Source organism: Pieris napi, chromosome 23 (genome assembly GCF_905475465.1).
Source record: "Pieris napi chromosome 23, ilPieNapi1.2, whole genome shotgun sequence".
Taxonomy (NCBI): domain Eukaryota; kingdom Metazoa; phylum Arthropoda; class Insecta; order Lepidoptera; family Pieridae; genus Pieris; species Pieris napi.
The window spans coordinates 8,522,626-8,648,736 of NC_062256.1; the positions used below are offsets into that span (position 1 = coordinate 8,522,626).

The 126,111-nt window shown below is 34.1% G+C and overlaps 2 protein-coding genes across 4 annotated transcripts; one reads left to right on the forward strand and one right to left on the reverse strand.

The window, feature by feature from the left end:
- The first annotated feature begins 33,440 nt into the window (after positions 1-33,440).
- On the forward strand, positions 33,441-35,436 carry LOC125061145 (cilia- and flagella-associated protein 99-like). The gene has a single exon (XM_047666369.1). The coding sequence runs from the start codon at positions 33,548-33,550 to the stop codon at positions 35,339-35,341; it is 1,794 nt and encodes a 597-aa protein (XP_047522325.1). The 5' UTR covers positions 33,441-33,547; the 3' UTR covers positions 35,342-35,436.
- A 15,575-nt stretch (positions 35,437-51,011) lies between these two features.
- LOC125061489 (paired box protein Pax-6-like) lies at positions 51,012-121,170 on the reverse strand. 3 transcript variants are annotated; one of them, XM_047666961.1, is made up of 6 exons: positions 120,890-121,170; positions 102,052-102,213; positions 84,836-84,976; positions 54,605-54,886; positions 52,910-53,094; positions 51,012-52,349 (listed from the first exon to the last, which is right to left on the reverse strand). In XM_047666961.1, the coding sequence occupies exons 1-6, from the start codon at positions 121,011-121,013 to the stop codon at positions 51,825-51,827; spliced, it is 1,419 nt and encodes a 472-aa protein (XP_047522917.1). In that variant the 5' UTR covers positions 121,014-121,170; the 3' UTR covers positions 51,012-51,824. The 3 variants fall into 3 exon arrangements, with proteins under 3 accessions (XP_047522917.1, XP_047522916.1, XP_047522918.1); XM_047666960.1 differs by having other exon boundaries at positions 102,031-102,213; XM_047666962.1 differs by having other exon boundaries at positions 52,040-52,332; positions 102,031-102,213.
- Positions 121,171-126,111: the final 4,941 nt, after the last annotated feature.

Below are 126,111 nucleotides of genomic sequence, written 5' to 3' on the forward strand. Positions count from 1 at the left end.
GATATTTCAATAAATTATTTTGCATAAAATATAAAATTCTCTTTACGAATTTTAATTTTAAAAATAAAATTTCTATAAGGCAATTCGCCCTTCTCACTCTCTCAATCGCTCTCTCCCCTTTCTTCAACAAAAACGCTGCTCATCTTCGTGACGCTAATATTATTATTGTGTTTTATCCGTAAAAAAAATACCCTAATGCGCCTAACGAAGTTTCACTTCAAAAATATCACGAAACAGATAAAGAAATCTTACGTTGAAAGTGCTACAAGTTTTTTTTCTTAAAGAAATTTATTGCCACAATCTAAATATAAACATTGTTCCAAACACAGCTGATCGCACAAAAAGCCGTATATAACGAAAAGAAAGATCAGAAAAAGAAACACAACAAAGAAAGATTTATACGTTCACACCCGAGCGTTTACAGTAATAAGAACTCCTTAAAGCTGTGGACCACGTAATACAACCTTAGAAAGTTTGTCGGGACAAAGAGCGGGTCAGTCAAAGTAATTTATACGTGACCGCGGAGCCAACTCCTGAGGGACTTGCGTGTCGGACTGCCGTGACAGCGAATTTACACAGCGCTTTTTAACAGCGCAGCAAATAGCAATTGACATTTATGTCTATGAGTTTAGAGGGTAGGTACAGGTGGATTTTTTTGAAGTACCCGCAGTGCATAGCAAATTAGACAAACAATTTATCGGCCTCAAATTCCTGTCCACAAAGGATTTTTTTGACTTGGTACAATATATGCTTTCGGAAATGCGTGTATCTAAACAACCTGACAGGGTTTTAATGAAACTTGGATGTTTTCATATGTTGCAATATGCATGTTTTTAATTAATAAAATATTAAGTACTTTAAATATCGTTAAAGGTGGAATATTACAAAATTCTATGAATATATTTAAATATGGAATATTACAAAATACTATGAATATATTTAAATATGGAATATTACAAAATACTTTAAATATAGTGAAAAATTGAATATTTTAAAATACTTTGAATTAATTTAAAAATGTAATATTCTAAAATACTTGAAATGTAGAAAAAAATGGAATATTTTAAAATACTTTGAATTTATTTAAAAATGGAATATTCTAAAATACTTGAAATGTAGTCAAAAATGGAATATTTTAAAATACTTGACATTTCAAGTAGACTACATTTAGTCAAAAAAGGAATATTTTAAAATACTTTGAATTTATTTAAAAATGGAATATTCCGAAATGCTCAATAACTGAGTTGAAATATCGTTATTCCATAACGAGTATCGTATTGTACGGGCGTTTCAATCAGGCTCATATCGTGTTAACCGATCTTGAATCAAATGGGAGCTATTTGCCTCCTGTCTCGCCGCACTACAGCCTCTAACAGATTCTTAATTTCATGCCCGAGTTGCTCCAACTACACGTACGTTATTACGAAACTAAATGGAAAAACCTGTAGCCAATTACCTTGTCCCATTACACCTTCTAATTAGCCTCACGTCTGATTAAATTTATAACGGAATTTGAAATTTTTGAATTAATTTGTTTAGAAATTTAATATAAAAAGGGTGTATGTACGCGCGTAAGAAGTTATACTTCTTTGGCATTATTAAAAATAGTTTTTGATTGCATGCAAATAATTAATTACAATTAAATAATCAAAGACTAGAAAAGGAGTCATTATAGTCAATAAAGTTCAGTTTACATTTGAAAAATTAAATAAATAAATATTTATTATTATTCTCTTACATTAAGTGTAACATAAATTCTATTATTATTCGAATGTTGTTTTTAATTTATGTCCAGTGCCGTAGCATCTTCCGTGGGCAACTTTCATTCTGTTAATTTTGTGTCACGGTGCGCGCGCATCGTAATATTTCACTCTCATCAATTTTTCATTAAGGCCGATTTACATTATCTTAGTGTTTAGGAGAGTGCTTTAGTACAACTTGAAAGGCAAGTTCTTTAGCGTAGCGTTTACTAAAGCAAGTAGCGTTTACATGTTTCAACTAAAGTACTATTCTAAAGCACTCTCCTAAACACTAAGATAATGTAAATCGGCCTTAACGCTCCTAAAGAAGTATAACTTCAAAAATTATTTTAAAATAGTTTTGACAATAATTATAAACAAGTTAATTGTTCTTATTACATAATGATAATTAACATGACATTTACATGCCTATTTTTATACCTTGATGGCTGGAAGTCTTCTAATCCGCTTCACAAGACACTCTTTTGCGAACTAGCGAACTGACGATTCGACTCCATCGACTCCGCGAGCTGGGGTAGTGTCTGATTGTGCTGCACCTTGTATGGTAATAAATATAAATGTTTGAAGGAAGGTCATCCAACCTAAAGAGTTCCTTACAGCCTGACAACTGACTGGCCTGATGGTCCCAGTGGGTAAGGTCGAGAAGCGGTCGGAAGAACTGTTACCGCCTTTCTGGTATGACGTCATTGTACTAACTGTAGGTATGGCTACTAAAGTGTACCCTGTGTGTATGTATATTTGTGTGTAGTCTATATTTTGTAACAATTTATTTTTTATTTAATAAAAGAGAACACCATTTAATGGGCGAGATGCCAGCCTATGAGTAAGGAGTAATGTTTTGTTTTTGAATACTTGTTGTTCTGTACCGATTTTACGTGCAAATTAAAATGCAAGTGAAGTATTAAAAATTATTTCATGCGGTGATAAAACGAGGCACCATATTTCGAAACAGTTCTTTAGATCACTCTTCACTTGGTAAAATAGGAATAAAAACGCAATGTCATTGCAAGATTCAAGACAATTTGACAAAAGGAAGAAGCCTCCATGGCGATATTTAATATAATTTAAACAATTTCATAATAAAACAATTTTTTACCGGATCGAATTTATGTATTTACAAATATTTTACAAAAGGTGTTGAATGTCAAAAAGTACCACAGCTGTAGAAAAAGTTGTATTATCTGTTTTTGTTTCCCCGGAGTTGGTATCGACTAAAAGATGGAGGGTTTTGGCAGAAATTGCTCACGGTGTCCTCTATTAGATTAAACAATTTCATTAAAAAGTTATAATGCTCAAGTCCTTTAAAATTCGTTACAACATAACTGAACAAATTATTTACCTTCAATCTCGTAGCAAATAAAAAGTTAGATCTAAAAGCAATTCTACGTGGTTTTCCACTGACGAGTATCATGGCTTTGATACGGTGGCTTGTTTAATATCCAGTCGAATCCGCAAATCCGTATGTTAAAGCTGACAGATTCTGTCTGTCTACGGGGAAAGCTTGTGGGATTTCCCGACTGTTTAATCTGTGTTAACGCTTTTATGGCATTGTTTTATTAAGTTATGAATTATTTAAACGTTGAAACGTTGAAACTTAGAGACAAAGTTTAACAAAATTTAAAGTTCGTGTACAGCCCTGCGATTCTGTAACTCACTTCACGAACTCACACAGCGGTTTTCGCATCGGCGGTCTCTCTCAAATCAGTCGTGAAGCAGTCATTTTATGATTTGGCATTCTGATAAACAATAAAGTACAAGCTCCCACCTTTTCCGAATGCCAAATCATAAAATGACTGCTTCACGACTGATCTGAGAGAGACCGCCGATGCGAAAACCGCTGTGTGAGTTCGTGAAGTGAGTTACAGAATCGCAGGGCGGGCATCCCTTCATTCCATTTGTCCCGCCATTCCGATGAACGCGTTTTGGCCAAAACTCATCGATGTCCTGGGATATGGAGAGGGATATGGGATATGGGGCAGAGGGCGTCTTCAGTGAGCGGACTATCGCGTTCGATCAACGGATTATATTTTCAGATGATTTATTAGTGATTATACAACCCATACAATTATCATTTTGGAACGAAGTTCCTTATCGCGCATTGTGAAAGGGGGCTAGACGGAAAAAATTCTTACGAAAAGTTGTCACGACACTTTTTTGCTATTTGCTATTGTAATACACCGGTTCTCGTCCGATCACCGAAGTTAAGCAACGTCGGGCGAGGTCAGTACTTGGATGGGTGACCGCCTGGGAACACCTCGTGATGTTGGCTTTTTTTTTTCATCGTAAGATTGGTGTCGAGAAAATCTATCATACTGTTATGATACCAATTAACATATAAATTAATCTAAAGGAATTTCGTTCCATCCGGGTGTCCCTTGACACCTCTAAAGTTTTTTAATTCTATTAAGGTGGGAACTGACCAACGTTACGAGGTGTAATGTAACACGTTACACGGCGAGCATTCGTGCAGTCAGTACGTCGTGTTACGGGGAAACCAGCGAGCAACGAACCGCTCGTAGAGTGCTCCACCAGGCGGTCGGTTTTTCAGCGAATCCTGTGACTGTTACGCGGTTCAGTCAGTACGCGTCGCACGTTGCGAGTGATCATGATTATGATTTTCTATAAATTGTGTCTTTTTTAAGTACTTTTGGTCCAATTAAATTCACGTGTTGTTCAAAATCGATCGGAGACATGCGTACAAAGTTTTTATACACTTTACACTATTATACGATAATATATATCTTAAGTATAATGAATTTTTGTTATATAACATTTATGTTAGCTGTAGGATTATGAAATAAACAAATTAATTAATGATTATTTAACGCCATATTTTATACAAATTACTCTTAATATCACTGTATTTCTAACTGTCAAAAAGCCTAATCAATAAATGCCATAAGTCGACCAGTATAATAAATGTTTCAGCGGAAACGTAAGATTCTCATTTCTATTGACGCACATCAACTTGATTTTACCTCTCCCGGATACGGCAAGTTTCCCCGAAGGCCTCATACAAACAAATTGTAGCCAGTCTTTATAGCCTGTTCGCGCCCTCGCACTTTTCATACAAAATCCGCATTACACGAGACAGCCTATTTATTTATCTTAATATATATAAATCTCGTGTCACAATGTTTGTCCTCAATGGACTCCTAAACTACCGAACCGAAATCAATCAAATTTGCTCACCATGTGCAGTTCGATCCAACTTGAGAGATAGGATAGTTTAAATCTCAAATTATAGTCGCAATTTTAATTTATTGCTAATTATTTGTCTGTTATTATTTGACAGTCACAAATCACAATTCTAACAGATGGCGCCGCGCTGTGTTGAAAGTACCAACGTTTCACATACGATACTATTTAACATCTGTAACAAAAACCTTAGCCACAGCAACGCTTGGCCGAGTCTACTAGTAAATTAATATATATTTTTCATATCATTCAGACAGGAGGCTCATGCATACTCACATTGTCAGAAGGGTCGCAAGTGCGTCATTGGCCTTTTAAGAATTAGTACGCTCTTTGGAAGGTCCCTTAGTCGAATTGGTTCACTACTAGTGCCTAGTGGGTAGCTGGTTCCACATGGTTGTGCGCGGCAAAACTGCCTTAAAAACGCTCAGTTGTGGAACGATAAACGTCGAGGTGATACGGGTGGAATTTCGTATTCTGCCTTGACGTCCGATGATGAAACTCAGCTGCAGGTAACCCGAACAACTCCTCTGAACACTGTCCATGGTAAGCATAAATACAATTTGACAGAAAGAGATGTACTAGTTATAGCAATTAAACAATTTTTTTTAATTTTCAATATATTACACGTCAAAAGGTGCAGGTTTGTTAATAAGTTTATTTTTAATGTTAAAATGTTTTGAATATTTGCCTAAGATAAATTACCTTCTTGAAATAATTTCAGCTATTCCGCTCAGGTATTTCGTAAATTTCAAGAATTCTGCTGAGCGGATTAAATGTGATAGAATTTCGATTTACCTACAATTTACTATAATATACACAATACACATATATACATACACTAATCTACCATTCAGCTAATAGCTAAAATGGACAATTAAGTAATTAAGCAAAAAAAAAATAGGTAACTGTTTATAGTAAGGATAGTATCTTATTTTGGACATATAATGCGCAGAGGCGATAAGAACTTCGAAAACTTCGAACAAAAGGCAAAGACTACAGAACCAATTTTGATAAAACTTAAACAGTTCCCTAAGTTAGTTCGATCCGATTCCGAGAAATAAGAGGACATACATACGAAGTTAAGCACGTCATACTCAAATACCGAATTTCATATCGCAGAAAAATCCCTTTTCTAAAGTCGGTAGAAAAATGACCCAAGCTATAAATTCGTTACCTCAAGAAAGTTTAGATTATAATAAGTGGCACTACTAACTGTCAGAAACAGACCTGCCCACCACGGCTTAATCGCCAAAGTTAACCAACGATTGGAGTTTTTGCGGCCGTGCGGAAAACTAATTTATGGGGAAAGAGCACTTATATATTCAGGGCATCGTTCAAATGGATTATGGGAGTTTCCATTTTTTTTAATTTTATTGTCTTTGAATTTGTGAAAATAGGACACCGGAGTGTCAAAAACACTCACGAAACGAAACGAAACTATCTATTTATTTATAAGTAATCTTACAGCTCCACATATCCATAATATTATAAAGTAACCACAGCCCAAACAGTTTACATTGATAAACAAAATGTATGAAGCAGAAAACATAAGTACATTAATAGTTAAAAAAACATAAAAAAAATGAAATTAAACATTAACAAAAGACAAATTAATATTTTAAATCTTTGTAATAATGTCTAAATGTATGAATAAATTCGCGTTTTATTCATTAAAGATGTTTTTGTTGTTCGGAAACGAAGGAATTGTGGAGGAAAAAAGGTGGTCTTGCTTAAAAATAAAGGAGGGATCCTGTATCTGTCTAACCACTAGCCGGCCCATAACATGTCCATATAAATATTATCATAAAAGGGACATCTGCTGCTAAAGATATAAACTACGACACAGCCCATTATCGAATCAGACCACACACGCTTAGATCGTAGTGTGAATGCTTTTCGGTAGATGGCGCGAAACTCATTAATAGGCAATACCAGTGATGATATATTTTAGAGCCATTCTGATTCAGCACCATCTATCGTTAAAGTAGCCAACTAGAATAAATTAACGTTCAACCGCTACAACGTTACAAGTGATTTCTAACAGATGGCGCTATTTGTCAAATAATTATTGAAATAAATTTTGCTATTTAACTTTTTCATTAGAAAACAGATGTCGCTACAAATACATTACAGTTTTATAAGGTTTTACGATACTAAGTATAGACGTTACTGAACAAATATTAACTTTTAAAAGTATTTTCGTGAGAGTATTGAATTTTATATTTTTAGCAAACATGCTTCAACATTCACAAAATCTTATTTTATATTGTTCTAATAAATATATAAATACAATTCATTCCAGAGGTTCAAAATCAGCAATTTTCCAAATTGCGTCTGCAAAAACTAAGCTAGGAGTTCATAGACATAGACATAGACATAACATTTATTACAAACGAAAACACACACACATAAACACACAAAATAACAATACTTAAAGAAAACATAAAATAAAATAAGACAAGATCACAAACAATAAAAATTAAAAATTAAAATTAAGAAATTTTCTTTTGCCATTCGAAAAATTCATTCAGGCACCTCTTCTTCGAATTCTTCGAGAATATAACAGAATAAACACTACTTATCCAGAGCCTGATATTATATTCGGTAGTTGGCTGATCAAATAAAAAAGCAATGCCTGTATATACCTAATCGGCTATTCTACAAGATTGTTTTTGCTTTTGATAAGCAAAAAATTTAAAGTGTTATATTTTACTTGTATTTCAAAATTATAATTATATTTTAACATTTTATTTTTTAACAGATGCTTGCCAGTATCATCGGAACCTTGCCCAAAGGGACTCCTTTTAATTATATATTTTAGTTATTATATTTTAAGGTTAGTTATTGTTTTTATTGGTCTTCTTTATTATACATAAATTTGATTTTAATTACATTTAAAATTATTTAATGTATCTTCTGTCCTTACCACAATTGTCATTTTATTTATTATATAAACACTTCCTAGCAGAAATATAATACAATAATTTACATAGGTAATTAAATAAAAAGGGCAACTGGCACTTTTAGATAAAATAGCTTGTAACGTATACAGTATATATAGATAACATTATAATATGTGTTGTGAACTTTAATTAATAAATAAATTATTGTTTAAAAGTTACTAATTAACAAATTTCTATTCCATTTGGGTTAATTTCAAACATATTAATATGACGGTACATTTAAATAATATTTTATAAATAATAACAAACTTCAAATTAATATATATCTATTTATATTAACTTCGATAACTCTATATTTTACAGTTTTTATTATGCAATTTTACATTCTTGACAAAAATCTTAAAATTCGTGCTGTGATCCCAACATCAAATAGATCACCCTAAACAAATGTTGCATATAAGTCATCAATACGTGGACTACATATGCAAAATCTGACAAATTATGCCCATTACTACAAGATTTGAGTAATAGGCTGGGGTTAAACTTATCACCGCTTTGGGATTTATCTTATCGTTTTATGAATGAACATGCATGTCGTTGCAAATATGTGTATTATGACTATTATCAGTCAATCTTTTTAGATAAAGGTACCCTCCCGCGGCTGCCTTGTAGTGGGATATGTGTGACTCTCTACAATACATACCCACTAAAACCCTACCAGCAATCGCCCGATGCAAGACACGGTAACAGAATCACAAACATTGTCTATTAAACCAATGAATAAAATATGAATCTTATAGTGTATTACTAAACCGTCGACTTCCAAAAATAAACCTAGTATCTTCATAAACACTTTTCAAGCACTTGCCGCGCACTGAAGTTATACTTTTTTATAGAACCAGCTACCATACCAGGTATTTTCGAACCGTTACGACTTAGGGATCTTCAGGACAGGAGCGTAGCTATATAGGCGGGTAACGTACTTGCAAAGCTCCTGCTGTCGCGTCCATGGGTGTGCTCGTTTTCCCCATGAAAAAATATAGCACTTAATTACGATGAATTCTCTTAAGAACACTACTACTGAACTAACAGGTAATATCAATCTTTTAATAACCATTTATATAAACGTATGCAATTTTGAACAGTATTCAAAATTAAACTAAATTTAAACCTAAACTTTATAGAAATAGGTATACAGATACCAAGACTGAAAATTTCTGTACCTCCTTTATTCATAGTACATTCGACTGAGGGTCCTTCAAGAAAAGAGCGTACGATGCCTTAATAGGCCGGAAACGCACTTGCGAGCCTCCTGGCAATGAGTGTCCATGGCGGTATAACTTAACATCAGGTGAGCTTCCTGCCACATAAAAAAAATATGCATTCTTAAGTCAATATAGCACCACTCCATTATATTATGATAATAATCTTCTCAGGGTCTTAGTCATACCATTCTAAACAATATACCAAGTGCTAGAACTGGGTCAGAATTGTGAGTGGCTTGTCTGACCGCCCCTATGGAACATGGTGTAATGGTAGCAGATTCTTACAAACATTGTGTAAAACAAAAAACTTGGTGTGGCGGAGAGTTTATTGCCAGTTCTTCTCTTCCGTTCTACGCCCTTGATATGAGAACTGGCAGTAAATGTAAAATAATAATATGCACTTCTTTTTGACGTTCATAACGGTACATAATGTTACCTAAAAAATAATTTTAATTTGATTTGATATGAAAGAATAAGCAATTACAAACAAAAATCCATTTCTATTATCAAGCGTTGATTTCACCTAATTATGAGTGAGGTAATGTTTTGATACGGTCAAATTATAAGCCGCGCATCTGCCCCAAAAAAAGGCTTCATCTAGTATCAGGCCGTAACATCTACCTAGCATGACGATCAACCCTCTCTCGGGTGCCGCTTAGCCGTTAAAATGAATAATGACCAGCTAATAACAGGGGTGGCAAACTATTTTTGTATATATTTATTGTTGCTTTATATTAGTTGTGGAAGCGAATGGAGAATGGTCATGGACAGAGTTGGTAAAAGCTTGAGGAGCTTATCCATGAAGGGTTTCCGATCGACGGTACAGAAGGTAATAATTAAATAAAAAGGAGGGCAACTGGCGGCCTTATTGCTTTCGAGCGATCTCTTCCAGGCAACCCCTTTTAGGAAAAACTATTAAATTAGATGAGGTAAGCGCAAGAAGTGCAAAAATGCATTAGGCATATAGTTATTTAGATGAATTAAATGTATCAACACAAAGCAATTAAAATATATGTAAACAGTGATCGGGAAAGAAAAAGTACTATTGCATTAAGCTAAATTCACTTCTTGAAAACAGTGTTACGACATTTGTTCGTAGTAATCTTTTTTTTGTGAATAAATGAAATAGAATATTTTTTAATATATAAAACTCTTGTGTCACAATGTTCGTTCCCATACTCCTCCGAGACGACTCGACCGATTCTTTTGAAATTTTTAATGCATATTCAGTAAGTCTGAGAATCGGGTACTATCTATCTTTCAAACCCCTAAGTGGTGTCTACCCCAAATTTTAATTTAATTTTTTTATATTTGTTTTGTTTTTGTTTTTTTTATACAGCATACAAAAATACATACAACCCCTATTTTTTTAAATTGAAGATAGTTATTTATATTGAACCAAAAAAATTTTTCCTAGAAAAATATACATGGCAAAACAAACGTTTGCCGGGTCATCTAATAATAACATTAATTCGCAAAAAAAGTCACGCTACTCTGTCACATATAGTATTATTTTCAAACTCCAACGATTGACTACCCCTGCTTCCTTGATTCCCAAATGCACTTATTAACTCTTTACACAAATATGAAAAAGAAATGGTGATTATCATTTAATTTTCTGTCTAGGAAACGCTCATTGAAAGACGCGTGCGCATACCACCTGCTTCCGTTGATGGGGTTAAATCAATATTTGGATTAATGTATTCAACTTTTTACTTGGAGACATTTCATTTACATACGAAATTATACATTGAAGCAATCTAAAGGCCGATTTACATCTTAGTGTTTAGGAGAGTATTTTAGTACAACTTGAAAGGCAAGTTCTTTAGTGCTTTAGTGCGTTGCGAGTGAACGTTTACATTTCTTCCAGTAGAGTATCATTACAGCGCCACTATGAACGCGCAACGACGTCGGCAAATACGCTCTATTCTACGCAAAATACTAACTGTAGTTATGGAACAAATAGAAGACGAGATTTTATTCAAAATAAATAAACTAAATATAAATAATAAATGAAATAGCTTCTTTTAAGGCAGTGTAAGCCGAATGCCTAGCCGGTTTGTTTTTGTATAAATTGTTTTTAACGTTCCACAAACATTCGTGAACAACATATTCACACACAAATTTGATAGTTGTATCTTCCGACCATTTAGCCATCTTTATAAATCAAAAAACACGCACGCGTTTCACGGCACTTATGCACTCTCCTAAAGATTTTACTAAGTTACGTGTTTACACACAACGAGGGAAGATCTCGGGGGTTTCGCGGGCGCGGGAGGGGTATCACTTGAAACAAAAATAAAAAGCGATTCTATTTTGATTCAATTTGAAAGTCAAGTAGAACCGTACTAAAGCAAGTAGCGTTTACATGTTTCAACTAAAGTACTATCCTAAAGCACTCTCCTAAACACTAAGATAATGTAAATCGGCCTTAAGTCCGCTAAGACTTAATGTATGAACATCTAATTAGTCTGGGATATGAAAAAAAAACTCGTTATTAAAATTAGTATTTCATCTGCAAGAGAACATATGCTGCAGATTTCTCTAACAGCAGCGTTGGCCTAGGATTCAGCGTGCGACTCTCATCTAGTCGTAGGTTCGATCTCCGGCTGTGCACCAATGGACTTTCTTTCTATGTGCGCATTTAACAAGTGAGGTGAAGTAAACATCGTGAGGCAACCTTGCCTTAGACCCAAAAAGTCGACAGTTTTAATCACAGGAGGCCCTACCTACTTGCCTATTAGATTGCCAAATTATGAAAAAGATATACAAATCTGAGTTCCAGACCTGAAAAAGGCCATATGGTTGAGTTGGTGTAAATTAATTACCTAAATAAAAACCCTAAATTATGACCAGTTTTATAAATATTCGTCAATGTATTCTAGTAATATTAATAGGTCTTGATGACGACTTCTAAAGGATTCTTTTCCACAGAGAGAAAAGAGAAAACGTTCTAGAAAATATTCATAAGGTTTCATAGGTTTTCCAATTAATGAAAAAAGTATTACTTTAAAGATAACATTTCTGTTTTGATTTTGAAATCAACTAAATTGTAAAATCACACGATTTTGTTAATTAGTTAAACCCATTGTTTTTGCTAAAAATGTAATCTAATTCGAAATCTTTGCCATCAAACATCTCGACATAACCTTTCGATTAAAATTCTCACGGTTAACAAGGTTCATAGCTTCATTCAAATAGCAAAAAAATTCAATAAAAGAAATTTTTATCTTAGATTGATTGGCTCGGTCTGACCCTTTAGCGATGCGCCCGTTTTTATGACACAAAAAACAGAATGTATCTCTGTTTATTTGTGACAATTTGCTTTGTCGGTTTGCGTCAATTTACATTTGAAAGGGGTTTTTTCGGAACGGACCTGTAACAACAGAATGACACAGGTACAATTTGAGATTAGATCGTCTTAATCTTTTAAAACTTTAGATTTATTTCTTTGATATACACGAGTATATTATTTTTAATTTACGAAAGTACTAAATGAAATTTTCTCAAAACGCGAATATATTTCTATATAATATTCAATGGGTCTATGACCGGAGGACAACCTATTTGTGTAGCGTATGGTAGTTGACTTTTAAAAACTTATTTAGAAAAGATAAATGCAAAAGATTTTCTGTAAAAGATTATATTTTGTATTAAATAAATTATTTAAATCAAGTAGCAATGCCCTTGACGCGTTCGTAACAATTGATTTTTACATTGATAACCAAAATCCCCCAAAATCTCCTCTAAAGTCGAAGCTTGTTTCCTCACTGCTCCATCCTCTGCTTATCTCAGGCTTTAGGTATGTAGATCCATAATTATCTTGATTACGTCAGATCAACACTCCTTGTTACCACCACCATTTTTTATAGGATAGGGGGGAAGCCTACTCCCAAAAAGGCCAGTCATCGCAGTCTATGGACGCCAATTTAAGTAGGTGTTTGAGGGAGGGGTATACTCTTTAAACCTGTTTTTGTTGAGACTATCTGGTTCTCTCCTGGGAATATACCCTTAGTAGCTAAGCAGTTGTTGATAGGTGATACTGTCAAAGAACTATATAAAATACGATCTCCAAGGTATTGTTTTTTTTTAATATATGGAATAATTGGATTAATGTTTCTTAAAAAAAACTGACACCCATATTTTTTTGAACAAGTATCAAGACTTATGAAACGCACAACACAAGATTCGTCGCGCCGTCGACCTGCTTTGGAATAGAGCTGTAGCCATCAATCTGATGTTGCGAAATGCTGCGACCGCACACCGCACACTTCAGAAAAAAATACGGCTCATTTGATAAAGTAAATCAATTAGCTTATCAACTAGCAGTGCCCCGCGAATTCGTCTGTATTCATTAATACATTCAAAGCAAGACGGGACTTAGTTGGCCTACTATCTACTTGAAGTCTTTCGGAGGTGATGAGCAACCCAAGTGTTCTCTAAGAAATCGGTTTCTTTGTACCAAGGGGATATAAACGACGACCTGGTTGTTTGCAATACCAGGGGCCAGAACCAGTCTGTTGCACAGATCACCGTTAACAAAGACGTTTCGCTTACTAAATGTTGTCTCCGACACTATCGACATCTTTATATGTTGGCGGAGAGATTATTATGTATGTTAATATATTTAATTTTTCGAACCGTATATATTTTTGTGAATAAATAAATATAAATCCATTTAATGTAGCAACAACAGATATCAATTTGAAACCGCATTTGTAACTTCCAATAACGATCCAGATTTTTTTTGATGTTATACTTATTTTGGTGCGTTAGGTAAAAATGATGAGAGTAAATTTTTACGCTGCGCGCATACAGCGTCACACAAAACCGACACCCTGAAGTTAGCTGTAGTCAATATTTTAGTTTTGAGTTTTACATTAGACATCAAAATTTACTTAATACTCCAAAAATGTGCACTAATTATCGTGAACACGTTAGTGATAAAAAAAATTAACGATATTAGGCTAAGGATATAGAAAAAACACGCTCATCAGCTAATACATCTTTAATGACGCCCTTTATTTAATTAATAGGAGAATAAAAAGAGTGGCGGAGAGTTTCTTGCCAGTTCTTCTCCGTCAGTCCGTTCTACGCCCTTGATTTGAGAACTGGTAGTAAATGTAAAATTCGAAGCATTTAATTTATATTTCTTTTTTGACGTTCATAACTGTACATTGTGTTACCTATATGAATAAATGATTTTGAATTTGATTAAACCGATGAACACTTTATATAAGTATTAGAAATTAAATTAAAATCATGATTATTCTATTTATAATTTAAGCTATAAACTGAATATCCTAAAGGCATGCGTGACGAATGTAAAAATACGATAATTCCTCATATAAAGCGAGAAATAAACTCGCTCGGAGCAGGCACAAATATTGTAATTGCTGGTAGCAATAAATTAAGCTTTTCACACATAAAACTTGTTGAAATTATTCCTACTTGCTACCGCTTTACGCGACCGCACAATGCCGGGCAATCAACAAGCGGGGCCCATATTTTATGATGACATAGAAGATTATTATTCCGTACCAACGATTTCATTCTGAATATTGCATTTCTATCTTGTGCTTACATAAGCCTATTTTATGTTAAAATCAAAAAGTAAGTGGCGCTAGAACATTTTTAGGTCTGCGACTCAAATTGCTGTATTATTTTCATGATCAGTTGTTAATGTAATAGGCAAGTAGGTGATCAGCCACCTGTGATTTCCTGTCGACTTTGACTAAGGCAATCCTATCTCAAGATGTTTTCTTTTACCGTTTGAGCGAATATTAATTGCGTACATTGTAAGAAAGAGCACAGCCGGGGATCGAACCTACGAGCTCAGGGATGAGAGTCGCAAGCTAAAGCCACTGGCCTACTCATTGTTGTTTTGCTAAAATACCAATTGAAAAAACATTACAACCTTTTCTTGGCCTCAGATTTCTGTATGTGTTTCTCTCTGTAATTTTTTTGTACGCAGTATCTGTTTCGAAATAATTTTCAAGCCTCAAAATTTCAGGTTAAGAACCAAAAGACATGTTCTTGTCATTTTTAGCTAGTATATAATTTGTTGTATACACTGATATCGTGTAGAAACAAATAATTTTATGATAATTCGTGATTCATTTAATAAAATAATAATACATGAAATATCCTTACAAGAGTATTTAAACTGGACGAATAACAATCACCAGTGACAAATAAATTAAAAGACTCAGGATTTGAACCCGGGGTTCCATAATCAGCAGACAATGAGGAAGCCGATAGAACAAATTACAAATCTGGATAAGGTAGTTAGTAATTTAAACAAATTCGATTTGCGCCCACACGTTTCTGATTACGTTAATATCAATGTAATAAGCACTAGAGGAATAATAAAGATAATAAAAATGTAATAAGATATAAATTCCTGGCACATAGTGGTGGGTTAAGTCGTAAATCTAAGGCACCCACGCTGCGCACTTCAGAAGCCAGATAAACAGTGAAGATATTTCATTACTGGAACTACTTTATACTGCAGCTCAGCAAAATTTTTGATAGTTTTGCCAATAATATTGTTCCTGGAGTTGCCGGAAATACTGCCTTAAATACTTCTTCCTGCCATCCACCTACCATGAACTTTTTTTATGAAACAGGAGGACAACGAGCAAGCGGGTCTGAGCCAATGGACACCTGCAATGCCTGGGGCTAGCGGTTGTATTGCCGACCTTTGAGGGAATGGCACGCTCTTTTCTGGATTTCCTAAGTCGTATCAGTTTGGAAATACCTCTACTGGCAGCTGGCCAGTGGCGTAACTATACCATCTGGGGCCCTTGGAAAATTCTTTTGATGGGGCCCTATCAGTAAAAATCGTTACGTTGTACTCAGTTTAATTTTAATAAACTTCGAGATTTTCAGCGTACTCAATTACACATTGTATATGTCCCACTAATGGCCATAGGCCTCCTTTCTTAGGCGAGAAGGAATGGTCTATAGTTCCCACGTTAGCCCAATACGTATTGGAGACTTAACATTCATCCATAGAACATAATATCTCTTGGGCAGGGGCCCTCATGGGTCGGGGGCCCGTGGCATTTTGCCACCCTATTATTACACCACTGCAGCTGGTTCCACAAGGAGGTGGTGCACGGCAGAAAGTGCCTTTAGAAGTGCTGTGTTGTGGAACCAGGCGTCAAGATGGAGATGATGGAATTTTGCATTCTGCCTCGACGTCCGATAATGGAATTCAGCCGCAGGTATTGGTCTGAAAAATTCTTCAGAGCACTCCCAATAATAAATGCGGTAGGAGATTCTGGGTTAACCAACATCTCTTATTGCGAGCCTAATCTCAACAGAACTCCATTGCTAATTCTACTATGATATCCAGATGCGTTGCAGAACTTAAGAGACTACAAATAAAACTTTATTTTAGACTAACAATACCCAACACGTTTAGATTTTTACTTATTTTTATGTAACAGGAGCCAAAGGGGCGGGAGGCTCACCTGATGTTAAGTAAAACCGCCGCCCATGGACACTTACATTGCCAGGAGGCTTGCCAGTGCGTTGCCGGCCTATAATGAATTTGTATGCTCTTTTCTTAAAAGACCCTAAGTCGAATTGGTTCGGAAATACTTCAGTGGGCAGCCGGTTCCACATATTGATGGTCCGCGGGAAGAATTGCCTTAAGAAACGCTCAGTTGTGGAACGACGTACTTACTTTACTTGGTCGTATTACAAAAAATGCGATTCAATTTAGGAACCTAAACTGATCAGCATTTCAACTGAATGGTTTTAATAACTTCTTTGACTTTTCTGCCTATGTGGTATTCGCTAGTAGGGTGAAAGAAAACATCGTAAGGATGTTAGATCCAAAAAGTCGACGATATTTCCCTCATATTCCCCCCTTAGAGATAATTCCCTATTAGAAAAGGAATTCACAGAACAGATAAAGAAATGAGAAGCCCAGATCAAGGGTTGTTTTTTTGCATGTCTAATAAAAACCACAAGCAAACGAAATGCGTGTATGATTTTTCACTCTCACCACCAGGTGACTCTTTGTCCTTTAAATCAATAAAAATGAAAGTTAATAATTACATTACCATTGTTAGAACAGAACACCTGTTGTATGAGCCTTGATTTTTTGTATTCACGAATTTACATACACTCTTTGTGAACCATAACGAGGGTTATTATTTAAACCACAAAATGTAGACCCGTATGGGCTTGACAATAGCATAATAAGGTATTATTAAACTGAAAAAACTTTACAATATTTTCACCTAGTTAACGATTTTTGCTTTGCTTTTCAAAATATACAATGTATATATGAACAATAAAAATGTTTTAAAATTGTTCAAGAAACTGAAGCAAGATACGTTGGCATATAATTCAAAATCATTTATTCATATAGGTAACACAATGTCAAAAAAAAAAAATACATTAAATGCTTGTTTTTTTACATTAACTGCCAGTTCTCAAATCGTAGAACTGAAGAGGAGAACTGGCAATAAGCTGTCCGCCATTTTTATTCGTTTGTCCAATTTCGTGTGTCCAAGCAAAGCCTTCTAAACTGGATCCAGCTGCTCACTGAAGTATTTCCCAACCAAATCGAAGGGTCCTTCAAGAAAAGAGCGTACCAATTCTTTTAGGCCGGCAAAGTGTGTGTGGCAACGTGAGTGTAGCAATGTGAGTGTCTAGGACGGCGGTATCTCTTATCATCAGGTAAGCCTCCTGCCCCCTGTTCTATAAAAAGAAAACTAATGCAGTCAAACCTGGATAAGCGAGAGTTCAAGGGAGCACAATCTCATTCTCGCTAATGCCGTTACATGGGTAGCGTTTCTCTCTTATAAGGGGTACGCAGCAATAACAAGTCACAGCAAGTACCAAGTAAATATGTAATATGATAAAATTATGTGCACAATGCGCACAACATTATTATGTACATATATATTTTATTTTATGTAGAACTTATTTACACTTTAAAAAATCCTGAATGAATGAAAATGTCAATTTTGTAATTTGTTACTGTGTGTGTGTATGTTTATTGTAGCTATAGTTCCTCCTAAATAATATAAATAAATTAAAGCTCGACTGTCACTTATAGAGGTATAGATAAGTAGCAGTCTCACTTACGAAGGTCCATGTGGGAAAAAGGACTCTCTCTTAAAGAGGTTTCTGTTTCTCGCTAACAGAGGTTTTGGGAGCTTAAAATGACGGGTCCCAGCTATTACTCTCACTTATCCAGTTCTCACTTACCCAGGTTTGACTGTATATTAATTCGCGTCTGTTGTCGTTGAAGATAATTGGACCCCTTATTCTTATAAATTAAATTACTTTACTTGTATTCTTTTAATGTACACTTTCTTCTCTTTCTGTCAATTTGTGTTAAAGATGTGATGAAGAGAGACGAAAGAGTTACAGTTAAAATTGTGTAATCAGATTGATTTTTTGTGAATGAGTAGGATTTTATTTTTACATTTAAAGACTAGCTGACCCGGCAAACGTTTTTCTATGTATATTATTTCTAGGAAAGATTTTTTTTTAGTTCAATAAAAATAACTATCTATATTAAAAATATCGGGTTGATCGTAGAGGGGTGAAAAGTAAAGGGTTGTATGTATTTTTGTATCCTGTATCATAAAAAGATAAAACCAAAAAATGTTGTCTAAAAAATAGTCCGATTCGTAGACCTAACCGCACACAAAATTTCACGAAAATCGGTCGAGCCATTTCATAGGAGTTTAAACACAAACAAACACGAGAATTTTATATATTAGATACCATTAGTTCTTAGGCTCATTAAAATTATTAGGCTCTTGTATGATGCTGTTTAATGTTTTCTCGCTAAACATAAAGACGTTAACGACTCAAACTAAGAATACTGATGGCTCCTATCAAATTCCTCAATCGCGCTTTATTGAGGCAATGAAATGGATTTATAACGTCCAAGCAATTTTATGTCAAAGAGCAGTTCATCGCCACCTGACAATGTAGGGAAGACAATGTAATTTTATGCTTAAATGAATCTGAGGTGAGGTGGAACTAGAAATTGTGTAACGCTTTTGTTTCATTGAATCGCAGTTATGCTATACGCTGATTATAACTAATACACACTAAACCGTTGTGGTTCGCTCCTCTTAGATAACAATCTTAATATATATAAATTACGTGTCACGTTGTTTGTCCGCTATGGACTCCTAAACTACTGAACTGATATCAATCAAATTTGCACACCGTGTGCAGCTTGATCTAAATTAAAAGATAGGATAGCTTACATCTCCTTTTATACCTGCAATATTATTTTATTGCAAATATTTGTTTATTATTTAATACAATTCTAACAGATGGCGCTGTGTTAACAATAATAAAAATACCAACGTTTCACATAGCTATCTACCTTTCACATAAGTTCTCCTACCGTTTCCCTTTAATAGTTTACTACTATGTAATATAAAAAAAAAACCTTAGCCACAGCAACGCTTGGCCGGTCTGCTAGTAAAATATTTAAAATTCTCGTGTCACATTCGTTCCTATACTCCTCCGAAACGGCTCGACCGATTCTTATGAAATGTTTTATGTAGATTAAATAAGTCTGAGAATCGGCTATTATCTATCATTCAATACATTTTGATACAGCATACATACAACCCTTAATTGGGTTTGATCGTAGAGAGTAGTTCAACTACTCTCTACGATCTACTATTTTTACAATAGTAGCTAAATGTTTTTTATTGAAAAAATGTTTCCTAGCAATAATAAATATGGCAAAGTTCAGTAGGTATGTCTGAGAATCGAATCTATCTTTCAAATAAGGGTTGTCCCACCCAAAAAGATATATTTTTATGATACAGCATACAAAAATACATACAACCCCTAATTTTCACCCCTCTACGATTAACTCCTATTTTTATTATAGTAGATAGTTATTTTTATTGAACTATTTTTTTTTAAATAATCTACCATTACAGGCGATGCGGTAGCTATTTACATAACACACAAAACAACACATATACATTTTTCATTAGAGAGCACTGATTGTTTTTCAACAACTTTATCAGATACATTTTTAATAGTAACATACTTTCTCAAGAACCATGTGCCCATCCAATTTTTATTATAATTAATAACGGTCTTTTATCGAATGTATGAAGCATTTATATGCATTAATCGGATTAAAAGCTTATTAATATAACTACATGATATAGAAATCTTTTTTTGCACTACAAAAAGATTAAAGGCCGGCAACACACTCGCGAGTCTGGCATTGGGAGTCCATGGTCCATGTATTAGTTAACATCTGGTGAGCTTTCTGCCCATTTGCCCCCAGTTCTATAAAAAAAAGGTTTTCTTACGACTCAAAATTTTTTTTTTTTTCTTCTTTTTTCGGTTTTCTTTTTTTCTTGGTTTTTTTTTAATAAAATCTCTCATTAATTAATATATGAGAACGAAAATACGAGTATATCTCATATAAGAGAGTTTTTTTTATATAAAACCTTCTTATAGGCACTCTCTTAAAGATTTTAAAAATCGAACTCGAACAAAAAAACAAAGTATTTACGATATATAAATTCTAAAGCCATGAACTCATATTTTATGTGAACGGAGCCCAATTACACATGAATGGTTCGTCATGATCAGAGATTTTTGGGGCCCAATAAAAACGTATGAAGATTTATGCCTCCGCTAGCCAGGCCATATTCTAATTAATCTTATTAGCGTTGCAACTCGATAATAAATTTAATACTAATTAATGGGAGTATGGTCTCGGACTTTTATTGACATCGGAATAAAATGGAACCCAAAATCAATATAATACAGTAATTTTATCAAGAATTGTATTTGTATTAGTGCTATCCGTCGTATTTCGATTCTTTCACAATTGTTTTAATTATTATTACATTAGCTTGAAGTTGTTTTAGCTTAAAAATTGTAGCGATGATAATTACGCGGCGAAAGTATTTATTACACTACGTTGCAGTACTACACAAATATAGTAGTAATGGCGGCCTTATCGCTTTCGAGTGATCTCTTCCAGGCAATCCCTAAAAAAAAATAAACAATGTGAGCGCAAGAAGTGCAAAACTATATAAGACAAAACTAATGGAATAAAGCTATTAAAACATATGTAAACAGTGAAAGGGAGTATAATAAAAAGGAACATGAAAAAGAAAATGTTTATTATCACGCTAGAGGGTCAAAAAATACCAATGAAATAGTGGCAGAAGTGTGCCTCCGAGCCGTAGTAGCCAACCTTCTTCTCCGGGAATCGAAGACCAATTCTTCTTGTTACCATGTGCATGTGCACTAAGTACTTAAGTGTAAATATGTAAGCACTATGTATATAATGTATAATGTATAAAAATAAAAACGTATGAAGATTTATGATTTATTTATGATTTATTTTTTTTTTATTTTTTTTAAATTTATTCATTTAAAATTGATTAAATTAAATGGAATATGATGCAAAATGATGATATTGAATGCGTAAAAAATGGAAATAAACAAAAACAAAATAAAATAAAATTACGTAAAGTCTAAGAAACGGACAATTTAATAGTGGTCAGACAAAATTTGCTTATGCCTAAACCTGAACCCTTTTTTCTCAGTGCTCTTGCTTGTGCTCTTTATGCTTTTGCTTGTGCTCCTGCTTCTTCTTGTGTTGTGCTCCTGCTTTTGCTTGTGTTGTGCTCCTGCTGATGCCTGTGTGTTTATTTTATTTTCATATTTTATTTTCATCCTGTGACGAAACGACGAGTTACCAAAACCAGCAGCCTTCATTTTTATTTTTGATCTTGTCCTATTTTTTGTTGTGTCCTTTTTAAGTTACTTTTTTGTGTTTTTAAATTTGTTTTAAGTTATTGTTTTTTTTATGTTAGTTTATTAACTGTTGTGAATGCAGGCCGTGACCCTATCTTGTGATGGCACGTCGATCGCGTCCCATACATGTACATTTTGCAACAAGTCTTTCAAATCTTTGAAAGGCCTCAAAATACACATTTCTAAAACACACAGGAACTGTATTAGCCAAACCAGTTCACTTTTAGAAATCCATCCCATTATTCCGAGTGCGCCTACTTTTGCAGCCAACGCTCCAACTCCTTTTCATACATTACTTAGCCATTTGAAAAATAGTATACCAATTGTTAAAAGAATCCCTCGCGGAGCACGAATAACTGTTGCTACACATTTGTCAAAATTAATCCAGAAATGTTATAGGTATAAGTAATTGTACTCAAGACTGGCAGAACTTATTTTTATTTTCATACAGTACACTACACATAATAAAAACTGATGAACCGAATTTATCCCTGACACAAAAGATAAAGAATAACTGTGCTGTAAGTTCCTCACCTTCTCCCGCACCTCTAATTAAACATGATGCCCCTTTTAATCGCAAAAAACTCATCGAGAACAAAATTTGTGACGGAGATCTTAAAGGTGCCGCTCGTCTTTTGTTCTCCAATGACGTGCTATCGCCAGATACACCTGACACCCTTGAGGCATTACGGACAAAACATCCCCCAGCTCCAGTAAACCCATATTTTCTCGACCCACCAACAGCAGGGCAAGCATGCCTTCAAATTCGAAACAAAGATGTAACTGATGCAATTTTATCTTTTAAACCAGGTTCGGCAGCAGGATTGGATGGAATCTCACCCCAACATTTGAAAGATTTAACATCGCATTCTGTGGGTGATGCAGGCGAGCAACTTATTAACTCGATCACAAAATTAATAAATTTTATGTATTCCGGGGATGTCAATACAGAAATTGTTCCCATTCTTTTCGGCGCGAACCTCATTGCCCTCACTAAAAAGGACGGAGGGGTGAGACCAATTGCTGTTGGTTAAACTCTAAGACGTCTGGCTTCCAAAATTGCTGTTCGACATATTTTACCAAAATTAAATTCAGAATTTGAACCTGTACAGTTAGGCTTCGGTGTGAAAGGAGGGTGTGAGGCAGCCGTCCATGCTCTACGCTCTTTCCTAAGTCACGGACAGCCAGACGTGTTGCTCAAAATTGATGTGAAAAATGCATTTAATTCGATAAATAGGGATACCCTGCTGACTGAAATAAAACAACATATACCGGAAATATACAATTATCTTCTTCTCAGTTACGCTGATCCAACTAAATTGTTATATCGTTCTAATGAACTTTCCTCGGAAGTAGGTTGTCAACAGGGTGATCCCCTTGGGCCTGCAATTTTTAGTTTGGCTATAAATCCCATAATCAAAAATTTAAATTCTAATTTCAATGTTTGGTATTTGGACGACGGAACCCTAGGAGGTGATGTGGATACTGTGTTTTCGGACCTTCTTTTAATCAAAAATAAATTTGAAGCCATTGGTTTGGAGCTTAATTTTAACAAATGCGAACTTTTCATAAATAACTGCGACTTAAATTTAAATGATGTAAAAAATTTTTTTCAAATTTTGGCTCCAAATATTAAAATAGTTAACAGGAATTCCCTTTACCTTTTAGGTTCTCCAATTTTTAATGAATCTATTTCTGATTATATTCATACTTCAATTACTAAATTTCAAAATTCTGCTGACCGTCTCCTTGAAATTAGTCCACATTATGCAATTTGCATCTTAAAATTCTGTCTTTTTCTCCCAAAATTTACGTATGTGCTCCGTTGCTGCTCCTTTTGGAATCACCCAGATATTTTAACACCATTAGACGACTTAATCAAAATTAGCTTAGAATCACTTCTTAATATGCAGCTAAACGAGCAATCTTGGACCCAAGCTTCCCTACCCATCCGTTATGGTGGTTTAGGGATTCGCAAAATTTCCAGTGTCGCTTTACCAGCCTTTCTATCTTCTGTCCATAGTTCAGCAAATCTCATAAGTAAAATTTTAAGGGCATCCCCTTCAAACTTTGAGATTGCTGGCTTGGAAGAAGCTAGAAACGCTTTCTTGATTGCATGCCCAGGTCAAAATTTTCCATTATCTCTAAATTCACAGAGGAGCTGGGATGACATACACTGCAAGTTGACTTTTGACGATCTTTTGAGTCGTAGTACGGGTTCGGCGCGTGCTAGGCTTTTGGCCGTGGGTACGCATGAGGCCGGCTACTGGCTTCACGCTTACCCATCGTCAAATACAGGAACTTTTCTTGAGCCTGACACGCTTCGAATCGCAACCTGTCTACGGCTTGGGGTTCCGGTCTGCGCTCCTCATATATGTCCCTGTGGCAGTGATGTCGACAAGTTAGGACATCACGGCCTGTCATGCCAAAAAAGTGCAGGCCGCTTCTCGAGACATGCCGCACTTAACGATATCATACGCCGTTCCCTTGCCACCGTCAACGTGCCAAGTCTTCTTGAGCCAAGTGGTATTGCAAGAGACGATGGCAAGAGACCGGACGGTATGAGTTTGATTCCATGGAAGATGGGTCGGGTACTGGTATGGGATGCAACCTGTTCAGACACGCTGGCCCCTTCCCATCTACATGGAACCAACTACAGAGCTGGTGCGGCTTGTGAAGCGGCTGAAAAAAATAAAGCATGCAAATACAGGGGTCTGGGCTCTGAATATGATTTTGTCCCATTCGGTGTCGAGACCCTTGGTCCGTGGGGTCCTAGCGCTTTAAGGCTTTTTAAAGAAATTTCAAAAAGGTTAGTCGACATCACAGGAGACCGAAGATCTGGCAGCTTCCTCGGACAAAGAATTAGTCTAGCAATTCAAAGGGGGAACGCTGCCAGTATCTTCGGAACCTTGCCTAAAGGGACTCCTTTTAATGATATATTTTAGTTTATGTTAAGTTTCGTTATTTATTTCATTGTATATTATTTTATTATTATTAGTTTATGCTTAAATAACTAGATTATACTCGAATTAATGTAATGAAAGAAAACTTTATCTTATGACGATTAAATGAACCACAGAGCCTAAATAAAAAAAAAAATGTATAATGTATAATGTATAATGTATAATGTATAATGTATAATGTATAATGTATAATGTATAATGTATAATGTATAATGTATAATGTATAATGTATAATGTATAATGTATAATGTATAATGTATAATGTATAATGTATAATGTATAATGTATAATGTATAATGTATAATGTATAATGTATAATGTATAATGTATAATGTATAATGTATAATGTATAATGTATAATGTATAATGTATAATGTATAACGTATAATGTATAATGTGTAAATCTTAATATAATAATAATTTTTATAAGTTATATTAGTATAGTAGTTATTTTGTTGTAGGTCTTCACATATAATTATCAAATCAATGTATACAAAATATTGTAAAAACAATTTTAAAAGAGTAAGTATGGAGTTTCTTGCCCATTCTTCTTCATATGAAACTACCTTTTGGAAGAGGATATTGGAGTATTTTTTATATATTTTATAACTTTGAAAAGTGCCTTTTTAATAGACCTAATTGAAATTTTCACTTATGTACTAAGTGCGTTTTCTTGCCTTGGAAGAGATCGCTTTAGAGAAATAAGACCATCTTGTCTTTTACAATAACGTGTTAATAGATAAATAAACAGTTGTAAAAATAACAAACTTATGAGCACTAAATATGCTGGTTTTAAAGACATATAGTATTTTAAATAACAGTAATATATGCTACATTGACATTATGATGATTAGGCCTATAAAATGTACTTTCAAAGATTAATTAATGCACGCAAATGAGTCGCAATATCAATGAAAACCTAGAGTCCATGTTGGGATAATCAGGGTTTTAATCGAAAACCACGTTTGTCAATCAATAAAAGTTGATGTTGGATATAGAGGATACGACACTTTGAAATCGATTTTCGTTTGGTTTATATAATTTCATTTGTTTATTTTTTTAAATCTCTTCGTGAATGTTATGTTTGCCTATAATATCACATAACAAATTGTATTTTATTTTACTTATACAGATACCGGCAAACTTCTTGAGCATTAAACAAGGGAGTGGGGGAAAATTTGCGCAGCGCGGGACACAAACTTCAACTGATTTACCAATCTCGCGATCGACACGTCACTCTCCCGCCGCCGCGCACCACCGCCCCCCTTCCCAGTTTAAAATCGCTTCTGCGCAGGCAAGGACATGTGTTCAAGATGTTTGCCGGTATCTGTACCAGTTTTCGTGTATCAGTAAAAGACCAAATGGGCGTGTTCCTGATTCTGATCCCCTGTTCGCATATAAAAAGTTCTTATAGTGCCATATTCTTTCACAGGTTGGCCATCATCATAGCTAATTTAATTTTGGATGCCGCGCTTCTGACCAATGACTTGGTGCTTTAACCAAACCATTGTCTAAGATTGTTTAACCAAGACGTGCGTCTACGGCCAGGTCTCCTTCTACCTAAAATAGTTCAAGAAAAGATTTACAATGATGAACTTTTTTAGTTATGTAATGCCTCTAACATTTCCTGACTCGAAAATATAACCAGTATACTATTTTATTCGCGATATAAAAAAAATCATTGGCGCTACAACCACTTTGGGTCTGGGCCTCAGATTCTGAATCTGTTTCATGATCATTTAAATCTAATAGGCAAGTAGGTGATCAGCCTCCAGTGCCTGACACACGCCGTCAACTTTTTGGGTCTAAGATATGTCGGTTTCCTCACGATGCTTTCCTTCACAGTTCGAGCGAATGTTAAATGCGTACATAGAAAGAAAGTCCATTGATGCACAGCTGGGGATCGAACCTACGACCTGAGGGATGAAAGTCGCACGCTGAAGCCACTAGGCCAACACTGCTCAATTTTATTCGCGATATCAACACAAATATCGTCATACGATAATACTGTACCCGTGATAAAAGTGACCAAGTCAATAATTTATTGGTCATACCAAGTACAAACTTAAAAATAAACATGAATGGCTGCCTTATTGGGGCTTGATTTAATACGGCCAATAAAACAGTTACCTTATATAAATTACTGAACAAATAAATAACAGTGATCATCAGGCTTATCTCCGCTACGGTGTATCGAATGGGACGCTAATCACAACTTTCTTGTTGTGTGGAACAAAGGAATAATGAGACATAAAATTTAGTGAAGATGTTTGGTATGACTCTTGAAACTTAGTGCGACTGTACACCCAGGGGTTTATGTATGTGCGCATTTGTTATGTATTTTAAAGGAATTAATTATTTACAACACACATACAGTACAAGCTGCCCCGGCTATCTTCGTTCCGCCTAACAGTCTAATAATATCGTGTTAAAACAATTTTTTACCGGATTGAAGTTATGTTTTTACAATTATTTTTCATAATTTTAAATTTAACCGACGTTTCGCGTGCTTTACAGCGTGCGTTGTGAATGAAGACAAAAGGTGATGAATGTCAAAAAGTATCACAGCTGTAGAATGTTGTATTATCTGTATTTGTTTCCCTGGAGTTGGTATCGACTAAAATAATTCCGGTAAAAAATTGTTTTATTATCAAATGTGTGAAAGTTATGTCAATAAAAGACAATACAATATAGTGTTATCTTTAGTTAAACTTAATTTAGGATTTGATTAAAGTTAACATTAATACAACTTTTTTGCAAATACAGAAATGTTTTATTGCTTGCCATTGCGAAAGAAGAATGACAGTTTTACACATTAGGCCTCTTCTCTCTAGCGCCAATATTGCGATACTGCATGTTAAAGCACTTTCTGATATACAAAATTTTTTGATGAGGTAATACATGTCTTCGATCAAGATCAAAGCCTGGTTATGCATCTCCTCATTCACTTCAAGATCGGAATTTCTTGAACTGAAACGAATTCGATATAAAATGCTGAGTAATTTTGTCAACAGATGGCACGTAAAATTAATTAATTAATTAATTGATATTCTATAACTTATTTTATTACTTATTCTGCCATTCGTAGCGGAGAAGAATCCACCAATAAAGAGATAATTAACATCGGTCCAGCCGAGTTGTAAGTGGTGTAACTAACATGACTTTGTTTTATATATTTAGATTAACAATATGCTTATCCCTATGTAGGTTAGGTAATGATTAAAAATATATACGTATAAGAAAATCATAAAGTTTGGTCCCTGTGGCAGTGTACATTTTATGCTGGCAGTAATCGATGTATTGCGATACTTATTTGTTAAGTGTGGTACGACCGGTGACCCACTCACCAGTACTATCTACCAGGCGCCAACTTAAATCTTTAATTTGCATCGAATTTTTGGGTCTAAGGCAAGCCGGTTTCCTCACGATGTTTTCCTTCACTGTTTGAGCGAATGTTAAATGCGCACATAGAAAGAAAATTCATTGTTGCACAGCCGGGGATCGAACCTACGACCTCAGCGATGAGAGTCGCACGCTGAAGCTAGGCCTTGTTGGCACTAGGCCATCACTGCTCCTACAACCATATAATCAATTATATTTTATTGTGCATAAGTCTTAAATAACGAACTTGAATTTATGGTATATGTTGAACGATTTCGATGACGTTTAGTTTATATCTTAAACCACAAAGTTTATAAAAGATATATTGCGATATTTTTATTATTGCATACTAAAAAGATTTATGTAATAAAGCCATGAAAAGGCATCTAATCACAGTTCGGTCATTAAGTTGAAGTAATAACTCAACATAGTAGCGAGCCTAAAGTGCAATAACTTACAGTTTCTTTGTAACTCAGAGAGATTGATGAACACTCCTTAGGTGGGCTCGCTTTCTCATTATGCAATACTATTAATTGATTCTTAACTAAATACTAGAGTTATTCATTGAATTCTATACTGGCCATTATCTATCGTATAACGAAAAATATTACCGACTCCAAAGTGGACAAAATATAATTGTTTAAATAGGCCTTGGATTACACCGATATTTCTTTTATATGAAAGCAAATATATCCTTGAAGATTGATTTAATTTTTTTTATTTTAAAAGACAATTCACACCAATTGACCTAATCCCATGCTAAGCTGGTGAAGCTTGTGTTATGGGTACTAGGCAACGGATATACATACATATTATAGATAGATAGACATATAAATACATATTTAAACACCCAAGGCCAAAGCACAACACCAAATGCTCATCACATCGATGTTCGTCTCAGCCGGGGATCGAACCCGGGACCCATGGATTCGCAGTCAGGGGTACTAACCACTAGACCAATGAGTCGTCGAATTGCCAGTTGCCTTAATCTAGTTCGGTAATCAATAAAACTGCTATATCTAAGACTATGGATATATATATCTATCTATATCTCTTTGGAGTAGAGATTCTTGGGCCGTGGAGTACAAGTGCATAGGCGCAAATTAAATAACTAAGTTGGCGTCGGTAGATTGTACCGGTAGATTGTACTCCAGAGCTGGTGCTTTCCTCGCTCAACGAATAAGTATCGCAATACAGCGATTACTGCCAGCGTTAAAGGTACACTGCACAGGGACCAAACTTTTTAAAATTGTTTAATTTTTTTATATATTTACAGTTTAAAAAATAACGTGTATACTATCTTGGAGTTTACCTTCGGCGGAGACTGTTTTTGATAGAAATATAAGATATGTGTATTTGTAAAATTTACTAATCACAATAAAACGTCATAGGGACTGGATCAACGCCATTTTGCCTAGAGAAGTGTTTTGGTGGTTTTATGAAATTATGAATGTTTAATTTTAATTTTAAAAGCCAAACATAACTAAAATTTGTAAAGGCATTTAGTCACTTAATAAATAATCTGAGTCACTTATACTAATATAGTAATAACAATAATAGTCTTTATTGATGTAAGATACTTATCCTACTAGTAGTACATAAAAATAATTAATCGGCAAGCCAGTAAATTTTTTTTTTTTTATATAATAGGGGGGCAAACGAGCTTGCGAGATGACCAAAAAGGGCAGTGTGCGTAGCCCATAGACACCCATTTTTAGTGGGTGCGTTGCTGGCCTTTATAAACTTGGACTTGCTTGGACCTAGGCTTCCTCTTAGAGCTCCCACTCTTCTCGGTGTCTAGCTTTACTGATAGCTGCTCTAATTATATCTTCTTCCCATCTTTTCATTAGTCTTCCTCGTTTTCCTTTGTCATAGCAAGGAAGCCATTCCGTCGCTATGGTTCATTTATCTTTAACTTTTCACATAATGTGTCCATTTCCTTTTCAATCTTTTACAAGAAGTAATAGTATTTTATTTCTTTTAGTTTTACTTTATCTTGCAAAGACTTAGAACCATTCGATACTATGTATTTTGACATACTCTTAGTTTGTTTTCTTGTTTATCAGTGAGTGACCAGGTTTTGCGTATATCAGTCATGGTAATATACAGGCATCGAAGACTCTTGTTCATTTTCAAGTTTCTGTTTTTATTACTTTCAATTCTTAATTATTTCTACGACTAAAATTAATCAATTATTTTTTATTCTTTTCGGCTATATGAGAACTACGCTTTGTCTACGAACGTCTCGAACGTGAGAAAGGCTCACTTCAATTAAGGGCGATAATTTGACGGGCTCTGACAGCTTATATTGTATTGAAATTGATTTGTGTTCAAAGTTGAATTCATTTTGACAGAATCAATAAGCTACTTTCTCGTGTTATTAACCACCTCAGTTCGTGCGTTTGGTTTACACCAGTATTCAAGTTGCGAGAATTGGAATATGAAATAAGAAATGTTTTAGTATGCGGGACTCTTAAGGACCCTTAAAAATCAATGAAGCTCTCAATTACGCTTTTAATAAGTCTTTGCACGCGATAGTTTCTTTGTCCTGTATATATAACTACGATCTAACGACGTTAAATCTAAGTACCTTGAATTTAAGCATACTTTAGTACAAAATTCATGTGGCTATAGCGACTTTGGATGTAACGCCGATTTCGTGTGTAGCGACTGTTTTTAATGAATCATTTGCAACAAATTTCTAGACTAGAGATATTGCGACCGGAGTCAGCCGCCAAATACACAAAGATTTATTTCTTTCACAAACATTTCTTATCTTTTGTTTATATCCACACAGATAGACAACCTTTAACTTTTATTTATAGATAGGTAAGCTAAGGAGGTAAGTAATCGTTTACATTAATTTTATTATTATTATTAAAGTTTTATTAATCCATACAACAATTGGTTAGTTTACATTCCTTAATATTAGTATTAGTTAAGTTAGTATGAGTTTTAAACAAGTACTAGTTTTTGTATGGGGCCATTTTAGGGTAAAAGCCTCCTCCATATTTTTCCATTTATCTGTGTCTTGAGCAACATTCATCCAGTTTTCCTCCGCTAGTTCTACAATGTCATCTGTCCATCTTTTTCTTTGTCGTCCTATACATCTCTTTCCAGTAGGTCCAGTCTCTAGCGTTTACATTTACTGTAGTTATATTACAGAAAAAAAATAAACCAGAAAGTAATTGTTAGCAGTACTACATTAACATAGTAACATACTACAGTAACTAGTAACATTCGAATAGTTATAATTGTACTACTACTACATATAACTTAGCGCAAACTATGACAAATCTAACATGTTTTTGACATACGGTTGTATATTATTTAAGGGCCCAAGCATTCGAGCATCAAGCGATTCTTCATCAGTACGATCATAATATTTAATTAATGTATTGGTAAAGACTCTTTAAGGCCCTATCTCATCACGACTTTCTGTGTCAGTGTCTCGGGGTGGACTGTGGTGCGCAGTGGAGAGCTGGAGCACTGAGGCGCGCCGGCCCGTAATAACAATTAGTTATGTAAAACATTAAATTAATGTAATTTTATAGAAAAAAATGGCTCACTTGGCTTGCGATAAAATATATCGTGTAAATTTCAAAATAATGTTCTATATACATTTTCGTCATAAAATGACTGAGGATTTTTTTTCTATCGAGCGAAGTTATTTAAATGGTGTATCGATCTTTTAAAATGGATACAAAAACTATTCAACTGCACCATATATATTTTCCATTCGCCCTACTTCAAGAAACGATGACGAAAAATGTAAAGAAACAATGTACTTTTTTGGAGTTTGGCGACCGGATAGGTCCTTAAGTAAAAATATGCAGAACCTGCAACGCGGTTGAATTGATAACGCGGTTGAGTAGCAGACTTTTGGGCTGGGATGTAGCCCTATGATTGACGAAAAGAAAACGGGTGTTTGCAGCCGGAAATACCACTGCTAGTAGACAAACTCTTAATTTAACTATAATACCGCTACTAACGATTTATGACTACCGCTTAACAATAAAACCATACGTCTAAAACGCCCATCAACGCAGTTACCGACAAAACGGAGCGAGTAATTATAAAGAGAATGAAAACGCAAAGATCCGACATGACAGACAATATCGAAGATAACAAGACAGGTTAAAATTCCTCTAATCGAATGTGGTCTTTATACTTGTATTTAACACGATTATTATTCTTAGAGGTATCGTGTGACTTGCATTTATTCAACGTGAGGTGTCGAACGTGATTGATTAATGACAGACTGGGTGAAAACAGAACGGCTACCTAATTAAATATTATTAAATGATTCTTTGTATGGGAGATAGTAATTATGTGATTAGAGAAGTCATAGTTAGACGTTTTATATAGAACAGGGGGCAAACTGGCAGGAGGCTCATCTGATGTTGAGTTATACCGCCGCCCATGGACTCGCCAATGCCAGTGGGCTCGCATTGCCGGCCTTTGAAGAATTGGTACGCTCTTTTCTTGAAGGACCCTAAGTCGAATTGGTTCGGAAATACTTCAGGAGGCAGCTGGTTTCACACAGTGGTGGTGTGTGGCAAAAACTGCCTTAAAAACGCTCAGTTGTGGAACAACGGACGTCGAGTTTCGTATTCTGCCTCGACATCCGACGATGAAACTCAACTTCAGGTATTAATCCAAACATTTCCTCTGAACACTCCAATGTAAATGCGGTAGAAGATGCAGAGTGACCCAACATCTCATATTAGATGTGTTTAAATTTTGGTTGGCGAATACACGTTACATAACTAAAACGAAGTTAATAAACTGCTGTTCATAATAGCAAATTTTTAAAATATGGAGTGAAGCTATCACTCCAAGATGGGCACACTGAAAATCAGTGTCTAAGCATTTTTGGTTAAACGTATTGTTTTTTTTTTTTTTTTTTGTATGTTACTTTCATTAAATAAATTTATTACCTCTCTTGTATAATAAAGAGATTATAACATTCACTACAGATGTATTACAGTATAAGGGTGACACATTCACATAGCATAATTATTTTACTCTAAATAAAACCTGAAACTCCATGTTATAACCGCTATGTCACGGAGCCGGTAACAAAATTGAATATTTTTATTTATTTATAAAATAAAACTGGCCTCATAAAAACTAAATAAATGTCGTCCAAATATGTCAAAACTGCACAATGTGACGTCCAAGTGGTTTACCTCAAGTGATCCTTGATTTAAAGACGATCTCAATATCTTCCACGAATTGTTTAATGTTTTTGATATTATTTGTGAGTTTATTTACGGATTATCATGGTTTATTACTATACATCGAACAATGTGAAAATGTTGAGAAATATGATCATTGACTACGGAGCCAGTACGGAGGTATCTCCTTACGAATACATGAAAACTTATATATCAAAGTGTCCCGAAAATATTGAAGACGCCAAGTTGTCGTGGACCGCTGAGGCATTTTTGGGAATACAAAAACACGGCGAATTTTTAAAGGAAATTGCATCTTATATGTCCGAAGAATTATCAGATGAGGATCAAGATTATTTCATTATTGTTTTCCACGCTATAACATTTCAAATTACCCCAACTGATATGTCATATTTGTACAAGTGTCTCTTCAATTTAAGTAAACCATTACTAAGTACATTTACTAATTTTCTGAGTAACAATGAAGTTTTAACATATGTGTCGCAAGTAGCCCAAAGCACCTATGACACAAATTTTATAACGAACAAAATAATTAGCCCTTTATTCAGTTGGCAACCATACATCAGTGAAATGGCTCATAACTATGCTGAATATTTGAAGAAAATTGAACGAAGGAAAATTAAACCATTGACAATACCCGTACAGCCCAATGTACTACGTAGAAAAAACTATTCTGACATAGGCCCTCTTCGTGTGCCAAGTCCTGTGCCCGACACTCCACCCAACTCAATGCAAAAGAAACGTCATAAGATGTTACCTAAAAGTGTTATCGATAAAAAACTTAAGAACATGCATGAAAAAAACCAACATAAAGCTACGCAACTATTGCATATTGTCAAAACAAATAATTCAAATTTTGCTAAAGGAAGGTCCGAAAATTATTATAAAAAGCTATCCGATATAAGAAATGAAATGGACAATGAGAACAAGAAAACTGGATCGAATGTTGGTAAAAGAGCATTTTCTTTACCGAACACAGCCCCAACTATTAAAGAAACGACAGCTACGGTTAAAAGGATTAATAAAAGAATACAAAAGTCTCAAATTGAGGAAGTAAAATGGCTAGAAGACTTAATAACGAATTTCAGAGATGTTAACAAAATTGAACAAATGAAAGAGTACGATCGCCAAGAAAAAGAAAGAGAAAGACTACTTAGTATAGAAAAGAAGCATTTAATGGGACAGATTTCCCACGAAGAAGCTTTAATAGCAAAGCGAAAGTGCAAAGAAGAAAACAAAAAGAAGCATGAAGAGTTTTTAAGAGAAAAACAAAATTGGGATGAAGAAATTGAGAATTGGAGAAAAACGGAAATGGAGAAAAATCGGAAGCAAGTAGAAAAACTCTCACTTTTAGAGTTGAACTTGATGGAAGCAAAATATAACGCCACTCTCAAAAAGAAAGGGACAGCCGATAAAGTAAAAAAAGAAAATGAAGAAATACTGGCGAAGGCCATGCAAGCTAAACAAGAAGAACTAGAAAGAAGAATACGTGTAATAAAAGAGATTAAAATGTTGGCTGAAATCGCTAAAAAGGCGAGAGTTCCTAAAATAATAGACCTAACTGAGACGTCTGGTCTAGGATTACTATGTGAAATGTCCATGGCTGAACTGCAAGAGAGATTAAGCAACATGAAAATATGTTTCTGTGAAGAATTGGAAAATAAAAAGAAAAATATAAAACAGGAAAATTTGGCTGCAAAAAATAAATTAATAGAAGCAAAGGAATCAATTAAAACTTACATGAATGAGCGTGAAACATTAAGAAAGGAAAAGAAATCTTCAAATAATGTACCACTAAACAGTACAACCTCTAAAGAAATAGGTGAACTGAAGAGAATATTGGACGAAAAACGAAAGCTTCGTGTTCAGTTAACTGTGTAAATTTGATATGTTATGGTTTGTAATGTTACATATATTTTATTAATTAATTATTGTTCGCTTTCTCTATACAATCCTCCATTGGCTCTAGTCTTCAGCCCTGCGATTCAGTATCTCACTTTTCGAACTCACACAGCGGTTTTTGCATCGGCGGTCGCTCTCAAATCAGTCGTGAAGCAGTCATTTTATGATTTGGCATTCTGAAAAGGTGGGAGCTTGTAGTTTATTGTTTATCAGAGTTACAGAATCGCAAGGCAGCTGTCTTTATCAGCCGTGTTCCGATAGTTACACTCTGCTAGACTACACTACACATAGTGATTTTCGTTTAGTATACAAAGTCCCGTTTTTATTAGTCTAATCAGTAAAGTTGTCCGTTAAACTCGATATGAGATAACAGTTTAATGGTTATTAGCACCTTCAAGTTTATTGAATTTTACCGACACGATTTTAACTTTAAAAAATAACTCGACTTATTACGAAAAGTATAAAGAAATAGGTTTTATTAATATTTAAACATTCTCAAACTGTTGTCTTTCTATTTCTAATATATAAAATTCTCGTGTCACGGTGTTTGGAATTAAACTGCTCCGAAATGGCTCGACCAATTTTCGTGATTTTTTTTGTGCATATCGGTTAGGTCTGCGACAACATCTACTTTTCATCCCCCTAAATGTTAAGGGTGTCCCACTCCAAAATTTTATTTTATAGAAAAAAATTTTTTTTTTACGATATGATGCAGCATACAAAAATACATACAACCCTTAATTTTCACCCCTCTACGATCAACTCCTATTTTTATTATAGTAAATAGAATTAGATTGAACTTTAAAAAAAAAAGTTTCCTAGAAATAATATACATGGCCATACGTTTGCCGGATCAGCTAGTACAATTATTATAAAAATCATTTTTCTTTATTATATATATATGTTGCATAAATTTTTACATTACGATTTCACGAACTTAGCATTGCCTAAATGAATATCACTACGGTTGCGTCAGGAAAGACTGATTTAAAATATTTCTTTAAGGAAAAATATCTCTCTATTCCGTATGTGCAATAATTAAAGTAGTCTAACCATGTCATATGTCTTCATATCAACACAAAATGAAAGTTATAAACCCCTCAATCGATTAACAATAAATTATTTTCAAATGATATACATAATGGACATCCAGATACCGACAATAGTACAAATAACGTGACAATTTCTCGATATCCAAAAACCTAGTCAATATAATTTGGATTAGGGTAATAAATAAGACGAGGTCGCCTGTTCATTTGTATCGGCGTATAATTTAAATTCTTTAACGCCAATGTTCAAGATTACGCGGGCCGATAGAGGCGCGGGCGCCCGTGTCGCATTGACAACCACCAAATAAATTTATATTTCCGACCGATACCGACTCCTCTCTTTGTAGATAATTCGGTCTGTAGCGTTGAATGACTCTATTAACAGCTTCCCTTTTAGGGATAAATGTACCTGACCTCTGAACGTGTGGAATTAAGATATTTATTTCTGTGAACAATCTTGTTAATGGAAATTGGTTTACAGTATATCATGCCAGAGTTTTGAGTGAACTTTTGTCGTTTGTTTTATTAGTGTTACCTTTTTTTTACGTAGTAGCTTCATTTGTTATTGCGATGAAAGTTTATGTATAAATTCGTCATTTGTAATAATAATAATTTATTTATTACAAGAATATGGTACAAAAATGTGTAAGGTGGTACAATCGTTCGCATATTCTCTCACACAATGCCGCGCAAATTTGTCTTAAGGAATTTTACATTTTTAGTCAAAGTCAATTCTTGTGGGGCCTCATAGCCTAGCGGTCTTATTAAGTGGCAGCTAGGTGAGGGGTACCGGGTTCGATTCCCGGTTCGAGGGCAAGTTTTAATTTAATTTAAATTTGTTCTCGGGAGGGTTGTGCGGTACCGGGCTAGTGCTTAAACCGTACATGAGGACACGGTATCGACCGTGTCCTCACGGTTTCTAAAGACAAGCACGAAATATAAAAAATCCTAAACTTGATGTCTAATGCACAAATCGTGCCAAAGCCATTAAAAAAAAAGTATTATTTGTATCGTACATGTACAAGAACTTAATTTAATAATTATAAAAAATTGGTTGATCTTGAATCTAAGAAGTCAGCTAAAATGCAATTTGCAAATTGTTGTATTTTAAATGCAGCTGAAACATTCTCTTAATTACATATACACTTTTGGTCAATTAAATCTGAATCCAATACTTAAATAATTAAACAATTTCACTTAGCGTTTCAATTAATACAGTTGCTTAAAACTGATTTTAATAACAATATTTTACAAGAGTAATTAAAAAAACTCTGCCTAATTAATGCCATACAAATGCGAGTTCACAGTTTTATCTGGGTAATTTAAAGATACCACGAAAAAGGGCTATTGGAGATTCATCCGATAAGAGTAAAGCGTCAATAACAACCTAATTGGACGAAGACACTCTGCCCACAATCGTCGTCAAATAAATAAACAGGGATAATTTGAGTGATAACATAATGGATATTTTCGGACCTGATTTGGACATTTCAATTGCATACATGGGCGTTCATACATTTAGATTATTGTTAGTGTTAATGGTTGGTAATATTGTGTAATTTTATGTCTATATTAAAGTGCGGAAGAGTTTGATTGAAGGCGATATTCTAAGGAAGTACTGGTTTGTATTGAATAAATATTGGAACGTTAATATCGCCATATATAAGTTTTTTTTAGTGAACAAGAACGACGGTGCACCTGATGTTAAAAACAAGTTACATGGACTCTCACAATGACAGAAGGCTCGCTGGTGGGTTGCCGGTCTTTTAAGTATTGGTGTGATCTTTGGTGGAAGGACCCTTAGTCGAAAAGGTCTGGAAATACGTCACACGCTGATTCCGTTCAGTGGCGTTCCACAACTGAGTGGAATCATTAATCAGTTATCAGTCGTTACGGACGTCGAGTTGAGACGGGTGGAATGTCGTATTCTGCCTCGATGTCCGATGATGAAACTCAGCTGCAAGAAAATCAACAAATTACGTAAATTAGTAACTACTTAAGCAAATATTACAACTTATGTCAAAGAACCACAGTTTTTCTGGCTTTAACAAAATCGATATATATAATACACTCTAAAAGAAATGCTGTTCTATGTGTGATCCTACTTAACATATAATAATAACAATAAGAGCCTTTTATTCAGATACTTTTACATTTAAACATGTTTCTGTTTTAATCTTCTATTAGGTATATGTGTGCCCTTTTTTGGCAAAGGCCTCCTGTTTCTTTAATTTAGTCTATCCACCTAATTTGTCTTCCTGTTTTTCGTTTATGTAACTTGGGCACCAGTTTAATACTTTTTTGCTCAACTTTCTGTTCCTCTTGCCATGTGCCTCCAACCACTAACACTTTAACTTATTTATTTTTCTTGTATCATCTGTTACCTTAGTTATTTTTCTTAAAGCTGTATTCTTTATTGTCTTTTCTTCCCTATCATACATCGTTACATCGAGATATGACACACCTGTAGCTTAACACATATTAAAGCATAAATGAGGACTTAGTGACAAGGATGTGGATGCTCAGGTGGTTTGTCCATGTAGAACGGATGAATGAGAAGCCTTTAACAAGTCGGATATACAAGGCAACCGTTGATGGTGAAATTGGGTTGCGTAGGCCTTGTCACATACTTGGGCCAAACCCACGAGGTACTACTGAAGGGACAAGTTAAAAGTACTCAAAACCGTCGAATGCATGGTGAGTCAAGTCAAAATCATTTATCCATTTAGGTAACACAATGTACAGTTCTCAAATCAAGGGCGTAGAACGGAAGAGAAGAACTGGCAATAAACTCTCCACCACTCTTTTTAATCGCCATGTTTTTTTTTACACAACGTTGGTAAGGAGCTGCAACCATTACACCATGTTCCACATAACATCTTAAGTAATAAATAATAATAAAATAAATTAAAAACATAGATTTGTCCTCTATCAGCAGGAGGCATGGTGAAGTAGGAGCAGTCACTTACATTCTCGTGGGAACAACACGCAAATACATAATCGAAATAACTAACATCACCGCATACACGAATTCAATTACGACCAGTCACCACAAGTAGCACCCGTTCACGAGTATGCCGCATGGCCAGCCATCGGCCCCCTCGCCATATTTTAGGGAGAGAGACAACCCGACGTATATCATGTGAATATCATGAAACTGGATGAAGCGAGATATGTGAGGATCGCAGCAAGTGGAGATCCGTGGTCTCGGAAAAAGGCGTGATATAAATAAAAAGGGCATGATTTAAGTGATAAATATGTAGTATATCTGCTCATGACTTTATCTACTGTGTGGATATAAATTTTAAATTATCGCGAAAACCCTTATGCACTCTTCTATGTAAATGTCATGGTGCAATAAATATTTTAATGCGAGGGAATAAGGAGCATTAAAGATTAAAACCAGTTTAAGATGATTCACATCCAACGACGCTATTACACGGGAAAGCGTTTTAAGCGGGAAGAGGTTTTGATTGTTGTTGTATTTCTTTTCAACGGTTAACAATTATGCCACTGTACATTACCTAAGGTAGACAATCGGTTTCCTTGGACCAAGAATAGACGAGAAATTCCTCCTCTTCCAGAAGATATTTTTTTTGTAGCATTTCTTCTAACAGTCACGTGGCGGATACGATCGTTGCAATTACTCTTCAGCTAGAAAAACACATTTTTAAAATTCGTTATTATACGGTTCTACTATTATTAAAAAACCTTGCTCGGATACTGGTTTGGTATGGTTGGTGGACTTTTTGCACTTAGACTCGTACTCAGTCCGTTGTGCGTAAAGTCCTGGGTAAATAAGCCAGCCCAGCACCTTCCAGAAGCACAGAAGTCTCCTGCGCAATTAGCAGGCTTCACGGAGCGACCTCACTGCTCCGACGGTTCTTGCACGTTTTTTAGCGTGTTGTGACTGATTCCTCTGCGTTGAAACATTCTCTGCACATGGATCTGTCGCGCCTAGGACAAAAAGATGTTTATTAAGGACACAATGGCCCATAATTGTCCCTATCATTGTTTTGAGATTAGTTCTGTTAGGCTTAGAAGTCGCTTTGTCATTTGCGGGTTAACTGCTGGCAGAGCCAATTTGGATACTGTAAAAGTAATAACGAATTCTTCAATGTTAATTATTCCGCGATCCCATGTTTGAGACAGATCTGTGGATATTAAGAGGACGGTGTTGAAATTGCATATAAAACTTGGGTTTGGTGTCATTCTTGTAACTCTGGGATATACTATATATACTATACTACATTATATACTATACTAAATCATATTTATTACCAAAAAAGTACGAACTTTTAGACATATAATGGCGTTATACATTTCGGCACTGATAAATGGAAACATTTTTAACGGAGGTGTTCTAAGACATAAAATCTTGTAACATCTCAGTTTCATTTAATTTTTAACCATACAATCCATATTATGATTACTGAGTTGCGAATAATGTATGATTTTTATGTGCGATGATTCCGGTTTGATTCGTTTTTTATTGAGATACGCGAAAGGGCAAAGAATTGCCATTTTTAGACGATGACCCATATAAATTTGTTTGGTCTTTGTTCCACTGTGAGTTTAAAAGTATTACAGGTTTTAGGTGTGCGATTGTCAACCTTTGGTAGTGGTATAAGTACTTCTAAGGGGTAGAATCATGGTCTCGCATAACAAGGCTGAAGGATCGACAAATAATTTTTTTTTTTTTAATTTGTAACTCTATTCATTCATTTACAATTACAATTTATTATATATATGGCCATTGGTCAGAATATGATAAATTCAATTTCATTACTTTACAGGACTAGCAATCGAATTATTATTAAGAAATCTTGAAGGCACTATTAAAATATGAAACACTCGATATATGAATGAATGTATCATTGTCTGATCTATGAGACATATTTACAATTTATTACAATTTATTTATTATGAAATTATTACATTATATCCTTAAAAAAATAAATTGAATTAGGCCTTGTGGTCCGAGTACTGTGGTTTAAGTGATACCGCCGCCCATGGACACTCCCATTGCCAGAATCTCGTGCATAGGCGGCCTTTTAAGAATTGGTACGATCTTTTCTTGAAGGACCCTAAGTCGAATTGGTTTGGAAATAATTGACCTATGTTGGTCGTATAGCGCAGAATTGCCCCCCCCCCCCCCCATAATACTAAATATTATCAATGAACAATACACAAAGTCAGACTCCCACAGAAGATATTGTGAAGGAAAATGTGTTATGTATTATGTTTATATTTATTTCTGGTACAACTTTGAAAATAAATAGAATATCCCTTAATGGCGCTGTGTTGGGACTTGTAATCGATTCGTGACATACAATTCGTGCGAATTTTTGGTGAAGCAATGTAGCTTGGGACTAGAAATGTTTTTTTCTTTTTAGTATAGTTTTTTATATTTATTTTCCACACGTAGTAATAATAATATTTAAAACGCTTGGTCCCTGTGGCATTTCCTTGCTGTATTGCGATACTTATACGTTAAGCAAGGAAAGCACCAGCTCTGGGGTCACCAGTTCTATCTACCAGGCCAACCTTAAATTTTTAATTAGCGCCTGTGCACTTGAACCCCATGGGCCAAGAATATATTTTTGGTGTAGTTGGACTCGAGCGCTTACAAAGAGATTACTGTGGCATCTACTTTTCTCCAGTGGCATCTGGGAAAAGTGTTGCCAACATACTAAACCAGGCTAAAGCACTTTAAGCTGTTGTCATTGGAGAATCGTGGGATATAATTGATTTATCGTTTGCATTTAAAATTTTTAAGAATGAGGTTGATTCCCCCAAACTTTTAACTAAATTTATATTTTGCGTACCCTCTAGATACCCTATCATTCCATTTGCCCCTTCTCTCAAAAGAACGCGTTTTCGCCAAAAATCACCGATGTCCAGATTGCGCATTCTGATAAACGAGTTACGTGTCCATCCATAGTTGCTTCCCTCACTAGTCTAGTCGACAAGTTGAAAATGGAACAAATTAGAACTGCTCTTAAAATTATGTGCGATAGCTCATTGGATCCGGAATGACGTCTAGAAAAATGTGCTAAAAGCGTGTATTAGCACATAAAAAATTGCAAAAGTTATAGACCATTAAAGAAGAAAAAAAAATGGCATTTTTTTCTTTCAATTTTTTCCTTAATAACAATTTTTAATTGTTTATAATCGTTTTTTTTAATTTTCTATTGTTTAAATAATTAGTTAAGAAATTTTTTTTTTCCTAAAAATCATAATTGACAGTCTTCTATAAAGTAACAGAAATTTTTTTTTTTTAATTAACAATTCTATTGTTTATTAACTTACCAATTTGTTATAAACAAATATTCAACTTTTGTTTATTTTATCGCACATAATTTTAAGAGCAGTATCTCTATTTTGTTCCATTTTCAACTTGTCGACTAGACTACACACTTTGAAGTCAAATTTCCTTAATTTTTTATTTAAAAAAAAACGTGTGTACGTATGTACACGCGTTAGTAGTTATACTTCTTTGGCGTAACAAGATAAAACCTTTTCAAAAATTTTATCTTTGGCCTAATTTAACGTTGTAGAAAAAACGTCACTAACAACAGAAAAAAACTAAAATATTGACTATAGCTAACTTCAGCGTGTCGGTTTTTTGTGACGGTGTAAAAATTTAATAACTTCAAAAATAATTGTAATTTATATCCTTTACCTATAAAATCTTATCACATTAAATATTGTATTTAATTTTTCTTTACTTTATTTTTTCTTTACCAATGTATTAGTTGGCAAGCTATTATAAATAAATAGATTAAATTAAGATTTTTAATAAAACTTTAAAGTAAACCGATACATGTTATTACAATTTGTATGTCCAATAGGCGATTGCGAGCATGTCTCGGCGCTTCAAACGGCCTACAAAATTTATTGTTATTGGATCGGAGCACGTACACGCATCCACACTCCGCGGCTATCACGACACTACAACTTTATCTTGAGACGACATTATTCTGAATACAATGTTTGCTTTTATGTGGCTTTTGGGCTGCTGAATGGCAGATTTATGGGGCAGAGATAACCTAATCATGGTAGACTTGCCGCTAGAAGTCTATAAGAAACTTAAAATATCAATTGTCAACCCAATTACGCTTTGAAATTGCAACTAAAACTTAATATTGAAATTACGAATGACATGGTCCATGAAGCATTAATGCGTTTAATGCTTCACACTTCACTTCACTTCATAATGAGGAACGATTCGTATACATGTCTGCATCTTCTACCGCATTTACTATGGAGTGTTCAGAGGAGTTGTTCGGACCTGCAGCTGAGTTTCATCATCGGACGGCTTTGACTTGAATACAAAATACCATCCGTATCACCTTGACGTCCGTTCCACAACTAAGCGTTTCTTGAGGCAGATAAGGAACCCACTGAAGTATTTCCGAACCAATTCGACTTAGGGTCCTTCAAGAAAAAAAACGTAAAAATTCGCCCGGCAACGCACTTGCGAACCTTTCGACAGTGTGAGTGTCCATGGGCGGTATCACTTAATATCAGATGAGCCTCCTGCCCGTTTGGCTCCTGTAACATATATGAAAATATACAAATACATATTATATGAAAAAATATAGTCATATCAAATATTGTTTAGGTAAGTAAGTTAGGTAAAACTTATACCTTATAAGTTTCCATTTTTTTATACATTCTACGTGGTCTGCTATTTCTTTTTAGACAAGGTACCTAATAGATTATCCCGTAGAAAAACGATATTTTTATTAAAACATATACTAACTTTCTAAGAAAATATATCTCCCGACATTTGCGTTAGTAACATTAATAAATCAGAATAAGGCCTTTGCGCTTGCGCAGATTGCAGACCACTTTTCACCACCGGCAATTTGTTAATGATACCATTCATCTATATTTTAAATATTTCACACCCATTATTGTATGGAATTCAATTACTAGCAATGATTTATTTTTTATATATTGTTCACAATTCTTTTTAACTTTCTATAGAAAAGCTTAGTTTTAATAGACTTTTGTATTTGTATTTGAATTCATGTACCGTTGTCTCTCTGAATTTCTAGGCAAAAATTTAAACTCTCAGTCTTGGCCGTGGTTCTTCAATTAAATTCCATTTATAAAATATTTATTTCCATTATATATATCTATTTTTTTACTTCGAGAAATGCATTGCTATAGTATGATTTTTGAGTCTTATATATCAATATATACGACTATTTAATAGTCTGAAGTAATTTCATAGACTTTGCCAATATTGGCAATTAGAATAAACCATGTAACTGTTTTGAACGAATTTGACTTTAATTTTATTAAATTATAATGAAAATGGCATCTGATACCAGCGCCATTGCTCCGACATATATGTACAATTTAATGTACCAATGAATGCAAACATTCTGATGAATCCGGAAACAAAGGCACGAGACGAAAGGAACAAAAAACTGAGAAGCTACTTATCTATACTAAAAAGTGTGCGTGTACTGATGTACGCGCGTAAGAAGTTATACTTCTTTGGCATTATTAAAAATAGTTTTTGATTGCTTGCAAATAATTAATTACAATTAAATAATCAAAGTCTGGAAAAGGAGTCATTATAGTCAATAAAGTTCAGTTTACATTTGAAAAATTAAATAAATATATATTATTATTCTCTTACATTAAGTGTAACATAAATTCTATTATTGTGCGAATGTTGTTTTTAAATTATGTCCAATGCCGTAGCATCTTCCGTGGGCAACTTCATTCTGTTAATTTTGTGTCACGGTGCGCGCGCATCGTAAAATTTCATTCTCATCAATTTTTCATAAGAAGATTTTTCAAGAAGTATAACTTCAAAAAAATATCCAATGAACATACTGAATCTCATATAGGTGACGGTGGATCCAGTTAGGATTAGGATTATTATTGTTTTAAAATAAATTTTCTCATTCGATTTCTTCGCGAATATAACCGAATCGCAAAGAAAACATTACCAGAGATTGTCGTATTCGGTAGTGGGCTGATTAATTTTAAATAACTGATTAGGTGCCTATCTAATAACCTAATCCGGTGTTTTCCTAGAAAGAAAAACTTTATTATACAAATAATAGGATACTTAGGTAAAATAAAGTTAGTTTGGGGGACACTAGGATTCCCTGTGTTGTGAGTGTCTTTTGACATGTTAACTGTACTTGACAATCTAATATATAAAATTCTCGTGTCACAATGTTCGTTCCCATACTCCTCCGCAACGGCTCGATCGATTCTTATGAATTTTTTTTTGCATATTCAGTAAGTCTGAGAATCGGACAACATCTATTTTACATCTCCCTTAATAATATTAAGAGTGGTCCCACCCCTTAATTTTTATATTTTTGATAAAACTTTTTTTTATAATACAGCATACAAAAATACATACAACCCTTAGTTGTCAACCCTCTACTTTCAACCCCTATTTTTTAATATAGGCGATAGTGATTTTTATTGAACAAAAAAAATCCTAGAAATAATATACCTATATGGCAAAACGACGTTTACCGGGTCAGCTAGTAATTTCTAGATATAACAATTTATAATGAAACTATTTTTGCACATTAAGAATATTTTCTGTATCAGCATAGGACAGGTTGCCAGATTTTTGAATCAGTTTCATGATCATTTTTTAAATCTAATAGGCAAGTAGGTAATCAGCCTCCAGTGCCTGACACACGCCCTCGACTTTTTGGGTCTAGGACATGTCGGTTTCACACGATGTCTTCCTTCACCGTTCGAGCAAATGTTAAATGCGCACATAGAAAGTCCATTGGTGCACAGCCGGGGATCGAACCTACGACCTCAGGTATGGGAGTCGCACGCTGAAGCCCCTGCCAACACTGCTCCAGCGAACTTTAATACATAAATAAATAAAAGAAAGCGTCAACACATAATCCAAATTTTGTATGAAAAGCACATAAAACGCTCCTTGTTCCATATTTGACTTTCACCGAAATGATTGTCGATATCCGGGAACAAATCAGGATACGTGAAAAAAGATAATAGCTGCGTTGTTACAAACTGTGAATTTATGATGTGTATAGGATGTGAAAGGCTGTAATTGTCAATCAATTTATATCTTCCTTTTTGCGTGGCAGATGTTCACTTGTTTTTGAAGCCGCCATAACCTACGAGATATGTGATTGTATGTGTGAAGACTTACAAGTATAACGTATACTGTACCCAAATAGTTTTTGCGTCTTTGATTGGCAAGTAATAGTAGATTTTGTGGTAAAAATACGCAGGTTTGTCTCTGAACGTGCTGATTGACAAAGAACACACCATGTGGAAACTGCCCACTGAAGTATGTATTTCCAAACCAATTCGACTTAGCGTAGAGCGTACCAATTCCGGCAACGCACTTGCATGCCTTCTGGCAGTGTGAGCGTCCATGGGCAGTATCACTTACCTTCAGGTAAGCGCCCGTTTGCTCCTGTATTAAAAAACTGAACCGAAATGATGAGTGATTTATCTAGTTGATAAAAGGGCCTGGGACTAGTGCTAGACAGGCTACTTCTAATTAATTTGCGATATTTGTTTTAAAATAAGTGTTGTTTGATGATTTGATATTTTAAAAGAGTACCGAGAGTTTTTTACGCCGGCTTTTTCTCTCGGCCTACACCCTCTGTCTTCTTTGCCGATGAGTAGGGATGCCTACAAATTCAAATTTAATGACGTAGAATAAGTGATACATGTATCTTATGTTCCTTAATAAACATATTTTATTTTTATTTTATTCCGAAATGAGAGTTAGCACGTATAGTCCTTTTCATGAAAGAAGTCCCCCAGACGCGGCGCTGCAATCGCATAACGTAGTGTCGCCATTTATGAGTAAAAAATTTACCTATTTTATTTAAAATAATATTATTTGATAAATTACATTTAGCAGATGTAATTTATAAAATAATATTATTTTCTGCATACTTCGATGAAACAATATTTCTTTTATGTAAAAAGTATATTTTTATTTACTTATATTAGCGGTGTTAAACCTACTTACAGGGAAAAGATGAGAAAATAGGGTAATGAAAAGCAATACAATTTTTTATTCAGAGTTTTATTGCATAATTGTTGGGTTACAATTTTTTTCGAAGTACACGCCGCTGTTATACCTTCGTTTGTAATTCTTGTTACAGTTTTCTCTGACACACCTGCAATTAAATTATGAACAATTAAAAATAATTTTAACTTTAAGTTTATAATTCTTATGTAATATGTAATATATGTTTTAATTTCAGTTACCTAGTTTCATTACGTTATGTATTTGTTCAATTTTGTCGCAAAAACGAATTTATATCATAAAAGTCCCATCAATACAGCAAAAAATTATTAAATGGCAACTCTAAAAAGTACCTGTTATGGCGGCAACTCTCATCCGAACATTGTTTAGTGGTATTAAAACACCTTGATTCTTATGTTCCGCTTCACAGAACTCTTTCACCTTTAATATCATTTCTCGAGCCGAACTTTTTACAACTTTTGGCATTGTAATCAATCTTTAAAATGCACTAAGCTAGTTAAAATTTCACAAAAATCTACCACAACAAACGAACTTGATAACATCGACGAATGACAACATTGCCGACCTGTCAAATTTAGTTCCAAAAATCACCGCGGGACTTCTTTCATGAAAAGCACTATACTATGACCTATATGTCAAAATCTGTCACGTTTTTTATTCAGAGACGTTTGAAGTTAAACATGGACGTAGTGTATGCAAAGTGATGGTAATAGATAATAGGCTGACTTCAGCAATACTTACCAACAAATCTGGTACCGCCAAATGGACGTGCGTGAATAAAAATAAAAATAAATCAGTGGCGCTACAACCTCTTTAGGTCTGGGCCTCAGATTTCTGAATCTGTTTCATGATCATTTCATAGGTGATTCTGAGGTGATCAGCCTCCAGTGATACACACGTCATCGACCTTTGAGTCTGAGACATGTCGGTTTTCAAACGATGTTTACCTTCGCCGTTCAAGGGAATGTTAAATGCGCACATAGAAAGAAAGTCCATTGATGCACAGCTGGGGATGACGTCAGGGATGAGATTCGCACGCTGAAGCCACTAGGCCAACACTGCTCTTGAATGTGAACGTGAATTAAAATACAAATAATAATATGATTTATTGTTTAACACATTATACGTACATAATTGAATTAAAATAATTCACTTTGCTAATTCTTGGCTCTTGTTTTCCTAGGATATAAAAACTGTGCATACTCAGGTCTCAAAGGCACTATTTTTTTTTCATTTTTTTTTAATAGAACAGGGGGCAAACGGCAGGAGGCTCACCTGATGTTAAGTGATACCGCCGCCCATGGACACTCTTAACGCCAGAGGGCTCGCGAATGCGTTGCCGGCCTTTTAAGAATAGGTACGCTCTTTGCTTGAAGGATTCTAAGTCGAATTGGTTCGGAAATACTTCTGTGGGCAGCTGGTTCCACAAAGTGGTGGTGTGCGGCTAAAACTGCCTTTAAAAACGCATAGTTGTGGAACGGCGGACGTCCGGTGGGTGATACGGGTGGAATTTGGAACTATCTTCTCTAGATGTGTTCTAGATTATTATTTTAATAGGCCGTTATATAATTGGGTAATGCTTCATAATTATCTCGCATCTGTAGGCTTTCTGAAGCGCGTCAACAGCAATGCGCATGTTAACGTGTAGCAGATTCATGATTACATAATATAATGCTATTTATTTGTCGAGGTTAAACGATATATTGAACTTGCTAACTGGACAGTTTTCAGTTCAGTGGTTTTTATAGTTAAAACGTGTAGAAAAGACCTATATATTATAGTGGTAAGTGAAAAAAGAAGAAGACAGAACAGACAGAGAAGAAGACATCATGGAACATTACGAGCCTAACTTAAGACTAATCTAATATATAAAATTCTCGTGTCGCGGTGTTTGTAGTTAAACTCCTCCGAAACGGCTTGACCGATTCTCATGAAATTTTGTGTGCATATTGGGTATGTCTGAGAATCGGACAACATCTATTTTTCATCCCCCTAAATGTTATGGGTAGTCGACCTCCTAATTTTTTTTTTTAATTTTTTGATATTTTTTTTATGATACAGCATTAAAAAATACATACAACCCCTAATTTTCACCCCTCTACGATCATCCCCTATTTTTTATTATAAATTATATACTTGACAAAGCGACGTTTGCCAGGTCAGCTAGTAAGTAACATAGATCTAATACAATTTACTAATAAGAATATTCAACATAAGAAAGTGTCTGTACGAGCCAAGGCTGTACATTTTTCTCACTCAGGCTTTATTTTATAAGCGTGACGATTTCCTAATTAGTCGGAGTTACGCCCCGAGAGTATAGCCAGACGCAGGCACTCTCTTCGACTGTTTTGCAGTCATTGGTTTCATAGCAATTAACACTTCATTATTTCGCTCATATTCTATTGTTATACGCGTGGTTAATATAGAGTAAAACAAAAATCTATTATTTAAAGCACTCCGATGACTCAGGAACCATACAGTGTCAAATAAAACTACTCACAACCATAACTCCATACAAGGATCAGGTCTTGTTTGTAGATTAATAATTTATTTTGTACAGTTATCGTTGAATGCCTTAGAAGATTCAATTATTCTTAACTTTTTACCAAAAACCTCCTTCGGAGTTTGGTATCCAGAGTCATACCTACTTAACTGAGTTGAACGGCTCGTTATCAATATATACTGGCTGGTAATTTGAAGTTTTGTCCTCAGGTCCACAAGCCATAGTCATTTAATACTTTTTGTAGTTTTACTACCGCTTCCTCTAAAATACATCATTTATAATCGATGTTACAAAATTAAGCTATCTAAAGCTCAGGAAGCTCAATTTAATATGGCATTAAAGCTCGACAATGGTATCACATAAGCTCATGGATTTATTAAACGATAAGACGTGGTAATTGTTTAATTATTGCTTAGATATAATTTATATATTTTACCTTATGCACGTTTTCTAGCGACTCTAAATGCCTTAAAAATATCAATTAAATAGACCCCATACATTTTGTTCATATTTTTTAGTAACTTGATCATTTGCTTTTACTAAGAGGTAAGTAGTTGTCAGCCTTTTGTGCCCGACACTTGCCGTAAGTATCTTGAGTCTAAGGTTTTCGGTTTCGGTTTTCTCACAATTTCCCGAGTGGTTGTAAAATGCACATATAGAAAGTCCACCGGTGCACATCGCACGCTGAAGCGACTCTCCCAATACTGCTCTGGTCATTATGATAGATAGATATTATGATACTCTGACTAAAATTTCTAGACTTAAAATTTTCTTGTATCTAGGAGACTTGAATGTAGTCTGAGATTATAGAGGGATACACATCTAAATGTTATATTATCTATATATAGTTATATGTATGATCCACTATACCATCAATCTTGACACACTCCTAACTATCGGTACAGCGGTTGAAGATTGCATTTATTTTAGAATACCTTAGTTAAAATATGAGTGGATGGTGATATACCCATTACCCAGTGATGTATTGGAAGAATAAGAAGTAAGTGTAGTCTGGGAAACAGGCGTACATTATAAAATCAGAAAATCCAAATAAAAGCCATATAAAATTCAATTAATATTTATTAAAATATTTAATAGGTACCCATTTAATTATCACTATATATTTACATTAAAATTTTCTATTTAATAAATAATTTACATGTGTAATTAACTATATAAAGAAGCTGACTTTAACAGCTATTATGAAGTGGCAGTTAAAAGTCAGCGAACTAAGCTATTCGTTGATCGAGAAGTATATAAACAAAAGATGACGCATGTCGCTCTATTGTGATTGGTTAGCTTTAGTCCAATCAAATACAGGCGAATCGTTTTGCTTTGCCAATAGACAGTAAAGGGAAGTGCGCCATCTTTTATTTTATATACCCTCTAAGGAGGTTTTTATACCTCTCTAGGAACCATTAAAGCAAAAATATACAGTGTTCAACAATAATTTTAATAATCTAAACGGTGACGTGAATTTTTGTGTCTTTGATCTTTAAATAATTTCTAAATTACAAAATTTATAACCCACTTATTTCTTAATACTACGTATTTATCAGTTCGACTTCAACAATTTGTGTACGGGAACGAACTCAAAGGAAAACAAAGATTACAATTTTTTAATCGATGTTTAACATAGAAAAATAATTCTTTAACCAATGGTTTGTCACGCAACAGGGAAACATCAAAAAGATCTCATATTAAGAACCATTTCCATTTTGAAGTCGTTTAAAATCAATATATTTACTATCTTTTCGATTACAAAATAACAAACTGCATATTAAATAATTTGTGCAAACTAAATTTGATCTTGTACATTAATTAGCTCAGTATCTACATATTTACATAAATTTACAATTAATTAATAATTACAAATCAACGATCATGCTTCGTTAATTGTAGGGGCAAATCGTTAGACCTCTGTCGACAGGGACTGGTCGATCTCGACCTAGCCTTTTTTTGCTTTACACCTTCGTCCTCGCTCTCATCATGCACATTTATCTCTTCATCTGAATCAGACTCGTATCTGGACAATTGCATGGACTGCGCAGCGAGCAAGGCCGCCGCGGAGTTGGGTACAAATGCTTTGAACGCGCTGCTCTCCAATCCAGGGTGTGGTTTGAAATCAAACGTCTGCTGGGATAGCGCCTTGAGCGCGTTCGTCTCGAACTGAGCGTGGGATAGAGCCTTCATGGCGTTAGCGTCGTGTGAGAGGGCCTTGAACGCGCTATTCTCTCCGCCCATTTGTGGTGCGTGGTATATACGCGTCGGGGACAAAGAACGCGATCGGGAACGGGAGGGTGAGTGTGGGAGGCGGTGCGAAGGTGAGCCGCCACCGCGCTTGAGGAGGTTCATGCGCTGGTGGCGCCTCCACTTGGCTCGTCTGTTGGAAAACCAAACCTGTCAGTAACGGTAAATAAACGTGATTAGTATTCGGTACTCACTTTTTGATAGATACTAATTATAGCTAAGGCTTTACATTTTAATAAGTGATGGGTTTTTCTCTGCTTACCAGAAACATGGAAACATTTTTAATAAGTACTCATATTTAGTACAAAAGTGATTTAAATTAAATATTATTATCATAGACTTTTATTGGAATTATACGGTAAATTGTTAACTTAATTCGCATAGAAACGCAAAAGACACAAATCGAAATCAAAAATCGGGTGAATATATAAAGTCTACTACTACCTACTACAAAATTGGGTACTTACTAACGATTTAGAAATCCGTATTGTTTGGTTAGGTTAGTTTATTCATATTTTATTTAAATAACTGTTTTCGGTGCTAATCGATTTTTCATGCTAAAAACATGATAGCCAATACGGATTTCTTAATCGTAACCATAATTTTTGCCGCGGTGGCGTTAATAAATAAGTACCCAAAATTGATTTATAATTATAAAAATACTGCTACAACAATAAATATACTAATAATAATAAAAATTGAGTAATTACCTGTACACGTGCCTCAGAAAGAGATGTTTTAGAAGCGAGCCTCTCCCTCGTAGACACGCAAGGGTAATGCGATTTCTCAAACTCCTTTTCAAGTTCTTCTAATTGATCTGGACTAAATGTGGTTCTATTTCGTCTAAACTTTGGTTGTTCACCGTCTAAAGAGCCCGAGTCGTCTCCGTCGACATCTATAAAAAAATAAAAAAATAAATGTATAATAAAATAAATAAGCAACGAACTTCGGATTGAAATTTTGATTTCTAAGCTATAGAAATGGTTCCTATCTTGAATCACTTTTGTAATTAGGAACAAATCAAATGAATAGATACCGTACAACTATTTTTGAAGTGTAACTCCTTTAGGCGAATGAGGGTAAATTTTTTACGGATGAAACACGTCACGAAGATGTGCAGCGTTTTTGTCCAAGTAAAGGGAGAGAGTGATTGAGACCGATTGAGAGGGTGAGAAGGCTGAATTACCTTATAGAAATTCTATTTTGAAAATTAAAATTTCGTTACGAGAATTTATGAAATACTAGCTGACCCGGCGAACTTCGTACCGCCTAACAGTCAATGAATGTCGTGTTACTTTTTAGCTGAACTAATTTAGGCTTTGCTGAACGTAAGACAATGATACAAAATAATATATTTATATAGATAGAAACAAAAAAGTATTTTATTATGATGAATGATGATGAAAACATAAAATCATAGACAACCTATAAAAATACATTTACACTTTTGTTAACCTGTAGATTTTTTTTCCTTAATCTTATAACCTTTACCAACTGATTTTTTATTCCCTTAATTCCGTTCCTTTCCGATGATTTTATGTTTTTACTGTAGAATAAATCTTAGGTATAATTTTCGGGAAATAAAAATTAAATAATTAATCAATAATTTTCGAAAATGTCTAAAACAAACAAATATAACAGTACCTGAACTTTGTAGACATTTTACAAAAAATAAATTTCTGAACGGACACATGATGTCTTCAGAAAAAAATAAAGTTGTGGCTTAAAGGTCAGCAACCAGGCCATAAGCTCCAAAAAAAAAAAAATAGTTGTTACACTATTTTACAGGATTGGACAACAAATGTTTGACATGTAATAAACAAATCAGCATTTATTGAAATGATTAAGTTTTCATTACACGTAACGAGTTTTCATTGTTTTTAAGATGTATTCTGCTATTCTGGACGGAAACAAATCCAACAAATCAAAAACCATGGCAATCCGTCTAGCCGTTCTCGAGTTATAAGTGTTGTAACAAACACGACTTTCTTTTATATATATAGATTAGTATTTTATATTTAATGCAAAATAATTTATTGAAATTCAAATGACGAATTGTAAATTAAAATGCCACGTGTTTTTACTATCGAAGAAATAAATTTAAAAAAATTGTATTAATTTCGACACTTATTTAAATGAAAATTAAATTCCTAACATATCTTCCTTTTTCCCTCCCTCTAAAGTTTTAAATTTGTATAAATATGAACAAGAATAAAATTAGTTCGCCAAAGAAGTTTCACTTCACTTTGTACGCACGCACTTTTTTTATTTTATACAAAATCCTTTGCTAAATCACATCTAAATAATAATATTCCAGAGACAATATTCCATCTACATCTACTGATTATACTAACTGAAAATTCAATGTACTAATATAAAAAAAAAAATACACTAAAAACACTTACCAATAAGTCCTCTCCCCGTTGATGATAAGAAGCCTTGTTTCATCGCATCTGGATGAGGCACGCCTACCGACGGTGCAGCTACACCTGGTGGGAGAGGCAAGCCACCATGCGGCCACACCCCACCGCTTCCGCCCCACGGGAAGCTGCCGTACGGCGGAGGGGCAGCATACAACCCGTAGCCAGCAGCCCTCGCAAACTCCGCAGCAGCACGTTCAGCAGCCCGGTTTCTTAGAATTCTATTGATTGAAGATACGCTAGGCGCTGTCGCGTTCGTACATACACCTGGGAACAAATATCATCGAATTAGACTCGTCAATACAAAAATTGTCTATCACTGTGTCATGGGAAAAGGGATACTCTTTAAAATCCCAGAGGCTCTTTTATCTTTACCTTTTAATAAATTTAAGAAATGTATTAAAGAAAAGCTGTGTAAAAAGGCTTACTATAAAGTTAACGATTATCTAGTTGATAAAAGGGCCTGGGACTAGTGCTAGACAGGCTACTTCTAATTAATTTGCGATATTTGTTTTAGAATAAGTGTTGTTTGATGATTTGTGTTTTACGCCGGCTTTTTCTCTCGGCCTACAGCCACTGTCTTCTCTACCGATGAGTAGGGATGTCTACCGAATCAAATTTAATGACGTGGAATAAATGATACCAGTTATATGGTCCATGATGAACATATTTTTTTTTCTACATTTGCGTGAAGGGCACATAGTAATGTATGTTGGTTTTTTATTCCTTAGACATTTATTATAATTATTTTTACATAGCAAGGGGCAGACAGAAGGCTTGTTAGAGACAAGGCCTTCCGTTGCATCCCTAATTTATCTTATGAAGTGTTAATATATAATCAAAATATATTACTAAAATACTACAGCTTGATAGCTACAATTCCTAAATTGAGACTGATTCCTTAGAAACATTGGAGTGATTTATTTTGAATTGTTAACACAACATTATCTTTTCATTCTCTTAGAACAAACAATTCGTACATTTTACAGAACTTTATCTAACATAAAATACAAAAATAAATCAGTGGCGTGACAACTTTTTTAGGTCTGGGCTTCAGATGTGTGTATCTGTTTCATGATCATTTGTCAATCTAATAGGCAAGTAGTTGATCAGCCTCCTGACGCACGCCCTCGACTTTTTGGGTCTACACGCTGTTGTTCATCGTTTGAGAGAATAAATGCGCACATAGAAAGAAAGTCCATTGGTGCGCAGCCGGGGATTGAACCTACGACCTCAGGGATGAGAATCGCACGCTGAAGCCACTAGGCTAACATTGTACTTTAATTAATTTTATTTATAATATATTGGCATAAATCCATGCAGTATAATAATATGTTATTAAAAAATTATTTCCTGCTTCAAGTCATCGGGTAACTAATGCATAATTGCAGTTTTCTCGTCTATTTCTTGTTGTGATAATTATCAGCAAACGCGTTTGAGCTGAAGCGTCAGTGGTCGCGTTTAAATCGTTTGCCATTAAAGAACTAGTCTGCCTCGGTTTTGTACTTGAATGCAATATTTTTAATACTTGATGGTATTTGCCCTGTTAGACTTGCTGTGGGGTATAAATACACTATTTGCTGTGTTCGTGATCTAGAAAATCGGTCTTAATTTTAGATTTATTAATCTAACTTTCTAAGGAAAGTTAAACCTATAACAGTTTATATGTATTTTGAGATTTTTTAAGATGAATTTTTAATTTATTATTTTATTTATTTTTTTCGTCGAAGTCGCATTTATTCTTATTACTCCTTAGCCGTATTCCGCAATAGCTTAAAGAAGGCAAGGCTTAAATATTGGTGGATGTAGGTATGTACGGGCTGCGCCATACAAAAATTTTGATTTTCCTGACTTTAAAAACCTTAAGTTGTCTATAAATTATTGACATATACCTGAATTATTGTACTATATTAAAGCATACATGAAATTTAATTTAAAATTTTCCCTGTGGCAGTGTCTTTTTTATTAGTCGCAATTGACCTACTATTACAAGGGATATAAAGACGTATCGTATTATAATTGTACTCTAAAAATCACCTTACAGTGAATACCAATAAATAAATAGTAATAAATATTAAACTTCATCTTGTATAATACAACTTTTAGTTATTTAAATTACTATAACACATATACCTGTTTAATAATCAATAAATGAACACATAGATGTTTAAAAAAATTGTAATAATAATGAATAATATGTTACAAAATCCGCCTTATATACCTAATAATGATTATAAAGTATTTCGTCTATATAAGGAAATACAGTTCACTAATCAGGCAATGCATAAACAGTCGTGGAGGTTTCTACTCTGTTAAGATGCGTGATCGCGTGCGTGCCAATACAACCTTGGCAGCCATCCCATGTAATTTTCAGGAAATACTTCGAGTAATATGTATACATTAATAATAGGCTGTCCGTTTGTAATTGTCGTAGAATTCGTTGTAAAGCTACTGAGCACTCGACTTGTAATAAGTATTAGGTTTTTGTCGTAATTGTTGCAATTACAGAGGTTTTTACTCGCTGCGGGGTAAATTGTAATAGGAAAATCAGATACTTTAGATAAACTTTACCATAGTTTTTCAATAATGAAAAATTACTTGAAGCAACGAATAGAGTGCTTCAATTGTTTTTATTAAAACTAACAAAGTAGCATTATACTTGTTTTTATGTAATAGGAAGCAAACGGGCAGGAGGCTCACTTGATGTTAAGTTATACTGCCACCCATGGACACTCACATTACCAGAAGGCTCGCAAGTGCGTTGCCGGCCTTTTATAAACATAAAAGGCCGGCAACACACTTGCACGCTCATTTCTTGAAGGACCCTAAGTCGAATTGGTTCGGAAATACTTTAGAGGTTTAAATATTGTTTAAAAAATCTAGGTTTATCTTAGTACTTATCAATTAAGGTTTAGAAAAAAATTTGGTGGATACCTTCACCTGAGAAGGGGTTTCGTAATTGTCTTTATCCTAATATAATAAGTGCAAATAAACAGACTTTATTATTATCAAACTCAAAAATCCATTCAATAGCTCATTAGTATTATTAATAGCAAAGAAACTGTAGAACATGTACATGTATATTGCCTATACTTTCACCGTCCAGGCAGGACCTGGAGCAAGAAACACGGATGACAGTAGACCGTAACCACCTACATGACATGTTAACAAAACCCACACCGTGCCTGGAACGGTTCTGCGACAAAATTATTAAATATGTGAAGGAGGTAAACAAATATCAAAGAACGGGTCTCGTGAGCAATTGCGCCCGGCTCGCCCATGAATATTGTAAACAATAATATTACATGTGTACCGTATCTCGCGAGACGCGTAACACGACTGACGACGATGATATTAAATATATCTTTTTAAAATATAAGGATGAAAAAAAAGTTCCTGGACACAATAGCAGGGCAGTACATCGAGAAAAATATGTATGCAGTTCCAGTTCTTAAATTTTCAATTCTATTAATAGTTAACTAATGAATTCTACGTATTGTTCGTGTTCAGCGTCAAATAGAATCGAAAGTCGATGTAATTGTTGGCTTAATTGTCGGTAACAAGTACCAATGGTAATCAGTAGACGGAATATGTCTATTTTGTGTAAATAGCAGCAAATTGTCTTTACGACATTTTGAGTAATTACGATAAATAGCGCATTTAGGTGTTTTTGTTCGAATGGTAATAATAATTGCAAACCTGTTACTATTATTATATTAATAACTGACTTAAATGTTAGAAACGTTGTAATGTTCGGAAAGAAGTGTGAAGATATTCTAAAGGTCGCATCTATTTTTTTTTTGTAATAGCTAACGGGTGCTAAGTAATACCATTGCAAGGAGGCTCACAAGCGCGTTGCCGGCCTTTCAGGAATTGGTACGATTTTTTCTTGAAGGACTTGAAGTCGAATTGGTTCGGAAATACTTCAGTGGGCAGTTGATTCCACATAGCAGTGGTGCGCGGCTAAAACTGCCTCAAAAACGATCAGTTGTGGAACGACGGACGTCGAGGTGATACGGATGATATTTTGTATTCTGCCTTAACGTCCGAGAATGAAACTCAGCTGCAGGTATTCGATTGAATATCAACATCCACCAGATGTTGGGTTTTTAAAGTATGTTATTTAATTAATTACCTATTTAAGTATCTACACATTTTTGCTTTGTTAAGTAGATTAAGTATTAACATATAGGAAAGAGCGTTCATCCCTAACACAGGTTCTCGAACTTAAAACGTATGTACTAAAATATAGTACATACGTTTATGTTTATATAACTACCCACATTTTTGGTGCTGTTCTGTTTTGTTATTTTATATATGTACCTACATCTGTGCGCTCTAATTTCTAATCTTAGTTTTAAATATGTGTTTCTCAGTAAGTGAATTTTGTATGCAATTCTTGTGAGAAATAAAGTTATTCTTAAACCTAAACCTAGATTTAAGACTATTTGCTTAAGAAAGAAAATTTTGTTTTGATTTTTGTTTTTGTTTTGTTCAGGTATTAGACCGAACAACTCCTCAGAACACTCTCCATGGTAAAATTGGTAGAAGATGCAGAGAGACCCCACATCTCTACGTTGCGTAGAGCTCAAACCTTCAAGCCATCAAGGGATCAAGCCGCACGAAAAGTGACTGATCGTTGACGATTCGAATCGCTCTTCGTTGAATACGGTCTGAGCCAAGGCTGTACATTTTTCTCACTCAGTCTTTCTTTTATAAGCGTTACGATTTCATAAATCATGGGAGTTACACCCCGAGAGTATAATCGGACGCAGGCTCTTTAACACTACAGTCATTCGTTTCATAGCAATTGACATATCATTATTTCGCTTGTCTATTGTTGTACGCGTGGTTAATATAGAGTCAAAAATCCTCTTATATAAAGCACCACGATGACCGTACACGGTCTTACACATAAGAAAATGGCGTCTCACATTTAATGTGGTCACGGTTAGTAATGAAGCCCCATTGTGCTCTCGAGTAAAACACAAAGCCTACCTGTTATAATTTACCCAAAACACAAAGCCTTTTATAGCATAATGGTAATGATCAGTTGCGCGCCTCTGTTCATTGTTAGCACGTCGAAATAACAAAAAAGTGCTTCACAATTTGTTGACTTCGTAATCGGTGATGCCTCCATAGAAAAGGCTTTGAATGGTCGTCCGGTTAAAAGCCAACGGAAAACCTCTTAATCGGGTAATAAAAAATATACATGAAAATTGCTGTTAAACGTTTCGTAGAATATACTTATTGATCACATCTGTCCAGAAAATAGTCAATTTCTGTCCATGTAGGCATAGAAATTAATCAGTGGCGCTACAACCTCTTTAGGTCTTGGTCCAGATTTCTGAATCTGTTTCATGATCATTTTTAAATGAAATGAAATGAAATGAAATGAAATAGTTTATTCTTGCAAGTAGGACTATATAAATCAAGTAGGTGATCAGCCTCCAGTGTCAACACGCCGTCGACTGTTTGGGTCTAAGACATTTCGGTTTCCTCACGATGTTTTCCACCGTTCGAACGAATGTTAAATGCGCACATAGAAAGAAAGTGCATAGGTGCACAGCCGGGGCTCGAACCTACGACCTCAGATATAAGAGTCGCACGCTGAAGCCATTAGGCCAACACTGCTCATGAAGGCTTGTAGTTCAGCGTTAATAATGTTAAGCGAATAACTGGATATTCATAGTTGCTTCCCTCACACTTTTAAATGAATTTCCCTTTACATACATACATTTTTTTATCTCTTCGTGTTTATGTTTGCCTATAAATGCTTATGACATTAAATATTGTATTCTATTTTAATTATACCAATGTATCAGAGTGCCGAACGTTGGCAAGCTTTTATAAATAAATAATTTATAGATTTTTGGTATTCCTAGTGCTAGTAGTTAAAAGTAGGGAGCTAGTAGAATAATACTTGATACATAATATGTAAAAAGTAATACAAATTTAAACACAGACATAAAACATAGTCATTAAATATAGTGTTGATGTTTTTTTATATAATAGGACCCCTTAATTTATAAATAAGAGCCCACGGAACTCCCATAAAGGGCAATCATCGCCTATGAACACCCATTTTAGTGGGTGCGTTGCCGGCCTATGAGGGAGAAGTACACTCTAAGTTTGAATATTTCGAGGTTGTACCTCTCAGGGAAGACCCCACCAGGAGTCGATTCTAGAACACTCAAGACTTCGAGAGTTCTTCAGAACACTCACCATAATACACTTTGTAGCAAACGCAAAGAGACGCAATGTCTCTGCGTAGAGAGAGAGAACCAAACAGATCTGCTTGGTTACGCAGTAATACGTTGGAGATTGACAATTCGACAAACCGTCAAAAGGAAGAAGCTGGTTCTTCCTTTTGACCATATTCAGCGAATTTGATGTTTAAGATTTTTATACTATAGTCGTATTTTTAATTAGACGAAGCCAACTGACAGTAGCTAATGTCACTTTGTAAAATAATGTTGCCATATTTAAAGTAATAGTGATACGTTCAGTTCTTGTTCAATGAGATGAATGTGAATAGTTAATCATTTAAAACTATAAAATAATATTATTTATATTTTAAAATTGTGTAAAACTGCTCTGATATAAGTTAGGTACTAGTAGTATGTAACTACAATCAGTTTTTTGACGGCTTATTACAAAGCGCGACGTGGTGACTAGTGCCATCACCGATCATTAATTCAGGAGATTTTTCAATCATTCACTTTGTCACAATTATTTTTATTTCATTAAAAACTGACAACACCGTAAACGTCAGTTGACTTCGTCTAATTAAAAATACGACTATAGTTTGTGCTTATAATGTCAATTTATCAAAAAAAAAAACAAAATCTTACAAAATATATCGATCTTTGATAGCTTAGAAATAAAATACTCCTTTAAATCAGTTTACCATTATCCCAAATAGTTAAAAAGCCATAAAAAGGTTTAGTTTAGCAACGCGTTATTAATATCTAACAAAAAACTGTATATAAAACAGTTAAATCGGTTTTGTTCCGTAACGAGGCATAATCGAAAATGTAAGCAATCTTGTCGTTGGAGGCTTTGGATTCTTCACTTTTTACTTTAAATTCCGCTTTTTATTTTACACTTGCGTACTTTAGTTAAATGAGATTTCCTTATAAACAAACGTTGCTTCTGTTTACGTTCGCCTCATTGAATATATTATATAGAGGTATAGTCTCTATATATAAAATTCGCGTGTCTCAATGTTCGTTCCCATACTCCTCCGAAACGGCTCGACCGATTCTTATGGATTTTTATTTGCATATTCAGTATGTCTGAGAATCGGCTACTATCTATATTACAAACCCGTAAGTGATAAGGGGTGACCACCCCACAATTTTTTTATGATACAGAATACAAAAATACATACAACCCCTACTTATTATTATTGTAGATAGTTATTTTTATTGAACTAAAAAAAAATATTCTTAGAAATAATATACAAAGCAAAGCAAATGTTTGCCGGGTCAGCTAGTATAATAATTATAATTATAATAATATAATTAATTAATTAATTATTATAATAATTATTCTATATTACCTATTATTAGGTACTATTATAAACAATATATAATGTATAAATTCTTTTATATTATAAAATGAAATCCCTCAGCCGAGTCCTATGAAGAATAAATTCTTTAGTAAAATAATATGCTTTTATAGTTCACTAAAAAGTATTAAAGTAAAATATGAATGCTAATTGTTTAGTCTCCAAGACATTATTATATGCAGGAATTCGCAATCCATAGCTTGCCTATTAACTTTTATGCTCATTAATAAATACAGTACACAACACCTGTTCAATGTTCTTATTTCAAATTAAGTATTAAATAATTATTTTGATGGATAATTCTTTGTAGTAATAATCAGTAGTAAGCCTATTAACATTTATTATTGCAGATCAATAACAGTATAATACACCTCCAATGTTCTAAATTCAAATTAAGTATTAAAGAATTATTTTGATGGATAATTCTTTGTAGTAATAATCAATAGTTAGCCTATTAACATTTATTATTTCACATAAATAAAATCCGTGAACACCTCCAATGTTCTAAATTCAAATTAAGTATTAAATAATTATTTTGATACCACGCTAAGTATATCTAAGTGTTTGTTTTGAAAAAGATCATTATCCAACAACAGGTTGCAGGTGGGAACCACGATATCTATAATTGTTCTTTTAATGATTTGGGATCAACTCAGATTCTAAATGCTTAGTCATGCCCACGCAATTTGTCTAAAGTCGTTTTATCATGATTAGTCACAACGCTCTATGTCTATTAAAATTTTCGATTCTTTTTTTAAATATAGAACAAGGGGCAAACAGGCAGGAGGCTCTCAATGCCAGAAGGCTCGCGAGTGCGTTGCCGTCCTTTTAATAATCGGTCTTTTCTTTTTTTTATATAAAACAGGGAGCATACGGGCAGGAGGCTTAGCTGATGTTAAGTGATACCGCCCATGGACACTTACAATGCCAGAGCGCTCGCGAGTGCGTTGCCGGCCTTTTAATAATAGGTATTTTCTTTTTTTATATAGAACATATAACCATACGTCGTTTGATGTTAGGTATTACCGTTGCCTATGGGCACTCAATGTCCGAGGGATCGCGAGTGCGTGGCCGGCCTTTTAAGAATCGGTTTGTTCTTGAAGACCCTAAGTCGAATTGGTTCGGAAATACTTCAGTGGGCAGCTGGTTCCACTAGTATTTTAATGAATCGAAGATAGATTTTCCCACAATGAAACTATACCTAATACTAATCCAGTAGCGGTACCACACTATTTGGTTCTTGATCTGAAATCTAGAGATCATCTTATAGACAATAAGGTGTTCTTTCTGTAAAGTTTGCCTACACTATACGTGCAAGAGATAGTTGTGCACATAGAACATCAACACTGTTTAAACTTTTTAAAAATATAAATATAAATTTAGGTGTTTAATGTTTTTTAAATTAATTATGTTAATTTTAAAAAGTAAAGTATTTATATCGTAATCCTACAGCTAACAAAAATTATATACAAAAACAAACAATTACTTTAGGATAAGATTAAGAATTACTCAAAAAAGAGTTAGTCACTAGTTAGTGGGAATGCCGCTAATTTGTCGGTAGCTTAAAGCTTTTTCAATAATATGTCAATTGAAAATTAAGCATCTAAAGTAAGATAATCGGCTACAAGTCTTCGTCAACCGCTGTTTATGCAGTATTCTGGGTATCTACTGTCCCGAGAAGATCTCTAACGAGCAACTTTGGAAGCGCTGCCGAAAAAAGTAAAGTATTTATATCGTAATCTTACTGCTGACAAAAATTATATACAAAAACAAACAATTACACTAAAAATATAGCCAAAGATGGTCATAATATTTACAAAAAGGTTCAAACATTTACATAAGGGAAAAACTAAGTAATATCTAATTTGGCTGTCATGTGTGATGGTGTAAAAGTGGTGATGAATGTGGGGTATGCTCATGATGCAGGTGATTTTGCGCTGTGGATCTTCTTAATAATAATTTTAACCATATTCCGCGATAGCTTAAACAGTGGCTGATATATTCGCGATTCTTTGTTGTTATATTTTTAATAGAATCGCTCAGGTAGATAGAATTTAATGGCAAAAATGTCGTCAAAATTTACGGATGGTCCCTTATCACTCCCATAGCCAATTTAAATTTAGAACATTCCTTCCGGACACTATCTTCCCAATTTTTGCTGAATTTCGTCGGTAATAAAAACCTTGTTAGAAGTACCTGCCTAAAAGCGTGGCATGTCCGAAGATAAGCTCCGGCGCCGACGCCATAGTGTTTAATCGGGTTAATTTATCGATAATTGACGGAAAACCTTTTTGTTTGTATTGGATAGTAACAGTAATTGTCACGCCTCCGAAGATTTACGTTCGCTTCTAAATTGAGACATTAACAGACGGATCTTGTGCCTAATGGCTCGGAATGAATTTATTTGTTTAAGCCGACTCTCTGATAAATTTGATTAGGGTCATTATGTCTGACCTGTCTTGAGGTTCGGGGTTTTCTTCCTGGATTTAATCATTTCACTTTAAAGATTTGACCTATCACTATCATGTTAATAATCCATTGAGGCTATCTCGCTCTTACAACTGAATTACTACCATTAAAGAAAATATTGATATATTTTACAATAATATTCCTGTTTGCTTGTGGTTCATTGCTATTTTGAAATTTTGATGGTTTAATATAATTGATGGAGTGTAAAATTTGTGACGAAGTTTTCTTGTATATTTTAAGCATACATATTGTTCTAGGACTTCTAAATAAATAAATATAGACGCAGAAATGTGCCTGTCCCATAACTAGATACTACAGCAGACGCAAATGATACCAATGGACTTTATAAACTTCAGCTCCTTCCTTTATTTCCAGACTTATCAAAATTATACAAATTTTCAGCAAATTTTAAGTAAAACAAAAGAGAAACAATTGCATATAGGTCTAAACTCTTTAAAAATGGAAAGCAATGCCTTTTTCATAATTAAGGGTTTAAAACAAACAAAGGGCTAGGTTTTTGAATTCAATTTTGTTTAAACAAAATTAACTTCAAAATATTTAAATTTTAATCTATTATAATAAATTATAAGGCTTGTTCACCAAGATTGTTGATAAGATGTTTATAGTTGCCGATAAGCTAAACGCGTAGGTGTGTAATTTCCCTAAATTATACGCAATGCCACTACAGTAGATTTCGTTAATAATGACATTTATCTCTTTCAAATTAATATCGCGCTGTGATGATAAAGGATAGTTTCTTCACAGCAAAATCTTTAGGATTCAGGTTGTATAGAGAACCTTAATACAAAAATAAGGCTGCTCGCTGTGTGCTTTATTCCCTGTCCTGGTCCTAGGATTATATATGTATATATTATGCAGAGAAGTTAAAACTATCTAACAATTGAATTTTGTCAACATTTCTAGTAGTAATAAATAAAATAAATCAGTGGCGCTACAACCTTTATAGGTTTTGGCCTTTGATTTCTGTATCTGTTTCATCATCATTAGTCAATGTAAGAGGCAAGTAGGTGATCAGCCATCTGTGCTTGACATACGCCGTCGACTGTGTACTAAGAGATGCCGGTTTCCTCACGATTTTTTACTTTACCGTTCGAGCGAATGTTAAATGCGTACATAGAAAGAAAGTCCATTACTGCACAGCCGGGGTTCGAATCTACGACCTCAGGGATGAGAGTCGCACGCTAAAGCCACTAGGCCAATACTGGTCTAGTAGTAATAGTTTTATCAAATAAGTTTAAGCGGTAATAAATTACAATAAATTCATTCGCTAGTTAATGATTTAGTTGTAAATTTTTATATTAACTTTATTTATTTTAAAATTTCTTATTACCTGGGTAGTTTTACTTGCGCAACAGTTTTTATAAGTGTTACTTTTTTAATTGTATAAAAATGTAAATAAGTAAATAACTTTCCAGGAATATATACCGACACATGAGTGAACTAAATAAATGGCTAGCATAATACAAGAAGGCAATCAGGCGGCACCCGTGGAGTGGGACTCGTAAAAAGGTGTTTGCCGACAGGGGGCCCTACTGAGCTGCGCCCGCGCACTTCCCCATTTCAATTAGCAATGAACGGGCAAATTAACAGACGTGCCAACGTGATTAACAGCTTTTGTAACACCTTTGACATTTGATTTATGAATCCGTATAATAGAGCATACTTTTTATCACTTACACACATATTACACAGAAAATGTTATGACAGAGTAAGAATAAATTTGTGTGTGTATTTTAGGATAAGATTTAGAAAGGAGATCTAGCGTTAAAAAAAGAGTTAGTGACTAGTTAGTGGGAATGAATCGGTAGCTTAAAGCTTTCTTTGAAAGCTATTTCAATAATACCTCAATTGAAAATCAAGCATCCAAAGTAAGATAATCGGCTACAGGTCTTCGTCAACCGCTGTTTATGCAGTATTCTGGGTATCTACTGGCCGGAGAAGCTCTCTAACGAGCAACTTTGGAAGCGCTGCCGAGAAACCCTGATTAGCCAGCAAATCAAGTGACGCAAGTGGAAATGGATAGGCTATTCTGAAGAGTTTGTAGAGAAAGTTTGAGTGGAACGCGTCAAAAAAGCGGAAGAAATAGCCGTCGGAAAACTGGCGTCGTACAGTTGAAGATGGGGCAAAGAGAGCTGGAAAGACTTAGAGTGAGGTGAAATACGAGGCTTAAGACCGAATGTGATGGAGACTCTCTGTGGACGCTCTCTGCCCCATCTTGGGGTTGTCTGCCCCATCTTAGCTCGTGGCTTTAACTCAAAATACAGGGCGATATTGAAGTTCCAACGTCCGAACCCCCGTTGCGTTTCTAGCTCTAGAAAAAAGACTTAAAATACGCAACAGGTTTTGATTCTTTAACAAATGATAAGACAAGAGATATTCTTATAGAAACTATGCCAGTCTTATTGCGCCATTCTAACTATTCATCTTTCCCTTTTCATAAATACGATTTGACAGAGAGACGAAAGAGTTTCGATAATTATATGTCTAACTAGTCTGATTAATTGAAGGGGATAATAATCTAAATTTTATATATCTATGGGCGGATGCCCTTCATTATTAGAATCAGCCATGTCTTAATAATTTTAATGTTGGTCACCAAACTCAAAATCTATTTACTATTCATTAGGAAATCTCTTAAACAAGCACTTTCAATTAGTTTTGTAACAAAAAGACACCAGATTATTTAGAACAAAAGCGATTCGTCGCAGACGTGGTGCGCTCGCCGTTGACGTTCGAAAAACTCCCAACGATTCAACATGGCCGCGCTGACCATCGATACGACGCTCCGCCAGACTTGACAACTGTCAAATCTCGTTCCAATATTTGCAGTATTTCTTAACATGGCGCTAGGAATGCGCCGTCACGGCCGGACTGACTTTCGACCGTCCTCGGGCGCATCAGATTGCAGTCCTGTAACAGTGACACAATCAATCGGACAGGTGTCAGTAAATCTACCCGCTCGCCCAACCTGACAAGCTATGACTACTAGACGTAATGCTACTGTCATACAACTATGACTATCAGAATAAAAAAAGCGTGTGTCCTTTCGACCACTCATGGACCGGACGGCACCGTTTTCTAATCACTTAACAAACATTACACTCTTTATCTAACAAACATACTCACAGTATCAATTTGGACCGGACGAGTGTGTCCTTTCGACCAGCCACTCGTGCATGGACCGGACGACACTGTCCCTTCGACCAATTAACACCTAAGATTGGACCGGACGGGTGTGTCCTTTCGACCAGCCACTCGTGCATGGACCGGACGACACTGTCCCTTCGACCAATTAACACCTAAGATTGGACCGGACGGGTGTGTCCTTTCGACCAGCCACTCGTGCATGGACCGGACGACACTGTCCCTTCGACCAATTAACACCTAAGATTGGACCGGACGGGTGTGTCCTTTCGACCAGCCGCTATCAGCTGCGTGGCCCGGACGACATTATCCTTTCGACCAATGAACACTTACGGTTGGACCGGATGAATGTGTCCCTTCGACCAGCCGCTATCAGCTGCGTGGCCCGGACGACATTATCCTTTCGACCAACGAACACTTAAGGTTGGACCGGATGAATGTGTCCCTACGACCAGCCGCTATCAGCTGCATGGCCCGGACGACATTATCCTTTCGACCACCTTCACACACACACACACACACACACACCACGTTATTCAATGACTCATCTCACTAATCGTGCCAACATAGTTAAGTAAACTTCAGCGCTTACAGATTACACATACCTATAAGTTACGGACTGTCTTGCTCTGCGTGAATTCGGACCTAATGCTCAACGATTTCGCGATCTGAAATGTTACTTAGGGTATCAGACTCCACTGTAAGCGTGTCTGATCCTGCGGACAGTGTATCGGAGCCTGCAGTCAATATATATCACAAACATTCGGTCTGTCGAGGTGACTATTATCGAGTTCAACATCGTTCGGCGCCGTCATGGCCTCTTCTTCAGTCATCAAACTAGTAGATATTTCAACTAACCCGTCATGACCCCGAGGTACTGGACGCAAGTTCTCGTGCGCGTATTTAAAAGTACGATGTGAACCGGTTATGCTTTTCAACTCGTAACGGTCATTATCTAATACTGCGATTATTACATAAGGACCCCTAAACTTCCTATCTAACTTGGTTTGGTTGCGTTCACAACTTTTGATGAATACGAAATCGCCTTTAGAAAATGGCTTGATAGTAGCTCGACCCTGGTTAAATCGTAAAGTATCGGATGCGGCTGCCCTTTGTATGTTAAGAGACGCATCTTGCCTAGCTGACTCTACGTGAATTCGCTATTCTTGTTCTGAATCTGGACTTGAACACCTAATTCTCGACATACCTAGAGGTTGAGAACGGATACCGAACATGAGTTCAGTTGGCGTAAATTTGGTGACTGTAGACCTAGTACTATTAAGCGCTAATTGCACATTACCTAACTCGTCACGCCACGCTTTATTGGGATCGTTTTCGATAATCGTTAGCAAACTTTTCAAAGTGCGCATCACACGCTCGACTTGCCCGTTTGCCTTGCTGGAGCCAGTTGCTATAAAATGCAGCTTAATGTTATGTTCTGAACAAAAGTTCTTGAAATCCTGGCTAATGTAACACCTGCCTTGATCAGCTATTATGCGCTTAGGTGCTCCAAAAAGGCAAACGGCACTTTTAACGGCTTGAACCGCACTAGCTGCGTCTAATGATGAGGTGTGCTCTAATAATACGTATTTAGTGAACGCATCAATAATTACTGAACAATATTCCTTACGGTCACTTTTTCCACTTAGTTTGCCGGTGAAGTCTATATGAATCGTGTGCCACGGTACCGGAGCTTTTGGAATAGAATGTAGCCGCACAGGCTGAGCACCTGAGGGACCTTTTGATGCCTTGCAGACAATGCAAGAATCAATAAATTTTCTAACACACTTGGACATCTGAGGGAACCAGTACTGTTCGTACAGTTTGTCCAGTGTTTTGTCACCACCCAGATGTTGTAACTCGTTATGAACGTGATTAATCAAAGTCCATATTAGGGAGCGAGGGACGACTGGCAGCCATGATATAATCTTGTTTCTTACAACCTTCCTATAAAGAATGCCATTCCTAACGTCATATGTCTGACCAACCGTTTCAGGAAAATCGTTATCAAGTCTTGGACCTCTGCATCACGTTTCTGTTCTACAGAAAGCCAACCCTGATGTAATTCTACAAAATTTACTATCTGAATTGTAGGTTTTAAAGAGACTTGTGACTCGGAAATTAAGCTATTGGAGTCCGGCAGGGGATTTCTAGAAAGGTAATCCGCGTGTTCCATGCCACGACCTTCGCGATGTATGATATCGAAATCGTAGGCTTGTAAAAATGCCCACCAGCGATGAACACGTGGGGTTAGGTCAGTTTTAGATTTCGAAGCTTTTAATGAGTTACAGTCCGTGAAAACCTTGAAACGTCGGCCGTATAAATAATGCCGGAAGTGTTCTACCGCTCGTACGACTGCCAGCGTTTCCAGTTCGTATGAGTGGTAGCGGGACTCTACTTCAGAGGTTCGTCGGCTAAAGTATTCTACAACATGGGGCAGGTCTTTCTTTTTCTGTATTAAGATCGCCCCATATCCCTCCGAGCGACGCTACGCAATGCAATTCAACGGGTAAGTCCGGGTTAAAGATCATCAGAACTGGTTCGGAGGTAAGCATCTGTATAATGGTATTACGGATATGGGCGTCGTTGAACACTTTTATGGGGTAGACCCTATCAATCAATTTCTAACTCTCCTGTGTTCACGCGTTTACGGGGAACACTATACGAAACTGCTAGCATATTTGTCCAATAGTCTAATAAGGGCATCTCTATCATCAGCTGCCAAATCGGTATCTATCCGAGTAAAGTATGGCTGGGTAACAATCGCCTCACAAACATTAACTTCAAATTATCGTTATTAATTTTGACGCTCACACCGTTTTCTAAAATGTCCCTACCTATTATAACAGGGTCCGTAAGACATGAGTCTGGTACTACATGAAATGTCAAGAGTTTTATAAAATTTTCAAAATTAACCTCACTCGAAATCTGTGACGTAGATTTTATTTCATTACCACCAATGCCCGCAAGATCATTGCGCACAGTACTTGGGAACTTAGTATAATAGCTCTCTTTTATCAACGAGCAAGACGATCCGCTATCAAACAAAAAGAAAGGAGACTGACTCACCAGATGACATCCTCAAGGTGCCCCTCGACAGCCACTGTTCCAGATATTGACCTATTACCTTGCAGTAGATCCACCACCTCTTTCCTTTTCTTTACAAATTGTTGCTATGTGTCCAACTTGACCGCATATATAACAGGTTACGGTAGAAGTTTTCTCGGGGGCACGTGTTGCAGTTGACGGATCTTGCTGTTTAGTCATCCAAGAAGAATCTTCTCGAAGACGCTTGCCGGTGTCCGAGGATTCCACAAAAATGATATTTACCAGGAAATCTTGCGTCCACAATTCTAGGTCGCTTGAAATCAGTCTCTTGGATTTCAGTAACCCCCGATCTTCGCTTTAGGGAAATGTCTCTTAAGATTCTAAACAACTGAGGTTTAATAGTGACAGTATATGCGTTTAGCTCACGGCATATCAAATCATCCTTCTGACATAAGACCGATATGACGTATCCAGTTATAAAATCTTGACATTCGGGTTTTAGGTATAGTTTCGATCATATTCCATAAACGCAGGCCACTCTGCTGCAGTTTCTTTTGTTCCAATTTGAAAACGCAATATTTCATCAAAGAAGTCTTGAAATAATTTTGTTTTACAAAATCTAGCCATTAAACTTTGTTTTACAGTCTCCCCTGTCAGCTCATACAAATTTAACTTGCTCAAGAAAGCTGCGCGCCCTTTCAGTACACTGCTAGAGAAATCTACGCCCTCTAAATGTTTAGTCAGTACTTTAAGCTCTGTAATTAAGACCAACCTTCTATATCCGCGTCTGCGTCTACCGGATTAAACTCTACGAATTTCATTAACAACTTCAAGGCGCTATTTTAGTCAGGTGGTTGTTTTTGCACGGTCAGTAGCGCATGGGATCCCACTTCTGATATGGGCGGATGCCCTTCATTATTAGAATCAGCCATGTCTTAATAATTTTAATGTTGGTCACCAAACTCAAAATCTATTTACTATTCATTAGGAAATCTCTTAAACAAGCACTTTCAATTAGTTTTGTAACAAAAAGACACCAGATTATTTAGAACAAAAGCGATTCGTCGCAGACGTGGTGCGCTCGCCGTTGACGTTCGAAAAACTCCCAACGATTCAACATGGCCGCGCTGACCATCGATACGACGCTCCGCCAGACTTGACAACTGTCAAATCTCGTTCCAATATTTGCAGTATTTCTTAACATGGCGCTAGGAATGCGCCGTCATATCTATTTGTTTTTCTTCATACTGGAACTATTTTCTATGAGTAAACACAGCTAGGATCCTTTGTTTATAGAAAATGGGCAAACGGGCAGCAGGCTCACCTGATGTTAAGTGATACCGCCATGGACACTTTCAATACGGCTTTTGACGGCTCATTGGTCTAGTGGTTAGTACCCCTAACTGTGAATCCATGGGTCCCGGGTTCGATCCCCGGCTGAGACAAACATCGATGTGATGAGCATTGGGTGTTGTGCTTGGGTCTTGGGTGTTTAAATATGTATTTATAGGTCTATCTATCTATAATATGTATGTATATCCGTTGCCTAGTACCCATAACACAAGCTTCACCAGCTAAGCATGGGACTAGGTCAATTGGTGTGACTTGTCCAATCATAAAAAAAAAAATACGAGAGGGCTCACGAATGCGTTGACGGCCTTTTAAGAATTTGTACGCTCTTTTCTTGAAAGACGCTAAGTTGAATTGGTTCGGAAATACTTTAGACGGTAGCTGGTTTCACATAGTGGTGATGCGCTGCAAAAACTCTCTTAAAACACTTAGTTGTCTGTCGACTTAAACTTATACTAACTTAAAATATAACAATAAAACCACGTCCATATTAATGTTTTAAAAAGTTTTTTTGTATGGGAACCGAATGATGCTGTAACAAATCAATAAATGTATCGGTTTATTGGGAGCAATGACGATTTGATTTATTTCTTCAATACGGAGCGATCTTGTTAGTAAATGTCAAAAAAGTCTCGTAAAAAACTTGAGACTATTTTAAATTGAAAGTGCTTCGGAGTGAACTTCGATGGGGTCACGTTTAGGTAGCTGATGCTTAGTTTTGTGTTTTATTTCAACGTGCGTTTGAACAACTGTGATTTAAATATATCTACTGTTCTGCTGTAAGTCATTACTATTTCTCTGTGAAACTGTTTTAAGATACATCAAATTTATATTTTATTTATTTTTGTTATAAAAGTGATGTATTTGTTTGATTTTAAGCAAACAAAAGTAGAAAAATCTATTGTACATTCAGTTCATTATAAAATAGAAACATTTTCTGATTTAATATGTTCTTAATAAATTTTAGAAGCTGTTTTTAAGACTTACTATTTTGTGAGCCTTTAAAGCAACTATTTGCATATAAAATGAAACTAAAGCTTGAAACTTTGTATCAGATGTCGATAATTATTAATTTTTTATAGAACATGGGGCAAAATGCTCCCCTGTAGTTTCGTGTGCAGAAGAATGGGAAAAAAACTCCGCACTTACTCTTTTAAAATAGGTTTACAATATTTTGTTTACATTAGTTAAATAATTATATGTGAAGACGATGTACTCTTAAAATAAGCCGAATTCAAGACCTGACATACAAATGTTTATACTATGTATAACATAATATACCCCTAAGCAGCTTCCTCTTTATTCATTTTTTATTACTATGACAGTTTTACAATTCATTTTATTAGATCTTCTGCTTGATCTAGTTGTAGTATTAAAATTTGTATCTATGAAACTATTTCATTTTTTCTCATCGTATGATGTTAGCGATAACATTTATTTCGTATCCCTACAGTTAACATAAATTAAAATTATATGCAACAAAACAATCTAACCATATAGCCAATGGAATACATAATATATACAAAATAGCACAAATATTTACGAAAGGTAAAAATCAATAAAAATTATTCAATAATACCTAATTCGGTGTGTTGGTATTAGGGGTGTGTTTTTAATAATAATGTACATATATTTCTTAATACTTAGGTATATTATTTGTACCTAAAATTGTATACAGTCTACGTAGCTTTGTTGTTTTATAAAATGCTTGCGGAGTTGGTTATTAAAAAGCGTAGAAAATCACTGTAATTCAAAAGAATTTAACGAATTAAATATGGTCAGTAGCCGAACCGCCTCATAAGACGATATCGATTTTGTTGATAAGTTGCGCAAGCTATTGTAAAAAACCGCTGATTCATGGCGAACAAAGGCAGTAGTGGTCTCCTTATTAAAATTTAGACGATATAAGAGCTGGTGTTTTGATAGCTATAGAAGAAATTAACGAGATCAGTGAATTGGTTCCCGCGACTGCGCAGGTTTTTTTAATGCTTTAAAAATTTTCTAATTAACAAAAAAAGGAGGTTTGTGATATTGTTGGTAAAAGTAAAAAAAAACATTTAATCATATAGGTAACATAATAAGTGGCGATAAACTCTCCGCCACTCTTTTTAATCGCCATTTTTTTGTTTAACAAAATGTTTGTAAGGAGCTGCAACCATTACACCATGTTGGAATTGAATATTTGTGTATCTATTTATTACATGTTGGTCCACAAATTTCTCTGACTCTAATACATTGACTTATTAAACTCTGTACATTTCAACTTACTAATAGAGCAGTGTTGGCCTAGTGGCTTCAGCGACTCTTATCCCGAGGTCGTAGGTTCGATCCCCGGCTGTGCACTAATGGACTGTCTATGTGCGCATTTAACATTCGCTCGAACGGTGAAGGAAAACATCGTAAGGAGACCGGCTTGCATTAGACCCAATATGTCAACAGCGTGTGTCAGGCACGTCATCTCGCCTATTATATTGACAAATAATCATGAAATAGAATCTGCGGCCCAGAAATAAAAACCTCTATTTCTTTTTTTTCAACTTAGGGAACTGGACTGTTTCATCGAAAAAATGATATTCTATTGTTTTTCATGGCTATTTTCATAATTAATATTGTCACAACATATGCAGAAAAATTTTTAGTGTCCTACTGGTTTTACTTAGTTTTAGATCTTCCCAATAAGATTAATACTAGGAATGTTAGAACATTCTAGTCAACAACAGTCAACCAATTTATTGCTCGGATACTCTTTATAATTCCGCTAGATGGCTCTTTATCCCAAGTATACCCCCCATTGTTAGCCCACGATAGAATGCTATTCAGTTATGAAATAATCAATTTAACCAATTTCATAAACACGCTCACAGTTGCGCACGCGTCACAATAAAAACTCTATTATGAACGTGCTCATTTTGTAATGAATTCGATTTAATATCTATTCAATTTGTTTATTTCTAATACTTTCACAAATCAAATTTATCCTAACTGTATATCGCATGAGTAAAGCCTTCTCAATACAACCTTAAAAGTTTTATCAGTGTATATCACCTATTTAACACATTAGGTATGTGAGGCGGTAGCAACAGCAGCCATGTTGCGGCATTGGTCGGAGATGCGCCACTTGCCCATTACGCACTTATTATGCGCATATAGATTCGTTTTTAACAGTGAACTATCCATTATTAAAATAAACTAATAATTCATTGGCGCTATAAATCTGTGCCTCAGTATGCGTCCGTTTCTTTGTTTTTTTTTTTGGACAAGGAGGTATACAAGCTTCTTTAACTGACATTTGATGTTCATTTGGATTCGAACTGTTACGCGGAACAATAATGGGATCTTTAAAAAAAAAAAGATTTAATAATGATAGTATTGTCTTTGATTGACATAACTTTTATACATTTAAATAAAAAACTTTTTTTGAACGGGTTGAAGTTATGTATTATTATAAATTTACAACTATTTAAACATAATTTTAAATTTATCCGACGTTTCGCGTGCTTTACAGCGTGCGTGGTCACGGTGACCACATACAATATAATATAATACATATAATAACACATATAATACATAACTTCAATCCGTTCAAAAAAAGTTTTTTTATTTAATAATGATTTCAATATAGGTATATTGACTTAGAATACAAAGAAAGTAGTATAAAATATGAGCACGTCTGCTCGGTTAAGAGTTAGGAGATCGAGTGACTTGATGGGAAATGTGAGGTTGTTGATGCATGGGAAGAAATGATGACAAGGATATAACACAGGGTATGTCAGCAGTATAGAATGCATTGAGGAGTTGTAACAGAACGCATGACCAGGGTTAAAAGATACATGGATATATCATCCAACACTGCTCGTTTATAGTAGTAAGTTCATACAATTGATTCATATTTTGTTAAACAATAGTCTTAGGTATTGGTTAGTTATGAAAGTAGGTTATTTCTATTTATTTTTATGGAATTCGTGATTCAACCAAATTAAAATCATTTATTCATTTAGGTACAATGTACACTTATGAACATCAAAAATAAATACATATTACATGCTTCTAATTTTATATTTACAGCCAGTCTCAAATCAAGGACGTAGAACGGAAGAGAAGAACTGGCAATAAACTCTCAGCCACTCTTATAAATCGCCAAGTTTTTGTTTTACACAATGTTTGTAAGGAGCTGCAACCATTACACCATGTTCCACATGACATTCTAAGTAATTAATAGTTGATTAATAATAAAACAAATTAAAAACAAAGATTTGTCCTCTATCAGCAGGAGGCATTGTGAAATAGGAGCACACACTAACATTCTCGTGGGACCAACACGCGATTAGTTTCTTTAACTTTAACGTATAATTCATCAAAGACTAATATAAAACAAACTTAGCGAAAATAAAAAAGCTATACTGAATGTGCTTTTTAAATATTCTTCAATTAATACAGCGCAAGTCGAATGATATTTGTTATAGAAATACCAATCAAATACCTTGCTTTTTATACTAAAAAGGTCTAATTTGTCTGATAGATATTAGTGATAATAATCTCTACTCGTCAGCAGGTGGTCCGCTCCGGTCAACACGCTTTGATAAACCGAAACCATCCTTCAATTAGACGCAATCATAAATACATCACAGCTTCAGTATTCCAATTTGGAAATTCGATTTTTAAATAATAACTCGGGTTCTTTACAATACACATAATTATCAATCGTTATAGAGCTTTTTTGTGTAAGTAGTGTTATTGGACACTTTCTTATGTAAAAATCCTTAGGGGCCATCCATAAAGTACGTCACACGTTAATGGGGAGGGAGGGGATCACCGAAGTGTGACATCGAGTGACAAGGGGCATGGGGGGGTCAATACTTTTGTGACGTCACATGTTAAAATTTTACGAACTTGATCTATATTTAATTAATTAAATGAAAAAAGCTGTTTTCTCTCGATTATTTTTAAATACATACATAAATTTAAAAAATTGTGACGTCACATCAGGAGGGGGGGTTATAAAAATGTGACATCCTGTGACAAGGACGGGGGGAGGGGTTCAAAAGGCCTAAAATTCCTGTGACGTACTTTATGGATGGCCCCTTATTAGTAAACTAGGTTAGACTTAAATTACTTATTAGTAATTGGGCTAGATTGTAATGTTCCATGATGTCTTAGTAAAGAAACATAGACAAAAATAGAGCTTTTTGCGTAATAACAGACCATTACTACGCAGCACTCTTGTGGTCTCTGGTAAAATGACCAGCGCTGTGAACACGTCTGCTCCACAGCATAATGCTGAGCCAGGGCCAGTTACAATCACAACACACACATTACACACTTCAAATGTACCCTATTCCTTTTTTTTTCTTTCCATAAGTTTTTAGTTATTTTTTTTTTGTCACAGTTTGCCGGATAGAGAGGAAACAGCACGTTTAAACCGTGAAATTAAGTTGATATATTTTTAATTATGTTAAAATAATGAGCAAAGGCAATGATTTAAAATTGAATGCACGTGTGAACTGAACGTAGTCTTTCACATTATAAAAGCTCACTTCCTGTAAATATATCGGTATTAACAGTAAAAATGAGCATTTATGAATAATTGTTCGCAATTTTCACATACAACGCGGGCATGGGTGCACCGCAATTATTTTAAACACATTTCAACAATTCACGACCAGATCAGAAAATAGAATTGAGTCTTGTTGACATAAAGATAAAGTCTATATTAGATTGTAGTGATTTTATTGGAGCTTTGGTTTTAGAATAAGTTAAACTTTAAAGTAATTACGACGTGAATTGCATTATTTTAAACATTTACGTAATTTTATTGATTGAAATAAATCTCACTTAGGTAGCTCCTGTCTAAGCGTCATGGCCAGCAAGGGAACATGGAGCGAACAGTTCTTTTATGACAGTGTATAGTTTTGATATCGATGAGTCTTTTACTTGATCGATCCATCTGATGAACGGCCACGTGATCTTTTGCCTTATGTATTTCCAACCACGATCAGTTTCTCCAAGTTCTCATCGCCTCTGCGCATTGAATGGCCGAAATATGATATAATTATAAATTGAAATAAATATAATGTTTAAAGAACTTTATTTCTCATTACAAAAATTATTTTTTATTTACATGAGAAATTTAATATTAAGTATATACGAACGAGAAACACGTCGCCATCAGCTAGCCCAATTTAAGTCTAATGGGCCCATTCTGATGTGTATCTTTAATGCCCTTTTGAACTGATCAATCACGCTAATGTTACGAACCTTAGACGGCAACCGATTAAACAATTGCACACCCTCATACCTAATAGATCTCTTTAAATAATTTGTGCGCGGCTTTGGCAAGACAAGCAAACTCGCTCGACGAGTATTGCGTGTAGTGGTAAATATATTATATATAACTTAATAAAAGTTTGTTTGTTTGGTTGTTGTAGTTTCAACTTATAAAACTGTTAAATAAAACAAAGATTGAATGGAATACACAATAACAGATGAGACATTTTTAATTAGATTTTTTATTACTGTAGAAAGTAAAAAAAAGTAAACTGCAACTTTCGTGAAATACTAATTTATAAATACATTGTTTTTTTTATTATTTTATTTATCTAAAACTTTGGTTACTTGAGATGTGCACAATTTAAAATTGTTTATTTTATAAATACAAAATGAAATACAATGTGGGGCAAGTAAACACAATTACGTGTTACCTAACAATTAAATAAATTATTTTAAATCACCCCGAAATTCGACGTGTTTTTTAAAGTTCATTTACTATTTGTCAATAATTTAAAAGTAATTGCATTAACTTTATAAGCTACCATTAAACCAAATTGCGTAACATGTTTTGAAAAATAAACCTTTTAAGACGCTTTACACTTGGAATCACATTAGCACAATGTCTCCATCAAGAATGCTATCGTGTCCTAATCCGGTATCCATATAAACCAGAAAATGTTCAGAACCAGTTACTCTAGAGAAACTGTAATTAGTAATATGTTTAATTGTAACCCTTATTGAATGAGAGATAAGATCGAAACGATATGGCGGTTGTGATGTTTTGAAATTAAATCGTTTCGTTTCACTATAGAATGCGAGTTTACGTGCAATTATCACAATTGGCTTGTTGGCCTCATATCCGACGCCCATAATACCCACTTGCCTCCACAGCTTATTCAAGGAGCAATCAAATTTTATCAGTTCACTAATTATGTTTATATTAATTTTACACTCGGTAATTGTAAAACATGCTGTTAAAGTCGAATAAAAAGAAAGTATATGTTTAATCAAGAATGTTAATTTAAAAGAATCCCGGAAATTTTTGCAAATTAATTTACTTAGTAAATTCGTGTTTATATAATAAAAAAAAGTATTTAAATAAAGAAAACTTAAATGAATTTTAAAAGTTTGGTCCCTGTGGCAGTTTACTGCTGATTTTCTCAGCAGCATTTCCTCGCTGTATTTATTCGTTGAGCAAGAAAATCACCAGCTCTGGGGTCAACGCTATTAAATACCAGACGCATTAAAACTTTAATTAGCGTGTATTTGAACCCCACGACCCAAGAGTTACTCCAAAGGGAACACAATCAAAAACAGTTATTTACTTTTTAGCTCTAAATAATTAGCTTTTATAGAGAAAGAAAAAAGGTATATATCGTATGTATACATTATACGTCTCAGAATACTAAATTGTAATAAACGTAACGCAAAATTATTTGGAATTGTCTTTGACTTTGCTTTGTACTATATATTTTATAAATATATGTTATAAGCGGACGCGTTGTTTAAGTAATTTACCTTACGCTTATTGTACGGTATCTGGGTTGCTTCAAATAATAGAGGATTTTGTTTTTACTCTATAGTAACGCGTACAACAATAGAATAATCGAAATAACGAAATGTTAATTGCTATGTAACGAATTAATGTAACAGTGTAACTTCGATTTAAGAAATCGCAACTCGTATAGAACTAAGAAAGCCTGAGTAAAATGTATAGCCATGGCTAGCACACTTATAATAATAATAATTTATTGCAAGAATATGGCACAAAAATGTGTAAGGTGGTACAATCGTTAGTTCGCATATTCTGCCACACAATGGCGTGCAAATTTGTCTTTAAAGGAATTTTACATTATTAGTCATATAAATTGGTCAGTTCTTATATTATCTGTATCGTACAAATCATATCATACGTTATTAAATTTATATCAATTACTATATTATTATTATTATATTCAACTATATTACTGTGTATGTAGAAAGAGAATCGATGTAGGCATGGTATCATTACATGACCTCAGGGTTAAAAAATAAAAGCTCAAGCTCAAGTAAAGCTTCGTTTATAATTGATTGCACTATTTGTTTAATCAATAATATGGTTAGTTACCAAACCAAACAAAAACTAATCTAATCGTTTAAAAGGCTTCTAGAATATCCGGTAAGCCTCTGAAACTAATAGATCATTTGGCATTTCATTGGCTTGCGCGTGACCTCCCAAAATATGTGTTGACCCCGCCTAAAGTTCATTTAACAGGTAGCTGTAATTGGATTTGAAAAACGAACGCGATTAACTTATATATAAAAAATAAATAAACTCATTTAGTTTATACTGGTGCCCGCGACTTCGCCTGCGCAGGATTTAAATAATATTTGTTCAAATGATGTAGCGTGAAAGACATATTTTAGTATTGTCTTTTATTTACATAACCTTTACATATTTAAAGAAAAAACTTTTTAACCGGATTAAAGTTATGTATTATTATATTAATCGAGGACACCGTGAGCCATTTTTGCCAAAACCCTCCATCTTTTAGTCGATACCAACTCCGGGGAAATAAATACAGATAATGCATCTTTCTCTACAGCTGTGATACTTTTTGACATCCAACACCTTTTGTCTTCAGTCACCGTGACCACGCACGCTGTAAAGCACGCGAAACGTCGGATAAATTTAAAATTATGTTAAATAATTGTAAATTTATAATAATATATAACTTTAATCCGGTTAAAAAGTTTTTTCTTTAGACATATTTTATCTACTTTAAATACCAAAAGCGATAAAAGTATATATTTCCATATAGCAATCAATTTATTACTACCAAATGTGCATTTGAAATAAATTAACAATTTTTATAGTAGTTATGGTTTACTATTTTGGCTATAATGGCTTACACATAAGACATAGATATATACTGTGACGGACTTTTTTGTAGGACTATTTAAGATAAACATTTCCAGCATACATTACATATGTGTAACCCTAGCGATTTTGGCAGCGCACGCCCGAGTAGTTCGCAGCTGGTAGATTTTGTCCTACTTACTTCATATTTTGGACAATTCACAAAACATCTTTATAAATTGTAGCCTATGTGTCATTCTTATGTATAAGCTATTTAATTGTAAAGTATCAATTAAATCCATTCACTAGTTTTTACGTGAAAGAGTAACAAACATCCATCCATACTAACAAACTTTCGCGTTTATAGGTAGTAGGATTTTCATGGAAGTTATACTTGATTTATATTAAGTTTAAAATAACAATAAAGTGCCACACACATTCAAATACTACATACAGATAAAACAACATATGTGTGCGACATGCCACAAAATGCTTACGAGATTTTTCAAAGGAGAGAAAAACGGTTTCAAGTTACGACAATTAAAACCAAATTCGCGACCATTGTGGTAATTAAAAACAGTTTAAATTATCGAAAAGTATCTCTGTATTTATTTTGAAATACGCCAAACTGAGAATTTTGTTTTTAGTCAGGTATCTAGACTGAAACGAAACCTATTTTTATTTAATAATACAATATTAATTATGTTATAGTATGGGTTATAGGGTTTCTGGCAAGATTTAAATGTTCCATCCTTTATATTTAAGAAAAAAGCACTCTATCAATAAACCAAAATGAATGTAGCTTACACTATTAAAAATAGCGGGATCGGGGCTCTTTTCTAATTTATTCATATATATAATATGTAATATATATATATATATCTATATATATATCCTTTTGAATTATTAAGGATTAAGACTATCACATTGCTTGAACTGAAAGGAAAGTTATGTGTAATATTAATTTGAAAATATTCTTAATTAATGATATAGATATTTTATTAAGTTATAAAATGATATTTATATTTATATGACTACGCCTAAAGCCCCCTTCAAGGCATTCCACAATTATCTATATTTTGCTATCTCTAGCTATCTTTCTCCCGGCATCATCACAATTTCTTCTGACCCCCGGCGAAACCCAGCCAAATCTTGTCATTTTTTATGTTATTAATATATATTTATTCCAGACGAAGTCACTAAAGCTTGTAGTATTGAAACCTCAATGTATTTATTATAATAATTACAGAAAAAACAAAAGCGAAACTATGACACGCAAGCCCGGACACCAGATACTGTAATTCTAGAGGGCCACGACGCACCGTATTACGCATTAAAAATACCGACTTCAAAACTTGGGTTGTTTAATATTTTCATGTAATATACATACTATAAAAACTGTGTAAGTCGTTTACAACTATAATACAATTAAACTCTAATGAAACTAATTTTATTATTTATTGTTTTCATTATTTCTGATGTTAAATAAAATGTAAATAACAAATTCCAATCAAGAGTGAATCCGTTACAGCTAGGCACTAGACAGATTATTCCTTTATATATATTTTGGAAATAAATATTGTAATTTTCAGATATAATGCAGTGCTCTGACGGTGAATTTATTTATTTATTACGAAGTAACAGAATTTCATACACATTGAACTCTCCTCCAACCATGGCTCCTTCGGATGGTGTACGACATTAATTGTCATGAAAAATTATCAAGGCTACTGACAAAGGCGCTCTAACGTCGTGTGTCAATGTGTCACGATCGCAATTGTGTTGCTAGAAAGTGAGGGTAGACTGTAATTAAACTACCCACCTCTAGCAAAAATATATATCTGAATAATTTGACTGTTTTTGATGTGTGCATAATTATTCTTCCTTACCCATAACTTGAATTAACTATTAAGTTTGTTATGGAAGAGCTGGGAACCCTGACACAATATTATAATGTAATTAATAATAAATAAACATATTGTTTTTTAAATATAATTTAATGACTGGCGGATTCTCGTAAAAAATCTAACATCAAATCAGAGTTGAGTAATATAATTAAGTTTGATTGGGCGATTTTAAACTGACAATTGACTTTTGTTGTCGCGAGAAAGGGTGCACTTAGCAAGAAGTTATGAATGCGCAGTAACCGCAATTTCGTGATCGCTCCCGGCGCACAAAGGGTATTTTAACTTCTTATACAAAATCAGTTCTAAGGTTGCCGCTTTGTGAGTTTTTACCGCGAGCGCTATATCTTCAACTAGCTCGGTTTCACCCTTATTATAAAATATATTTATTCACAAAAATGCATGCACTATCCTTACAGTACTAAGCCGATACGATAATGTAATATTAAATACATAAGATACACAATATCGCTACTGTGAACTCACTCTGCGAACATATAAATATGTCGATAGTGTCGGAGACAGCATTCAGTAGGCGCAACGTCTTGGATAACGAGGATCTATGCAACAGACTAGTTCTGACCCTTGGTATCGCAAACAACATTGGGTTGCACCCCGCAAGAGTTTAAGTATTTTTTTAATGTAATAGAAGGCAAACGGGCAGGAGGCTCACCTGATGTTAAGTGATACCGCCGCCCATGGACACTCACACTGCCAGAAGGCTCGCAAGTGCCTTGCCGGCCATTCAAGAATTTGTACGCTCTTTTCTTGAAGGACCCTAAGTCGAATTGGTTCGGAAATACTTTAGTGGGCAGCTGGTTCCCAATAGTGGTGGTGCGCGGCAAAAACTGCCTTAGAAAACGCTCAGTTGTGGAATGACGGACGTCGAGGTGATACGGATGGTATTTTGTATTTTGCCTTGACGTCCGATGATGAAACTCAGCTGCAGGTATTAGACCGAACAACTCCTCTGAATTATAAGTAGATCAACTGTTCCGTCTTGTTTCTAATACAGTGTATATCCTTACTCAATTAATGGACCATTTTTTATCAAAGAATTTCAAATCGAAATCGTTTCTGAAACGATTTTAAAAAACCCCTTAAAAAGAAATATTTTTAAGGAACTAAGAAATAATTCTTGACATTTTTGGAACATTATTAATGCTCTACTCCTATTCAGAGTTATTATGTATCATAGATTTTAAAGTCAAGAATATTTATAAAAATTCAGTAGTTATCTATATTTTCTAACGTTTTTATTAAACGCACAGTAAAACCCGCAAAAGCAAAGGCGTTTTTGTCTTGGAATAAGATTTCAGTATGTGTTTCTTCTTATTGTTTTAGGCAAAAGCCTTCTGTACCTGAGCGAGATCTACTTGCAATCGTCAAATTATACCAACGTGATTACGTATCAATAATTTTATAAGAAAAAATAAAACAAAAGACGCAAGACTTTTTGAATGTAAGAAAAGAGAATGCAAATTACTAAATAAACAAATAATAAGTACTTGAATACCCTTCAAAACAGCTGTCAAATGTTTTTTTATATCAATTTTATGTTTAAAAATATCACTATGTTACTTCTATCTATCTATATTTACCTTCAGAAATCAGTCGCTCCCGAATCTCCCACGCGAAGATTGTCGGGTTTTCACGTTTATATTGTTCTATCTTTGAAACGACGGCAGGTGTTGCAACTTTTGGTTTACTTCCACCGATCAGGCCTGGTGGGCGGAGAGTACCTGTTAAGAATTAATATTATTACGTATTGAGCTAGTAGCATTGTATTGAAGAGTAAAAATTATCATAATATTATATAAAGATTCCTTTTAACGTACTCGATACGTCGAGTTATGCAAATTATAAATTAATTTCGCGTTAAAGTACCTTTAATTCAAAATTTCTTTATTCAATAACAACTTACATTGTTTTAGTAAGTATACGAGCCTGAACTCAGTCTAGGGAGACCTGGACATCAGAGTCAAAATTCAAAATCATTTATTCATTTAGGTAACACAATGTACACTTATGAACGTCATAAATAAATATGCTACTCAAATCAAGGGCGTAGAACGGAGAAGAACTGGCAATGAACTCTCCACCACTCGCTTTTTTGTTGAGTACTCCGCTCTTTTAACGGTTAATTGAAATTGTAACTTAACAATAGTTATTAAAATATTATATAAAGAGAAATAGAAGACTGAGACTTATTACTAAGACAAATATACAGGTTTACTAGGATGAAACAAACACTCCAGAAGTAAATGACTCTGGTAATGTTTGGGAAGGGTAGGGAAGGGAAAAGTGAGTAAGTTCATCAAAATTAAAGATGGTTAAATTATTCTTGGATAAGTAATTCAGTTTCTTCATAGCTTAGTGCACAAAGCAACTTGGTAATTATTGTTTTAATTTCGTTTAAGTTTTTTATATAGCTGACTTGATAGATAGGAAAATTGGTGCGAGAATTTAGTTATCCATTGAGGTATAATACACATTAGGTCCTTCTACTTTAAATTATGCAGCATATTCGAAATTAAAATTATTTATCAAAAATCTACACTTACTTCTACGAGATACTTCCTTTTAATGCCTTTTAATCCTACATAATTTTCTTTGATTAATTGTTTGTTTAATATCGTCAGAAACATTATACCTTGGAGAGCTTGAAGTGCTCAGTTACTTCATCATCACCAAAATTACCATGTTGGGGCTCTAGTTTACAATCCCCCAACTTATAAATTAATTATTTGTTACCTGTATGAATGAATCCAACAATTTTGTTAGAAAATCTACGTTTTGACTATTGTTATAAAATTTCAGGCTTTTCCTAACAAACACACTTGTATAATCTCATACATATTAAGTCAGTCACATATGAATTAACTTTGATTTGAGATGGAGTCTTGGTGTATTTATATGTAATAACTGTTGTTACAGATCGTCGTCCAAAGATGGCGCCTCACGCTATGAGTTGACATGTCGTGCAATGTATAGGTTCAGTTAAGGATGTCTGACCCCAATTTTACATAATTATATTATTATTACCCCTTGAATCTCCGATTATAGTATTTTTTCCACAGACAATAATGCCAGATTAATATTTTGCCACAGATAAACGACTATTTTAAAAGCATTGTAAAGATTATTATTATATCAATTATTTTCGATGAAATTATATATATGACAAACAATTTATCCATTGAGTCGTAGAACTAAAGTATCTTGAAGTGTAGGCATTAAAAGTTTTAGAGTAGCAACAAAATAGCGTTGTGAAATAACCAAAACGATTTTTGTCTTTTGTACATTATTTTCCCCTAAGAAGAGCGATATGTCAAAGTCATATCGTCACTGTAGAATGATAACCTCGTACATCAAACAACCGTTTATTTTGACGTGATAATGTCTTTAAAATCGTTTTAGTCGGGTGACATGTTCAGAAACTTGTGTCACACCAAAACCTAACGAGCGCGATCGCAGGTATAACGAGAGAGAGACGGACCGATCTCCCGTCTCATCTCGAGCGCTACCAGTCATTCCGTGAATGTATGAAGAAAAATGTATATCATAGTCGAATAAGTAAACTTGTCATTTTACACCCGAAATTTATCATCAAAAGTGTGAATAAAACGATAGATGTAATTTAAAATTTGAAAAAATTGTTATCTTCATTAATTCCTTACTTCCCAAAAACTTATATCACCAATAAGACGTTATCACGTAAACATCTCGATCGTAAACCTACTTTACAAACAACCAATATCATTTTGAAGTGAAAACTTCTTTAGCGGCGTTGTACACTTTTTTGGAATGGGTAAAAATGTTAAACTCGCGTCAGGACACGTGACCTGATAGAAAATTCGTAAGACGGATGGAGAGTAGACAGCTGGCGCGGCGTATTTAATGTATAAATTGACATGTTTGTGTACGATAGCGCAATAAAAAAATATTGTATTCTACCACATAAGTGATAGTACTTTTATACTGATAATTAATTCCCTAACCATTCCAAAAAGTCAAGTGCACAACGTTAATATTCAAGTTTTCACTTCTGCCGGCACTCCCGGAGTGCAACCCGTCGTTTTTTTATTCTTAGACTCTTATGTCATTTAAATGGTATAATCAAGTAAGTTCTTATATATGTTATTAACAAATAAGTTCTTTTTACCATCTAAAATTCTGGACAAAAACTCAGAATAATATTTTAACGAACATTGGCAAAATTAAAAATTTTTTGGTTTCCTGTAATATTTGGTTCTCTGGACATACGAGGTTATCATTCTACAAGCGACGAAATGTAAAACTATTCTCCGTTCAGAATACTTAATTGATTGTGTTGTGATAAAAACCATTAAACGTAATTCGGTTTGCTTTTGTATCGTAAAATTAGTTTTTTTCCCCAACGCACGATTTTATGAATATATAATGTATCATTAATTCGATTCAATTACACTCATTGTGCACTTCCGCCTGAGATTGCGGTTTCAAATGAAATTTGACATAGAAAAAGCGAGATCCGAGGACTGCGTGTAAAAAGTGAAAATCGAACTAAAGTCTATTATAAAAATACCAATAATAGCGATTGATGCAATTTCATTGACTGCTAAACGTGAGTACACGCTGATTGCTTGTCGCAATGGTACGCAGTGATAGTTAAGTTAATGATTTAAGCGATTTGGAATCTTATTGCTAATGTCATAAGGATTATATTACACGGTTTAATGGGAACAAAAGGTGGACGTTTGGATAAAAAAATGCGATAATCAGGTGGATCGTGCTGAATAACAATGGAAACTGCAAATTAGTATTAATTACGAAACATTGACATTGGAAAAATGAGGCTTCGAGATTGGAATTTTAATTCTGTTAGATGCTCGTATCAAATAATAATTTTGTGAGTGATAACTAAGTAACTGTTTTGCGCTTATTTAATATATAAAATTTTCGTGTCACAATGTTCGTTCCTCCTCCGAAACGGCTCGACCGATTCCTATGAATTTTTTAAACTTATTCAGTAAGTCAGCTAGTAAGTAAGCTACTATCAACCCCCTAAGTGATAAGGGGTGTCCACCCTATAAGTTTTTTTTATTTTTTAGACAATTTTTTTGTTTTTATTTTTTAAGATACAATACCCCTAATTTTCACCCCTCTACGATCAACCCCTATTTTTTATTACTGTAGATACTTATTTTTATTGAACTAATTAAATGTTTCCTAGGAATAATATACATGGCAAAACAACATTTGCCGGGTCAGCTAGTTTTTTTATAATAATTTACACCGCAAAACGGTTTTTAATTTTATATGTAAATAATCTAATTGATTTATTATTATTATTTACGGTACTATCTACCAGGCGCCAACTTAAACCTTTAATTAGCGTCTATGCACTTGAACCCCACGGCCCAAGAGTTGGAGGAAATACTTTTACTATTCTACGCCTGCTCTTCTACGCCAGCTTCATAAAATAGGGATTAGATGATCATGAGATTCACGAACCTGAATCATATTATCTTAGGGTAGGTTTTCTTTAAGAAGACGTCTCTTACAGTACTAATTATTGTAAGGTTACCTTAGATTTTGCGCAATAAATTGCGAAAGATAAGATTAATTTGGTATGTGTACTGGCAATCACGCACAACACACACATTGTATAATACAAAAGTTGTTTCCGTCGCCTGAACGCTTAGAATTAGTTTCCGCGCAAACTGTTTTATTAGTATTAATAAAATAAATCTCTCCAAATTATGAACAAACATTGATACGATAAATACGGTATTCCTTTATAAAAAAACTTTGTGTGTATAACTATTTATTAAATATGTTTAAAAGGGCCAGAATATTTGGGTTTATTCGTTACAATTATAAGAATCTCTTTACTAGTATATAATTGTATTACTGAGTACTTTTTAAACATGGGAACAGTCATAAAAGGCAGCTATCACAGCCTATAAAGACGAGTTAGTGGACGCGTTGCTAGCCTTTGTATCTTGAGTATGCGCTTTTTTTATTGGAGTTCGTATCTCCAAATGAGAGAAAGGAAAACCTCCACTGGCAGCTAATTGTACAGCTCTCAAGTAATTGCTAAGTCGCAAAAGGAAATTACTTATGTATGCATAAGATTATACAAGTTACATAAATTTTACATATATAAACATCAATTATATTAGAACATAAGCAATGGAAAAAATGAAACAAGCAACCAATAAATAAAAAACACAAAAATAAACAAATTATAACTCAAACTAAATAGAAACTTAAACCTCATGAAGAGCATGATAAACAAGATACGGTAAGTTGGAAGGTTGTTAAATATATCAATATTTTCATCAATGTTAGTAATCAAGTTGTAAGAGCGAGATAGCCTATTCATTGGACCATTCAAAGTAGCGTATAAGCGAGTTGTATGTACGTTTAGAAGACTTTTAGTTCAAGTAACTCTAGGATTACAAAGAAAGGAAAATTTGTCTGACATTTGATACTTTTTAGATTTGTAATTTGAATATATTACGTTTGATACATAATTATAACATAATAATAGAATTTATGGTGATTAGCGATAGGCGGGCGCGTTGAACTTTAATGTATTTCGGGGCTCAATAAAATTTTAATTAATCAAGTTATTTGCTTTATAAGTCATAAATTTTGATACTGTTATTGAGTTGCGGTAATTTATTAGTTAAATGATTAGTGTTGATAAATAATTGTTTGTTTATTCATTAATTATTAAAAGTTGTTAATTTTAAATTAATAAGTAGAATATACATTTATTCATTGTATAATAAATTGTACATCTTTTTTCATTCAGACTTTTTAGGTCTGAGCCTCAGATTGCTGTATTTGTTTCATGATTATTTGTCAATCTAATATGCAAGTAGCTGATCAGCTTCCTGTGTCTGACACACGCTTTTTAAGTCTAAGATAAGCCGGTTTCCTAATGATGTTTTTCCACAGTTCGAGCCGTTAGATAGAAAGTCTATTGGTGCACAGCCGGGGATCGAACCTACGACCTCAGGTATGAGAGTCGTAGGCCGAAGCCATTAGGCCCACACTGATCTTCTAAATTAGTTATCAGAATTATACATTTGTGTTTAGAGAAAAAAAACTTTTCTTTAATCAACACTAAAATAGCTCAAAAATTACAAAGCAAATTCAATAAATGTAACAAAAACGTGTTGGTGTTTATAATTTGAGACGCGTGAGAAAAAGGAGAGTATTTCAAATTCACCATAAATTAACTTTGAGACTAGGTAAAAAATGATTGGATTCCGTAATTCCTAAATCAGTTAGATAATGGATGTGAGCGTGCTTCGAAACAATTACATAAAAAGGCATCGGAGCTGGCATTCTCCGACCGGAATCGTCTGTCGTTTTTACCACCTCTCCATACCGATCACGCTGAATTATTCATCATTATTTATACTCTCATTTTTGTCAACGCCATTCAAGATAAATTCATACAAGTCTTTATGTCTTGATAAAAGTTAAGCTTACCGAAATGGGCGATAAAAAGCTTTGCCGTATATGGGATCATTACATCCAATACGGACACTTAGCTATCGTGAATATATCGTTAAATACACATGGTGTTTGGTATATGGCTATAATCTATATACTAAACTCTAATATATTGACCGAGAGGAAGAACGAAGAGGCTTTGAGCTAGTGTAGTTTTAGCACTTATAAGTGTATGGCAAATGAGACTAGACGTGAAAATTTACATTAGTTAAAAGAGAGATTTTATGTTGACTACAGTAATATTTATTAGTACATAATTATAACAATAAATTTTACAGAATTTATAATTTTCTTAAACCACACAGTAATAATAAAAATAATTTGAAATTAAATGTAATGTAATTGTAATAGAAGTGTAATTAAAAAAAAAAAAATTCATATAAGTGGACTTTCTAGGGCTATCTACGTAGTTTAACCATGGGCACTCAACGGCCAGTGCATGGCTACACACTAAAAGAAGATTCGAAGTGGCCTCTTTGTATTGGACCTATTTTCCTGCGTAAGGATAAGACCGTGCACTTCCTTTGGTTGTGAATTGCAGCCGTTATTACATACCACATATTTTTGATACTATTTACCATTGATTAATTTTCTATATGGTTAATTATTAAGTAAGCCTGTATATGATGACATTAGTCCAGTAGTTGGCTCCACACCCTAATGAATTTTGTCTCAAACGGCCTTTTTGTGTTGGAACTGAGTCTCCAGATCAAAACACTCTCTTCTTTTACCTAGAGTGAGATGCTATAATTCAGTAGTATTACGGCGCTTTCATTTCATTTGATCATTTTTATCATCAGATAAATAATATCTTTATTTATCAGAAATGTCGCAAACATCTGACGCACACTATCGAGTTTTGGGTGCGAGACATGCCAGATTTTGGTATACATGACGCACAGAATTGTTTTTATTTCATTTTATATACTTTAACTACCAAGACTTCTTTACTGTTAATTTTTACTATTATTTTTTTTTTCTTTTACTATTATTACATTATTTTTATTTTATTGCGTTTGAGGCGCTTACTAGCTGTCGGTCTGTATCGTCTGCTTCAAACAGGGCTAATTACAACCACAACTCACACATTACACACTTAAAATGTACCTTATTCCTTAAAAAACATTTTTTTGTTACTTTTCTTTCATTTTTTGATTATTATTTTGTGCGTGTGTGTGTGTTTCGTTAGTAATAATAAATGTTATGTCTATGTCTTCAAAATCAATAGGATCTTTGATAAGTATTCCTAATAATTTATTGATATATTTCTAGATAAATAAATAATGTTTAAGACAATATAATTTACATGCGTATTCTTTAGTGAGAAGTCTAAGAAAATTGTATGTGACAGCAGGATTGCTAGCCCTCCAGCGCATTTTCCAACATCGTGATCAACATTCACGGTATGATTGAAAGCCTATATCTTTTGATTGATAGGTAAATTACTAAGGCCGGCAAACTGATCATTTCGCGGTAATTAAATCTACTGGTAACGTAATCGCATGACCAAAGTCAATTACCTAACAACTAGGCGATTGTGCGCTGCAGCCACGTTAGACAATACAGTAGATTCCAGAAACTGTATTCAAATATTTAGATTGGCTGTGATTATAAGATTTTCGTTGTGGTTTACAATTATTTCTGAACCAATTCGGTTTAGGGTCGAGAAAAGAGAGTATCAATTGTTAAAAGGCCGGCAACGCACTTGCTTACAAGTATTTTTGAATCAAATCGACTTAGGGTCCTTGAAGAGAAGAGCGTATCAATTGTTAAAAGGCCGGCAACACACTTGCTTACAAGTATTTCTGAATCAATTCGACTAAGGGTCCTTCGAGAAAAGAGCGTATCAATTGTTAAAAGGCCGGCAACGCACTTGCTTACAAGTATTTCTGAATCAATTAGACTTGAATCCTTCAAGAGAAGAGCGTATCAATTGTTAAAAGGCCGGCAACGCACTTGATTACAGGTATTCCTGAATCAATTCGGTTTAGGGTCCTTCGAGAAAAGAGCGTATCAATTGTTAAAAGGCCGGCAACGCACTTGCTTACAAGTATTTCTGAATCAAATAGACTTGAATCCTTCAAGAGAAGAGCGTATCAATTGTTAAAAGGCCGGCAACGCACTTGATTACAAGTATTCCTGAATCAATTCGGTTTAGGGTCCTTCGAGAAAAGAGCGTATCAATTGTTAAAAGACCGGCAACGCACTTGCTTACAAGTATTTCTGAATCAATTCGACTTAGGGTCCTTCGAGAAAAGAGCGTATCAATTGTTAAAAGGCCGGCAACGCACTTGCGAGCCTTTTGGCACTGGGTGTCCATGGGCAGTATAAACATCAATTGAACCTCCTGCCCGTTTTCCTCTTGTACTATATCAAAGTAAACCGAAACTATAACTAAACCTACGATCATTTTTCATGTAAATCATGTATTTTTTTACGGATGAAACGCAATAATAATATTACTGTCACGAAGATGTGCAGCGTTTTTGTCGAAGAAAAGGGAGAGAGCGATTGAGACCGATTGAGGGTCAGTGAGAAAGTGCAAACGTAACATGAAGCAAAGAGCCATGGAGCGAGAGTAAGGAGCAAGCAAGTAAGAAAGATCGAGAGAGAGAGTGAGAAATAGCGAACATCGCATCTCGCACGGTGCCATGGAGCGAGAGGTGGGAGAGAGCTATAGTAAGAAAGATTGAGATAGACAGTTTAAAACTTTTAACTTTAACTTAGTTTTAGATTGTATAAATTAGATTAGATTTTTATAAATATAAACAAGACTTAAAAATTAGTTTGCCAAAGAAGTTTCACTTCTGACATGTGTACTTTGTACGCACTTTTTTGCCTAAAACCCTCTTTTGTCTATTTTAATTACGATAAATCTTATAATAGAGCAGAGTAGTCTAATGTAATTGGACTGCGTGTATCTGAAATTATCATGTTGAGTGAAACGCAGCGCGTGATTGTAACTTTTACCGTAGGCTTCAGTGCGCCCTAATTTGCGAGATTATATGCGTAATACCTCATAATATCTAAATTATACTAGGTCGTACTATTTATTAATTGTCAAATGTATATAAAAAATGTAATAGTAAAATATAAAGCTTAATTTTTGAATGTGTAATTTTACAATGTAAAAGTATGTAATTGGCCTTAATTCACAAGTAAGGTGTAAAAATAGCAGGCTGTAGATTTTTGACCAAAAATAAATAAAATAACACATTTATGAGGCTACAACCTTTTTAGGTCTGGGCCTCAGATTTCTGTATCTGTTTCATGTAATAATCTAATAGGCAAGTAGGTGATCAGCCTTCTGTGCCTGACGCACGCCGTCGACTTTTTGGGTCTAAGGCAAGCCGGTTTCCTCACGATGTTTTCCTTCACCGTTCGAGCGAATATTAAATTAATACAGCCAGGGCTCGAACCTACGACCTCAGGGATGACAGTCTCACGCTGAAGCCACTAGGCCAACACTGCTAAAAAAATCAAATAATCAATTTTAATATAGGTACTTTAAATTACCACAATAATAACTATGGACTTGGTCTATGATTGTACTATCATTGTCTGAATAAATAAATTATTAAAAAAAAATAGTATTGGTATATTATTCATAAAGTTATGCAAATATTTACCGATATTTAGAAATAAATTAATCATTGCACATTGAACAGCACAATACGCCCAAAACAGTTAATAAATTTCCATACAACAGTCATTTATGGATGCTTTAAGTCATTACACGGTACCACAAAGAGAAACAAGAATTTAAGAAAGGTTCGCTTCTGATTAAATTTGTATGAAAAAGCTTTGTGCTGGCGCTAAGAGAACTGCCACGTCATGTAGTTAATAGATCAGAACTAAAGTGGATAGCGCTTGCATGTGTTAACGATGATTTGGTGATTGATCGCCTTTTTTGCCGTAAATAGACCGCTTCTTCAGAAGCTTGTTAACAAAGAATGTATTAGCTGTTTCGCGGTATATACCTATATTCATATGAAAATAATTAAGTTTCAAAAAATTTGTTATCTTTAATTATTTTTTATATTTTTTTTGATTATTGTTATTTTGTGTGTTTCTGTGTGTGTGTTTTGTTAGTAATCAATGTTATTTCTATGTCTAATTAGAATAAAAGGGGTAGTTTTGTTTCAATTGTGTTTTATTTTTCCTACTGTTAATATTATAAAAATATTTCTGTACTTGACACATATTTGATCATATTAACCTCAATGTATACATTCGCTATATACACATATATTTACTATACCTATTTGTGTTTGGATAAATATTTGTCTACACTTTTTATTATTTATTTATTTGCTCATCAGTATTCCTACAGCTACTTATTATGCAATATCTAAACATTATACACAAAAGCCAAAAACGGGATACACAATAAACATAAACAATAAACACAGTTAACAATTATTACCAAAAAAAATAGTGATTTTAAACACTTTGGTATGTTTTAAAAACTAGGAATGCAAAATATTTTCTATTCCTTCTGCAGATGACACAGAGACACAAACTAGTACATTTATAAATAATTTGAATAAGCTTTGAAACTAAATAAATGATTAGTTTCTAGTTTATTTTATTTTAGATTAAGTTCGGTAATTGTATAATTTTTCAGTGTTACTTGTAATTTCATTGTTGATTTGGTAATACACTTCTTAGTCTTTAGTATTTGTTTTTTAGGTTTTTTTCCTAGGGTTGCCTGAAAGAGATCGCTTGTTACAGATAAGGCCCGTAGCTCCCTAATAATTTTTATTACTTAATTTTGTAATATAAGGAAGTTTATATAAATGAACAGAGCTGTAAACAAACAAATTCTTCATTTAAACATTTGTGTTAAAGGATACCTCAACCTATCATTACCCGAGAACTCAGCGTTTTAAAAATTCAAATTAACTCACGGGAATTGGAGCATAAAAAGAAAACTATACGTTGTGAAGCAAGAATGTCAACCTGGATAATTCAATTTTGATTATAGGAAACCTTAAATATGGCTTCATTACGAGCTGCGTCGACCCGCAGACAATCATCTAGAGTAGGTATTATTACCTTCCGAAAATACATAAAATGACCAGTTTATATTCGAATTATACGGTGTATTTTCAATTTTTTATTCGACTGATAGCATATGTTGCATATAATTAAAAATTTAACTGGAAATTAGTTGGTAATTATTATCTCGTATTAATTATTGTTGTGTGTTTTGGCTAATTGAAAGCATCCGCGTGCTCTACTTACGTTTGTTGAAGATAAAAATCTGTTTTTTTCGACTTCTATAATTATTTCGCGAGTGTAAGTGCGTCATAATAATAGTAGGCCTAGTTCTTTAAGATTTATAGATCCTCATGTATAGGTAAAGATCACGCGTCATATATATATATATATATATATATAGATACTCATTTAATAACATTAGATAGAATTGTCGCACCGTAAAGGTTTCAACAATCATTTATTCATTGACCAAAATCAAATTTATCAAAAATATACATAAAATGCTTCCAATTTAACATTTACACCCAGTTCTCAAATCAAGGGCGTAGAACGGAAGAGAAGAACTGGCAATAAACTCTCCGCCACTCATTTCCGTTAGATACTACCTCAAAGTTGACACTCCACCATCCTCATTAACAGTCATACTCCTACGAACTCAAAAAAAAAACTGTGGCGCTACAACCTTTTTAGGTCTTGACCTCATCTCTTGGATCATTTTTAAATCTAATAGGCAAGTAGATGATCAGCCGCCAGTACCTGACACATGTCGTCGACTTTTTGGGACAAAGACATGTCGGTTTCCTCACGATGTTTTCCTTCACCGTTCGAGCGAATGATAAATGCGCACATAGAAAGAAAGTCCATTGGTGCACAGCCGGGGATCGAACCTACGACCTCAGGTATGAGAGTCGCACGCTGAAGCCACTAGGCCAACACTGCTCATAACTACGAACTCCAAACGCATTCAAAATAAGTTATAAAGGAAGACAAAGCAACAGACCGTTGCTAACAAATAAGCTAGATTTATGCGTGCCCATTTCAAAGCGGGAGAGTTATTTGAGCTAGATAATGACTTTTGAACTAAAGCTATGCCTGTTAAATACATAAGTGGAATAACATGACGGCCCTGGGCGGATCATAGGCTTCCGTGGGAAACTGACATATGACGTTACGAAACTACCACGGGCGAAAATTGATTGACAATACGCTGTAATTTCAACAACGATAGGTGACAGGCTTGTTTATATTGACTGAAATTTATAGTATTAAACGTCAAAGTGAAATTACGTAATGGAATAGATTGAACTTAATTGTTTTTCGTTACTGATATACTTCAAAGTGTTCATTATTTCAAATCCAAATACATAAAACAGTCGTGTTAGTTACGCCACTTATAACTCAAGATTGGTCAAGTATAAGTAATAAAATATCGGATAAGTTATCGAATAACAATAATTAAATAATTTTACGAATGCAAACAGCATGTGATGCCATCTGTTGACGAAATAAGAAAGTCAAAGTCTATTAAATATATCTGCTAATACGTCATGAAAGGCAGCGATATGGCGGTTTTTGACAACAAACATTTCTGTGTTTGCCAAAAAAGTTGTATTAATGTTATTACCTTAACGAAATCCTAAATTAAGTTTAACTGAAGTTAACCCGATATTATTAGACTGTTAGGCGGAACGAAGTCCGCCGGTTATAAAATAGATAATGACTAAGATAGATTGATCTAAAGCGACTTTCCTGTCTAAGATGTCTAGGCTGATCTGTCCGTTAAGAAAAGAGATACAGGACAGCCATTTGAGGGGGTTTATTATATGATTGGTCTGTGATGTCTAGATGTAATCAAAAATAATTATTTGATGATTTTTCCTACATGCGAATGAGTAACATTAACATCCCAATTGAGCCGTATTGGCTAAATCTAGACAATTTTAAAATAAGTCTTATTCATGGTTGCCAGCTGTGGGGCTGTACCAGTGAGAAGATTAAATAGTACAACCCTTTCAATTACTGAATTAGTGTGAGAGTACGTTAGTTTTAAGTGCTAAACAGTGGTAAGTGAAAAAAAAATAGCACATTAGAAGAGAGTGTCTTGCCCGTAATAGAGACTGTAAGTAGTGTTATTGGACACTTTCTTATGTAGTCTTATTTTGAGTAAATAAGGTTAATTTAAATAACCTAAAAAAAAAAATTAAGATACACAGATAATAGGTGGACCTTAAAGATAACTGCATGGAAAGGACCAAGAGGAAGAAGGAGAAGAGGTCGCCCAAAAAAAAGGTGGATAGAAGAAATAGAAGCGGTAGCAGGAAACGAATGGAGAAAGAGAGCCATAGACAGAGTCAGTTGGAAAAAGCTGGAGGAGGTCTATACCCGTGAAAGGGGTTCCGATCGACGGTACTGAAGGAAGCTAGGATATAGGTTAACAAGCAAAAGAAAAAAAATAAGTATAAAAATTTAAAATAATCTAAGCTGTGTATAATAATTTGTTTTTTTGGTCATGATTGGAAATAAAATGGGCTTTATTATTATTATTATTAGATTATAATGTTAAATTCAGTCTGAGACAATGTATAAAAAAAGTGTTTTGTTACTTTGCATTAACATTTGAATACAATACTTAAGATATATATAAACCACATAAAATCGAAATTAAAACAACCTTCATAAAAATTTGACTTTATTACATTAATTTGTATTATCTTATTATTATAAATTTAATGTGTTTGTGCTAATGTAACGCTTAACATTCTTTGTCATAATTTTACTTCGGAATTTTATGATAATTCTCTATCAAACATTTGTGGGAACCAATTTCATTCCGAAATATTGGTTTATATGTTAACTGTATATTTATTGTTTCCCTGGAATGGTTTCGCATATCTCGGGAATTGAGATGGTTGTAATAAAGCTTTATATAAAACTCCAAGATTCAGAATTAAGCTGTTTAAGTTAGATTTGCATTTGGAGGAAGCTTTTGTCAAGATAAAAGCTTCTTGGTAATAATAATAATATCTAAAAAATACCAAAACTAAGTACAGTAATAAACACTTACATTAATTAACTTACTTTTATCAATAAAAAGTTCTAAGATCATAAATCTCATCTGACAGGTAAAGAAAATTTTGGACAAATTCCAAATAAGGTTTTTTTTTTTTTAAGACAATTCACACCGATTGACCTAGTCCCATGCTAAGCTGGTGAAGCTTGTGTTATGGGTACTAGGCAACGGATATACATATTATAGATAGATAGACATATAAATACATATTTAAACACCCAAGACCTAAGCACAACACCAAATGCTCATCACATCGATGTCCGTCTCAGCCGGGGATCGAACCCGGGACCCATGGATTCGCAGTCAGGGGTACTAACCACTAGACCAATGAGTCGTTTAATTTCTTCTTATTATTCTTCTAATGGGATTTTCTTTGTCTCTTACTATGATTATAAGGTGTTTAGGAACAATTTTTATGGCATTTACGGAATATAGAGTGGACCTTAAATATAGAGTGAAGAATATACGCACCAATGCGTTTGAAATCGTTTCACGACTCTTGCGCAAATACAAAGTAGGCATGTGTCCTTATTGTATGGTGTTCCAGTACACAAAGGTGCTACTCAAATTAAAAATACACCTGCTCTAGTGTCGGTTATTTAAATAGCAGTTACGAGAACGAATATCTAAATGGTCTATATACCGTGTGAATTCTCATTCCGGAGCCCAATACACTTTTTGGGTTGCAGAGTTCGAGGAGTATGAGTACCGTGTATTGAAGAGCGTCGTTACCATGGTAACACGTGTCTATGTTGAAAAGGCCAGAGAAGTCATGATCCGAGAGCATAGGAGGCAAAGCATAAACCAATTTTTTGAAGTCAGGACTTTTTTATGTGATATCATTCAATACTGTGACGTGGAATTTTAATAGATATGTATTTAATTAGTGGGTCCAATTACGTATAGTAATAGTAATACTCGTAGTAATTGGTATGCTACTTGTGTGGACACGCTCCGTCTCACATCCCGGACAAGCACAAAAGCTGGCGCGGCCGCAGAACAGTCGGCTCAAATATAAGAGCCTTTTCTCCAAATTTGATTCCTTTTGGAGTAAAAACTCTTGGGCCGTGGAGGTCCATGCACAGGCGCTAAGTAAAGATTTAAGTTGGCTAGTAGATAGTACCGGTGACCCCAGAGCTGGTGCTTTCTCCGCTCAATGAAATACACTGCCGCAGGAACCCATTTTTATATTTATAAATTATTTTATTATATATAGTAAATATACTAATGTGTTGGAAACAAATCGTATTTGTTTTCTAAAGAAGTTTTGTAATAATAAGCTGTTTAGGTAAACAAAATGTAAACTATAAAGAAACAATATCAGATTTATCAAAGCGAAAATGCTAATTTAAAATAACCGATATGATATCATAGATTGGAATCATATGCGCCCGCGGCGGTCCGACGCAATGCAGTGGCTTATAATTAACACGCTCCAAGTCTTATAAACCGATTAGGATCTAAGCTTTCGTCAATGGCAGCCCTCGAACGATTGCTTATCACTGATTAATTGCAATTGAGAGTTTTGCTTTGGACCTATCATTAGGACTAAACACAGTCTTGAACAACTTTCGACAAATCACCAATGTGTTTAGCACTAAGCTTTATCTGGATTTATATTGGCTAATTGTAGGGTGAGGGAGTTTACGTATTTTTATACGTTTATTTATGTAGATGAACAGAATACGTGTTAGATTTGTATACTAAAATATTAATTGAAAGAAAAATTTATTTCACACTAGTATTCCCTGTGTGGAGCAAGTCTCTTCCATTTGACATACCTATTAATGATTTTAGTATACATAACATTTACAATTTTATAATTAACTACTGTTGCACAGTAATAATAAGTTTCAGCAAGGACAAGCTGATAATGTACTTAAGGTTGTAATTGAATGTTTAAAGTTTTTATTAGTGAATATTTTATTTTCAAGGTTAAAGATGAAGGGTAAAAAGAAGGAGAATCTGGTAATAAAGATAAATATCTCTTTCAGCCTTGCGATTCTGTAACAGATACAGAAATCTGAGGCCCAGGCCTAAAAAGGTTGTAGCGCCACTGATTTGTGTTTATTACCATAGCATGTCACAATAACAAGTAGAAATTGAAATAAGTGTTCGAATGAATGAATGAAGTAGTTACAAGGTATATCTACAATTTGTGTCTGTCACCATAACACTGATTGATATTTTGATTTAAGGATTACATCTGTACTATGTTCAATTATAATCCTAGTTAAGCGATTATCGTAAATGACTTAGTTGCAATGTAAGGCTGATCTGAACATACGTTATATAAATCAATACAGCGCTATAAATATCAAACGCGTTAATTACAGTGGAAGCGATACCCAGTAGGGAGAGGTCTTCAGTAATTATTGTCTCCCTTCGAGCGTTCTAGCCATCCTGTGATACATGCAATGAAAGTTATAATAATAATAATAATTTATTTATTGCAAGAATATGGTACAAAAATGTGTAAGGTGGTACAATTGTAAGTTCGCATATTCTGCCACACACAATGGCGCGCAAATTTGTCTTAAGGAATTTTACATTATTAGTCAAAGTCAATTCTTATATTATCTGTATCGTACATATCATAATTTATTTAATTTATATCAACTACAATGTCTCACGCAAATAATAATTTATTGAATAGTATTTTTTCCAAAAGTCGCTTTTTAAAGACTCTAGTCGGAAGATCTTTTAATTCTTTTGGTAATTTATTGTAGGTTGGTTGTTGGTTAAACTTTAACTGGCAAGTTTATTTCATTGACACCTAAATTGGAAACTGTTGGAGCAAGGAAAAAGGTGTGGCCTTTGGTTGCTGTCTTATAAAAGTATAATACATCTTTCGTCGTATTTATCACATACTTTCTGTAGCTTTTATTATAAGTTAGATCAATATTGATAAAGAATTGCCGGATCACTCACATACACACACACCCATACAACTTTATTTCTGTAGTAATCTAGTTGACTGTTTTGATTAGTTTTTTTTTCCTTTTTTAGAAACTTTAAATTTTGCTTACTCATATACCTATGTAGTTTTTTGTATAAGGGAAGCCTGGTTATCCATATCCCAGGATCATACCTAGCGTAGAAACCAGTCTCCCAATACCTTCTTAATTGTAGAAAATAAAGAATTACAAAGAAAGAAGAAGAAAGCTTTATATTATTCTATGATCAATACTATTATAATAAGCTTACCAAGAAGCTTGGTAACAGCACCTTGCTGAGACAGCACGTGATGGGCGATGTCGTAATGCCGCAGACCGAAACGCGACAGCTCTAAAAGCCTTTGTTGCGAAAGAAGCGATGAGAGGGGATGTGATGCTCCTCCGGGATACAGTGATGAGCTGCCTCCGCCGGAAGATGATGGAGAAACTGGAACTAAAAGATCATATGTCAAATGCGTAGGTAAATTTTTAAAACACAAAATGTTTTAATTCTTTGTTTATAGAGTACTAGCGGACCCGGCGAACTTCGTTTCGCCTAACAGTCTAATAATATTGTGTCAACTTTAGTTAAACTTAATTTAGGATTTCATTAAGGTAATGTAACATAAACATTAACATTAATACAACTTTTTTTTGCAAATACAGAAATGTTTTATTGCTTTCGAAAGAAGAATGGCAGTTTTACACATTAGGCCTCTTCTCTCTAGCGCCAATATTGCGATACAATATGTTAAAGCACTTTCTGATATACTCGTACAACATTTTTTGTTTTGTTATCGGGCGCAAGAATAGTGGTAGGTTTTTTTTATTTGCGTAATTTTGTCAAAAGATGGCACCATATGCTATTCGCAAAATTAATTAATTCATTTATGTATTTATTTATTTATTTTTATTCGATAACTTATCCGATATTCTATTACTAATTCTGCTATTCGGAGCGACGAAGAATCCACCAAAAAAGAGATAACTAACATCGGTCCAGCCGATCTTGAGTAAGTGGTGTAACTAACACGACTTTGTTTTATATATTTAGATTTGTAGATAATGATTATTTTAAATTATAAAACAATAACATATTTATACAACTTGATTTGTACAAATATACATATAAATCAATCAAAATACCAGCTTTGAAAGTTGCAAAGCGTAAAGTTATCTTAGAATTCAGCCTACTGATCTACCAACCCAAAATAATTATTATTCAGGAATCGAAGCCAATACTCTCCGCACTGTGCATTACAAAATACGCGGAAGCTGTATCAGCTCCAAGAAAACATAAAAACGATATGATTAAGCAATCAATTTTTTATTCAAAATAGATCGGCGTTAAATAGTTCTGGGAACAAAAACATTGGGTCATTCACCTCTAAAGGTCGCGAACTCATAACCTAAGGCCGCTAAATTTATTAAGTTGTTGATAAATATTAGCGAAATTTAATTACTAAATAAAATAAAATATGTTTATTATGGAATATAAGACACAGGTATCACTTATTCCACGTCATTTAATTTGTATCGGTAGACATCCCTACTCATCGGCAAAAAAAATTAAAATAGCAAATCATCATTCAAAATGATTATGGTAAACAAAACTTATTTTAAAACAAATATCGCAAATTAATTAGAAGTAGCCTATCTAGCACTAGTCCTAGGCCCTTTTAACTAGATAATCGTTAACTTTATAGTAAGCCTTTTTACACACCTTTTCTTTAATACATTTCTTAAATTTATTAAAAGGCAGAGATACTAATCTAAATATTTAAATATATATTGTTTGTGTTAAGAAAATATTTTCTGAATTTATCTCATCTGTATAATATATTTCATTTCCTACAAAAATATGTCAACAATACTTCATTTATAACCAGCCAATCAGTTCGCAGTATAAGAAAAACCTGTAAGAAATCATAGCTGTCAAACCAACTCCAAGTAAAATAAATATAACCTTTATTTATACAGATAGAACATGAACATTTATATAACTTTACCGGATTTGGTATTTATTTTATTTTTTAACGCTTCGTTGCATACTATATATATAATATAGAAAGCGGGAAGACTCGAATTTTGTTTAGGTTGTATTTGGTATTATTTATTGTTTTAAATATTAAATTTCAGTTTTCTGTATATATTTTTTCTATTGATGCGCTTATTTGTTTCATTTTTCTTATATAATATTGTTTATCTATGTAATCTGTTTTGGCTTTTTGTACTGTATAAGTGATTGTTTTGTAATATTATGTATGTTAGCTGTAAGATTACTTATAATTAAATAAATAAATAAATACAATTAACATAATTAAATGAGAAGGGCAGCTGGCGGCTTTATCGCTTTCAAGCGATTTCTTCCAGGCAACCACTGTGAGAAACAAAAAAATAAAGTAAAGTTAAATAAGATAAGGTAAGTAAGAATAGTTATGTAGACAAAACTAATAAATTAGATAAGTTTCACATCAGTTAGTAGTTATCAGGTAATGTTTGTACAGTAGAAACCTAAAGGACGATAGAGAGAGAGAGAGAGAAGAGATACAGAAGGAGAAGAGAACTGAATTCCATAGCCTCACCGCAGAGACCTTAAAGAATTCGAGAAAGGAAGAGTTATGAGATAAGATTTCAAGAAAATACTTTTCGGTAGAGCGTAAACTATACCTATTTAGAATTAGTACAAAAATCTTAGTGGGGTCTAAAAAAATTCAAACTTCGAATATTAATCACAATATCTGAGCATATCTTTTTTACGTACACGTTTAAATTTTTATTATTCATATTATTCGTTTGTTATCCACATTAGGAACATATAGCGTAACAATGTCTTATACAGCTAACATACAATATGAAGCTATTAACTTAATACGCTATAATTTGTTAATCAGGCTAAGCATCGAAATTAATGCAGTGGCATAACTTGTTCATAACTTAACATTTTTTATTAGCGGATCGAAGCGGCGATCCCGTCAAGGCGGGTATTAAAAACTGTAAATTTAAATTGTGCTAAAAACGATTTTATTTCCCGCAGATAAAGTCTAAATTCCCTTGTATCGATTAATCAAGCACTTAGGACGGTTCGAAGTATAATTTCTGGTGTAATCGCTTTAATAATGGAAGAAAAAGGTGATATTATCTGCCCACGGTCAATAAATTAACACCGTTTAGGGCGAAGTAGTATTTGTGTCGCTTCTATAAATAAAGCGATGTTCGCACCACTGCACTCATCTAGAGGATGATATATGATCTTCTACTTAATGTGTTTTTGAGTGGTTCATTACAATACATACGGTTATTTTGCAAAGGGAATGTTTTAAGCGATAAATTTCGCTATATATTAACCACTCACTGTATAATTGATATTTTACAGGTTCATAAAATATGGGTCAGGTTACGTGATATAGCCGATGTAATTGTTTCACTATCCGAATTATGTCTCTTTTATACTTAATATAGGAAGAAAAGCACTAATAATTTATTTATTTACACTTCGTTGCTTTATAATATAAAAATTTAACATAATTACATGTAAAGGAAAGGCAACTGGCTTTATCGCTTTCGAGCGATCTCTTCCAGGCAACCACTGTGAGAAAAAAAATCGTTTAAATATAATCTCAAACAAGAAATCACAATCTGTTTTGTTAAAGGAGATCTGTAAAAAATGATACTCTCATTTCAACAAAATAATCAAACTATGTCATAAAAAGTGAATTTAATATGATACAAATCAATCAAAATATCACTTATTTTATAGCTTCTAAATTTAAATTTTCTGCAAATCTCCGTAAAACGGACGTGTAGAACTCTCCACTCTTTAAACACCAAGTATATAGTAACCTTATAGGTAAACATTTCCCAAATACCTTCCAAAATTACGTCACACTATTAATACTATAGTTAAGAACGGGTCGGTGCGTGTTTTTATTTGGGTGCGTGAGCAGTGATGCCTTATTAAAATATTTCGAGTGGAAACTGGAAGGACCACTTAGTGCGAGGGAGTTTCACGCCTGAGCTGATATAACAGCAACGACAAGATAGCTTATTTGTGAACTTAGTATATGAATGATTAGAATGTGTTCCAGGGGCGGCGCTTTAATCTTTTTACGACAGTGTTTAATGAACCGCGTATGCGAATTCTTCGATTAATTAATAGGCTAATTGTAAACGTTTTTATTTGCATTTATGTTAATTTGTAAACTAGTTTTTTAGTGTTTTCACACCTTATTAGCCAACTGTAGTGATGGTTTTATTAGCTTAATATTAAGAGGAAAGATTTGATTGTTTTGTTTTTGCTGTTTGCTTGTGTTTATTTGCCTTAATAATAATATTAGACGAGCTGTCTTTAAACTTTAAATTTATTTTGATCATTTCTCTTCTGCCTCGTAATTAGCTACTACTTAATACATTAATTGTGACTCTATTAACCTTTGGATTAGTTTTTACATTTTTTTATTTTTTCTTTAGATTTTATTTTAGTTATAGTTACATGTTATTTTGAGTTTTATTTTGTTAATTATTTATGCACTTCTTGTACTTTACCCTCTGTAGGTGTTTCTTTTCTTATTTTTCCATATTAGGGTTGCCTGGAAGAAATCACTTGTTAGCGATAAGGCCGCCCGTTGCCTTATAGCTTATGTAACCTGCATTTTTTATTTTTTAATAATAATAAAGCCCCTTTAATATCTAATCATGACAAAAAAAGATAATATACAGGTTAGATTTTTTACAATTTATTTATCTTGTTATATTTTATTATTGTTATATTGTCCCGTTACTCAACAGTTGATCATGTGACATGGTATTCAATTCGAAATATTTTCGTTATACAGTGTAAATTCTTTATAACGAATTTCACGGGACTGAGCAATTCGGTTCGTTATAGAGAACTGCCGTTATAGGGAGAGCAGAGAAAAAACACCAAATTATAAGATAATTTATATATATATATATATATATATATATATATATATATATTATATATACAGGCAATGTAATCTAAGATAATGGCACACGTGTTGATGCAATTAACAATAACAAAGTCGAGACGGCTGTTTATGACCTCAGGTGCCTTTTTTTTAGAAATTTCGGCACCTCAATAGGTTAGTTTTGTAATGAGATTATAAAAACAATTACACTTAAGCATGTTGTTGATATCTCAATATGAAAACATTTCTTCGTAATAGAGAGTGGCTGTTGCGTTATTAAGATTGAATTAATGTATGGGTTTTGTGTTAAACCCACAAAATTATACCTTCTTTACGTTATAACGAACGACGTTATAAAGAGTCTACACTGTATTTGAATTTAGAATCATTTTATACCTCCTAACGTCTCACGTTCGGAAAGTTCTTAATGTGCGCAATTACCACTTAAAATCATAGTGACAAACAAAGAAAAATCCCTAAAAGTCCCGTCCATGCCCCATTTATTACATACATTATAACACAAGACTTCATTATTATTATTATTTTCTACTAAGTATGATTACATTTTTCTTCTTTCTTTTTTTGCGACTGAGGCGCAACTAGCTGCTGTGGTCTCTGGGAGAATGACTAGCGCTGTGGAACAGTCTGCTCCTCAGCATAATGCTGAGCCAGGGCCAATTACAAACACAGCAGACACGCATTACACACTTGAAACGAACCAAATGAGAAACATTTTGTATTTTTTTTTTAATTTTTTCTTTGATTATTCTTATTTTGTGTGTTTTTTTTTTTGATTACTTAATTTAAACTATTAACCCTAACATCATTTCTAGATATTAAGACATCCATTTGCCACTAGATTATAGCAGCTATACAGCGTAAAATTACCAGCTTGAGTGCAAATAAAAGGTTTTATTAAAGAAATATGCAGTTCAGTAAAAATTCATACGAATTATGGAGATGAGCAAAAGTATACATCTGACTAAATTTGCATTTACCCGTTTGGTATAATTTATATTAAATTGACTGTAACATGACTTTTGTAAAATATTTTTTATTATTGTAGAAACCTGTGGAGTTACCGATCATTTTAGGTCAAAATAAACATAGTATATACATCTTAGTGCTACCGATTTAGGCGCTAGGCCCGGAGTGGAACTATCTGGATGGAAGAGGGTGGTAGATTCGCGAAGGTAGTCGAAAAATCGCTTTATACAATTTTTTTTTTGTAAACTTTTTATAAGACACATATTTAAAAAAATACGATTCCTGCTCTTTGTATTTAAATCTAAAAAATCTCGTGTCACAATTTTCGTTCCTTTACTCCTCCGAAAGGGCTCGACCGATTTTTATGGATTTTTTCATGCATATTCAGTAAGTCTGAGAATCGGATACTATCTTTCAAACCCCTAAGTGATATACCATGTTGGTATCTACTAAAAAGGTAGGCTAAGTAAAATCACATTATGGAGAAACGAAGTTCTCGGGGACAGTAATATATATAAAATAATCTATATACAATGTTCACCAAAACGTACACAATTTAGATATTATTTTATTATAAATACATGCCATAAAAGAGAGGAGAAAACTGGCCGGCCTTTTTGTTTGGGCCGTCTTTACGGCTCAAATATAAGAATCTTCCCTCCAACCTTGATTTTGTTCCCGTTGGAGTAGAGGCTTGAGATGGGGCTCAACTGCACAGGCGCTAATTAAAGATTTAAGTTGGCGCCTGGTAGATAGTACCGGTAACCCCAGAGCTGGTGCTTTCCTGGCTCAACGAATAAGTATCGCAATACAGCAGGGATTTTTTTTATTGGAACGAAGTTCCTTATCGCGCGTTGTGAAAGGGGGCTAGACGGAAAAAATTAAAATAAAAGTTGTCACGAAACTTTTTTTCTATTTGCTATTGTAATACACCGGTTCTCGTTCGATCACCGAAGTTAAGCAACGTCGGGCGAGGTCAGTACTTGGATGGGTGACCGCCTGGGAACACCTCGTGATGTTGGCTTTTTTTTTCGTCGTAAGATTGGTGTCGAGCAAATCTATCATACTGTTATGATACCAATTAACATATAAATTAATCGAAAGGAATTTCGTTCCATCCGGGTGTCCCTTGCCACCTCTAAAGTTTTTTTAGTTATGTTTAATTATTATTATTTAGCCATTAATAAGACAAACTTACTTTTTATTAAATGTTATTAGATTAAAAGCGCTATTACATTCGTCATTGATCTAGATTACGAGGAAAGTATCTCAATTTAAATATTTAAATATCAACCAATCAGCATTCGAAATGTCAGAATAATTGGAAGGCGACGTAAAAACGGTCCTTAATATATTTCCATATGGAAAGCGGACTGTGGTAGGCGACCAGTGATTTATAATGACAATGCTTACTTCCGTTGGTACTGAGCTTTTCTCTCTTTATTTATTATTTTTATTTATCTTGCAATACTTTTACCTTTTACCTGTTCAATGCCCTTAAAACTTTCACATTACGATATGTGTAATAAGACTTTATTTACATCTCAAAAACATAAAACAAGATTTACTTTAAAATTAATGAAGGCAATTGATGAAATTGGCTTATGTGTTGGCCTAGTGGTTTTAGCGTGTGATTCTCATCACTGGGGCGTAGGTTTGATCCCCGACTGTGCACCAATGGATTTTCTATGTGCGCATTTGACACTCGTACGGTGATGGAAAACATCGTAAGGAAACCGGCTTGGCAACAAAAAAGTCGAGGGTGTGTGGCAAAGAAAGTCGATCTACTTCCCGATTTGAAATGATCATGAAACATACTGAATTACCTCACATTTAGAAATGTGAGGGCCTAAAACTTTGTAGAGCCATTGGTATATATGTAAATGGGCATTCTTACTATTAAAAGCAAATATATTTCTGGAAGAAACTGATTTATATATATATATGTAGATATATTTTATATACCAATAGACACATACAGGCTGATAAGTGCGAACCCCTATATCATGTGATGAAAATATTTAGACATATTTCATTGTTTTTAACGTTCATAATAATTGTATGATGATGAATTAATGATAATACGCTTTCCGAAGGACCTTAACATCTAGGTCGTAGAGGAAATAATAAACGGCTCAAATAAATGAATCTATCGTGCAACTTTTGGGATCTCTGGCAGAATGACCAGCGCTGTGAAACACGTCTGCTCCTCAGCATAATGCTGAGCCAGGGCCAGTTACAACCACAACACACATGACACACTTAAAATGTACCTTTTTATTATTATTATTAATCAAATGTTATGTCTATGTTTATGTATAACTTTGATTTTTTTCCCTTTAAGGTAGGTAGATTTTGGGCCGTGGGGTATAAGTGCACAGGCGCTAATAAAAAAGCGCCTGGTAAATAGTATCACCCAGAGCTGGTGAATTCTCGCTCAACGAATAAATATCGCAATACACCGAGGTTATCCTAGTATATCCTCGCTATACTATTTTAGGGTACTGACAATAAACTCTCCAACTAGTTTACAACTCTCTCTCAACTCTCTTACAACTCTCCGCTAAGTTTTTTCGTTTACAAAATTGACTGACTGTAATAAAAACTGAATTGTAATAAAAACTTTGGTACAGGTGTAAATTCCACCTAAAGGGCCGAGAAATATTAAAGAATGTATGAACAAGTGTTAACGTTCAAGTAGTCTTTGTCTACTAATTAAGCGTCGGCGCGTTAAACATATTATGCGTGATCACTATTTAAATGGTAATTAGTTACAATTTCACCTGAATAAATGTTTATCTGGGTTTTTTTGATGAGGTAACTTTTCGTGATGCCCCTACGATACAGGTTCTATTTTTTGTATTATGAGTTTCGCACACACACGCGGCTCGACTGTTGTGTGGTGGTAGTTATGTGGGACACGCCACTGTGCCTACCCACCAAAACCACCCAAGGCATGACACAGGTTCTGTCTCAACCTTATTTAATAGAGCACTACACTACAAGACATACCAACTTTTGACTATTGATTTAAAAGAGTACCGAGAGTTTTTTACGCCGGCTTTTTCTCTCACCCTACACCCTCTGTCTTCTTTACCGATGAGTAGGGATGCCTACAAATTCAAATTATACTATATATATTATATATATTCAACGTGAAATAAGTGATACTTGTATCTTATGTTCCATAATAAACATATTTTTATTTAATTCATTTTTATAATTTGCTGGAGTTGTCAATTTATTTACGTAAAACGTACTATTTTTTACTGTATTTCACCGCTAGTATTTATGTCAATTGTACCCCCAATTTAAAATACTTTTTACAAATACTGTCAAACTTAGGCTTTAAGATCCGTAGGTAATACCTATGTATAAAAGACCATACATTTAGCAAGCTCAAACCAGAGTTTTTATATGTATAAAATTGGTCTACCCCCAATTTTCTTAGGAACTACTGTCAATAGACACATGTCAAATGTTTGAACCTGTTTTAAAAAGGAAACTTAACTACGTGTTTATTACTCAAGTGTGTGTTGGCCCACAAATGTTCTGAAACTAAAAATCATAGCGTCATCATAATTCCAGGGAAAACGGTTCAAGTTTCATCAAAGATTTGTAGATTTTGAGATATGTTCACCTATATACAAAATAGTAGAGGAAATAATATGTACAATTCAAGCACTGTTTTATGTTATTTAGTGTTTTTTTAATTCAAGCGTTTTACTTTTGCGGTTATTTTTTATCATCATTGTACTGTTTCTCTGACGCCTCATCATCGCCATTTGCTGATGATGAAGCAATATCTGAGCATCACACTCTCCAAAGTAAAGTTGTATTTATGTTTGCATACTCCTGTGTAATGAAGGGTTTGTTTACCTAGATAAATAATGTAACGTGAAGTCGTTCTAACATTTTCTATACAACTTTATGTATCGACATACATTTAGATTAATCTTATACATTTATAATAATTGTATAATGACATCGTCTAGCTTTGTCATTGCTTGTCCATAATAACATTATTAGGTATCCAATTAGAATAGTTAAATTAAACATGCAAGTGACCCTAGTAATAGGCACCTTTGCAATAAACGTTAGGAAAACGCATTACTGCAATTGCGATTGCAATTTATAATATTCAAGGGAAGCGTAGCACAAACTGTTTATATGGATTTATATGTATGAATTGTTGATAGAATCTTAACTAGAGCTGTAAAAATAAAACATTATAGGTATGACATTTGGACATTTATTTGTTGTCAATCAAATCAAATACTTCGATGTTTAGGGTCCGTTTCACAAAGTACGGATAAGTTCTATATAAGTTCCAAATTAGCTATTTATTACTTATTGGTAGGATAAACATTATTGTTGCGTTTCACGACTGTCAGATAGCGCTATTCGTCACATAAAGTCCATCATAAGTTGAGTCCGATGAAGTGTCAAATAGCACAATTTATCTCCCAAATAATTTATCTGTTGCATAGCTATTTGGTACTTTATCTATAAATTGTGAAACAGACCCTTTACTTGAAATATTTAATATAAATTGCAAATAATTTAAATATTAACTAAGTAAGTTCCGAGCGACTCTCATCCCGATATGAGCATTAAATACTCGCTTGTACGATGAAGGAAAACATTGTGAAGAAATTCCTTAGGCCTATATAATTAGACAGGGATACGTTGATCACCTACTTGCCCATTAGAAAATAGCGAATCGCGAAACAGATATAGTAATCTAAGACAAACCAAAAAGGTAGCGCCGCTTGTGTTATAAAATGTACATAAGAATTTCGCGGAAACAAACGAAATCCATAACAAATTTTTCATACGTTTTTCACCGACTTATAAAACAAATGAAGGCGAATTCGTAGTGTAATTCAATGTTCCAGCACTATTAGTAGTCCATAAAAAACCTAACATCATGCCTGTATGTAACTATCACAATATATTTGATTCTCTTAACAACCAATTTCTTAATACCGTCTCTTCTCTACAATTATCTTAATCCATAGAAATTTATCTAGAGAAATGCATTAATAAATTATCAGTCATGTAGGCTACTAATACTTCCACCATATTTAAATAGCCCAACTTATACTAATATGGAAAAGCGGAAATGAAATCATTTACATACATTAAGCTTTACTTATAAGTCCATATTACGCACACAATTTACTACCAAATTGACACTAAAATATTGGAGTTTATTCGTTAATAAATACCACAAGTACGTTTTTACGTGTCAAAAATATTTCTGTTGTAACAACATCATTGTGTTTTGTTTATGATTTTTTTTAATTTTATATAAGTCTTTATCTTGCAATCAGTCAGCTAGACTATGAGCAGATGTGTTGAGAGCTGTTAGGCGTTCAGAGCAAAATCTCCATCGAGACTGCTCCTCTCTTTCAACCGTGTCTATCAAGACTTAGGATTTGCCTTTTAAGCCTATTTATTAGGTGCGGTATGGTTAGTTGCGTGGCTGTTTATAAAACTAATCTTAACAAAACTTACATTTGTTTAAATTAAATTTAACTTCTTTTAAAATTTGTTGTAATTTTCTTTGTAATTATTATTATAACAATGTAAAAGAAAGATGTTAAACAAGTAAGTGTGTTTTGTTTATAAAACAAATCTTATCAAAAAATTACATGTGTTTAAAATAAATTTAACTTCTTTTAAAATTTGTTGTAATTTTCTATGTACATAATTATAACAATGTAAAAGAAAGATATAAAACAATTTTAATGTGTTTTGTTTATAAAACTAATCTTATCAAAAAATTACATTAGTTTAAATTAAATTTAACTTCTTTTAAAATTTGTTGTAATTTTCTATGTAATTATTATTATAACAATGTAAAATAAAGATGTAAAATAATTTTAATGTATTTTGTTTATAAAACTAATCTTATAAAAAAATTACATTTGTTTAAATTAAATTTAACTTCTTTTAAAGTTTGTTGTAATTATTATTTTTCTTACAATGTCAATGAAAGATTTCATGTGTTTTTGTTTATAAAACTAATCTTATCAAAAAATTACATTTGTTTAAATTAAATATTTTAGAAAACGGGAACTTTATTTAGAAGTTGTTACAATTTCTTTTTTGTCTAAAATATTAAGTTGTTGTTTCTTTAATATTTAATATCAGTTTTCTTTTTTATCTTTTCAAGTACTTAATTGACTTATGTTTTCTCTTTCGTATATTTTGTTTAACAATGTAATGTGGCTTTGGCTTTGTATATTCTAAGTGTTTTATTTTATAATATGTGTAGCTGTAAGATTACTTATAAATATATAATCACCTACACGCCTTAGCAATACTATAGACAAGTATGCCCGAACGAAGGGCCTACAACAAATCTTCGAGGAAACTAAGAGCAAATTTTTGGACTACTACACTACGAGCAGTGTTAGCTCCCGTGTGTGCGTTTGAGTCACGGTTCGAATCAGCCAATGGAATACAGTGTGCATACAACACAACTAAATCTCCCTTGTATGGTAAAGAAAAACCTCGTGAGGCATGCCTTAGAGCCAAAAATCGACAGCATATGTCAGCGACCTACTTATCCTATTAGAAAAAAAAGGGTGCGTGTACCTACTTATGTACGCGCGTAAGAAGTTATACTTCTTTGGCATTATTAAAAATAGTTTTTGATTGCATGCAAATAATTAATTACAATTAAATAATCAAAGACTGGAAAAGGAGTCATTACAGTCAATAAAGTTCAGTTTACATTTGAAAAATTAAATAAATAAATATTTATTATTATTCTCTTACATTAAGTGTAACATAAATTCTATTATTATTCGAATGTTGTTTTTAAATTATGTCCAATGCCGTAGATTCTTCCGTGGGCAACTTCTTTCTGTTAATTTTGTGTCACGGTGCGCGCGCATCGTAAAATTTCATTCTCATCAATTTTTCATAACGCGCCTAAAGAAGTATAACTTCAAAAATTATCACGAAAGAGTTACAGAAATCTGAACACGAGCAGCCAATGTTTTTTTTTTCTCATACATAATAACACTGTCTTAAACATTATCTCTCAAGCCTTAAATTGAATATTTCATCCTTATCACTCTCATGTCACAACACACTAAAATAAGCGGGACTAAATTATTTTTCTCTTATTAGTTTTAAATACTAGATAATAGGGTTTATCTAAGCTCTCTATGTACTAAACAAAAAGTTGCTTTTATCGTTCTATTAATTATCGTAAGGCATAAAATGTGTTGAAGAAATACTGACAGCCTAGCTCACATAGCAACATAGGCGGGTTTTCATAATAAAGTAAAAACTATGTAATAATTAACGTTTAGTTTTAATTGAATTTTTTATATTATTGCTGTCTTTAGCATTATAATTAATTATTTTACTTACTTTAAACCTAATTTAACAGTTAAATGTATCAAACGGATATTAAAATATAATTTACTCACATAGGTAACTTAAAAAAATAATATGTACTTCTAAATTGCTAGTTCTCAGATCGAGACCGTAGAACGGATGAGAAGAACTGGCTTCAAATCTCCTACAATATAAATCGCAAAGTTTTTATTAAATATTTAAATTGCCTACAGCATCATGCTCTTCGTCACATCTTAGGTACTATTTACATAATTAAAGCAAGACATTAATTATCAAGACATGAAAAGACGCATAAGAATGATATCGGTTCGTATATACAGGGTGGCCAAAAAGTCGTGGATCAAACGCAAATAGGGGATAGATGAGGTCATCAGCGGCAAAAAATTGTTCTACGGGAGGTCTTTAAGGTCAACCCCTGCAGAGTTATGATTTATTTTGGTTTTTATATGAAAATTGACTTTTTTTACTAATTCTTATTAAAATTCGAAAAAATCTACATCCTGTATCTTTTTCATAATATCCACTAGATTGGTACTGATGAGTTCTTGCGTAAGAAATACTATTTATAGTTGTTTATTAAGTGTATTGAAGATAATGTTAAGTTATACGATATAATTTTTTTTCAAATCAAAACTTTTTGTCTATTTCGGACCCCACCGTGAAAAAAAATTACTCTACCGAAAAGTGACCCTATATTACAAGTTTTGGCGCATTTAATATGGATTCTGAAAAGGTATTACACATGGCCAAGAGTCGCTCTAATATCTTTCTAGGACGAAAAAACAACAACGATTCGGACTTATGATAGATTATTTACCTACCTGTGACCAGTACTGTGAGAATCGGACTAGATTCAAAAAATTGGACAGATGGCTGGAGGGTTACGTAGAAATTTGATTAGACGGTGCAGTTTAAGTATTATGGTCAGAGTCAGGAATTTTGAGCATATTTTATAGTAAAATATTTTGTTTCCTACAAACAACCATTGAGAAATAATTGTTTTAATACAATTATTATTTCACAATCGTTGTTTGTAATTCTTCCTAGAAAGATATTAGAGCGACTCATGGCCACGTGTAATACCTTTTCAGAATCCCTATTAAATGCGCCAAAACTTGTAGTACAGGGACACTTTTCGGTGGAGTAATTTTTTTTCACAGTGGGGTCCAAAGTAAAGAAAAATTTATGATTTGAAAATTTTTTATATCGTATCACTTATTATTATCTTGAATACACTAAATAAACAACTATAAATACTATGTCTAACGCAAGAACTCATCAGTACCAATCTAGTGGATATTATGAGAAAGATACAGGATGTAGATATTTTCGAATTTTAAGAAGAATTAGTAAAAAAAATTCAATTTTCATATAAAAACTAAAATAAATCATAACTCTGCAGGGGTTGACCTTAGAGACCTCCCGTAGAACAATTTTTTGCCGCTGATGACCTCATCTATCCCCTATTTGCGTTTGATCCACGACTTTTTGGCCACCCTGTATACCTACCGTGCCGGGTCTCTTTTCGCACAGATTTAAGTATATTTAGAGTCAAAACTTAGCGACAAGTAAATTTCGTTTTTGAATTTTTAACACAATAGGTTTAGGTTTCATATAATTTATCAATATAATAGAAAAGAAGGTGATCAGGTGGTCAACTCCGTTCGAGTATTAAATGCGCACATAGAAAGAAAGTCCATTGCTGCACAGCCGGGGATCGAACCTACGACCTCAGGTATGAGAGTTTCACGATGAAGCCACGAAGCCAACACTGCTTATAATCAAATTAAATAAATAAATCAGTGGCTCTACAACCTCTTTAGGTCTTGCCCTCAGATTTCTGAATCTGTTTCATGATATTTTTTTAAAATCTAATAGGCAAGTAGGTGATCAGCCTCCAGTGCCTGACACACTCCGTCGACTTTTTAGGTCTAGTGTCTGTTTCCTCACGTTTTTTTTGCTTTACCGTTCGAGTATTAAATGCGCACATAGAAAGAAAGTCCATTGCTGCACAGCCAGGGATCGAACCTACAACCTCAGTGATGAGAGCCGCACTCTGAAGCCACTAGGCCAACACTGCTCATAATAAAATTACCTTTAAATACCCTAATAATACTGTTATTTAATACTTTTTAATCAATTTTAATCAAAACAGTTTAAATTTATTTCCAAATATTGATTTAAGTCATTTCTAACCAAAGGCTTCGCCGCTTATCATTAATCAAAACATATCAGTCGTATATCATATTAAACATTCACCGGAAATGCTACCGGATAATCTAGATCTAAAGATTAATTAGTTCTTCGAAACAATGCTGACAATGTCCTACAAGTTCCGTCGCGATTCGCCAACTCATCGGCCCAGCTGCTTGACATAACAAATGATTAGCTATTGTGTAAGCTATTAAATCATTGGTTACGCACGAAAATTTAACTAAAAGTTGAATTGTTAGTGATTAAGTGACATTAATGTTTTTATATATTGCAAAGTTAGTTTTGACAATAATCCACTGGATTTTTTCTACTTTATTAGAATCCTACATTATCGCTAATTAATATCTTAATATATATAAATTACGTGTCACGTTTTTTGTCAGCTATGGACTCCTAAACTACCGAACCGATTTCAGTCAAATTTGCACACCGTGTGCAGTTTGATCAAACTTAAAAGAGATTGAGCTTACATCTCAATGTATACCCATAATATTATTGTATTGCAAAATATTTAACTACTATGTAATATAACAAAAACCTTAGCCACAGCAACGCTTGGCTGGTCTGCTAGTAGACTATAGAATAAAACAATCGTCTAGTCCTGCGCACGCTAGTAATGATTATTAATAAAAAATAATTCATGAAAAAAACTCAGTTTTGTATCGCGCAGCCCGGATATACAACGATCATTTAAGTCTTGACTTGTTTAGCCTATCGTGGAATATGGATTAAAAGAGTATTAAGAATATCCATAGTGCAAAATCATTTGCATCATGAGCATACCCCACATACACACCTTCACGTACATACCACTTTTACACCATCACACAACACAGCGAAATTAGGTATTACTTAGTAAAATGTATTGACTTTAATTGACATAACTTTTAGACATAGAAAAACACTTTTTAACGGATTTGAAGTTATGTTTTATTATAAATTTCTTCTTTCTTTTTAATCTTTAATATATAATAATAATATAAATGTACATTTTTATAATTTTGTCTTCAGTCACCGTGACCATGCACGCTGTAAAGCACGCGAAACGTCGGTTAAATTTAAAATTATGTTAAATAATTGTAAATTTATAATAAAACATAACTTCAAATCCGTTAAAAAAGTGTTTTTTTTTAATGTATTGAATAATTTTTATTGGTTTTCCCTTTTGTAAATCTTTGAACTTTTTTGTAAATACTATGTATTTAGTGTAATTGTTTGTTTTTATATATATTTTTTGTTAGCCGTAGGATTACGAAATAAAGTAATTAATTTATAATTGTTCTTTATAGGAAAGCAGGCGAATAACCTTGTGAGCTCACGTCTTCTATTTTAATATTTTAAAAGGTTTCCCGAAGATATTCTTCATGGAATGCGCATTTGCGCACTTCAGCTATTGCGCAAAGAATCTATTGGTATGCACCTAATACAGGATTTTAAGACACGACCTACGAGTTACCACTTAATTACTGCATGAGTATTGGTATTTTAAGTTAGACAGTTTTTAGTTGATTTAATTTATCATATTATATATAATGCAATTGTCTAAAAATTTATATTTTAGTTGACCTCATACATGGTCCAAATATAGTATAGATTATAAAGCCTAGAACAGATCGCTTAGAAGCGATAAGGCCGTCCGTTCCCCTCCTTTTTATTTACGGGTTTTGTAATGTAATGAAGTGTTAAATAAGTATAAAACGTTCCAATTTAATTAAGATTTTATCACCCTTTGCTTATGGTTAATAATTTGATTATACTTATGAAAATATTCTCTCAAACATATTAGTGATTTTGTAAAGATAAAAAGCATGCATGTAACATTTCATCAAATTGGATGAAGTATATCAAGAATACCATAGCAAGTGGAGATACATGGTCTTCTGGAAAACGGCGTGAAAATAAAAAAAATTGAATTGGTAACTATCTTATAGTTGTTGATAGGCCAATTTTTTAATATAGGCTTGCCATAGATTTAATAGAAATAGCTTAAAATAATAACTTAATTCTTAAATATTGTTTTTTTAAGTTTGGAAAGTAAAACTCAATAGCATTATTTTGGCCTACAGTATCTTTTTAGTATCACTTTAAGCTGGGCAGAGCAGGCGGCAAATAATAAACGGCGCAAATATAAGAGTATTTCCTCCAACTTCGATTTTTTTTGAGACAAAAGTGCACAGGTGCTAATTAAAGATTTAAGTTGGCGCCTGGTAGATAGTACCGGTGACCCCAGAGCTGGTGCTTTTCCAAACTTTTTAAGATTGTTTTAATTTTATTTTTATTATTACGATATATATTTATATAAGAAATTGTAAATACTGTTTATTTGATGTTTAGGTTTTAATATTATTATATTTATTATGTTATAAATTTTTCTGACATTTACAATAGATAAACCTCCAGCCCGCTTACTCTCATTATCCTAAATTAAGAAAACGTTGCCAACTTACAACCACTCTGAGTTGAAACCTTAACCAATTAAATGTTAATCCGGCTGTCTTTACAATTCAAGATTTATTTAACCAAAACTCTTCCTACATAGGCAACTAACAGTAATATATTAAACGATTTCAAGATATTCATGATTTAAAAACTTTATATTTCAGGCGAAAATTTAATAAAATAATGATTTTCTAGAATTGCCGGCGGAAAGCAAATTTATTTGCACCGCACATTTATCTTTTGAAAAACAAAAGTTATATTTGTTATATCAATTAAATTGTTATATCAAAAAGGTCCAACAGTTATAAAAGAATATGCATTATGCAATATCAAGAGATATTGATTCTTGTCTTCATTTTGTTCCAACCGTTATATTTTCTAAGGGAAAGCGTTTTTGTAGTTTTAATGCAAAGGGAAGTGAAGTACATACTACCGATGACTTACAGTCAGGAGACTTCTACCGCCGGCTTCTTAGATTACTTTACGAACCGTAAGTCAAATTTGTATCAAGCATTTAATTTCTCTATTTCACTATAGAGCCTAGTCTCAATTGTTAACTGTCCGTGACCGATGTTTACCGGTTTTTATAACCCAAATACGAATCGTAATCCGTGTTTCTTTTGTATTTATACTCGTAATCACGTTTCGCGTGTAATTTATTATTGTTAAACGTTTGAGCCGTATCTATGAGCCCTAATAAACCAAGCATATTTTAAAATTAATATATTAGCAGCATTAATTAATAAAAATATATTCTTTCTATTTATATTAGAAATCTCTTAAACTCTAATATTATTTTTGAATATCAATGATTGGTAATTCAAACTTGCGTCAACGCCTCCACAAAAAGACACGCCGTCGGGAAAACTTTAACATAAGTAAATGATATATATAGATATTCTTTTGATTCAATTTTAAGGTAACAGAAAAAATTGTGTTTTCTTTGTAGGAAATCAACATATTTAGTAGATTTATTTCTGTTGAAGTCCCATTACAGCCCTAAACAACTACCAAGACTTAAAGCATTGTTCAAACATTTTAGTAATCTTAAAATATTTTTTTTTCCAGCGTAGCTGGATCAATTTGATATATATATTTTCCAATAGGAATCTCTTTTAATTTCTAAGAAGTATCTTAAATAGTTTTTAATGCACTTTAATATGGATAAGTGAGACTTACCATTTGGTGATATATTAAGTGGCTGGGTGATCGCCGCTGGCGCTGGGGCCGGCTCCATCTTCCAGGACGCGCAACAAGAAGCCGGCGAGAAGTCTGTTGGGCCCGAGCCCGCCGATATCAACATTGTCGAACCGCAAGCATAAGCAATATCTTCTATGGGCACCAAGCTCACAGTTCACGAACTAAGTCCACAAAACGCTGCGCAGTCACGCGCTCACACGAAGCTCAGCCAGAACACTGAAGTGCGCGCTTGCCCGGCGCGCCCACTCGCGCGCCTACTGCATTAGCACGCCTTTAAAAAATCTCCGCCAAACAATAACAAAAAACTACCTCCACTTAATAGAGCCTCCATCCTCTCGCTCTAACGCTGTTAATTCGATTTCCGAACGCGTCAAATCCACGGCAACGCTCGATTCATTTACAGCCTTCCGTCCTGTTCTAAGCGCTTCGATTAAAACGCCGCCGCAGATTACAACCTTATTTCGTTGCATTAAGACTGAGTTTTCTATACAAATACGGAGGCGGTTAGGATCTTTAGCGGGTTTATAATAAAACCACTACTCACACTCGTTCGATTCAGCCTAAGCATGAGCTGTATGAAAGGGACAGGTGCTGTACCGCTTGGTGGCAGAATTACAGTAGTGAGCACAGGTGATCTTTCACGATTTCTATAGAAGGTGTTAATGTATACCTCTCTCGCTCTGGTTTACGGCGTTTTGTTAATGCGTTCTGAGACGACGATATGAATGAAGGCCGCTCGTTAATTAGAAGTATACTTAACCATGCTTAGCATTCTAATGGTAACGGGCAGGAATCGTTTTAATTAGGGTGGTATGTACCCCATTTTAGGTTGATTTAGTAATAAAAGTATTTTGTACGGCGTCATATGTTGAACGGAGAATAAAAATCTGGATACCTATAATTACAGAGAGGAAATGTATTCTCTTTTATCGAATATTAAATACTCGATCAATGCAAGGTTCATTTATAACAAGCAAGTGCCTTCAACTTTGTTTGCGATTTTTAACCACCAAAGACCCGAAGCATTATTTTTAACATGACTACATCAACTAATGATCTCAAGTTATCTATTAGTAATTGTTTTCTTATTACACATTTATGCCCTAAAACAGAAGTGGCAATAGCGGGGCATATAGCAAGATACACAGATAATAGGTGGAAAGGACCAATAGGAAGAAGGAGAAGAGGTTGCCCAAAAAAAGGTGGATAGAAGAAATAGAAGCGTAGCAGGAAACGAATGGAGAAAGAGAGCCATAGACAGAGTTGGAAAAAGCTGGAGGTCTTTACCCGTGAAGGGGTTCCGATCGACGGTACTGAAGGAAGTTAGGAAGCAAAAAAAATGTAAAAAATAGTAAAATTATCTAAGCTGTATATTATAATTTGTTTTCATCATGATTGTAAATAAAACGGGTTTTATTATTATTACACATTTCAAATATTAAATGCCAATTATTTGTCTCTGATCAACGAAAAGCGCCCAAGCTTTGATTGGAAAAAATGGTATGTCCAATACCTGTTTACTTTTAATTTATAAATATTTTTACTATCAAGCTTCCTAACTCATAGGCTTTGAGTCTTACATTCTTGTAAACAAAACCGCCGTCCAGAGACTTTATTATTTCCGGTCTATTAAAAATTGTTACATTTCCTTTAAGAAATGATAATATTATTTTGTATGAAATATACGCGCAGACGCTTTCTCCGCGAATTTATATAGATCTTATTTATAATTGCAAGGAAGAGTGAATTGCCGGATGGCACCGAATTGCAACTGCTATATACAATTTCTTTGTAGGCCCTTTAATTTGTAGTAATTTTGATTCATTGCGGTTTCCGTTTGCGGCACTGAATATTTAACTGATAAATCAATGTATTTAACTATAACAAAGGGATTTCTTAATCTAGTATAATTTGTTATTAAATACTTCCGATACTTTTCATATAAATTTCTGTTTTATGTTTAGCAAACGTTAATTGTGCAAATATATCTTTATTATTTACAATTTTCTCAACCTACAAAGTAATAATAAAAATAATTAAAAAGAAAAAAAATAGTTTGGTCCCTGTGGCAGTGTACCTTTAACGCTGGCAGCAATCGCTGTATTGCGATACTTATTCGTTGAGCGAGGAAAGCACCAGCTCTGGGGTCACCGGTATCTACCAGGCACCAACTTAAATCTTAAATCAGCGCCTGTGCACTTGAACCCCACGGCCCAAGAGCCTCTACTCCAAAGGGAACAAAATCGAAGTTGTAGGAAAGACTATACTATTCATTTATTTTCCCATATTATTTCTTTACAGTAAAACACGATAATCTATTGGGACAACTGGGGTTGGAACACACGAACTTTTGGGAATCGCACACTTCACTAACACCATATTAATATAATATACCGTAGGTATATTAGACGTTCTAGCGTTACCTTATGAAAATCCGTGTAGTTATTTTTGATACCGCAGATATATTATATAATACCAATTGCGTAGCCTTTTAGGTCTGGGCCTCAGATTTCTGTAGCTGTTCCGTGACCATTTCTAATAGGCAAGACACTTCTTGGAACCGTCGACTTTCTAAGTTAAGGGTGATCCCACCCCTACATTATTTTTTTTTAAACTTTTAGGTTTATTTTTTTATGATACAGCATACAAATATACATACAACCCTTAATTTTCACCCCTCTACGATTTTTATTGAACTAAAAAATGTTTCCTAGGAATAATATACATGGCAAAACAACGTTTGCCGGGTCAGCTAGTATTTATATATTTGTCCATTTCCATGTTTAACTACACAGCCGTGTTGTATTTTAAATTAAATTAAAATAAAATCTATATATTAACATTTAAAAAAAAAACTCTATCAACTCCACTTCTGATATTAAGGTAGTAAATTCTTATTTTTTAAATATTGAAATTTCTAGTCTATATAATTAAATATAATCTCGAGTGCGTTGCTGTTGTAAGAATTGGTATTTTTTCTTTAAGGAACCTAATGGCCGATTTACATTATCTTAGTGTTTAGGAGAGTGCTTTAGTACAACTTGAAAGCAAGTTCTTTAGCGTAGCGTTTACTAAAGCAAGTAGCGTTTACATGTTTCAACTAAAGTACTATCCTAAAGCACTCTCCTAAACACTAAGATAATGTAAATCGGCCTTAAGTCGAATTGATTTAGTAATAGGTACTTTGACGGGCAGCTGGTTCCACGTAGTGTTAATCGCGTGCTTTAATTTAACCCGTCCTGGGTTTTAACCCTAGAGTTAAAAATCATGCTTAACTAAACACTACGTATTTAGAGGCCTGAATGGCGACAAAAGAGAGCTTACTCCTTCCTCAAAGGACGGCAACGCAGCCACTAAAATGCCTGTCCCATTTACCATCTTAATATATATAAAATACGTGTCACGTTGTTTGTCCGCTATGGACTCCTAAACTACCCAACCGATTTCATTCAAATTTGCATACCGTATGCAGTTTGATCTAACTTAAAAGATAGGATAGCTTACATCTCAATTTATACCCGCAATATTATTTTATTGCAAAATATTTGTTTATTATTTGATAGTCATAATTCTAACAGATGGGGCTGTGTTGAAAGTACCACCGTTTCACATAAGCTACAATTTGATGCCATTACCACCAAAAAAGTATGGTGGTCCCCATGACTGGTGTGCTCCTACCGTTTCCCTTGAATAGATTACTACTATGTAATATAACTAAAACTTTAGCCACAGCAACGCTTGGCCGGTCTGCTAGTTATTCTATAAAACAAACACTAACCTAATGAATAGCTAAGCTTAATATGAAATAATTGTTCGATAGCACAAATTAGAAATGTTTTATACATTAATTGAGCCAAAGTTGGTTGACTTTTTCGTTTTGGACAGGCGCCGCAGGATTTAGTGGCGAGATAATGCGTGGGCGTCACATAATGAATATATTTATATTTCGTTCGCGCCGGCTTTTATCTGACAGCCGACAGGTTACTATCGGAGAACCACCGGTGTACTATTCGTAATAACACTTTATTCTAATAATAGTGATTTAAGTACTTCCATTGATTATTCTGTTCTGTATTCCACTTAACGATTATTTGAATTATGTAAGGGATTACGCTCAATACAAAGCTGGTTCAGAAGCGCGAAGTTCTATAAAATAGGGCGAATTGGCCGGATTAAATGGCTCGTGCTGTGCCAAGGTCCATTCCACATCATTCGTAGAGGACAGTGAGTTTAACGGCTGATCGCCTGGTTTGATGCGGAAATACGCTGTTACCGTGTCCGCTGATGGTGCTGGTGCTGGTGGGGCCGTGGGGTTTTAGTGGTATGCATAATTCTTAATAGGCCGATAACACACCCACGAGGCTCTAGCATTGTGAGTCCATAGGCGGTATCATTTATCATCAGATGAACCTCTTGCCCTCTGCTGGATAAAAAAATCTATATATGTAAATTTACATAAAAATAGATAAATTATGTAATTTACCATTTGAAGGCCTTTTTGCAAAAAAACCCTTTGCGTTCTTCACAGCTTGAATAACAATAGAGTGAGGTGTCACCAAAGAACAACTAACACCCCACGTATGCACATGTGCAACCAATATAACATGATCTCTCAAACCCTTTTCAAAACCTAGTTATTTCAATGTTCTACGACAAAATAAGATATTTGTTAATTACATGTTAATACTGTTTATATAATGAGTGTAAATTTAGTTCTTTTGTCATTTATAAATGTACTGTGTTTGAGTTGTATGAAACGAATAATACAAGTGAATTATTTATATTTTAAATATATTTATAGAATATACTCTTATCATCAAAATGTCTATGTTATTTAGATTAAAAAATAATAATGTAATTCATTGATTAGGATACTTCTTTTCATTGTTCAAATAATATGTTTTTTTTATAAACCAGGCTCATCTGATGTTAAGTGATACCGCCGCCCATGGACACTCATTGCCAAAAAGGACGCGAGTGCGTTGTCGGCCTTTAAAATGTGTACTTATAGACGACCCTTATAATACAAACATGTTAATTCAATTGATAGTTCATTAATCTTTTTTGATAAATTATTTTCATGTTGCAATAAAAGACCGTGATTGAAGTATTGATTAAATTTTTATAAATTAAATTAGTACTAATTTACGCATTGGTCAATTAGAATTTGTGTATGCATTAATTAGTATAGTGTTGATTGA

What these genes read in the sequence shown, in the direction of transcription:
- LOC125061489 (XM_047666960.1), bottom strand. Translation starts at nt 121,013, where the DNA reads ATGTTGATATCGGCGGGCTCGGGCCCAACAGACTTCTCGCCGGCTTCT. An exon ending in GGAGCGACTGATTTCTGAAG is followed by an intron (nt 54,887 to 84,835) that starts GTAAATATAGAT and finishes ATTTGTTCCCAG; the next exon opens with GTGTATGTACGAACGCGACA. An exon ending in TTTCTGAGGCACGTGTACAG is followed by an intron (nt 52,350 to 52,909) that starts GTAATTACTCAA and finishes CGTTACTGACAG; the next exon opens with GTTTGGTTTTCCAACAGACG.
- LOC125061145 (XM_047666369.1), top strand. Translation starts at nt 33,548, where the DNA reads ATGGTTTATTACTATACATCGAACAATGTGAAAATGTTGAGAAATATG.